This window comes from Ochotona princeps, chromosome 6 (assembly GCF_030435755.1).
Source record: "Ochotona princeps isolate mOchPri1 chromosome 6, mOchPri1.hap1, whole genome shotgun sequence".
NCBI lineage: Eukaryota > Metazoa > Chordata > Mammalia > Lagomorpha > Ochotonidae > Ochotona > Ochotona princeps.
In genome coordinates this window covers 6117313-6259123 of record NC_080837.1, presented here as the reverse complement: position 1 = coordinate 6259123, position 141811 = coordinate 6117313, and the positions used below count along the sequence as shown (strand labels likewise).

Sequence of the window (141811 nt, the reverse complement as noted above, 5' to 3'; positions counted from 1 at the left end):
AATGTAATTCAGCTGTATGGAAAGGGTTTATACTAATAAACTAAGAATAATAGGGTTCATATTTGTGTACTGCCACATCGATCTGATGGTGTAGAGGGAGACACGGTGGTTCCGTGAGGGAGAAGGATTTGCCGGAGCCACACAGCACTCCGCTCTCTGTGATGTCCTAATGGCTGAAGTCACACACATTGCCCTGGCTGATTTCCTCTCCAGCCATAACCCTGTCCCCAGCCCCCGGAGGACAGCGCCTGTAGGCCCAACAGCAAGGGCGGCTGTCAGTGCAATGGACGGTCGGCTCAGTGCCCGGATGGATGGCCAAGAGCCATCTTCAATGACTTAGAGAGTGGGATCCGCTCTCATAGGAAGAAGTGGGGGTGGGAACAGGTGGCTCTCCAATCCAACCACTGCCTTCCTCTGTGAATGCCCCCCTGAAAGTGACCCCAGCAGCAGGTGCCCCTTTGGTACCCTCATTCGGCGCACTCTCGCATCCTGAGGGCACTCATGCCAGGGTAGGAGTAGAGCATTGGCAGGGAGCCCAGGGCTGCCTCATTGACAGCAGGGAAAGGGTGGGAGACAGACACCTGGGCCCATCTGAATGAAGGCAGGGATTCTGCCTGGGACCCCCACCCCATCAACACTACCACCCGAAGCCCGCTGCTTCCCTACAGTACCTCCCAGAACTTCGTCCTCACACCTCTCCATCCCAGGGGAGGCAGGACACACCATCTGATCAAAGGCCTTAGACAAAGGGCCCCTGCCCACCCACCAGGAGGGGGATAGCATCCCCACCCCCGGGGGTCCCAATAAGCTGTATTGATCTAATTCAGGCTCCAGATGCACCATGCCCCCAGCTCCCACCTCCACAACCCCTCCCCGGTCCCATTACCAGGGCTGCCTGGCTCCTGGCCCTAAGGAGCAGGGCAAACAAAGGCCTGGGGAGGGGCCAGCTGCTGCATGGCCACAGCCAGCTGGGCAACCTGCTGGGACGTCCCCATGTCCTTCATGCCTTGTCGTGGGCTGGGCCTGGACAAGGAGGCGATGGCCTCTGTGTAGGAGTAAGAAGGAAGGCTGGTGGTGAGGGGAGGGGTGCAGAGATGAAGGCCTGGAGGATTTGGGGAGCTGTCAGAGTTGGGGACCAGCGGGAGGGGCGCAGGCAGTTGGACAGACAGGCAGCAAGGCAGGAGAGCCCGGGAAAGCCAAAGTTGTGTGTGCAGGGCACTGTGGTGTCCTGGGGCCAGCCACGGAAGAAGTGAGGACTGGAGGACCCCACCTTCACAGCCGGGAGAGGTTCCCACCTCCCATTCTGCAGCTGGAGGCGCCGTGGTCAGGCGTACTTGAGGGCAAGTCTGGGAGATGCCACATGCAACTTGGGAGGCCAGAGAAGGCTTTGGGGGCCTGCACTCAGGGGACCCAGGCATGTTCATGCTCTGCGACAGGCCTGTTGGGGTGTAGGGAAGGGGTGGACACCCTCAAGACCCCACCCTGCCTGGCTCTGGGCTAGACTCAGAGACACAGGATGGCCCTCCAGGTAGGCAGCCAGGGATAGCTCTGTTGCTGGCCCCTTGTCAAGCATCCACCTATGATAGCTGCAAACCCACACACATCCCCAGGCTTGTCCTGCATGGCCCTCCCCTCTCCTGTGGCCACCTGGAGCGAGTACCAAACACATAGCACGATGCCCATGGGCCCCGAAGCTGGAGGAACATGGCTTGTCCACATGACAGACTGGTTTCTTTGAAAGCCCCAGGATGGTCAGCTCTGACTGTGCTGCCGGGCGAGCCCTGTCTCTCTCTCTGTCTCTTGGTTTCCTCAACTCTACAGGGAGAAAGTTATGCCCTTGCAGCCCATGCTCCCTTCTGAAATGGACACAGAACTCAATGGTTTTCCCCAAAAGGCCAGAATGGAACAGGGCTGCCCAGGGTCAGGAACTGCAGATAAGGACTTGAGGCTGCCTTTGCCTGGCCCCAACCTTCCTCTCAGAGCAATGGCGCCTGCCTGGGTCGTACTGCTGGGCAGAGACTCAGCCACTGTCTGGTCTTCTTGCATTTGTTTCCAAAGTTTGAGACGAGGACATTCCCTCCTGCCTGCCTCGGGAGGCCATTTTCAAGGACTATACAACCTGGGGTCCAACCACAGTTGTAACAGGTTGGTGTCGTGGTACTGCGGGTTAAGGCTCCGCCTGCAATTCCGGCATCCCATATGGGTGCCAGCTGGAGTCCCAGCTGCTCCACTTGCAATCCAGCTCCCTGCCAATACACCTGGGAAAGCAGTGGAGGAGGGCCCAAGTGCTTGGGCTCCTGCACCCACATGGGAGACTCAGAGTTCTTGGCTCCTGGCTTTGTGCTGATCCAGCCCTGGCCATCACGGCCATCTAACCAGAGACTAGAGATTTCTACAAGTCCTAAAAAATAAATCAGCACGTGAAAACATGGCCCTTGATTTCTCTCCTGGGTGTGTTATATCTAGATCCCAGGCCCCTGGACAGACACCTGATGAGCAGGAAGGGAGCTGCCAGGAGGCAGGCTGTGCCCACAGGGGAAGGGAAAGGGTGGGTGAGGTTTGGAGGTGTCCAAGCGGCCCATGAATCATATTTACAAACCTCCAGGCTCAGGGAGAGAACATTAATGAAATATTCACACCCCGCTGGCCTCTGGGTGCCCGTGAACACGAGGACAGGATTGCAGCTCAGCGGGAAGCCCCATGTCCCAGCGGGAATGTGGGGCTGCCCCCGGCACTCTGGCAGCCGCTGCCGCCAAGGCAGCCAAGCAGGGCTTATTACGATGATGAATTTCCTAGTGATCTGCACTAATGCAATCACCCCCGCGAGGCTGGGAGAATTCTCTTCCCATCACTCCCAGCACAGGCTCAGCAGGAAGAGGGAGGGGAGGTGCGGAGCTCGTCAAGGGGAGGCTGGGGGGACCGGGAAGGGTGGTGGGAGAATGGGAAGGGGGCAGGAGTGCGTCTCTTGTCCCCAGCTCTCTCACACTGGGAGCCTGCCTGAGTCGGGGCCAATTTGGTCCTGCTGATGGAGGCCTGCGGCCAGGGACAACCTCAGGTGGGGCTTTCTGGCTCCCCCAGCTGCCTCATCGATCCATCGGCAGGGGAAATGGGATTCCCTGGGACATCTGGGGTGGCTGAGAAAGCTGCACTGCCTCCGCTCCCCCCTGCCCTAACCCCCTCAACCTACCCCCACCCCCAATCCTGGTCCCTAGGAAAAGCGGCTTGGGCTCCTGCAGGAAAACCCGGGGGGCTTCTGTGCACCACATGCCCCACATCTGTCATTCTCAATTAGAGAGGGCCACTGCAGCATTGTCCCGGAGATGCCTGGCCCTGGGCACCAAGGGGGAGAGGAGGTGGGTGTGGCTCGCATCAGGGGGACGAGCCATTCATCCTGGCATGGTGATTGAGCACCCGTGACCGGCCGGCATTGTGCTGCACCCAGCACGTGCTGCACAGAGCCCGGCCCAAGGTGATTGATCAGGGAAAAATGAGTGTCGCTTTCTTTATAGACTTTCAAAGGCACCATGTGGCACCCTGAGCAGGGCGATCGATGCGAGGCAGCTGACCCCCCCGTGGCCCCACCTTCAGGCAGCAGGTGGACGGGTAGCAGTGGTGGGGCCCACGTGGGGGCCTGCGCTTCTGTGCCCTCTGTCAGCACCTTGCAGGCCCTTCCCGGTGCTGAGCTGTCAGACATCAATTTACTTTGTCCTTTTGCACCGAACAGGAGAAGCTGGCTGTAGTTGGCGCGTTTGCTGGTGAATTATGGCCTTGAGCTCCCAGCTTGGCAGGCTGGAGGACTCCCAGCGCTGGCGTAAATCAGACTAATGAGAGCAGAGACTGTGGACGGCCAAGACAGGCATTCACTCAGCAAACCCTGGTGGCGCTCCCACTAGAGAGCCTGCACGGAGAGTAGCAGGTACAGAGATGCGGGTGGCACATCCCACTTAAGGGGAGGATGAGTCTGGACTTTGGAACCAGTCCTGCTACTACCTGGCTGTGCAGCCTTTGGGCCAAGCCTTGGCACCTCTGAAAAGCAGCCATGAGGACACCTGCCTCCAGCAGTAGTTGTAAAAATTAAACGCTGGAATCTAACATGCACATCACGTTAAGCTGCCACTGGGGATGCCAACATCTTGTTTCGGAGTGTTGATTTGAGTCATGCTGTCTGCTAATGTGGCTGGGAGGCGTCAGGTGGTGGTTTAACTGCTTGGGTCCCTGCCACCTCATGGGGGACCAGGATGGAGTTCCTGGGTTCTGGATTTAGTCTGGCTTAGCACTTACGCAATGTTCTTTTACTTTACCCACATTCGTTAGTAAAAAAACCTGGCTCAGAAACGGAACTGCCTGGAGTATGAATTGGTACCACAATGGATTGCCAGTGTTGTGGGAGGAGGCTTAACGTGCTACGCTTGACCACAGTGTTGACCCCTCCACGGGTGCCTAGTGTCCAAATTTCCCCCACCTCCCACGTCGGATTAAAGCTCACCGTGATGATTGTATTTCAAACGGATAACTTCCAGAAAGATCCTGTGTCCAAATCAAGTCGTACTGTGAGACAGTAAGTGTGAGGACTCAGTAGTGAGAACACACGGGAACTCACACCTGCAGAGGGGTTGTCCCACATTAGCTTCCAGGTATCAGAGCTCCTTCCAGAGGAGCCGGAAGTCTGTCCTGCGCCGATGGGCAAACCATCTGCACGTACACCTTGGAAGGTGTTCGCCATCTTAGAGGAAGACGCATGAGCCTCCCAGCATGTACCCGCCCAGGGCCAGCTCAGCTGCCCAGCCCCGTAGTGGTGCCCCGCAGGTGGGGCAGCTCCCATGGGGCTCCTCCGTGCTCCCCACCCCCTCCCAGGTCATCTCGCAGCTCTCCTCTCCCCAGGACCCAGGCTCCCTCCATCACCTCCCTCTACCCAGCTTGCATGCTGCCTCTGCAATGCTCACCTGGTAAACTACACCCCCAAACTTTAGATCAAGGGTCACTCCTTCCGGGAAGTCCTCCGGGACTGCTCTGGGACACTCCTTCCTTCCAAACTTCTCCCATCAGAGTGCCCATGACTGGATGCTCAGCAGGACTTTCCCTCTTCCCCTCTGCCCTGCAGCCCTTGAGAGCTGGAACAACCTCACTTCTCAGCTCCTATGAGACGCAGTCCCTGGATTGAGATTCACTCTGGTTCTGCCTACTTGTCCACAGCACCCTTGAACAGGTCAATGGATCCTTGATATTTAGCATCTTTATCTGCAAAATGGGTGCAGGATCAAAACCCAGGGGGTCTGTTGGGGATTGCAGGGTGCGCTGTGAGCATGGGTGAATGAACGAAACCACTCCTGGAAGGTGCAGCCGGGGCTTCCGTGGGGGCAGGTGGCCAGGCCAGGCCAGGAGCAATAGCAGCACCGAGTGTTGCGACTGACCTTATCAATCTATTGTCCCTTTTGTTACATAGTTGCTATTTTAATTTCTGTGTATTGGGCCCAGCACAGTGGCCTAGCAGCTAAAGTCCTTGCCTTGAACATACCAGGATCCCATATAGCCACCAGTTCTAATCCAGGCAGTTCTGCTTCCCATTCAGCTCCCTGCTTGTGGCCTGGGAAAGCATTTGAGGATGGCCCAAGGCCTTGGGACCCTGCACTCACATGGGAGACCTGGAAGAGGCTCCTGGCTCCTGGCTTCAGATTGGCTCAGTTCTGGCCATTGTGGCTACGTGGAGAGTGAATCATCGGACGAAAGATCTTCTTGTCTCTCCTCCTCTCTGATCGCTCAGCTCTGGCCGTTGCTGCTACGTGGGGAGTGAATCATTGGATGGAAGATCTTTCTCTCTGTCTCTTCTCCTCTCTGTATATCTGACTTTGCAATAAAAATAAATAAATCTTTTTTTAAAAAAAATCCGTGTATTCAGGAGACAACAGGGGGACCCTATCATCGTGGGCCCCAGGGTTTAGGGCCATTCAGTGGTTCCTCAGGAGGAATACCCAGGTCAGCAGAGACATGGACCTGCCGTGCCCCTTCTACAGGCTGTGTCTGAACACTTGCCCTTGGTGCCTGTCAGCTGGTGGGACACCCCAGAACCCAGTGATTTCCAGGGAGCCCAAGATTTCTGAGACAGCAGTGCAGGGGTCACAGGCTGTACCCTGCTCCACAGTTTTCCCTGGGTCCAGGCATTCCCCATCTGGGCCTCTAGGTTCCCACAGGGGGCTGACATGGTGGCTTAGTACGATAATCCTCTGCCTGCAATGCTGGCATCCCATATAGATGCTGGTTTGAGTCCTGGCTGCTCTGCTTCCAGTCCAGCTCCCCGCTTATGCCCTGAGAAAGCAGTGGAAGATGGCTCAAGTCCATCTTCGCTGCACCCATTTGGGAGACCTAGAAGAAGCCTTTGGCTACTGGCTTCAGGTTGGCTCAGCTCTGGCTGTTGCTAGTCATTTAGTGAGTGAAACAGCAGATGGAAGATCTCTCTCTCTTTCTCTGTTTATCTCTCCTTTTTCTGTAAATCTGTCTCTCAGGTAAAAATAAATAAATCTTAAGAAACAAACAAAACTCCTGCAGAGTGGACTACTCAGTGTCTGCAGCTGAGGCCAGTCCACCTCGGTTCACCTCCCAGCTCCGAAAGCTCATCTGCTCATCTGGTACTCCCTGTCCTGTGCTATAGGTTCCTCACCCACACCCAAGCAGGTACTTGACAGGTAGGGAATCCACACGGACCGTGGAGCCTGGGGCACAAGCGGCATGGATCAGGAATGTAACCCACTTTTGCACGTTCTCCTAGGAGACTCCACTGTCCCCAGGGCCCCTGTGCTCCGTGCAGTCTGCCCTCCTGCTCCTCCTGCAGCGAGCCTTCCACTCCATTAGCCTGGAAGAAGCCCCATCAAATAGGGCAGGCGCGGCGTCCCCCGCCCACTCCCGCCTGCCTGGCTTCCCCAGGATTCCAGCTCCTTTGTCCCCATTCCCCGTCAGAGCCTCAGTTCCGGGGACTGAACTCTGACCCCCTATTTTTCCAGCATCCACTGAGCCTGCCTGAGGCGGTGGAGCCCCTGGTAAGGGGGTAGGATGGGGGCACTGAGACCCTGGCAAAGACGCAAAGCTCAGCAAAAAGCCAGGGAGCCCGGGCCAGGCAGGGGAGGGAGGTCAGCAGTTTGGGAGGTGCTGGCCATGTGCAGCGTGGGAAGGCTGCCAGCAGAAAACAAAGCGGCCTTGGAAAGAAGATAGGTCCCTGGCCAGGGATGAGGTGAGAAGCCCCCATTAGGAGAGGACGCCCTGCAGGCAGTGGTCAGCCCTGGAGTGGGGGGCATGGGGGAGGTGGGGACAGATGGAGAGAATGCAGGGAGCCTGGGTTTCTTCTGCAGAGAGCTCCTTTGTCTTGGCCATGTCCTCCGTCCGGGATGTCCCTACTCTTGAGTCTGTGTGTCCACTTCCTGTCCATCCCTCAGAGCCCCGTCCAAGACTAGTGCTAACATTCTCTGGGAAGGTCAGATTTACCAGAAGTCAGTTCTTGTGGCAAGCTCCCCAAACGAGCTCTGTCCACCCTCCTGGCCATCACCACGCTGTTCCAGACTTTACAGGTTCTCTCCTACCTGTCTAGGAGTTCCCCCGGGGTGTGGTGGGGCACACCCTTTCATGATAATCCATCCCCCAAACAGGCTTTCTAACCCTGGGACTTGAAGATTAGCTTGGCCAGGGCAACCCCAAGAATGACCTGAAGGCAACCCACGCACAACCGGAATGTGCTGGAGGCCCCTAGATGCAGATCTGACCCACGCTCATGGAGCCGTGGATCGCCAAGAAGTCACTTGGCCTACCTGCTCCTGTCACTTGGACCTCCGTGGCCTGAGCAGTGTCTGGTCCCCGTCCTTGGCCATCCAGGCGGGCACTGCCAAGTTCCCAGGCCATGCCCCACCCTGTCCCCAGTTATCCCACAGCCCCATCACCAAGCCTAAGGCTTCAGATGTGAGGACCCTCTGACCCACTGCCTCCCATCCCCTCACCCTCAGCCACTCTGGCCCCTTGCCTCCCTCAAGTAGATGCAATGAGTTGGGCCACCTGCTCTCACGGCCAAAGTGGACCCCACACTCTCCTGAAGAAGATTGTCTGCTCCTTGCCGCTGGCTGGCTGCCTCCGCTCCTGTCAACTCAGCTTTTGGTCACCCTCCCCCTCCAACAGCCATCCCCTGGTCCTACTCGGTGGGCTTTCTGCTCCCTTCCTGAAGCTGAAGTTCTCCTTCCCTCCTGCTGGGACCCCTGCAGTAGACGGCGCATGGTCAGCTCTCAACCTCCTTCCACTGCTTCTCCTCCCAGCCCTCCGCACAGCAGGTGATGTCTAAAATGCAGTCTGGCTGAGGCACTTTCCTTTTATGGCTGCCATGGCTCCCAATGTTTTTTGGTGGAAGTGGTTTCTATGAAATGCGGATCCTGTAGGATCTGCCACAGACACAACACCCAAAAGGACTACTGCGCCCCGTGATGCCCCCAACAGGGGTCCTAACAGACTTGTCTTCAAGCTGACTCTGTCATTGGCCTCACCTCCAGGAACTTGATCTCCACCCAAGCCCACCTGGGTGCCCCACCCTCTCCTCCTGACAGCTCTCTCTCACCTCACCCCCTCCTCCTGACAGCCCTCCCCCCCAACCCTCTCCTCCTGACAGCCCTCCCCATCCCAACCCCTCCACCTGACAGTCCTCCCCCACAACCCTCTCCTCCTGACAGCCCTCCCCCCCAACCCTCTCCTCCTGACAGCCCTCCCCATCCCAACCCCTCCACCTGACAGTCCTCCCCACCTCACCCCTGCCACCTGACAGCCCTCCCCATCCTAACCCCTCCACCTGACAGTCCTCCCCCACCCCACCCTCTCCTCCTGACAGCCCTCCCCACCTCACCCCTCCACCTGACAGTCCTCCCCACCTCACCCCTGCCACCTGACAGCCCTCCCCATCCTAACCCCTCCACCTGACAGTCCTCCCCCACCCCACCCTCTCCTCCTGACAGCCCTCCCCACCTCACCCCTCCACCTGACAGTCCTCCCCACCTCACCCCTGCCACCTGACAGCCCTCCCCATCCCAACCCCTCCACCTGACAGTCCTCCCCCACCCCACCCTCTCCTCCTGACAGCCCTCCCCCACCCACCCTCTCCTCCTGACAGCCCTCCCCACCTCACCCCTCCACCTGACAGTCCTCCCCACCTCACCCCTCCACCTGACAGTCCTCCCCCACCCCACCCTCTCCTCCTGACAGCCCTCCCCCACCCACCCTCTCCTCCTGACAGCCCTCCCCACCCACCCTCTCCTCCTGACAGCCCTCCCCACCTCACCCCTCCACCTGACAGCCCTCCCCACCTCACCCCTCCACCTGACAGTCCTCCCCACCTCACCCCTGCCACCTGACAGCCCTCCCCATCCCAACCCCTCCACCTGACAGTCCTCCCCCACCCCACCCTCTCCTCCTGACAGCCCTCCCCCACCCACCCTCTCCTCCTGACAGCCCTCCCCACCTCACCCCTCCACCTGACAGTCCTCCCCACCTCACCCCTCCACCTGACAGTCCTCCCCACCTCACCCCTCCACCTGACAGCCCTCCCCCACCCCACCCTCTCCTCCTGACAGCCCTCCCCCACCCACCCTCTCCTCCTGACAGCCCTCCCCACCCACCCTCTCCTCCTGACAGCCCTCCCCACCTCACCCCTCCACCTGACAGTCCTCCCCACCTCACCCCTCCACCTGACAGTCCTCCCCACCTCACCCCTGCCACCTGACAGCCCTCCCCATCCCAACCCCTCCACCTGACAGTCCTCCCCCACCCCACCCTCTCCTCCTGACAGCCCTCCCCCACCCACCCTCTCCTCCTGACAGCCCTCCCCACCTCACCCCTCCACCTGACAGTCCTCCCCACCTCACCCCTCCACCTGACAGTCCTCCCCACCTCACCCCTCCACCTGACAGCCCTCCCCCACCCACCCTCTCCTCCTGACAGCCCTCCCCACCTCACCCCTCCACCTGACAGTCCTCCCCACCTCACCCCTGCCACCTGACAGTCCTCTGCTTCACATACTTCCGCTTCACAGCACACCCCAGCCTTCCTTTTCTCTTTGCCTACCAAGCCCTGTCCACTCCCCCTGTCTCCCTCTCTGCCCAGAGCCCCCTGCCCCATGCTTTCCCTCCATCCTCACCTTCCTCCTCACATGCTCTACCCTCCTCTCTCTCCTCCTCCTCTGCCTCAGTTCCCACATCCATCCCTACATCCATGCGTGTTCCCTGCATGCGTGAGTTCCTTGGTGAACGGTAGACTGGGGCGGTCCCACCCCTATACCTTCATCTCAGACATCCAGTTGCCTAAGTTCACCTTACCCCAAGCAGAAGTCAACTCATGCTCCAGGGCTCCCCACAGCAGCAAATGAGACCCCCTGCACGCCCCTAAAGCTCGGAGAGCCACTGTGGCCTCCTATTGACCCATCCGTGTCATCTTGGAAGGCCAGGGAGAATCACTGGGAAGATTATGCAGGTGTAGCTGCTCCCCTTGGTCCCTTGTTCCCACTAGATTTAGACCAGCAGGTGACCCCCCAAGTCAAGATTTCTCTTACACCTAGACCTCAGTTGAATAGCAACTCCCTGAGACAGGGACCCGAGTCTGGATTGGCCACTATGTCCAGAGTGGCACCCAATTGCTGACTCTCAGAGGAGGGCAATGAGGGTGAGCGATGGAGGAAAAAGAAGGGGAACCAGGAGAGATGCCTCTCCAGAGGACTGAGCCCGGAAACGGGTCCCGGTCCCTCCCCGTGGTGGTGGTAGGATGCCTTGCCAGTCTGGAGACTCAGGCCCATCCCCTGGGCTTTGGGTGGCCTGCCCCTCCTTCCATGAGATGTCCCCGGCCTCTCCTGTCTGTCCTGGCTACCTCTGAGCTTTCACTAACAAGGACAGTGGGGTCAAATGGATCTTGGGACTGCCTGCTGCCTTTCCTGCCCTTATCCGGTGTCTGGACCCCTGTCATGGCCACCCCATGACAGCCCCTCTTGTCATACTCTCCCCACTTGATCATCATGCTCTCTCCCCCTTTTTCTTTCCCTCCCTGTGTGTGTCCAAACATTCAACTGTGGTGCTGTGGCCTGTGTTGCAGTGCAGCACGGTAAACCACTGCTTGCAACTTTGAGTCCAGGCTGCTCCACTTGTGATCCAGCTCCCTGCTAATGCACGTGGCAAAGCAGCAGAGTGCTGGGGCCCCTGCCACCCACATGGCAGACCCGAGTGGAGACTCAGGTTTCTGGCTTCAGACCAGCTCCAGCTGTGGTGGTCTTGTGGGAACCAGCCGGCAGATCTCTCTCTTCTTGTGTGTCACTCTGCCTTTCAAAATGGAAGCAAAACAGAAAACTGTGGCATCGACTCCCCTCCCGTTGCCGCCTGCCCGAGGCTTCCCTAGCCCGTGTGGCGCCCTCATGGCAGAGCCCTCCCCCCACGCACACCCAGCATATCCCCTGTGAAATGGGGTTTGACAGCAAAGCAGCCCCATCCTTCACCTCCCCCAGCAGCAATGTAATCTGCAGATCCGGAAATGCAGGGCCCCTTGTTAAAAAGCCATTAAGAATTTCAACACGACAATAGCAGAGCCTGCCTGCTCCCTCGCTCCTCCGATCCTGCCAGGCCTCCACAGCTCATGGTCTGCCATGTGATTGCACAGGTCGCTCAGCCAGCCAGCCGGCCAGCCAGCCAACCTTGCTCACACCGCCTCCAGCTGGGGGGATGATCCCTCTCTCCTCTCCCACTCTGAGTAGCTCTCTAAGCTTCTTGGGTCTCCAGGCCAAACTCCTGCTCCTTCTTCCCCCCAGCCAGGTCCAGGGTCTCCTTTTGAAGACATTAGCACACCCCCCTCCTCCCCTGCCCTGGGAGACCCTGGGGACACTTCATTACCCATTGCCTGTAGAACTCATCCATCTTTCTTAAATCAATGCAGCCCACCTGGCTGCACCCGAGGCGGGGGAGACATTGACAAGCACTCAATCACAGCCTTCGGAGAGCTCGGGCAGTGGTGGAGGTAGCCAAGCCGAGACAAGGGCAGGACCAAATGGAGGTTCCGTGACCGCAAGGAAGTCAGGAAACAGCACTTCACAAGGCAGATGCCTGAACAGGGCAAGATTAAAAAAATTCTTCAAGCAACAAGTTCAAATTTAACCTGGTTTCTTTCAATGATTTCCACAAGAACATATTTGGAGCATCACTTCTACAATACTGCTATAGAAGCTTTTTCAAAAAATTCTATTTTAAAGGGCCCAGTACCATAGCCTAGTGGCTAAAGTGCTAGTCCTGCATGCCTGGGATCCCACATGGCTGCCGGTTCGTGTGCCGGCTGCTTCACTTCCCATCCAGCTCCTTGCTTGTGGCCTGGGAGAGCAGTTGAGGACGGCCCAAAGCCTTGGGACCGTGTATCCACTTGGGAGACTGGGAAAAGGCTCTTCCTGGCTTTGGATTCAGATCGGCTCAGCTCTGGCTGTTGTTGCTGCTTGGGGAGTGAATCAGCAGATGGAAGATCTTTAGATAGATCGAGTTGCCGAGAGAATTTCCATTTGCTGACTTACTCCCCCAAATGGTTATAGCAGCCAGGGCTGGGCCAGGTCGAAGCCAGCAGCCTGGAATGCTATCTATGTCTCCCACATGAGTGACAGGGGCCCAAGCATTTGGGCCATCTTTGGCAGTCTTCTCAGGCCCACTAGCAGGAAGCTGGACCACAAGTGGAGCAGCCAGGACTTGAACTGGCAGCCATATCGGATGCCAGCATTGCAGGCAGCAATTTAACGCACTGTTTCACATGGTGACCGCCTCAATGTTCTGGCCCTGTGTATCACATTGTATGTGTACATTGTCATCTTACGAACTGACATCACGCGTTTCAAAATAGGTACCTCTGTGGTAGGACATTCCCAACTGTGGACTGTTTATGTATGACAATGTCGAAGCAAATATTAACAAGCAAGGTCTAACTATAGAGCTGCGCCTGTGGCTTGCAGCATTCACAGATGAAGTCCGGTGTATGTGGCACATTTTAGCTCCCAAAATGTAGGGAATTTAGAAAATAAGAAAAAGGAAAGGACACAAAATGATGATCAATATGTATATCCACTTGCACGCAAATGCGTGTATATTCCGAAGAAACACAGAGACAAACAGAATTAAGGAAAAACAACCCATTACACTACACTAGTGTCTAGTTTTCTTTAATGGAATTTTATCAGATGAAAGTGCACAAAGATATCAAGTTTGAGGGGCGTATTTTCCCCAGAGGAAAAGGGTGTTCCTGCGACAGAACATCCCCTGGGTGAAGGAATGGTAACGGACAGGTGTGGAGAAAGTTCTAGAATTCTGTGCTGGCTGGGGCATGGAGCTGCGGAGGGAGGTGCTGGATGAAAAGGCAGAGGGAAGTGTTAGTCCTGAGTCCAGACATGGAGGCCATTTATTTGGGAGCAAAGAAGCCAGTATACCTCCTCCAGGTGGCCTTCCAGGCCTGCTGCCCCAAACAGGCGCACACTGTCTGATCTAGGGTGCGCCTCCCCCGTGGCGCCCTGCAGTGTGTCCCAAGCCACTCACAAAGGGACGGTGGACGACGCTCCCTCCTGCCCTGCCAGTCTGGGGATCCACAATCTCTCACAACCTGACTCCGGTGTCCAGGTAACCGGGGGAAGGGAGAAGCAAGCTGGGCACAAGTGGACAGTAAGAACGGGGATGAGGCAAGAGTGACCCCCATATTCACTGATGACCCCACCCCCGATTTAAAGTCCTATTACGGATATTTTCAAACATGTCCCAAAGTGGAGGGAACAGTTCCAGTGCCCAGTTTCGGACAAGCTTCTTCCTCTTCTCATCTGAAAAGCAGGAGGACTCCAGTGGCCTGGGAGGGTGGGTGTGGCAGAGGCGCCCTCAGTTGGAGAGCAAGTCCCAAGGCCTGTAACCCCGGGGGTTGGGGGGGTTGGACTGGAAGGCCGAGGGGCGGAGAGGGGGCACGGTGGGCGGGAATTGGGCAAGCCCGGGGCAGGGGCGGCGGGGGCGGGGCGTGAGGGGCGGGGCCCGGGCTGGTGGGTGGGGGGCGCTCGCCCCGTGACTCAAGGCGCGCGCCACTGGGCGCACGGAGCCAGTCTCCGCCTTGCAGCTCGCAGCTCACAGCTCGCAGTTCTCAGTGTGCCCGCCGCCGCCTCTGCCTGCTCCGCCTTCCCACAGCCGACGCCGCCACCATGCCCAACTTCGCCGGCACCTGGAAGATGCGCAGCAGCGAGAATTTCGATGAGCTGCTGAAGGCACTGGGTGAGCCGGCGCCCGGGGCGCGTGCCCCGACGGGGAGCGGGTAGAGGTGCCCAGAGCCCGAAGAGAGCGGGCGTTAGGGGAAGAAGAGAGGGGACTGCGATCACTTGCTGCCTGGTGTTCAGACTCACACGGATCCTCGAGTGGCGCGCCCCACGCTGGGCACGCGTTCGCGTCCCCCGACGGCACGGCCTTTATCAAACGGGCCAGATCATAAGCCAGGAGTGGTTCTTGGAGTGCGAGGAGGGGATACTTTGAGGACGGGCTGTACCGCTGTGAGCTCTCGTGGAGCCGCTCACCCTCTCTGAGCCTCAGTGTCCCTATCCCGAAGCAAACAGGGCCAGGAAAGGGAGAGGTGGGGTGGAGGGTGACGAGAGGATCCATTCTAAGGCCCTGACATAATACAGCCGGCGGTTCCGGGGCGAGGGGCGGATGGTGGGAGACGCTGCCTGCCCTATGTCACCCTCCCGACCCCCAGGTGTGAATGCCATGCTGCGGAAGGTGGCCGTGGCGGCCGCTTCCAAGCCACACGTGGAGATACGCCAGGACGGAGATCAGTTCTACATCAAGACCTCCACCACGGTACGCACCACCGAGATCAACTTCAAGGTCGGAGAAGGCTTCGAGGAGGAGACTGTGGACGGGCGCAAGTGCAGGGTGAGGCCCCGAGCGCGCGCGCCTTCCCCCGTGGCCCCCCGCAGCCGCCGGAATCCCGCTTGGTTTGCAGCCCGGGGCGGTGAGGATTTGTGTATTCCGGCTGCCTTGAGAATGGGAAGAAAATCCCACCCCTGTTTGCTCCCCACGCCGTCCCTAGGCGGCCTCCCGAGGCTCGGGGTCGCCCCGGGGCATGTGAGAGCAGGAAGTTCTTGGGCCGCAGCCAAGGCCACGTTTCCTTGTCGCAGGTGGAGTCGCAGCTCCCCTGGGCCCCGCCTCTGATCCACCGTGTTTCCATTTCCAGGCAGCCCCAGGGGCGCAGCACCTCGCCTCGCCCGCTCCCGCCCCCTCCCGCCCGCGCTCTGCTTCCTTTAAGGAACCCGTGCAATGGTTGCGAAAGCAACAGCGGGTTATGGCTGGGAACACGGACTCGGTGCCCTCTGTGGAGTCCTCAAGGACAGGATTTTTTAAAATTTCCGCAGAATGGGCCCTTGGGATGGGTTAGTGGATGGAAGCAAAGGGTTGTCTGTTCCTTTTGTCTGTTTGTATTTTTGGGGGGTGAAGGCAAAAATTGCACTTGGTGAGGCCAAGGGAAAAGTCTGCTCCCAAACCTCTCATTTAACAAGTGATGTTCACATCAACCGGCCTTTCCCTGGGGTTTTTAAAAAGTAACAAGTTCCCAGGAGAGTCATTTTTCCACCTGTCCCCAGAGGTTGTGGGCAGGCCACCATCCTCCCCGACAGGTTGCAGGAGTAGGCTCACCTGCGAGGTCATCCTCAGCTGGTAAAACTTGTATCACCCAGACTTGAGATCTGGGAAACAAAAGAGCAGGATGTTAGAGTGAAGGGCTGTGAGGGGAAAGGGGGCGGCTAGGGAAACGTTTGGGTCGGGGCTGAGCTCCATTTGAGGGGTTCGCTCAGCACAGCCACTGCTGGACAGGGTGACTCTGCTTAAAATAATAATAACACCAAACAATGACATGGAAGGTTCGAGCAAGAGCCTGGAGCATGGGACCCGATGGTCCTGCCCTGCCCCTCCTGAATGCACTCCTATGTTAAAAACTGACTATGGGTACGTGGGGCACTGCCCTGGCCCCACCTCAGGCCAGCTGATCCTCACCTGGGAGCAGGAAGACTTTGCAGGTGGGCTTTCTGAAAGGATGTAACCCCTTTCCCACCTTGGGATGTGCAAGCATTCTTAGCTTGGGAGTGCCCGGGGCTGATTTCATGGGGTACAAAAGTGACCCCCAAATCTGTCCTGGGGGTCACATTTGCAGGCTGCTGAGGAGGCCTAGGGTGAGGCAGGCTGTGGAGGTTTAACCAGTGTGGAGTGTTCTGATGTGACAGGTCTTGGAAAATCCACTTGCTTCAGAAGCCATCCATTTTGACAGAAATGACTCTTGACTTGCTCCCATGTCCTTCCTGGGGTGTGAAGGGTGCCTGAGGCTTTGCTGCTTCAGTGAGTGTGTGTTCACACGTGTGCATATGTGTGCGTGCACCTGTGCGTGCATGGGTGCATGTGTGTAAAACCCGAGGTGGATTCCCACGCCACGAGATCTGAACGTGAGCCTGCTCGTGAGGCTGGGTGGAGACGCTTGTGTGCCTGGGGACAGAGACCATGTGTTGCTTGCCGCACAGCCATCATTCTCCCATGTCTCATTGTTGTCGGGGCTCCCGCTGCCGGGACTGTAATTACCGTCACGTCACTGATGGGTTTCCTGCCTGCAGAGTTTACCCACTTGGGAGAATGAGAATAAGATCCACTGCACGCAGACGCTTCTGGAGGGCAATGGCCCCAAGACCTACTGGACCCGAGAGCTGGCCAACGATGAGCTCATCTTGGTGAGGATGCTTGGACGCGGGGTCAGGGGATATGATTGTTAGGCCGTTGGCAGCAGACTGGTGCCCCTGTCCCCATCCCAGCCTCCCCTCGGGCTGGGCTGGAAGATCTGGGGGCTCCCGGCAGGTGACACTTATTTGGTGAGAGTATCCCAGAGTTTAAGGCGTTCGGCCAGAGACATTTTGAAATGTCTTAGCCAAACCCCAAGACTCACCTGGCCAGCCCAGGTTAAAAACCCTGGAGTTTTCATCACCTGCTTCCCCTTGTAACTTTCCCCACCGTGTCTTCCAGATAGAGGAGCAGACCCCACCCCAGAGCCGGGGGGCTCCCTTTTGTGTTTCTGAACTGACTGAGCTTTCCCCCACCGCCATTGCCACAGCCCCTCACCATGCTCCGCCCCCACCCCCACCCACAGACAAGGGAAAGGCTTTCTGTGGGTAACTAGGAAATCCCAGCCTTTGTTCTCCCCTCAAGGCGTTTTGTTCTCAGCTCTCCCCTCATTCTGCCAGCCAGGCCCATCGGAGTGAGCATCACCCCCAAAATGTCGGGCGCGAGCACCTGTGAGGTGTGCCAGGCAGGGACGGACTCCCCTGTCCTCCCATCCCTCCTCTGGGCGCTGTCCTGCTGGAAAACGAAGGTTTGAGCTGGCGTTTGGTTCCCGAGGTCCCTGCAACTTTGAAATGATCTGCAGCGAGCCCCACTGTGGGGCTGCCACTGTGACTTGAGCTGCCTGCTGGCTCGTTCACTCTTCTTCAAAGCTGAAGCCCCGGCTTGCTTTGCAACCTGAGCAGTGCTGTTTGCAGGGAGGGGATTCTGGGTGGACTTGGGCAGCAGGCTGGGGTGCCTGGGAGAGATGGCACCTCTGTTAACCAAGACCAAGCAGAGAAGGGGGCGGAGCTGAGAGAAAGTTCCTGAACAAAGCTGAAGGCTAAGAAGGGCCAGCTCTGAGGTGAGGTCTTTTTTTTTTTTTTAAGCTCTGTAGTACCTGAGCCATCAGCGTCATGGTCCACATTTTGCCAGAACAACTCCACTGTTTCTACATTGCCTTCTGCAATCCCTTTCTTCTCCCTGCCCCTCCACCCCCAGCTCAGCCAACGCATATACAAGTCTCAGAGGAGGTATTAATCCTTGGTGTTTGAGGTCCGGAATATGGGCTTTTGTTTCTCGGATGATGATCATTCATAAATCCGAAATGCAGGCAGACACCATCTCTGTGTAATGAGAGGTGAATTATTCTAGTTAAGTCGAAATAAGCTTTTCCAGCGCCAACTATAAATTACCCCTGGGCTGTAAGTTGCCTTCCTTTGCAAACTGAGTATACCCCGCCTCCCCCCACCTCCCCCAAAACCACTCCAGAATATTCTACAGAGAGTTTCTTTTGGGAATCATGGAGCATAGTTTACAAGCTGTGAAAAAGCTGTCACGAATGTGGTTGGAAATATGGAGCCTTTGTTAGCACCACTGAGCAGTCCTAAAGAAAGCTTCAGGGCTGACCGATCAGGGACCAGGTCAGCAGCACCAGAGGTATGCAAAGCTGACCTAGCTCTGAGGGATACGGACAGTGGAGATGTGGAGGGATGCTTGGGGACCCCGCCAACCTGGCCTCTCAGCCTCCCACATACAAACTCCCTACACATAGTCTCATCCATGCCCCTTACCCGAGAAAAAGCCAACCACTTCCTCAGGGCCACTACAGGAGAGACTTATTTTCCCGAAACACAACACGCAGGGCCAATGTCCCCTGAGTATGTCAGGACCCGGGACGGCTGGCTCCCAGACTCTGATGGAGTCCTTCCTGTCCTTGGCCGGATCCTGACCTTGACCTCTTCGTGCATGCCAGACCTGCGGGCTCTGCAGAGATGCTGGTTTCTGTTTTTGTTTTGTTTTGTTTTGTTTTGTTTAACGTGCACATTGCTTTCCTCGTTCTGCCTTCCTGCCAGAGGCCCTGGAGACCAGGGCCTGTGAGTAATTGCTGGTTTTAAGGAAAACCAAGCCAGCTTCCTCAGGAGCGGTTATCCTATCAGGGGGCCAGATGAAAAAATGCCCTCCTGCAGCTGTGGAATGATTGGTGTCCTCCCCACAGCAAAGCACAGAGGGAGTATGTTAACTGCACAGGGCCTGGGGGGGTCATCTTGTACCATTGCATCTCTGCCCCACCCCCTACTCCCTAATACTCTCCCCTCCCCAGCTCTGCCGCCTGGTCCTAGACAGGCCAAGACAGGACCTGCCGTGCCCCTGTTCCTGCAGCTGGCTCTCTCGGGTCTGACGCTGTGCTCCCAGAGCTGAGAGCCAGCTTTCAGCTGGCAGGGGGCTGCAGTGCAGCAGTCATCCCTGGTGGTTGGTTAATGGAACTCATGGGTCTAGAACCTGTGGACTGGAGAGCCAGTGGCACTTAACTAAGCATCTCCAGCTAGCTCCCAGGCCACAGGTGGCTGAAGCAGCAGCTTAGGTCTGCTCCCTCAAGCCATCCCTTCCGGCTAGTCAGTGCTGGTTGCCAAGACCCCCAACATCTTACTCTCCCAAAGTCATCTGAAAGGAGACACAGAACAAAAACCCAAGCTGACTCTTGCCGCTTCCAGTTTAATTTTCCACACCAAAGCTGGGGAAGGGAGCTGCATTTCTTCTGCAGCATTGCGAGGTCCCACAGGCAAAGGAAAACTGCGCAGGGCATAGGTCTGCACGGCCCAGTTTCTGCCCCACCAAGCGGGAACTCTTTGCGTGCATGCTTGTGTGTGCGCAGCTCAGCAAACTGACCGGCTCTCCTGGAGTTGTTTTCGGGCAGCCAGCAGCCTGCCTGGTTGCAAGCTGCTTTCATTGTTTGCGCACGGCCCTCCATCGTGACTGCTTTTCCTTTTCTTTTCTGCAGACATTTGGCGCCGACGATGTGGTCTGCACGAGAATTTATGTCCGGGAATGAAGGTGGCCTGCTGGCTCCTACTTGTGGCCCTCCTGGAGGAAGAGGTCATAGGTCTTACTTCAGTGGCCCGTCCCCTTCCCCTTTTCGACATTAGCGGACCCCTTTGCCCCTTGACAGTGCTGTAGTGTCCCCCTCTCCCAGCCCCCTGCCTCTTGTCTCCCTGGTGCTATGTAGTTGGGCATTTGCATGTCCCCTCAGTTATTAAACTGCTTGGACACATCTCAAGCCTCCTCCTCTCTGCTTTGGATTGCCCCTTTGTTCCCACACCTGGTGCGTACGTGCGTACCTGTGGTCCACCATGCCGGGTTAGGCAAAGTGAAGCTTGGGCTTCTGCCTGCTGACCTGGGGAGTGCTCTGAGCACACAGCGACCGACCGTGCAAGCTGGACCCTCCTCCTCCCCGCTACTACCCAGACGCGAGGCTGGCAGGAGCCAGAGTGGAGGGTCACTTGGGAGAAGACCTCCTCAGTGGTGTGAGATGGCGTGGATGCCTCCCAGCAGGGAAGAGAGGACACATTCCAAAGGGCACATGATGGAGGAACGGGTCGTCCTCCCAGGGCATTTACAAGGTCAGCGTGAGAAGAACCCACACAGGATTGCAGGGGTAGTTCTTTCCAGCCCCCGTCAGGAGCGGTAGCACACGGCCACTGCCAGAAGGGCTGCCTGGTGTGGGGGAAGGGGAGGCGTGGCCTGGAAGGAGGGGAGAAGTTCCTGCCCACCCGCACCTCTCACTTTCTGACCCACCCACCTGTCGCAGGGCCAAATGCAGCTGGGACCCAGAGATCCAGAGAGTCGGGAAAAGTCAACCCTCTTAGGGTGCAGAGGGAGCCTGAACGCGCTGGGGTGGCAATAACACACAGTGCAGCCAATTTAGAGTTCCCATTGAAATCTGCATTTCTGTTTTTTTTTTGTAAGAGAAAAACCAGGAATTTGGGAACTCTGCAGCCTACTTGGCAGCTCCTGCTCTGCAGACAGGACGGCTGACCTCTGCCTCTGCTTGAGGTTCCACCTGGGCCCCAGCCCTTGTATGTAGTACCCCTTGCCCTCACAGACACCAAGGGCGCCTGGTGAAGCCAGGTCAGACTTGGCTACCAGCAGTGTTAAGCCACCGGCAAAGCCAGGAAGAATCGCATCTCCTCCAGCTTCTTGCAGGAGGAGCTGGTGCAGAACCTCTGGGGGGGGGGGCTCCATTAACTCAGGATGGGGGTGGGCAACACAGGGGTCCCACCTGAGAGTGAGTGTGCCGGCCTCGGGTAGAAGTGGGCAGAGCAGCTGACATCTGGGCTGTCTGCACTCCACCCCATGGGGCATGGCATGCCCAGCCACGTGGCTGCTCTGAACGTGATCACAGTGCAATGGTCAACACTCTCGGCTCCCTGCTGCTGCCCGCGAGGGGGGCACCCTGTCCTGCCATGCTGGGGTGGGAGGGAGGCTGCAGCAGGTTCCGCCCCCCTTTTTGTCTCTGCCCATCGGGTCCTTTTTCCTAGGTGACCAGCTCCACAGGCTGTGTGTCCTCTGCCATGGTGTGGGTGGACCCTGAAAACATACTCTAAGTCAGAAAAGCGAGCCCCAGAGGACTGAGAACTGCCAGGAAATTTCTGGCATAGGCAGATTCCTAGACCTGGGACGCAGACAGGTGGTAGCCCCAGGAGGACAGCAGGGAACAGCCGGCTCAGGCTGGGAGGAAGCCCTAAGACGGATAGGGCCACTGTTGCCCAACCTCTGGAATACACTGAAAGTATTGAACTGTACACTTTCAGGACAGCAGTGACCATTTGGAGAATAAACCAGCAGATGAAGGATCCTCTCTCTGTCTCTTCTTCTATATAAAACCTGCCTTTCAAAAACAAACAAACAAACAAACAAACAAACAAAGAAAAGACTGATACCGCCCAGATCTGGGAGGCTAAGAGTACAAGATGTTTGGCCTCTTGTGGAGAGGTTGCATCCCAACATAGTAGCTGTAGCAGGTGTAAGGGAAACAGACCACACAGTGAAACCAGAGCCACTAGGGAGTGGCCAGTCGCATCTCCAAGATCTAACCTCCATTCTTAGGCTCCAGCACCTCGCACCACACCACACGAGGACAGCCTGCAGCACATAAACCCTCCCCGGGAAGCAAGCCACGGTCTAAGCCCAGCACAGGCTAGGTGGATTACACCTAAAAGCCGGACAGAGGAGAACATTGGGAAGGGAACATGGCACGAATGGCTTCCGGATCTAGAATCTGAACAAGCCGCCCCCTAACATCCCTCCCCAATTGTCTCTTAACGCCATCCTGATTTTCTTGTGCGGTGGTTTGGGTCACATGACCACTAGCAGACCAATCACAGGGAAATAGAGGGCACTGATTGGCTAAGAGGGGGATCATGTGACCTCTTCCTTAGGTGGTTGGGTCGAGGTCAGGGAGGCTGAGGGTGCTGATTGGCTAGGAGGAGATCACGTGACCTCTTCATTAGGTGATTGGGGTGGAGGGACATGTTAAACAGATGACGGGTAGAGGAAGCTAAGTGGGAAGCTAAGTGGGTAGATGTGAATTCCATGACTGCTTTCTGAGCTGCGGCCTGGCCTGGTTGGTGGGAGGTTAAATGAGCTAAAATAGGTGACATGTTGGGAGCTCTTTGGATTGCCACACAAGCCACATCTCCTGTCACGTGGGTGCAAACAAATCCTGGGCCCTCTCTTGTGTACCTTTGCTGTTTCCCACGCACGAGGCCAGCATCTACCTCTGTCAGGGCCCCTGTCCCGATCCCCCGACCAAGGTGACAGCTTTTTGACGTGTGTACCTCCCATAGCAGAGTCGCGAGCACAGCCTGCCACATACACGCAGCCACCCGTTGCATGCACATGTCCTGCGCTGTCATCCCATATTGCCCAGTCTGCATCATGTTCCACCTTTCAGCTTGTGCAGCCCCCAAAGACCAGGAGTGGCTGCATACACACCCAGGGTTACTTTAAACAGGCACGGCTGCCCTGAGCAGCACACAGCAGCACCCAACCACAACATATCGGGTGTACTAGGCACAGACCAAGGCCCCTCTGAAAAATAAGTGTAAATCGTACAGATCGTGCCACTGAGGGCAGGAAGATGTACTTAATTTAATTGCTAATTTAAAAAAAATCATTTATTGGGCCCGGCGGCATGGCCTAGCGGCTAAAGTCCTCGCCTTGAAAGCCCCGGGATCCCATATGGGCGCCGGTTCTAATCCCGGCTGCTCCACTTCCCATCCAGCTCCCTGCTTGTGGCCTGGGAAAGCAGGAGAGGACGGCCCAAGGCTTTGGGACCCTGCACCCACGTGGGAGACCCGGAAAGAGGTTCCTGGTCCCGGCTTCGGATTGGCGCGTACCGGCCCGTTGCGGCTCACTTGGGGAGTGAAACATCGGATGGAAGATCTTCCTCTCTGTCTCTCCTCCTCTGTGTATATCCGGCTTTCCAATAATAATAAAATCTTTTAAAAAAAATCATTTATTTTAAAGACAGAGTAACACTCCCCAGATGACTGCAACAGTCAGGGCTGGGTCAAGCTGAAGTTGGAGCCAAGAGATGCACCTGGGTCTCCCATGTGGGCAATGGGGACCCACACACTTAACCATCATACTACACCTTTCAGGCACCTTAACAGGAAGCTGGATCAGAAACAGGATAGCCAAACTTGAACCAACATTCCAATGGGGAATGCTGGCATAGTGAGCAGTGGCTTAACATGCTGTGCCACAGTGTCAATGCCCGTTTAATTTCATCATGGCTAATTTATTGGCCCAACACTGTTCTTAATCCACCCCCCATGACCACCTGCCACCTCAGAATCAGAGAGAGCCAATGCATATTTTCCCAGCTTGCCCTGTAACTCAGTTGATCATGTGACCCAGTTCTGCCCAATGTGATACAAGGGGAAGTCAGCTGAGGGGTTTCTGGAACCTCTTCCTGTCTTCACCAATTTTCACAACAGCAATTTTGTTCCCCTGGCATCCTTCAAAAGTGACCAACATTTAGTTTGCTTTTGGCTCTCCTACTTTTGGGATATCACTGTGAATGTGTGGATTGAAATATTCTACCAACTGTGTGTCAGTTCATGGCAGCTATCATCCTGATGGATACGAAAAGAAAACTGTCTTTGGTTAGTAGGGCCTCCTCCAATTCTCACCTACTCCTGAGGGGCTGGGTGGCCCAATGACCTTCTGAGAACCTGCTGGTCATTGGTGTGACGAGTTGCTCCAGGTGCCAGCTGCACATTTCCTCATCCAGACCTGGAGCAGCCATTTCGCCAAGGAAGCCCAGGCCTTCGGGAGACCACAATGTTAGAAGCCACACTCTAGCGGCTAGGAGAGGGAGGGCTCTGCTGTTGATTCATGTTTAGGTTTCAAGAGACAGGTGGCAGGTAAGATTCCTCTGTTTTCCATTCAGAATTACTCAGTTGAGTGTTACTATCACGGAATACCTGAGACAAGCTGCTTTTGGAGGAAGGAGAGACATGTTTAGCTCCAAATGATTGGATGCAGCTCTGGCCAAGCCCCCCTAGCAGACAGCAAAGTAGCAGAGAGGAAGGGTCACCCAGTGAGTCAGGGGCAGAGAGAAAGAATGAGGGCACAGGACCAACTCAGGCTCTCAGAATGAGTCTTTTGCAGGAACTCAAGAGGCCATGCGAGAATAGCCTTCTGGGGTACACCCCCAGTGACCTATGACCCCCCCCACTGGGTCCCATCGCTCCCAATGCCACTACCACTCCATTGCAGCATCCCGAGGACCAAGCCCACGGCACCTGGAGCCCTGCTGCACAGCCTTGCACAGGTCCCTTTATCTGCTGCTCAAGACTAGGGCGAGATGCTCAAATGTGGTCAGCATCATGTTCGTTCACTATCTGAGGGTGACACCTCTGCCTTCTCCCTAAGGGACAAGGGGGTGGAGGAGGGAGACGAAGACTGGGAGATGCGGCATTTGTCTTGCAATTTAGTACCAAGCTCTGAAGGTGAACACCCAAGGGAACGGGATTTGATGGACAGTAGTCACCACCAAGCAAGTATCAATGGAGGTGGGTTCACATTCCATTCTGTGGCAGAAAGATAAAATAGTTTCTGGACGAAGAGAGAGAGAGAGAAAGAGAGAGAGAGAGGAAGGAAGGAAGGAGGAAAGGAATGAAGAAAGGAAGGGAGGGAGAGGAAAGGAAAGAAAAGCAGGACGGAAGGAAACAGAAACAAAAAGAAAAGAAAAGAAAATTCTCCCAAGGCCTCCACAAACATTACAAGCTATATGTGTTATACTTGGGTAATATGTCTTTCTGAGAAAGTTACCTGCAAGACTTGGAACCATGAACTTCAAAAAAAGGGGGGTGATTATCACAATTTTATAATTCAATTGGTTTTTATCAGAGAAGAACTCATCCACAATGGTAGATGAAGAGGGGGGCTGAAATTCAAAAAGTGGAATTTGGCCAAGTTCTCTCGGAATTGTTGCGCTTAGGGGAGGTGGAAGTTTAAGACTTTGGCATTTAAAAAAAAAAAAAAAAAGCCCAGTGGATTCAGAAACAATGTGTAGGAAAAATTTATGGAGACATAAACACTTATGGGGAATGTAATGAAAAACGAAAACTCAGTGAATGTCTGGGGAAAAATGCAATTCTCAGAAATACATGGAATAACCATTCAAGCTCCCCCCACCCCCTTTTCCCTACAGTCAGAAAAAGTCCTGGGAAATTCCTCTTCTCACCTCTTTGTGTTTGTTTTGCGATGGATAGGGTGGTCTGGCTCGGTTCCAGGAACACCACAGGGAAGCCGGGGTAAGCATCCCCTCCCCGACCCACCAGCCTCCAGAGCAGAGCCTGCCACAGCAGGGGCAAGCTTGGGCTGCTGCCCCCAGCTCCCCCAGGGCAGCCCTGGCGTCTGCCAGCAGGGCCAAGGTTAGGTGGCTCACTTCAGGCCGTGCCAGGGTCGCCACAGCAGCTGCTGACCAGCAAGACTGCGGCTGTGTGTCCTAAGATGGGTCCATCTCCCAGCCACACTAGATTGCTACAAATGAGTTGTGACAATTTTTCGTGGGAAACAAATTAAAACTGCATGCTTGGCTCTTTTTTTTTTGCCAAAGGGGAAAAAAAAAAAAGCCCAAAAGTTCAGATCACACACATATACCCCTCCAACTGAGCAGTAGTGACCCGTGCAGAGGAGCCATCTCCCTGTTGTCTGTGTAGAGAAGGAACTCAGCCACACCCAGCCTGCTTCCTTTTGTAATCTAAAACATTCCCATTTGTAAGAAAAAAAAAAATTAAGAAAAAAAATTAAAATACTTATTTAGATTGGAAAAGCAGATTTACAGAGAGAAGGAAAGACAGAAAGAAATTCCATCTGATGATTCACTCCCCAAGAGGCCGCAACGGCCAGAGCTGAGCTGATCCAAAGCCAGGAGCTTCTGCCTAGTCTCCCACGCGGGTGCAGGGTCCCAAGGCTTTGGGCCGTCCTCGACTGCTTTCCCAGGCCACAAACAGGGAGCTGAATGGGAAGTGGAGCAGCCGGGATACAAACCAGTGCCCATATGGGATCCCGGCACATGCAATGTGAGGACTTTGGCCACTAGGCCATTGAACCGGGCCCTTTTGAAGAAATTTTTTTATTTATTTTAAAAGACAGATTTACAGAAAGAGAGAGAGAGAGAGAGAAAGAGAGATCTTTCATCTGCTCATTTACTGCCCAGATGGTTGAAACAGCCAGGACTGAGGTTGAAGCCAGGAACTTCTAAGTCTCTTATGTGTGTGCAGGGGGCCCAGGCTCCCACTGCTCTCGCAGGAACACCAGCAGGAAGCTGGATCCCAGGTGGAGCAGCCAGGACCTGGACTGGTATCCATATGGGGTGACAGTGACTCAGCCAGTGGTTTGACATGCTGTGCCACAGTGCCCCAAAGTGAGAGATTCTAACTGTCCACGGCTGAACTGTCAGCCTAGGACTCTGCATTTTTGGCAATTCCAGGTGACTTCGTGGAACTATAGATCAATGGCAGAGATCTCACGCAGCTCTCACCCTTGATAACTCCATGAGGTTTCTCAGGTGCAAGATTTTGGAACAAGGAAGAGAAGTTGTTTCTGTGCAGGTTAAGCTGCCACCTGCAATGCTGACATCCCCCGTGCAGACACTAGTTCCTGTCCTGGCCAGCCCACTCCTGAGGCAATTCCCTGCTAATGTGTCTGGAAAAGCATCAAAAGATAACCCAAGTCCTTGAGCCCCAGCACCCATATGGGAGACCAAGAGGAAGCTCCTGGCTCCTGGTTTCAGATCAGCTTAGCTCCAGCTATTGTGGCCATTTGGGGAGTGAACCAGCAGGTGGAAGACCGCTTCCTCTATCTCTCTTTCTGTCTCTGACTCTACGTGTGTACGGTTTCAAGAGGTCAAATAGCTTCTCGGAGAGGAGGAGGGAAGCGCCAAACATCCAGTAAGGACTGCCTGTGTTCCGGGTGCTGAACACGCAGCATGCAATGTTGCTTAGAACACCGGTAGATTGGCTTGTTTTGTTTCAAAAGCGATCTGGAAAGAGGAAAAACACAGTTGCATGATCTCCCATTTGCCGTTTCACTCCTCTCAGATGCCCACAACGGCCTGGGCTGGCCTGGGCACAAAACAGGAGATGAGAACTCAATCTGGGCATCTCCCCTGTGGGTGGAAAGAACTTCACATAGGGACCCAACTGCTCGAACCACCACCTGCTAACTCCTGGGGCGTGCATTAGCAGGACGCTGCTGTGGGGAGCAGGGCTGGGACTCGGGAATGCCAGCGCCCCAGCCTGCCTCTTAACCACTGGGCGGAATCCCTGACCCCACAGATGATTACTTTTAACCCTACAGGAAGCCAGCTAAGTAGATCTTAGGTTTACCCATTTCACAAATGTGAAAAACTGAGGTTCAGAGAGATGAAATAATTTACCCAAAGGGAATATAAATATTGCTCTTGGAATTGAACTCAGATTTTCCACCTGAACAAAAGAAGCAGAGAAAACAAAAAGGAATGGGGAAGACATGGCTGAACGTGTGTGTGTGTGCTGGTCTCTGGAGGTGCTCATGTTTCATCAGTCCACATGGAGGGGGCCTGGGGGCCTCTCAGAAGGAAAGCCCTGGCCCCTGGCTCCCTGCCCTGCCCAGCTCCCTCCAACAGTAGGGTTCCCCTACCTTGGTGGACAGCTGTCAAGTTGCACTATGGTCTGCAAGCTCCCCAGCTCTGGCTTTAATCAGGAGCTCCAGTGGGTCCCCGGAGTGGTTTTCCTACAAACTGCAAGTCACCCTCATGGAACTCAGCCAACTTCTCTTCCCTCCGGGCTTCCCAGAGAAGGACCCCTTGTCCTCTGGCGCCCAGCCTGACTGTGCCATTCAAGAGCCCCTTCTTTGGAGCCTTGTCTGCAGAGGCTGGGGGTGGGGTGGGTGAGAGTGACAGAAGAGGCACCCATCATCAGCTCACCAGTCTCCTAGCAGTGTGGTGCGGGGCTCACCTCTTTGGGGCGGACAGGGTGGGGATTGTCTCCTGGGGTGCTTCAGGGAGCGAGGAGGCTGGGATGGCAGGAGAAGGAGTCTGTTCTCTTCCTACCCATGGGACAGAGTGCACCTGTGCAACCGCGCCTTGTCTGGAAGAGGCTCCTGCACCTGCTCCCTCTCCTTGCGCAATCTGCCTTGCACTTGGGGAACACAGACCGGGAATTGCAACAGGAATTGGCAGAGGCAGGAGCTGCGACACGGCGGGCTCAAGGAGAAGGGGATTACAGTCCTCCTGGGGGCCAGGCCACAGGGAGTGGACATCCAAACCAGGACTTGAAGGATGTGGAAAGGAAAGGATGGTTTTGGATACTGTTGGAGCCCTGGGTGAGGAAACTTGTGGCTGATTCAGCATCAGCCTGGCATTCATGCACATGGCTGCCTCTTTCTGAATGAGGAGACCTCCAGGCAGCCACAGAAAGCACCTTGTTCCCTCTTCACACATTGCCCGAACTGTGCATTGATACTAGCATATTGATACTGTCTCCTCCTGGTCACAGACCCCCCTGTTTGTCACTATGTGATGAGTCCATGTGGCCCTAAACCATGGCAGTATTGGCTCAGTCATTGCCAATCAGAGAATTAGACTCTTAGTGAGCATGGTGGGTTCTGAGACGTGCCCATGACCCAAGCAGAGCCATCAGAACTGTCCTGGGGGCAGCAGCTGGGCAGACGAGACACTCCTGTGGCCAGACCAGCTGCCTGAAGGATGAGATAAGCCCTGAGCTGGGAGGTGGTCACAATGAGTTTGGGAGAATGGAGCCAAAACAGGCAAGAGCTTAAACTCTGAGAGGGTTAAGTTCTGGGATTCAAGTCTGGAACATTCCAGCAGCGGATTCAGTAGCCTCCCTATTTTGCTTAATGGAGTCTGAATTTTGATGCTTGCCATCAGAATCCGAAGAACTAACCATTACGGAAAGAACAGCCAGGACTGGAGCCAATGGACTTGGCACCTACAGAACCCAGAAAACCCAAACCTGGTATGCTCAGGCCAGATGGACGAACATTCTGGATCAAGAATGGAGAGGACACCTGTGCCGGGGATCTGACTGGACCCCATACAAACTGTTTGTAGGTGGCATCCAGGTGCACCTTCTTCCGCTTAAGAGTTGGAGGGTGGCTGGGTCTTAGCTGGGTCTGAACTCTGGGTGGGGGTTGGCACCCCCACGAAGGCTGTCTTTTCTGGACTCCTAGGAGCCTGGTGGAACTTGTTTCACAAGCTGCCCCTGGGACTTTGCATATGCAGGCACCTGCCTGGGGACCCTCTTCCCACTTCATCTGCTGGCAGCATCCAGCCCCAGGGCTCCCCTGTCTGGACCTTTGCACACACTGGCACCTGGCTCATCTCAGTTCTGCTGGGACCGACAGAATGCACTGGCAGGCCTGCGTGTGTCTCCTGAGACTCACCTGGGGCAGGCCACATGGCTTCTGTCTTGTCCATGGAGCATGCTCATGCTTGAGGCACCTGTGACCCATGTCCAAGGCCCAGCCACCCTGAGACCACCAGGGTGGAGTGGCAGTGAGTGAATATGTGGTGAAGAATCCTTAATTTTATTTTATATACATGTTGGAGGTTTTTGTTTTTGTTGTTGTTTAATCGGAAAATCAAATATACAGAGGAGGAGAGACAGAGAGAAAGATCTTCTGTCCAATGATTTACCCACCCCCCCAAGGCAGCCACTATGGCCGGAGCTGAGCCAATCTGAAGCCAGGAACTAGGAGTCTCCTCTGGGTCTCCCACAGATGTGCAGGGTCCCAAGGTTTCGGGCCATTCTCAACTGCTTTCCTAGACTACAAGCAGGGAGCTGGATGGGAAGCAGGGCCACCAGGATTAGAACCAGTGCCCATATGGGATCCTGGCATGTGCAAGGTGAGGACTTCAGGCTACCTTGTTAAGCCGAAACATGCTGGAGTTTTAAAAATTGATTGATTGATTGATTGATTGATTGATTTAAGAGGCAGAACCAGGCCAGATCCCATCCAGGAGCCAGGAACAAATCTGGGTTTCCCATGTGGGTGTAGGAGCCCAAGCATTTGGGCCAACTTCTACTTTTCCAGGTGCATTAGCAGGAAGTTGATCAGAAGAGGAGCAGCCAGGGTTCGAACTGCTACCCGTATGGGATCCCTGCATTGCAGCCGGTGGTTTAACTCACTGTGCACCACTCCAACCTCAAATAAATCCTTTCAAGAAGACAAAAGTCCAGCCAGGTGAGCAGCCGTGGATCCTCTGGAACCAGCAGATGACTACTGGGGATACTCCAGGCTGGAGCTGGACAGAGGAGACCCTTCTTCCTCAATCAAAGCTACCCAAGGTCAAGGGCATGGTCAGGTCCCTTCCATGATCAGTTCCCACCATTGACAGCCTCAACCGCTGGAGTGGGACTGGGTCCATGGTGAGATCAAATGGCCTCCACTCTGTAGGACAGACAGCTGGGGTGACAGGCATCAGGTCCCAAGCCGAAGGCCTGGAAGACCCATCCCAGACACATAGGGGTGGCCGGCCCTGAGGCTCGCTGCAGCTGACCTCCACTCTCAGGACCTGGGGAGGAGGCTGCGTGGTGGGAGTAGGGGCAGACAGTCCACCAGCAAGGAGCCTGGGCAGCTTGCCTTGGAGGAGCAGGAGCCAGGCTGGAACGGAGGAACCGAGGAACCGAGCTCATGGGAATGTTTACAGCAGGGAACTTGAACTTGAGGCTGTGCCGAGTAGGGAGTGAGGGCCTAGGCATGGAGGCAGAAGGGTGTGAGGTATGGCCCAGCCTCAACCTCCTAGCGACTAGCCTACTTCAGGCCCCACGGTGGACGAGGGAGGACACAACCTCTGGGGCGGTGGTTCTGTGATCCTCAATGGCCAAGGGACCCTGTGTGTGTGTGCACACAGAGCAAGGAGCTGAACTTACCATCCCACCACTGCCAGAGCTGCGCTGGCTACCCACTCCAGGGCCTGACCTTAGCAGCATCCTCCCGGAGGCCTGTAACATAGCTCCGACAAGCAGAGGGGCCACTTCGACTTTTTTGATACCTTTTTTGATGCCGTCACAAAACTGGCCAGCCCAGGGCAGAGCCTAGGAACACCCCAACTCAGAGGCCCTGGGTGGGTGCAACAAGCAGCCCCTGCGGGCAGGTACGAGGCCAGGCACCCTGGCAGCAGGCCTGGCTCCAGGCTGCCAGGCAGAGGCGTTGGGCTGGCAGTTGCTTTAAGCGGCTGGGATTGAGCATCCTGCAGGCCAGCTGCTGGTGCACAGACAGCGAGCCTGGCAGCGGCACCACACACCTCCCCGCTCCCACCCCTGAGCCAGGCCATGCTTCCTGCTCTCCCAAGCCAGGCAGTCAGCGGAAGAGGGTTTGTGGGGAACACTTGGGAGACACATGTGTGGTCTGCAAACTGCAGTGCTGCCCTGGGTGGGGACTGCAGTCACAGGGGATACTCTGGGAGGATTTGCTGACGTGTGTGTTCTTGTTTTGCTTCTCCCAAGAAGACATCTTCCCCTGCAAGAGTATTGCTATAAGATTTGGAGCAGGCATCTACTTGCTCAAGTTAGCAGAACCAAGGGCACCTAATGGCCCAGGGTCCTCCAACCTCCCACCTCTGGCACTGGGGACGTACCCCTCAAAGAGGTCCTGGTGTGTCTGATAAGCATTCACTACGTGCCAGTCACTGCTGTCACACCAGCCCACAAACCACCCACCCCCTTCCTCTCCTTTGCTGTTTTTCTGTGTGTCCCAGGAGGCTAATTTTCCTCCAAGTTCGGAGTCAGCTGGGCTCGGGCCGTGGAAGGCACTGGAAGGAGTCAAGGGGCAGGAGGAGAAAGAGTCCTCCCGTTCCCTCCCCTCCCAGGCAGACCCCGGGTGACCCTGATGACCCCAGACCCTTGGTTCTAATCACAGTCTCGGTTCTTTCACCTTCTGGGTCACAGGAAACCTCAGGTGTCATCCTGCCAGCAGTGGAGCCATGAGGACTGGAACTGTTGCCCATAGCGCCAGTATCTGGTAAATCGTTCTTGCCTTGTGAGCCCCAGTGATCTCATCTTTCAATAAGACAAGAGTACTAACCCAGCCGTCCTCATAGGGTTGCTGCGAGGCAACCCTATGATGAAAGTGCCCAGAGCAGGGGTCTGGAGAGTATGTCCATGCTGAGCTCTTGGGAAACAGTTTCCCTCCCAGAAGGGAGCCTGGAAGGCAGCCGGGACACTGAAGGCTGCTGTGCGCAGTTGTATGAGCTGTGCACCATTCCAAAGGTTCTGGGCTTCCTGCTCCGCTCGGCATATAGCCAGCCCCCACCCTGATGGCTGAGCCATTCACCCTGGCACGGAGCTGTGGAAAGTGCCCACAGTGTCCCCACTTGCTCTTGCAAGTCCTGGCCACATGGAGAGAAGGAGGAAGACAATGCGCCAGCCTGCTCTTAGTCTAATGACTGAACAGAGATGCAACTAAAAGCCTCCCGCTGGTTTCTATTATTTATGCAAATAATCCACAGTAAATAGAGGTGGTTTTTTTGTTTCATTTTGTTCTGTTTGCTTTTCTCATTTTTAACATAGCAGTTAATTCAGCCACAGCCCAGGGGCCAGACTGCCTCTGCACAGTTGGGGAACCTTGCTCTGTGCAGGAAGGCAACCCCAACTGCCTTGTGGGTCACCCACGGGCAGTGAGAACCTCTTTGTTCTCCCTCTGGTCTCTCTGCTGTTGCTGCTGTTTTTAAAGAATTATGTTGTTTATTTGTAGGCAGAGTGACAGGGAAAAGACAAAAATCTTCCATCTCCTGGTTCAGTTCCCAAATGGCCACAGCAGCCAGAGCTGAACCTCTTCAAAACTAAGAGTCAGGAACTTATTTCAGGTCTCCCACATGGGCACAGGGGTCCAAGCACATGGGCTACTCTCTGCTGCTTTCCCAGGCATTTTTGGAGGGAGCTGGATTGGAAGCGGAGTAGCTGGGATGCGAACTGCTTTGTATCTAAGATGCCAGTGTTGCAGGTGGCAGCTTAACCGGTTGGGCCCCCTCCAGACTCCTCGATGCCAACATACCCTCAGCTGCCTCACAGAAACCCCAGTTCCGGGGGTCTGCACTCTCACGAGCTCCCTGTGAAGGACAGGTGGCCGGAGGGAGCAGTCAGCTCTCACCAAGGTGTTGTCCTGGATCCCAGCCTATGGGCAATGGTGTCTCTGGTCGGCCCATGCCCTGATTCCTTGAGTGTATGACTGTCACCCTATGCCACTCAAGGGACCTTGAAGATGTGAAGGCTGTGCGGATGATTACCCTGACGTAAGCCCACAGAGAAACCAGAGATCAGACTGGTGGCTGAGGAATGCCTCTGCCCAGGGAGTAGGGACTGAAGTGAGGCAGCTGTCAGCTGGAGATTGCTGGCTGGGGTTCTGAGTTATGCCTCTGCTTGGGATTCCCACATCCTGTGTGGGTGTGCCAGCTCAAATCCTGATTGCTCTACGTCTGAAAGCAGTGGCAGTTGGTCTTTGTACCCACAGAGGAGACCGGGATGGAGTTCCAGGCTTCAACTTGGCCGAGCCCTGGCTAATGTGGGCACTTGGGGGAATGAAGCAGTGGATGGAAGCTAGCTCTCTCTCTCTCTCTCTGGTGTTCTGTGTTTCAGAGAAGTAAATAGGTGAATCTTAAATTCTGCAATGCAGCCCTCTCCATCATACCCAGGACGCTAACACAAGCACAGGCAGAGTCAGAAGGTTTCCGCTTTAACGTACACCCAAAGCCCAAGCGGCTAAGCAGTAAGTAACCGGGCCTCTCCCTCCCCTGTGGTGTGGAGGGAAGACAGTTCTGGCTTCACATCAGACCCTGGAGGAGTGGGAAGTGCTGTGTGCTGACTTATCTCCCTGCTGGGAGACATAGAATTGAGCCATAAAGAAGATGTTTTATTATTTCACTTGAACATGAAATTTTATTGGTGTGGAGCCTGCGTTTTATTACACCAGATAGGAACATGTATTTAAAAATGGGATTCTGGAACGCTGCCCTGGCCTGTGGATGTTCTCACACTGGGACTCTCGGATAGCTCTGCTCCTGACCCTGCCTCTGGGAACGGCCATCTCCTTGACATTCATTCACCTTGGCGGTGGTGGAGCTGGAGATGGCAGTGGTATCTCTCTCTCTGTTTCTCGTTGCACTGGCTGCTGTCTGAATGGGGCCCAGAGCAGGCATTAGCATGTCCTAGAGGAGAGCCAAAGGTCTCTTCTCTAACAGGTACTGGGGGGCCTCCATGATGTGATAGGTGTTCATCCCCTTTGTCCCCGTGCTAGTCTTTTATTCTCTCCTGTCCCTTTGTTCTTAGCTGAGCTCCAGCTAATGCGGCAGAGGGATCACCCACCCGGGATCTTGTTAAAGCTAGCTTGAGCCCACAGGCCATGTGCAGCTTCATTCTGACCAACTCTCCGTGATGTTGGGGTTGCTGGCGTCAGCCCCCACGTTGAGTAGCAAAAAGACTTTCAAACTGTAAGACCATTCTCCCTCCCCTGCTACCCAGACTTGCCTATTTTCATGAAAAAAAAAAAAAAAAAAAAAAAAAAAAGTAAGGAAATCTTGAAATGCAGCAGTGTGACAGGACCGTGAGGCTACTCCGAAAGCCACAGCTGCAGGCAGTGTTCACCCTCGGAGTGGCCAAGGGCAGGCACAAATCCCACTGAGAGCAAAGGTGGGGGCAGTGGATCCTAGCCCAGGTGAAGTCCACCTGCTTCCGTGGGGTTTGGCCTCCTGCTTGGCATCCATACCCCGCCCCCCACTGCCCCACTCCCTGGCTTGCTACCTGGCAGGGGCATTGGGGTTGATAATAACTGTGGCTATTGTATCTGAGATGCCCAGGCAATGTGGAGTCACTGCTTCTTTGGCAATTCAGGGGAGTAGACACCCAGGAAGAGAGACCACACTTTACAGCTGGGGAAGTTGGGTCTGCAGCTTCTATTCTTCTGAACGTTGCATTCTGCAGGGAGGTAGGAAGAGGGACAAGGGCAAGGGTCGCCCATTGATTCTGCACAGATTGGAGCAATGAAGCAAGCGACTCAGCTCCCTCCTCGCTTGTGCTGATGGGGACCAGCCATGGATGCAAGCATTCACAGCTGGGGAAGGGAGGGGGTGGATGGGGAGAGATTTTCCAAGAATGCCTTTCATGTGGACTCAGAACTGTCATTTTCCTGGCAATCCTGTGAACCAGCACCGGGGCGATTTCTCAATGCAGTTGGTGTGCATGTGGCCAGCTCTGGCACTCGCCTGCCTGAGATGCAGGCATTGTGGGGTTGGGGGCAGGGTTGCAACAGCCATGCCACACCCTCAGAGTTCAGGCTGGCCTGACCCCAACAGTCTTGTTCTCACCAGCAGTGACTCTGCCAGCTCAGGAAGGGACTGTCACCCCTGTGTCTGGACCGTTACAGATGAGTCCTTTATGTGGCCAGGAAGCATGGAGCTGGCCATTTGTTGGCAGGAGGCCCTCCTGGGGAAGGCAGAAGATCTGCACTGTGGCTCTTACCACCATGGCCCTTGGAACCTTTTCTCTCTGGGACTCAGTTTACTCCCCTGTGAAAAAGGGGAAAGGCTGGCACCATAACTCCACCTGCAGTACTGGTACTCCATATGGGCACTGGTTCAAGTCCCCGCTGTTCTACTTCTGATCCAGTTTCCTGCTTATGGACTGGGAAAGCAACAGAAGATGACTCAGGTTCTTGGGTCTTTGCACCATGTGGGAGACCTGGAAGAAGCTCCAGGCTCCTGGCTTTGGATTAGGTCGCTTCCGACCATAGCAGTCATTTAGGGAATGAATCAACAGCTGGAAGATCTCTCTTTCTCTGTTTCTTCTCATCTCTCTGTAAAATCTACTTTTCAAATGGCTCTTGCAGCCATATGGGGAGTGAACAAGTAGATAGAAGACTTCTGTCTCTCCCCACCCCTCTCTGTTGCTCTGCCTTGTAAATGATGATTATATATATATATATATATTTAAATAAGTGAAGCATGGACTCAATTCATTGTCATCCCAACAGTGCTTGGGGCTCTCCCAAGATTCTGTTCCTCCCTCTCTTGCCGCTAACACTGCCCCAACACTTCTGTCAACTGCATTTGCTGCTCTGTAAGCCCAGGGTGTCCTTCCTCTTGATCAGTTCCATTACTGCTGAGCATTCAGCTTGGCCATTGCACACACAGAGTAGTGAGCTCCAGGGCAGAGTCAGTTCCCCAGTTATAGGTCCTTGTCACCTGTTATAGCTCCCCACGGCACAGGTTGGGGAAACTGAGCCATCACATCCTAGGTCAAGAGGACAGGTAAGCTCACTGTGGCAACATGGCTTGCACAGGTCAAAGGCTTCCAGTTCTGGGGTGGACTCTCCCATGTGAGAGAAGTTGGGTGCTCCTCCTGGACTCAAAGCAGAGGCCTCTGTCAGATTCAGGCAGGGGGAGGGGACCTGATTACCCCACTCATTCATCCTCTGCTGCCTGCATTCTAGACTCATCTGGAAAGAATGAAGGCAGAAAGGAACAGAGCAAGATCTGCTAATGCAAACCATTTGTGTGGTTGGAAGGCAACTAGGATGTGATTCACGTGGCATTCCAGCAGCTCCTGGGAGAGAGAGGCCAGTGGTCAATGTGGAGGGGGCAGGGCATCGTGCAGAAAGGGGGATTTCCTGGGCAGACTGAATTCATTCTCCCAGAACCATCCCTGGACGGAGGGAGGAGGGGAGTTGACTCGGGTGCTGTGACAGGCCATGTGCATGCGTTAGGCAATCGGTGGTTTTAGATGTTCCGAACGGACGCATTTGGTGCCAGTGTGATTGCTTGCATACTGCGTGACAGATGGGTTCCATCAAGAGCAACGCAAGCAGACCTGCCCAGCACCATCATCCCGGGCCGTGAGCTGTCTGGGGCAGAGGCGTTGCTGACAGCTCTGACCCCGTGACCTCAACATGGTGGTGCTAGGGCTGCAGGAGGCACTTCCCTTTCCCAGCTCTCTTCCTTCCATGGGCTCTCTGACATGGCCTGCAGCCACATCAATTCTCTTAAAACATAATAATTTATCATGTATTGGAAAGGCAGAGAGAGAGATTCCACTATTGCAGTGGGCTTGGCCAGACTAAAGCCTGGAGCCAGAAACTCCATCTGGGTCTCCCTCACGAGTGGTAGGAACTCCTGGGCTATTTGCCTCAGCCTTCGCAGGTACGCTGCAGCAAGCAGGATCAGGAGCAGAGTAGCCAGGACTTGAACCAAGCACTCTATCATGGAAACTGGCATCACCAGGCATGGACTGTGCCCACCCAGCGCCTAGTACCATCTGGTCAGTCTGGAACTGTCACATCACCATTCACCTAGCACCTGCTGCTATCAACCAAACACTGAGTGACTCTGAAAAAAATTATATCATCCGGGTCTGGTGCAATGGCCAAGATCCTAAATCCTCATCATGCATGCACTGGGATCCCATGTGGGTGCTGGTTCGTGTCCTGCTGGGCCAAGGCTGAAGGCAGGAGCTCCATCTGAGTCTCAACATGGGAGACAGAGACCCAGTGCCTGCATCATCATCTGTGGCCTTCCCAGGTGCTTGAGCAGGGAGCTGGATCAGAGGCGGAGTAGCTAAGATCCAGAACCAGGCACTGTAAAATGGGATGTCAGCAGCATTGCAAGCAGTAGTTTAAGCCACTGCACTGGGTTGCTGTCCCCTCCAAGTCAGATTTACAGAGAGAAGGAGAGAGAGAAAGATCTTCCACCTACTGGTTCACTCCCCAAGTGACTGCAATTGTCAGAGCTGAGCCGATCTGAAGCCAGGAATCGGAAACTTCTTCTGGGTCTCCCACGTGGGTGCAGGGTCCCAAGGCTTCGGGTCATCCTTGACTGCTTTCCCAGGCCACAAACAGGGAGCTGGATGGGAAGTGGAGCAGCTGGGATATGAACCAGAGGTTACACGGGATCCCTGCACATGTAAGACAAGGATTTTAGCAACTAAGCTACTGTGCCAGGCCCGAGAACAGATTCTGGAACCAGGATGCCTGTGTTCAAATCCAAGCCTTACTTCTTCAGGCCCTGGGACTTTGGGCCAATGACATTACCTCACCCTAACCTCCATGTTCCTATTTGTAGAATGGGAAGAATAACAGGACCTTTTTGCTAAGGACTGAGTTCATGCAGTGAAGGGCTTAGGATCAGTGCCATATGCATTGTCCTCTTAATCCAGGGTTGTCTGACCTTGTTCTCCTCCCCGACTCAGAGGGGTCCTGCCTCTCTGGGTCCCAAGGGTCCATATCCAGGCCATCGTTATGTGGCTTCCAAGTCAAAATGACTCCTGTTCTCAGGGCTCCACCTTGCGGTTCTCCCCTCTGGTAGCCAGCGAGCGAGCCTCTGGATAGATGCAAGCACACACGGGAGAAGGAATCACCTCTCAGGCTGGGACAGAGGCAGTGTTAGGACTCCAGCCATGGTGGCCAATGCTTTCTTCACCTCAGTGAGAACACCAAGTGCCCGGTGTCCACATTGGATACCTTCCACTGCAGCACAGGAGGGCCAGCTCGGGGCCGAAGTCCGCTCTGCCCTCAAGAGCTGTGGGGAGGCAGGAGCTGCTGGAAAGCTCTGTAGGGAAGGCAACAGGAAGCGTGCTCTTGGTCCAGCCAGCCACTATCCCCACATGCACGGGACGCTCCCGGCAGTCTGCCAGCGACTCATGCCAGCCCTAGGAAGTGGTTCCTGCCATGCTGCCCAATCAAGCCGCTGATTGATTACACGTCTTTGGAGATGCATCTCTTTGGAGACCTCCTGTGCATTCTGTCCTCTCAGCTGCTTGCTGTGACCCGAGGAGCATGGCACTTACTGTTTCTTCTGTCCCAAAATGGTTCCTTCTCCTGTCTTCAGCGGGTTGATCAGTTACCTGATCATTCCATTTTTGGGTTGCTGTCTTATAGCAGGCATCTAGCAATTAAGATATCCCAGTCCTGCATCTCAGCAGCTAGGCTGAATTCTGGCTCTGGACTCTCATGCAGACCCTGGAGGACAGGCAGCCATGGGGGCTCAAGTGCTCAGGGTCCTGCTGCCCAAGTAGGAGACCTGCATGGAGTCCCCTGTCCCCACGGCGCAGTCCCAGCTGTGGCAGGCATTTGGGGAATGGTGTCTGTGTCTGCCTATGTCTTTTCCCTATCCCATGAGAGCAAGGACTCTGTTTTGGTCACTGTTTTCTTATGGAAAGAGGGATAGAAATAGAGCATCATATGCCTTCTAGGAGTGGGGGGCACAGAGCAACCAAGCCGAGGAAGGAAAGGCTGTCCAAGAGCACAAGGCTACTCACTGCTAATCATTCCTGGCTCCTTTCTGATGAACTCGTGCCCTGAACGCATTTCACTGCGCTCCAGCTTTCCGTTGGTTTGCTCAGACCCGGTGCACCGCTCCTCCCCCTCCCTGTCTCCCGCCGCAGAATCCTCCACCGTGCAGACACAGCCTGCTGCCTCCTCCAAGGAGCCTTCCGCCTGAACGCACCCCTACACCAACCCCCCAAGCTCTCTGCTCAGACCGCGTTGTGTGGGGCTGAGGTCTTGTTCCTGCAAACCCAGGGAGAGGCTGCCTTTCCCCATATCGATGCCCACCACTGCCAGCTTCCAGCAGGGGGACAGAATTTCTCCCAGCCAAGCTTTCCCGACTCCCAGTGACCGAGAGAGTGAGGCAAGGCGCTTGGGCAAATTTCTGATCCTCAAACACAACGGGATGGTGCAGACAGGTGGCAGTGTCTGGTCTCTGCCCACCTGATCACTCCCTCGGGATAGCATCTGCATGAGGCCCTGCCCCCGGAGTTTGTAGGAGGCATTCGTCGCTTTATCTTGATGGACAGAATGGTAGAACAAAAGGTCTAGACCAACTCCAGGTATGATGCTGCACCGAAGTTGAAGAAACATCTCCAATGTCTTGTTACTCCTTGACTCCTTGACTAGTGGGAGCATCAGGGCCCAGATAACCTTGGAGTCATGAGACCAACAGGCTGGCTGGTGGCAGGTTGCACCCGTAGGCAAGACCTGAGACCTCTGAGACTCTCTGAGGAGACTCCAATCAGGCCCAGGATTTGCAAGGAAAGCAGGATGGGGGTGGGGGGTGGGCAATGTGGATCAGACCTTCCTGTGGCCTCATTGCTGTCTCCTCCCTGTCCCCAGCTGCTATAAACAATTCCAGCACTTGCTGTCAGCCCGGAGAAGAGAGGGGCTGGGGTTGGGGCTGGGGGCCAGGGCTTCCAGCTTGGGTTTCACATAATGAGCCTCTGGAATCCGGGAAGTGATTACAAGGCCGTTGGGGAGGGACCACCTACAGATCCTGGAACGTCTCACGGCTCCCCCACATGTGGCTGTACATGTCACACTCCCCAGGAAGCTGCATTTGGACGAGAAAGAGGAAAAACACAGCAAGGCTTAGGACAGAGCTGAGGAATTCCATGGCGGGGGGCTGGAGCCTGCCCAGAGTAGGGTGGAGGGAGGGGGATACCCTAGGGTCCAAGGAATTGCATCTTGGTTTTTAACACTCACCCACCAAAGGGACCAGGAGGGACTAGAGCTACCCTGGCCATGCCAACTGCTCACCCAAGTACTGTCCACTGAGCTGGGTACATTGAACTTGATAGGTATTCCTGTTTTCAAAATCACAGAACTGGAGGGAAATGGATTTCACAATATGGGACCAGAAGAAAGACAGAGGGAGGGAGGATGGGTAACCAGGGACCACACAGGGCAGAAGTGGCTCGGGTCTTGAGTGCCTTGGCCCTGGTGCTGCTAGCCGACCCTACTTTTTTCATTCAAATTAGAAAGTCACCGTGTGTCTTGTCTGAAGGGCTGAGCTCCTCTGAGGTCCCTTGATGGGGGCAGTGCTTGGCATGGGGTGGCTGAGTTGGTTGCTGGTCACTGCCACACCCCTTGCAACCTCCCTAGACTGTTCCTATGAGCTGGGGGTGGGTTGGGGGTGGGGAACTGTGCTCCAAGTTTGCTTTACTTTTTTAAGGATTTATTTATTTTTGTTTGAAAGGCAGATCTACAGAGAGGAGAGATAGAGAGAGGGAAAGATTTTCCATCTGCTGGTTCCCTCCCCCAATGACCACAATGGCCACAACTGGGCATATCCACAGCCAGGAGCCAGGAGCTTCTTCTCGAACTCCTACTCAGATACAGGAATCCAGAAAACTTGGGTCATCCTCTGCTGCTTTCCCAGGCCACAAGCAGAGAGCTGGAGGGGAAGTGATGGCAGCTGGGATATGAGCCAGGTGCCTATATGGGATACCAATGCCACAGGCTAAAGATTAGCCTGCTATTCCATTGTGCCTGCCCCTGTGCTCTTGGTTTTAATAAGTGAGACAACCGGGCCCGGCACCATAGCCAGGAGGCTAAGGTCCTACCTTGCAAGTGCCAGAATCCCATATGGGTACCGGTTCTAATCCTGACTGCCCCATGTTCCCATCCAGCTCCCAGCTTGTGGCCTGGGAAAGCAGTCGAGGATGGCCCAAAGCCTTGGGACCCTGCACCCATGTGGGAGACCCGGAAGCAGCTCCTGGCTCCTGGCTTCGGATCAGCTCAGCTCTGGCCATTATGGTCACTTGGGGAGTGAACCAGTGGGTGGAAGATCTTTCTCTCTGTCTCTCCTCCTCTTTGTATATGTCTCTGCAATAAAAACAAACAAATAAATAAATCTTTTTTAAAAATAAGTGAGACAACTGGAGCTCAGAGAGGTGCACTGTCTGCCTAAGGTCACACAGCTACAAAGAGATAAAGCTGGGACTTAAACCTTGGCCTGTCTGATTATCAAGCCTGTGCCCTTCCATTGAGCTTGCTCAGGTCAGGTGATAGGAGCCATCCAGTGGGCAGCTACAGCAAGGAATAAAAAGGAAACCGCATCTCTGAGACTTCAGTCATGGCTTCCAGGCTCTGTGCTGCCACTTCGTCCCTGAACACAGGCTCTGAAATGTCTAGCTTCTCCAGGAGTGTAAGACAATTCCACAGAGATCAGAAGCAGGGTTCCTGTACCCTGACCTCCTCTCCCCTGCCACAGCCCAGGGAGGCAGCTTCATACCAGAGGGTCAGGCTGCAGGGGGAGAGCAGAGCTGGGAGAGGAGGGCTCAGCCAAGGACCAAACCCAGATCCCAATCCTAGGAAAAAAGGCATGACACAACCCTTAGTGGCTTCCACCGAGAAGGTCAGAGCGACTGGCTCCAGCCTCCAGGAAGGCCATGGCTGAAGGTGCAAGGAGGGAACAGGCAGCTGAAGCCCCTGGCCTTGTGTTCAGGGCAGTTTAATGAGCTACTCGGTTGCTACTTCTCAAGGCAGCTGCCTGATGCCCCTCGAGAAAGCAAGAAGAGAAGGGGTGCCTGCAGCCAGGGTCAGGGTGCAGACACGTGGGAAGGGGGTCATTTGCTCAGGGCAGTGAGGACAGAGGGAGCTGAGCAGGGACTCAAAGACCAAGGCTACAGAGGCCATGTGTGGCCCAGTGCTAAAGCCCCCATGGGGTGCAAGGGGGATTGGATGCCCGTGAGGTCTGCTGGGTGCCGGGCCCTCGGCTCAGCTCTTTTCAATCATTTTCTCCATTTAGTCTTCACTGCAGGTCCCTTAGGGGACTGTGGTGGTCTAATTCTGGGTTGAATATTTGTTTCTTGCTTTTTATGTAAAAAGTATTTTAAGTACGGGCATCGACACGGCTAAAAAATATGGTAAAGTTTATTCAGTGGGTCAGGAAAACAGGCATACGCGGGTCATGTTCAGAGAGAGTGGGCCAGAAACGGCAAGGAAAGAGAGAGAGATCGCTCCCTCTGTCCTCGGACTCTGTCAGTGGGACGCAAGAGAGAAGGTGAGTACACGAAAGGCCCGAAGAGAGCCGAAGCGTGAGCAGTGAAGCACACCACCCAGAGGGAGTGAGCAAGATTCTTCCCCAGCATCCCAGAGGGGAGTGGCTGTGCAACTACACCCCACCCTGCCACCCCAGGTTCCAGGTGATGATAGGTGAGCATCATTTGACTCACAGGTGGGCAGAAAGGACTACATTGGTGGAGGAGATGTGGCTGACCCTGCACTAACTGCATATCAGGACCACTTTATCTTAACTCTTCCCTGATATGCATACAGATAGGAGCTGGGACCAGGACAGTTCAATTGTTTTGCCCAAGTCCCTTAGCCAGATGCACTAACTCCAGGTTCCCCACCAGACTGCTCCGTCTTAGCTCCTCGTAGTGCGTCCTCGGACCAACAGTGGTGGCGGCGGCGGCGGCAGTGTCATTCGGGAGTCTATAACGTAATGTTCTTGGGCCACCCCCAAGTCAGACTCTCATCTTCAACAAGCTCCCACCCTTAAATGGGTGCTTCAAGCTCCAGGCCTGGACGTGAGCACCTCCTTCCTTGGTAAGGATGCAAATCCCCCAAGCCAAGATCCCAAGATCCTCCCTGGGGACGGGATGTGGGGAAGCCAATGGGAAGTCACTAGATTGGAGGGGACACGGGGACTGCCGAGGTGGGGGAGGCGGGAGAAAGGTGTGTGCCTTTGACATTGTGGAGTAAGGAATCCAGGACAAACTGCCCTGCATTCTGCCACACTGACCCTCCAACTGGGGGCCCCTGGGGGCCGGCGATGCAGTCTTTGTAATGAGCTACCAATCCACAAGGATTGCCTCATTGAATCTGTTGTACCGTAGAGATACCAATCATGCTTTGCTGCTGAACAGAGCAGTGGAGTCCCTTGCCTAAGGTCAGCAGCTGATAGGCGACGTTGGAACCCAGACCCAACGTGAACTCTGTGTCTTGGGTACAGAGCTGCTGTATAGAGCTGGCACTCCCCTCCCCCAGAGGGTGACAGGGATAGCATTCAGCTGCAGGTGGATCAGCTCTTCCCTCCTCATCCCTGCCTCTCCCAGTTCACATCCCAGCCAGCCTCAAGGTAGCAGAGAGCCAGAAGTGGGCTTACCACGTGGTGCCACAGCCGGGAGGGGCTTCAGAGGACAGAGCTGGAGCTTCAGGTACTCCCAGGCCAAACCCACCCCTCTGGAATTTTCCATTTTTAGTGGATTCCATAGCACTGGGGGGCAAAGCAGAGTCATCATAACCCATTGAGCGTGCACACAGCGACTTCATCAATCTGCAAATAATAACAGCCCGATTCAATTACGAAGCCCAGCAGATGTATCCTGTTAGCCTCGTCAGGGCTTCAATCTCGCCTGCCGCCACCCCCTCTTGGGGGTGAGGGGGATGGAGGCAAAAAGCAAATTGACAGGAGGAAGTTGGGAAGGGGTGATGGTGCGGGGAGATGGTGGGTAAGGGGCATGACCGGGAGGGGACGGGTGGGGAATCCAAGGCTTAGAATCGAGTCCTAAAATTTGGGTGACTTTGGGCAAGTCACTGGCAGTGCATGCCCCTTCAAAAGGAGGGGAGTGTTTAGTTTCTGAAGCTAAATTGGGAAGCCGAGTTCACACTCTCGACAACCCGGTGGAGTCTGGTTTCCATTCTCCTCATCTCCCAGGGCCTCTGAGCAAGTTCCTGTGTCCTGCTCTCCTGCAGCAGGCTAACTACTTCCACCTGCCTCAGTATGGGACCAGGAAAGCCCTTGAGGTGGGGCCTGTCTCAAATATATTGGGGTAACTTGAGCCCTGGCTGTGTCCGCACCCTGCACCCCCGCCTAGTTCTCACCCACCCTGGGGGAACGGATACACTCAGAAGCGCCTGTTTGCATTCCAGCAGCTGAAATTTTTACTCTGCTTCTTGGAGGAGCACGCGGCAGAATGGGGGTCCCAGAGAGTCTTGGATTCCTTCCCGCCTGTTCCCCAGCACAATCACGGAGTTGGCCACTCTAACTGCTCAGAGAGACCCAGAGGGAGGATGGGTTTTCTTAGCATTGCACAGCAACTGGTGGCAGGGCTGGGGCTCCAGTCCTCTGGTGTGATTCCCAATCCAACAGTTGGAATGTAGGAATCCTAAGATTATGAGCTGAGAACTCAAACCAGCCAAGATTTAAACCTCACATAGGGTTCGTTGTACCATGGCATAGAAGGCTTAGCTTCTGGCTGCAGGGCCGACACCCCATGAGTCCTGCCTGCTCCGTTTCCAATCCAGTCCCCTGCTCATGTGCCTGGGAAAGCTACAGAAGGCGGCCCAATGTTTGGCCCCGTCACCCATGCAACTCCTGGCTCCTGTTTGGCCCAGTCGTGGCTTGTTGCAGTCATTTGGAGCAGTGAACCTGTGGGTGGAAGATCGCTCTTGACCTGCTCCATTCTCTTTCTCTGTTAACTCTGCACTTCAAAGAAATAAATCTCAAGAATACATATGTAACATCAAACTGTCAAACAAGAGAACAAAAGCATTGAAGCTGTGTTCTCTCTCTGGCTCCCTCCATGGTATAGCTATTGAACACATTGAACACACTTACGGGCTACAGGACATACATGGGTCCACAGCAGGTACTGATGCAATTAGGGTTGTTAGTATTGACATTTCCTTACATTAGGTCTATGAGCAGCGCATATGTTCATTGTTTTTAAGAGGCAGAGAGAGCACCAGACACACTCCCCCGTACCCCTCCCCACCCTTAGCCTTGCTTTACTCCCCAGATGCCTGCACCAGGTTGGAGCCAGGAGCCAAGCATCTAATCCAGCTTTCCCACCTGGGGAGCAGCCATTGCCATGACCCCCAAGGGTCTAGAACAAAGAGCAGAGCCAGGTCTTCTATTATTATTATTATTATTATTATAGTTTTGACATTGTTTACATACTTAATTAGGTAAAAATGTTCAAGCGCTATCGGAAAGAGCGTTAGACTATTATTTCCATATTTTTCCTTCATGTATCTGAGGTAAAGGGAGATATTGAGGGAGAAACCCCACCCAGTCTCCCACCCACCCCAGGTCCCGGATGTGGGGCATGCTCCGAGGGTCTTGCTCAAGTGGTTTTGATAGTTCACCAGTTATGAATCGCTGCCAATCTCGCCACTCCAAGCACAATGAGGTCGTTGAAGAATCCACTGATTGACACAGTCCATCACAGAGTCTCCATTTGCCCCGTATTTCGCTGCCAACATATAGCTGAGATGGTTGATTGACCTGTTCTGTCTTCTGTCTTTTCTTGGATTCTGAGTCCGGCATGTCGACTGGGGAGATGCCCAAAGAAACTGTCTGAGGTGTTTGCAGACCAGTGCAGTACTATGCACTAGCAAGCACAGGGCCTGGCACAGTCCATCGCCCCATCAGCTGGTGGTTGCAATTGCTGGGTTGGTTCTATTTTCAGCTCCGACTTCCAGTGGAACTAATGGGTGTTGCTGTCCAGCCTGGTTCTGCCCGGCACATACTCGGCCCTCGCATAAACCAGTGGGAGCTGCAGCCTGGTCAGAGCGACCCACAATAACCCCCACCAGGCCCGCCCCCTACCCTGGTTTGCCAGTATGTGTAGCAGACTTGTTCAGTCTGTCCCACACCCCATTTGGCTCTTGTACATGTCGATGGTGTTACCAAAAATGCCCGGTGGGTTCTTTCCTCAGCTTAGTATAGAAATAAAAAGCCGGGAATCTGTTGCAAACAGATACGTTTATTTGCGAAGGGACCAGGTGAGCAGGGAAGGGAGCGAAGGGGAAAGCACCTCCGAAAAGCCGGGAGGTGGGGTGCCTCTCGAAAGGGGAGGGAGAGAGAGACACCAAAAGTTTGAAGAAGGGTCTTGGGATTTTAAGCCTTCCTTGACCCCTCCTTGTTGGGCGGGGAACCTACAGGTAAGATGTTCCCCATTGGTGGTCTCTTAATTAACTAGAAAATGGGTGGGCAATGCTGGTACCGCCCACCTGAAGGTGTGACCACGACCTCAGCAGGCCTGGATGGGCTCAGATGGGTATTGAAGCTTAGTTCCATCTAATCAGCTCAGCTATCCACCCCTCACGGATGTTATTGGGTGCCTCACTGTCTAGTCACCCCAGGCCCTGTCCTAGTTTTTGTGCCCTCCCGTGGGACTGGTAACCCAAGAAGGAGGAGCCCACTATTCCCCTCCCAGAGAGCCAGGTCTTGAACCCAGGTGCTCTAAGTGGGATGCAGGCCTCCTAATTTTGGCTCACCCCTGGGGCCACATTCTGAATGTGTGTTGAAGACTTGCCGATGTCCAGGGATCTCTTGTGAAAAGATCCTTTGGAGTTTCAGCCCCCACCTTTGTGAATCTACCCCCATCCAGCCCCCTGGAAACCCGGTCCTCCGGGACTGTGCTCTTGCCCACATAGTCCTTGGCATCAGTCAGAGACCCGGCTGGCCTCGGCAGGCAGCATCGGCCTCAGCGGGGAGGCTGGCCTCAGCCACATGCGCCTGGGCCAGCTCCGCGGGCAGCACCACATGGAGAAGCAGCACTCCTCACTCTGGCTGGACTGGCCTTTCGCTGCCCTTTGGCGTCCTCCCGCCCCTTGTCCCTAGGTCACGCCAGCCGGAATGCCTTCCTCCTCCTGCTGGGCCAGCTCTTCCCAGCTGGACAGTAAATTCTCTGTCCCCCTCCTCTAGGTCCAAGACACTGACTCAAAGGAGGAAACCAAGAAGCACCGTGACTAAACCCATCCTGTTGCCAGAGCAGCTCATTTGATTTGTACTCAACTCTTTGATGTTCAAACAGAAGGACCGTGGAGGCTGAAACCGCCTTTTTTTTTTTTTCTGGTTCATTTTTGACTCTTCTTAATGGGGGCGTGTCCAAGCAATCAGTAAGTGAATTGGGCTTTTGAAATCATTAACAAAGCTTTTAAGGAGCCCATGAACTTGCAAATAACAGCTACAGAAGGTTTTAATTAACACGAACTGGGGTGAGGGGAGTCACTTGACCTCCATATGCCCTTCCTTAAAATGTGGGATTATGAGAGCGGCCACCTGCCTCGCTCACTCGCTGAGGGCCTGCGTGCCTTAATGAGACAGGTGGTGGCAAGGTGCTGGGGGCTCTGTGGATGGGAGTCGGTGAGGGGGAAGCACTCCAGATGCAAACTGCTCTAGGAAACTTCCCGCTAAAGATCCCAAGTGAGCCGGCCACACTCCGCCTGGGGACCAATTTCCAGCACTGTATCAGACACGCCCGGAGTCCTCAGCTTCCGCTGCCTCTCTGTAGCTGGGCGTTACAGATTGGCACCAGGCACTGCAGATCCTAGAATGTTCTTCTGGTGGTAGGAGTGCCCCGTTGCCTCGTTTTTCATCCCAGGAGTGCTTCTCACCTGGACTTGGGCACTTGACTCTCATCCAGCTTTGCATCTGGGAGCCAAGGCTGTCAGGGCACAGTTTGGAGAATATTCTCATGGGCACCCAGGTCGTATGTTGCACTGTATGGAAACTGACAGTTCTGGCCTGGCTCAGAGAGACAGACCTCTTTCCCAACCCTGCCGCTGTCCCAGCTTGCCTCGGCCCAGATTCTCACTTTCTCAGGTATTTAAGAATACAATCAGCGGGGCCTGATGTGGTAGCCTAAGGGCTAAAGTCCTTGCTGTGCACACACCGGGATCCCATATGGACACGTGTCCCGGCAGCCCAGCTTCCCATCCAGCGCCAGACTTGTGGCCTGGGAAAGCAGTAGAGCATGGTCCAAAGCCTTGGGACCCTGCATCCATGTGGGAGACCCAGAAGAAGCTCCTGGCTCCTGGCTTCGGATTGGTTCAGCTCTGGCTGTTGTAGCCACTTGGGGAGTGAACCAGTAGGTGGAAGATCTTTCTCTCTCTCTCTCCTCTCTATATATCTGACTTCACAATAAAAGAAAAAATAAATCTTAAAAAAAAAAAAAAGAATACAACCGGTAGGCAGAGGTGAACAGAAGAGCAGGAGTTACTGAAAGCCAAAAAGACAGCACCCTCGCTCCCTGACCCTGTCCTCCAGCCTGGCTGGGGTCACTGTTTTATAGGGCAAGGCTGGTTCTCAAGGCAGAGCCTGCTGGGGGTTGGGGTAGGGGCTGCAGTGTGCCTGATTGTCTCCAGGAAAGGACATGTCACAGTGAGGCTTGAGTGGGTGTGCAGAGTTCTCAGCCACATGGAGTTGGCCTGGATGGGTTTGGGACAACGCACTTGGCTAGGGCATTGGCCATCCACAGCTCCTCAATCCTTCCTCCCCGACTCCCTGTCTTGACCACATCGGAACATCGGCCAACAGAGGACCCCCCTCAACACACGCACACCGTGTCAGTCAGCATTCCTGGTTTGTAGAGGTCTGATGGATCTAATACCCTCTCAGCCTTTTGGCTGAGATCAAGTTATGGGAAAGCAACTTCCCTCCGTGGGTGGTTCACTCTGCAGAAGAGGCTGGGAAGCGAAACTCATTTCTCAAGACTTCTTGTAGCCAACTTCTCTGGGTACTTTTAGAGGCAGCTGATCGGAGAAGGGGAGAGCACATGAGAGGTGAAGGTGAGGCAGACGTCATGCTTCTGCTGGGCCTCCCAAACTTCAAGAGTCTGTGCAGGGGCCCGGTGCGATAGCCTAGTGCCTAAAGTCCTTACCTTGCACACAGCCAGGATCCCATATGGGTGCTGATTCATGTCCTAGCAGCGACACTTCCCATCCAGCTCCCTGTTTGTGGTCTGGGAAAGCAATTGAGGACGGCCCAAAGCCTTGGGACCCAGCACCCGCCATGGAAGACCCAGAAGAAACTTCTGGCTCCTGGCTTCAGATCGGCTCAGCTCCAGCCATTGTGGCCACTTGGGGAGTGAATCATCGGATGGAACATCTTCCTCTCTGTCTCTCCTCTTCTCTGTATATCTGACTTTCCAATAAAAATCAAATCAAATAGAAAAAAAAGCCTGTTCAGGCTTCCGGTGTCCACTGTGGATATTAGAGGAGCAGAAGGAGAGATGTTACATGGCAATGGTGTTAGCCCTGCACAGGGCGTGGGGCACAGGCGTACAGTCATGGTGGCAGAGTGCTACTTGCAACAAGGTACTTACCAGAGGGACTTTGGTTTGTGACAAAGCAGCCAGCCCATCACGGCCTCTAAGAGTCACTCTCGGAACCTCCACGAGGAGCTAGCAGGATTCCGGTTCTATCCACGCTGCAGGTCCTTTCATGCCTGGCTTGTTGATCATTTCCCTGATTCAGCGAACAGGAACAGGTCTTTTTTTTAAAAAAAAAAAAAAAAAGATTTATTTTTAATTTTTATTACAAAGTCAGATATACAGAGAGGAGAAGAGACAGAAAAAGATCTTCCATCTGATAATTCACCCCCACAAGTGACCGCAATGGCTGGTGTTGTGCCGATCTGAAGCCAGGAGCCAGGAACTTCCTTTGGGTCTCCCACGCGGGTGCAGGGTCCCAAAGGTTTGGGCCGTCCTCGACTGCTTTCCCAGGCCACAAGCAGGGAGCTGGATGGGAAGTGGAGCTGCCAGGATTAGAACTGGCGCCCACGTTCAAGGCGAGGACTTTAGCCACTAGGCCACGCCGCCAGCCCCAGGAACAGGTCTTCTCCTCATTGCCCAAGCTCCCTGTTAGTCAGGGAGATGCAAATAGCTGTGAGGACCACAGGGAAACGGTGTCTAGACGAGCTTGCGGGAAGAGCTCTCAAAAGCACACAGAAACACAAAATCATCAAGGAAGCTGCTGCACATGGCCAGGAGGCTGTTCACCTGCTCCCTGCGGATCCACCAGCTTTCTGGGCTCGCTAGAGAGATGCTTGTGCTATGCCTCTTAATCCATCTTGAACGGAGACCACAGTACCTTTGCCCGGTACCTGAATGGCAGAATAAGGATCCCAATAAAGAGGCAAGTTGGCTCTTAGAGAGCAGCCTAGTCCTGCCTTTAAGGCAGGTTAGAGCCCACACCCAGTGCCTCCCAGCCCCCAGCCCTTCCCCCTTCTTCCCTCTCTGGATCTTGGGGAAGAGGCCCCTGCATCCCTAGGGATGCCTGAGCTACAGACACTCAGGGTCTTGGAATCTGCTGTTTCTCAACAGAGGTTGGGAAAACTGCCTCTGGTTGGGCTGACCTTGCCCAACCTGACCAGGCGTCACCTGCCTCTCTTGAACAATCCTCTATAGCTTCCAGAAACTTCGCTCGTCTCTGGAGCAAAGTGGGTAGTCCTGGTGCCAGTGTCCACAGGATTCGACAAAGAAGGAACCGTGGCCAGTGTCGAGGCTCACTAAGTTTCAGTACATTTATTGATTTGAAAGAATTAGAGAGAGAGAGAGAGGACACACATTCAGGGAGCTTCCATCTGCTGGTTCACTCCCCCAAAGGACACAATGACCAGGGCTGGACCAGGTTTGAGCCAGGAGCTTCTTCTGGGTCTCCCACACAGGTGCAGGGTCCTAACGCTTTGGGCCATCTTCTACTTTTAGGCACATTAGCAGGAAGCTGGATCAGAGGTGGAGCAGCTGGGCCATGACCCAGCACCCATCTGGGATGCCGGCACTCCAGGTGCAGTTTAATTCATTGGTCTAGGCCTGGCCTTTGCAGCCATTTGGGAAGATGAACCAGTGGATGGAAGATCTCTCGTTTTCTCTTTCTCTCTCTCTGACTCTGTCACTCTGCCTTTCAAACAAATAACTGAAAAAGTAAAAAACTTGAGCACTCCATCACTGAAGTCACAGAAGCCTTTGTGACCAGAATCCGTAGAAGTGGCTCACTGTGGGAGCTGCCCAGCAGGGTTCAGCGGCTGGTTGCTCTTTGGGCTTGCCTGCAGGGTGACTTGATTGATGTGGCTATTCTTTTTATTTATTTATTTATTTTTTATTGCAAAGTCAGACATACAGAGAGGAGGAGAGACAGAGAGGAAGATCTTCCATCCGATGATTCACTCCCCAAGTGACCGCATTGGCCGGTGCTATGCCGATCCAAAGCCAGGAACTTCCTTCGGGTCTCTCACACACGAGTGCAGGATCCCAAGGCTTTGGGCCGTCCTCAACTGCCTTCCCAGGCCACAAGCAGGGAGCTGGATGGGAAGCAGGGCTGCCAGGATTAGAACCAGTGCTCATATGGGATCCTGGCACATTCAAGGAGAGGTCTTTAGCCACTAGGCCACCGCGCCGGGCCCTGATGTGGTTATTCAACAGATATTTACTCGACAGACAATGGCTGCCGTAGGAGTTCTATGTGCAGACGCAGCAGCGAATGAAGCAAGCAAGTCCCGGCCCCTGGGAGCCTAGCAGGAGCCGGGCAGCAGGCACAGGAGCTGGGCAGAGCACGCTACCAGGCAGGTGCTTGGCTTGAAGTCAAGATGCAGATTTGCATACATATGACCCACACGGGAGGACCCAGGTTTGATTCCAGGCCCTGGTACCCAGTTCCAGCTTCCTGCCAAGGTGGACCCTGGGAAGCAGCAGTGGTCGCTTGAGGAGTTGGGTCCCTGTCAACCATGTGGGAGACCTGAATCAAGTTGCTCGCTCCTGGTCCCTGGTCCCAACTTTTATTGTGGGAGGAGTGAGTCAGTATAATAGAAATTGATCCATTTGTGCCCCATCCCTCTAATAAAACCAACCAAAGTGGTCCAGAGTGATGGCACAATTGGCTAATTCTCTCATTGCAAGTGCAGGGATCCCATATGGACGCTGATTCGTGTCCCAGCTGCTCCACTTCCCATCCAGCTCCTTGTTTGTGGCAGCTGAAAATGGCCCAAGTCCTTGGGACCCTGAACCTGCGTGGGAGCCCCAGAAGAAGCTCCTGGCTCCTAGCTTCGGATCATCTCAGCTCTGACTGTTGCAGCCATTTGGGGAGTAAACGAGTGATAGAAGATCTTTCCTTCTCTCTGCAAAATCTGCCTTGCCAATAAAAATGAATAAATGTTGAAAGAGAGAACTCTGCCCCTCTCAAACAAAACCAAAGCAAGATGCATAGCATGGGAAAAGCTGGGAAGTGCTGTGAAGTAATACTGGTAACAATAGTAATAAATGTGCATTGATAGAGCTGAGCACGCCACGGCTGCCAGGCCTTCAGGACAGGCAAACCTGTTACAGCAGACAGTGAAGAACCAGAAGGGGCAAGGTGTGTGGGGGTGGGGTCGATCCCAGGCAGAGAGACCTGTGAGCACCAAGGCTTGGGTGTTGCTCAGAACGGAGTCGCAGACTAGGGGAAGTGTGGGGGGCGGTGGTTGCAGAGAGGACTTTAGCTTTGACGTGGAGAGGGGAGCAGAGGCTGGCCTAGGACAGTTGAGAGAATCCTTTGAGGGTGGGCAGCCACGTGAGCTAGCCTAGGGGAATGGCTGCGTCGAAAAGGTCATTTGCACATCTCCACTGTCGTGTTAAAAATTCATCGTTATTGCAGTGCTGCAGGAAGCGGCTGGCGTCCTCATGGGTTCCCCGCCCCGCCACGTTCCATTAACCGCTTGCTTTTATTGTCTGGTCAACACTCGCCGAGTGCAGCGCTTCCCGCTGCTGCCCCCCGGCGGCCACTCTGTCCAACAGCAGCCTGCTCTTGTCTGACTTGGAAGATGCGAGGGAGCCGCGACCAGGAGCCGGGACAGCTGAGAAAATGTTTCTGTCCCCCGGGGCGTCCCAGGCAGATGTTCAGTACCCTGGCCTCCCTGGTTTTAGCTCACGGAGCCCTATCTCGGTTTTCTGATCTCCAGACTGGGATAGGACAATACATGAGGTGTGGTTTTAAACTGCCAGGTTTGTGGTCAATTGCTGCAGCCCGGGTTGGGAATTAATATCACCACCTCCTGTGCTCTTAGTTGGCTCTAAAGCACAAGTAGTCAGTGTTATGGTCCTCATGTTACAGTTGACGTGATTGCAGCTTGGAGAAGCTAAATAACTACAATTGCACAGCTGTTAAATGGCTGTCTCAAAAAAAATTTTTTTTTTAATCAGCATAAGCTGATTGGGGCAATGAGCAGTGCAGGACCCTGTACTGGCAAGCACACACAAGAATCAGGCCTGGGGCCCGGTGTGGTGGCCTAGCAACTAAAGTCCTCGCCCTGAACACGCCAGGATCCCATATAGGCGGCGGTTCTAATCCCGGCAGCCCTGCTTCCCGTCCAGCTCCCTGCTTGTGGCCTGGGAAAGCAGTCGAGGACGGCCCAAAGCCTTGGGATCCTGCACTCCTGTGGGAGACCTGGAGGAAGTTTCTGGCTCCTGGCTTTGGATTGGCACAGCACCAGCTGTTGCGCTCACTTGGGGAGTGAATTTATCAGACGGAAGATCTTCCTCTCTGTCCTCCTCTCTGTGTATCTGACTTTGCGATAAAAACAAAATAAATCTTTAAGAAAAAAAAAATAGGTCTGGGATCACCTCAAACGAAGTTTCTTTGGGGATCCCTTCAACTGAACTGCTGATGTCCAAACCCCAAACACGAAGAGACTATGTCAGCCAGTAGATTCTGAATAGGTTTCATTGTGCTTGGAACGGTGAGATTGGCAGCAATTCAGAACAGTTTGAACTATCAAAACTACTTGAATAGGACCCTCGGAGCATGACCCACATTGGGGACCTGGGATGAGTGGGAGATTGGGTGGGGCATTTCCCTTTGTTTCTCCCCTGACCCCAGACACAGGGGAAAAAATGATATTAGTGTGGAAACAATGGTCTTTTTTTTTTTTTTTTTTTTTAAGATTTTTATTATTATGGGAAAGCCGGATATACAGAGAGGAGAAGAGACAGAGAGGAAGATCTTCCATCCGATGATTCACTCCCCAAGTGACCGCAATGGCCGGTGTTGTGCTGATCTGAAGCCAGGAGCCAGGAACTTCCTTCGGGTCTCCCACGAGGGTGCAGGGTCCCAAAGGTTTGGGCCGTCCTCGACTGCTTTCCCAGGCCACAAGCAGGGAGCTGGATGGGAAGTGGAGCTGCCGGGATTAGAACCGGTGCCCATATGGGATCCCGGGGCTTTCAAGGCGAGGACTTTAGCCACTAGGCCACGCTGCCAGGCCTGGAAACAATGGTCTTACCCACTTTCCTGTAGCCCTTGACCCTTTGTACCCTAATCAGCTGTGTAAGATTATTAATTAATTAATTAATTAATTTTAAAAAATTATTTATTTATGGGCCTGGCATGGTAGCCTAGTGGCTTAAGTTATCGCCTTGAACATGCCAGGATCCCATATGAGTGCTGGTTCTAATCCCGGCAGTGACACTTCCCATCCAACTCCCTGCTTGTGGCCTTGGAGAGCAGTTGAGAACAGCCCAAAGCCCTGGGACCCTGCATCCATGGGGAAGACCTGGAGGAGACTTCTGGCTCCTGGCTTTGGATCGGCTCAGCTCCGGCCATTTCAGTCACTTGGTGAGTGAATCATCAGATGAAAGACCTTCTTCTCTGTCTCTCCTGCTCTCTGTATATCTGACTTTGTAATAAAAATAAATAAATTTTAAACGAGAGATTTGTTTATCATTTGAAAGGCAGAGTTACGGAGAGAAAGAGGGAAAAGCATCCACCTGCTCGTTCTGTTGTGGGGTGCAAGAGAGATCACGCCAGACAAGACTAGGATGTATTAAGGAGTCTTTATTAATCAAGTTTGGTGATAGCAGGGCCCATTAAAAATTAATAAATGAAGTCCACATGCGGTAAACCAGCTGAATCAAAATCCTGAGAATAAACGGTCATTATCATGAAATCCACCTGTTAAACTGAAGACCTATGTCCCAGCTTCCCCAGCAACAGAAGTTATCCTAACAGTCACGCAGCCAGCAACCTGGGCACACTTGCAAAGCTGCAGGCATTCACCTTTTCCTGACTTCTCTGTCCCTATTCCATTACTGCTAGGCCTCACCTCTTTGGAACTCTTGAAGGTACACAAACCAGAAATACAAAGCATCTTAGCATTAACATCTTCACTGATTTGCCCAAGCAGTGAACAGAGGGTGAGGAATAGACATGCAGGAGCCTTGCTCAGGGGCTACCTGTCCTCAGAGTCTGTCCGTGGGAAGCCAGAGAGCAAGCAGCTACTGGGGAGCCAAGAGTCCAAGTACAAGAGCTATGGAAGCACATAACCGAGAGAAAGCCCTTCCCCACCAGGGACCTTTATGGGGTGTGTGGGGATTGTTATGCAACACTGCAATACCACCCCCTTTCAGGTTCCAGGTGATGATAGGTGAGCATCACAGGTGGTCACAAGGGACCATAAGTGGTGGTGGGGGGAGTGGCTTCCAAGCTAGTGACCCTGAACTAGCTGGCTAGGACCTCAACAATGTCCACAATAGACAGAGATGAGACAAGAGCTTCTTTCTGGTCTCCCACGTGGCCCACTTAGGCCATCCACCACCGCTTTCCCAGGTGCACAGAGCTGGATTGGAAGTGGAACAGCTGGTATGTGGACTGGAGCCCATACGAAATGTCAGCATCACAGGTGGAAACTTGAGCCACTGTGCCACAATACCAGTTCCCATTATATTGTTTTGATGTAGATTACAAAAAAAAAAAATTAAAATTTTAAATGAAACCACAGATTGACTTGCGGTATTGCCAAAGACAAAATTACACCACGTTTAGTTTATAGATCTAATTAATTCTTATTTGTGATTCTAGAATTTTGAGGCACCACATACTTTAGAATAGAATGAGCTAGATTGGGTATTTCCAGCTTGCTTTCCTTGGGAAGCTAAAGGGGATAAGATTCTTTATCATGCCTGCTGAAACATGCCTGTTGAGAGTTTTGCCTTGCTTTCTGCCCCAAACCCATGTTTTTATTTTATTTTTGAATGCCAGATAAATCCTAGTTTTGGCTTCATGGATGATCTGAGTTGACCCAAAGTGGGGTTATTGGCTCACATCTCTGAAAGAAAATTCTTGTAGAGAATTCAGAAGCTAAAGGGATGACAATCAGGCTGCGATCTCTCTCTAGCTTTCGTCCCTGTGTGTCCCCGGGTTGGTTTGACTCTCAGGTGTGATACGCTGGATCGCACAGATTCACCGCCGTGGCGGTCAAATGGCTGCAGCACCCCTAGATGTCACACCATCCTCCATAACTTTAGAAGACAGAAAAACTTCCTGCCCTCAGAAGTCCCAGCAAGTCTTGCGATCTGTTGCTTCTATTTAAGGTAGCACCTGTTCCAGAGGCAACAGTGAGACCTTGGTGGACCCATGAATGCAAGAGATTCAGGGCAGCTGAGGCAGGAGGACCAGGGATTGGACATCAGACGTCCAAGAAGGCTCCGAGGTCAAACCCTACACCTCCCAGGAGCGTCCCTCTGCAGCTCCTCACAGACATGGCCATCTGCTTATGCCCCAGTGTCCCTCTCTAGACACAAAGACCAGCCCAGATCCTGTCCCCCGAGTCGCCTCTGCACCCCCAGGTCCTGGCCCACATCAGCGTGTCCAGCAGCAGGCGAATACTCACACCATTGCCCACGTCCACCTCTCTCCAAGGCTGGCAGGAAGCCACGCCGATGCCCATGCACTTGGCTCCCCGGTGGGTCCCGTGATGACCCGAGTGCTTCCGTTGGTGCGAGGGGTCTCTAAGATTCGTGCTGGTCCAAGTTGATGGTTTCTTTACTGGGAGCTGAAATCATGCCTTCCAGGGGGCATTTGCAGATTGCAATGAACTCATCCATATGAAGGACTTAACAAAGTGGAAGAGGATTAGCCATCATTATTTCTATGACTACTTCTTTGGGTTTTTTTTATGACCACATTATCTGTTTATGGGCAGACATCGCTCACCTCAGCATTCAAGATTCTAATCCCAGAGAATGTTTCTGCGGTGATTGAAACAAAGCATTTGGGTCATGGCCTCACAGGAGTGAAGTTCCATCAATTGATGTTTTTAAGAATTAATTAATTAATTAATTAATATTTGAAAGGCAGATTTACATAGAGGAGAGATGAGAGAGGGAGAGACAAAGAGAGAGAGAGAATCTTTTATCCACTGCTTCAGTCCCCAAATGGCTGCAGCGGCTGGAGCTGAACCCATCCGAAGCCAGGAGCCAGGAGCTGCTTCCAGGTCTCCCATGTGAGTGCAGGGTCCCAAGGCTTTGGGCCGTCCTCGACTGCAGTCCCAGGCCACAAGCAGGGAGTTAAATGAGAAGTAGAGAAGTCAGAATATGAACCAGCGGTGCCCATATGGAATGCCAGCAGAGCAAAGTAGAGGATTAGCCCATCAGTTGGTTTTTCTTTTAATATATTTATTATTTTTATTGCAGTCAGATATACAGAGAGGTGGAGAGACAGAGAGGAAGATCTTCCACATGATGATTCACCCTGCAAGTGACCGAAACGGCCGGAGCTGAGCCGATCCAAAGGCAGGAGCCAGGAACTTCTTCTGGGTTTCTCACCTGGGTGCAGGGTGCCCAGGCATTGGGCCATCCTCAACTGCTTTCCCAGGCCCCAAGCAGGGAGCTGGATGGGAAGTGGAGCTGCCGGGATTAGAACCGGCACCCATATGTGATGCTGCTGCCACAAGTGGAAGCTTAACCTAAACAATGGTGACCCTCCCTTTGCTTTTATTATTATTATTTATTTATTCTTACTGATTTTATAAATGTATTGGCTATCTACAGTAAGTTCAACACAATTCTATTCATTTAGATACAATTCTGTGCATTGAAAGATATCAATGAACCAAACAAGCAAACAAACCCTAGCCTCATCTGGCTTATATTTAACTAAGATATAAGTACATGCTTGTCAACCTAAAAAACCAATAAAATGCAATGTATAAGTATGTTAGATGGGGATGGAACCTAATTTTACAAAGTGGGGGAGAACAAGGTAAGAGAGCTCAGGAGTATAGGGTTGGGGAGGGGCCAGTTATAATTTTATATTTGCTTTAATTTTTAAAATGTGATACTTCAAAAAAGAACAAATAGGCTGTACATCCATTTTACACTATAAATACTTGTACTAAAAAAAGATCTAATTGATACCTAGCACTTGCACATATCTGTAGGGTACAGCATGATAGAAACTTTGAAATCTTTGTTCCTATGTCATTTTACTGCTGACGGTTCTGTCTTTTCCCTTTAAAAGGGGCAACTGCCTGCAGAAAAAGGGTATTTTATATTTTTGCATGGTCCAAGGACGGGGTTCTGTGGGGCAGGGCTGCATCAGGACACTCAACCACCTGCTGGCCACCCCACCTGCATTCCTACGGACTTTATGGGGCACAACATCTTGGGGTACCTGCCTTGGGTGAACAAAGGTTCCTTTGATTTCCTGTTCTGAGTGCTGGCAGCTCTCTAGCCTTATCTTAGGTCCAGCAGGGACTTGTCTGTGAAGGTTTAAGAGAGGCTGTTTATTTGGGAACTCTCCCCAACCCGACAAAGGGTTTTCTCTGCTGTGGAATGAAGGTGCAGCTGGAAGGCCACAGCGGCGCCCAGGGCCAGGGCGACCGAGAAGCCACGTGACCTCAGCCCTGAAAGGAACTGAGCCTACCTCTACCCGCCGTGCAGTGGCTGGCTGAAGACATGGCTGTGGAGTCCCATAGACCTGGGCTTCCATTTCTGCTGATTTGGGGTTAAGACAGGGCTCGGTTTACCAAGAAAGGACCCAATTGTTCTCTGGTGCCTCCTGATAACGCACGCTCATGAGAATGCCGCTTATATTACCGAGCATTCCTGCCCCAAATGCATGACCTAAATTGAGTCACGAGCAAGCAACTAAGCAAACCTAAGGTAAAGTACATTTGGATGGGACAAGCAAACCAGACTCCTCAAGACTGTCCATGCTGGACAAACACGCGAGAGGCTAAGGAGTGGTTCCAGGTGACTGGAGGAAAAACAGACATGGAAACGTAACGCTTGTCCCAACTCAATTGGTTTGAAGGTTGGAAAGAAAATTTCTAGAAAGGACAATCTTGGGACAATTGGCAAAGTTTAAGTATGGATTAATTTTGATCAAATTAATTTTAATTTTAAAAAGAGAGAGAGAGAGAAGGAGCTGGTGCAATGGCTCTACTGGCTAATGCTCCACCTCCAAGTACTGGCATCCCATATGTGCATTGGTTCATGTCCTGGTTGCCCTGCTTCCAATCCAGCTTCCTGCTGCTGTGCATGGGAAAGCAACAGAAGATAGCCCAAGTGCTCGGGTCCCTGTACCCACATTAGAGACCACAAGGCTCCCAGCTTTGGACAGGCCCAGCTCTGGCTGTTGTAGCCACTTGGGCAGTGAACCAACAAATGGAATCTCCCTGTGTCTCTCCTCTCTGTAAATTTACCTTTCAAATAAAAATAAATAAATCTAAAAAAAAAAAATAGGGGAAGGTGATGTGGTGCAATGGGTTCAGCCACTGCCTGAAACACTCACATCCCATGTTGGAGTGTCTAGCTTTGGGTCTTGCCCCCCACCCATCCAGCTTTCTGCAGATATGCACCCTGGGACACAGCAGGTGATGGCTAAAGTACCTGGGTCCCTGCCACCTACATGGGTCTCGGGGGTCCCTCTAGTGTGGACCAGGACTTGAGGTGTGACATCCACGCAGAGAAGAAATTTGGGACACAGGGGGTGCACAGGTGAGATGAACCAATGCACACTTTATTAAATTTTTCTGGGGGCAACTTATACCAATTTTTTTGCAAAGCAAGCGAGCTGGTAAAAATTACAAGTTAACTAAGCAGTAGCACACAAGCTACTTCTAATGGAAGATCACAAGGGATTAGGCAAACAATCACCAGGCTCCAGTGGCTACGTTGAGCAAACATGAGTTACAGGAATCAACACCGGTAAACAAATAGCTCTAACTAGAAAAGGAATCTACCAGAACTATGTACTCAAATAGTTCAGGCCACAATAGGAAGATGCTAATGACATCTCACACCTCCCCAGGCACACGAAGTGTCAACAAGGTGGCCTACTATCTCAGCAGGAAGTCTGCCTTCTGCCGCATTCTCAGTCTGCAGAACCTTGAGCTTGGGGTCCCTAGGACATTTAGTGGTCTGGTTCAGGGGACAAATCTTCACAATTAATAAACACCCACACATGGAGACCTGGACTATGTTTCTGGCTCCTGGCTTCAGCCTGGTCCAGCCTTAGCTGTGTGGGCATTTGGGGAGCAGACCAGCTGATGAAAGATCTCTATCTCTCCTTTTCTCTCTCTCTCTCTCTCACTGTAGCGCTGCCTTTTAAATAAAAATACACACTAAACAATCCTATCAACCTTGGCAATATTTCTAATAGTTGAGTCAACACAACAGATTTCTGTAATCTTTGTAATCTCCATCTGAGCTGTCCATTCATGATATATATGTTATATATATGCACATCTATTATGTATTTGCATAGATAAGATGTATTTATTCATGTGGTCTATGCATGTAGCCTGCATTTTTTTAAAGATTTATTTATTTTTTATTGCAAAGTCATATACAGAGAGGAGGAGAGACAGAGAGGAAGATCTTCCACCCTATGATTCACTCCCCAAGTGACTGCAACGGCTGATGCTGAGCCAATCCGAAGCCAGGAGCCAGGAGCCAGGAGCCAGGAGCTTCTTCTGGGTCTCCCATGCTGGTACAGGGTCCCAAGGCTTTGGGCCGTCCTCAACTGCTTTCCCAGGCCACAAGCAGGGAGCTGGATGGGAAGTGGAGCAGCTGGGATTAGAACTGGCGCCCATATGGAATCCCGGCATGTGCAAGGTGAGGACTTTAGCCACTAGGCCACGCTGCTGGGCCCGTAGCCTGCATTTTGAAGGAACAAATATAAGCACAACATGGAGCATGGTCAGTTGGATATTTTCCTATTCTGTAAAGCCCAACTTAGTCTATGGATGCAGGCATCTGATTGCCCCCATATCACTCACCGCGCTTGTGCCAGTACATATTTTCTAGTACTTTCTTCTTTTCTTTATGTTCTAGCTCAGGGTTTAATGGATGGTTTTATGGTGAAGTGTAGATAATATTTCTTGCACATATCAGAAAAGTAAAGGGAAAACATTACATGATACCTGTCTTACAAAGTAATATTGGAAGCTGGCATTATGGTGTAGTGGGTCAAGCGGCTGCTTGTGCTGCTGGCATCCCTTAAGAGTCCGGTTCAAGTCCCAGCTGCTCCACTTCCAATCCAGCTCCCTGCCAAAGGCCTGGGGAGACAGTGCAAGATGACCTGCTTGTATGAACTGCTGAGGCTCGTGTTGGAGAGACCTGATTGGTGTTCTAGGCTCCTGGCTTTGAGTTGACCCACCGTGGTCCTTCAGGGCTCTCTCTCTTTCTCCCTCTCTCCTCTGTCCTTTTAAATAAACACCTTTGAACTTGTAGGATGATATCATGGCACAAGCATCTTGTAACCCCGTGCTAGCAAGTCATTGGAGCAAACCCAGGGCTGCTGAGATAAAGCAGTAGCCTGGGGCCTTGTTGGTTTGGTTGCTTCGTTGTGGCCACTGGGGGACAGCCTACAGTGGACTCTGGGACTTGAGCTAATTACAGGCCTGCAGTTGGCATGCCGCTGCCCTTAGCTGTGAGGCTCAGGCTTGTCACCAAGTCACGTGAACTAGAGTCAACAGACAATCACACTCAGGGGTCAAACCACTGCAACACAGCACGTGAGGGAAGCATTTCATCAGGTTCCCAACCCAGATGGGGAAACAGTGAAGTCTTCCTGTAGAAAATGCCCATCAACGCACTAGAGACCCCAAGAAAGACCCCACTGACGGTCTTCCCCATCTGGTTTGGGATTTGGGATTAGGTTAGAGCTTGGATCAACGAAGAGGGTGAAGGAGTTTAGGGGACACATGTGTGGGGTTTCTAGGTCGGCCAAACGCAGGTGTGGTGGCCCTATTCACCCACGGAGTCTATAAAACCTCATTCACTCCCTCTGCAATCAGCCGAGAGCCTACAACATGGCTCTCGCGTGGGCTGCCCACGTCACACGAGTTGGAGAAAGCGGTTCCTAAGCTGTTTATGCCCAGGAGTTCCGCTTCCCGCTCCAGTTTCCCAGAGTCGCCCAGCCAGAACCTTCCCCGTCACCCCTTCAGACACCTGCAGCCACTGTGACGGCCACGCTGCGGCCGCCGACCTTGGAGCACGCTCTGCGGCTGCGCCCCGTAGCCCCGCCCCTTCCCAGTCTTTGTCTACCCTCCCCGCCCCCACCCCCGGAGGTTTCGGGAGATCTCGCGGGAGTTCGGCACCAGCTGGGGCGACTCTCGCGGTGTTTGCGCGAGACCGCTTCCTTCCTTCCTCCCAGGCCGGTTCTGTCTCTCACCGCTCCTCCCTCCTCGCCCGGCCTTCCCTCACCTCACCTCGCCGGCCCCCCGTACTCCCCGCCGGGGGAGAATATGGTCTCCGGCGATGGAGGCCCCCAGCGCAGGTCAGTTCCGGGCCGCGGGACTCGGGGGTGCGGGGTGGTCTGGCTGCTGCTGCTGTCCCTCGCTCCTGGCCGCCTGTGCGGTGTCCGGGCCGGCGCCCGAGGAGCTTCGGGGGCTCGGGGGCTCGGGGGTTCGGCTTCTGCTGTCGCCACCCCCACACCCGCCACCCCATACCCCGGGGCCTTGCGCTGCTTGCTGCACGCAGCCTGCGTCCGGGCCCTGGCCGGGCACCCCACCGGGGCTCGATCCCGTGCTGTCGGGGGGGTTCGTCTGCGTTCTCTGCGCTTGGGCAGCTGGGAGGAGACGGACGGGGGGAGCGCTCAGGGTTGACTTAGTCCTCCCCCCTCCAATCTCCTTTATAATAATAAGAGGAGAGACAGTGTTCCTTCTGCAAGTGGGTTGTGCTCAGCGCATTGGGGAGGGTCGTGCCCAGCCACCCACCCAGCGTCCGTGAATAGGCACAATAAGGTCGGCGGTGCTTTCCGACCTCGAGGCCACTTAGCCCCACCTCCCACCGCACCCCCGGAACGTTAGGGACTGCATCCCCTAAATGTTAGGAACCGCACACCCAGAATGTTAAAAACCGCACCCCCAGGTTATTAGGGACTGTATCCCCAGGTTATTAGGGACTACGCCCCCAGAAGGTTAGGAAACACACACCCGCAGTGATAGGAACTGCACCCCCAGGTTGTTAGGGACTGCACCCCTGGAGTGTTAGGAACCACATTCCCAGTATATTAGGAACTGCATCCCCGGTTGTTAGGGACTGTGCCCCCAGGTTATTAGGGACTGTGCCCCCAGATTATTAGGGACTGCACCCCAGAATGTTAGAAACTGCAACCCTGGAATGTTAGGAACCACAACCCTGGAATGTTAGGAACCGCACCTCCGGAATATTAGGACAGCACCCCCAGAATGTTAGGACCCTCACCCCCAGAATGTTAGAAACCACACCCCAGAATGTTAGGAATTGCACCTCTGTAATATTAGGGACTGCACCCTCAGAATGTTAGTAACCACACCCCAGAATGTTAGGAGCCACACCCCCAGAATGTTAGGAACCGCACACCGAGAATGTTAAAAACCGCATCCCCAGGTTATTAGGGACTACACCCCCAGAATGTTAGGAAACACACACTCACAATGTTAGGAACTGCACCCCCAGGTTGTTAGGGACTGTACCTCCAGAATGTTAGGAACCGCACACTCAGAATGTTAGAAACTGCACCCCTAGAATGTTAGGGACTGCACCCCTGGAGCGGTAGGAACCGCACACCCAGTATATTAGGAACTGCACCCTGGGTTGTTAGGGACTGCACCCCAGAATGTTAGAGACCGCACCCCAGAATGTTAGGAACCGCACCTCCAGAATATTAGGACAGCACCCCCAGATGTTAGGACCCTCACCCCCAGAATGTTAGAGACCGCACCCCAGAATGTTAGGAACCACATCTCTGGAATATTAGGGACTGCACCCCCAGAATGTTAGGGACTGCAACCCCAGAATGTTAGGAGCCACACCCCCAGAATGTTAGAGACCGCACCCCAGAATGTTAGGAACTGCACCTCTGGAATATTAGGGACTGCACCCCCAGAATGTTAGGGACTGCAACCCCAGAATGTTAGTAACCGCACCCCAGAACGTTAGGAACCGCCCCCCGGAATATTAGGGACTGCATCCCCTGAATGTTAGGGACTGCAACCCCAGAATGTTAGGAACTGCACCCCCATGTCGTTAGGGACTGCACCCCCAGAATGTTAGGAACCACACCCCTGGAATGTTAGGGACTGCACCCTCAGAATGTTAGGACTGCACCCCAGAATGTTAGGAACCGCACCCCCAGGTTGTTAGGGACTACATCCCCGCAATGTTAGGAACTGGGGTGCGTTCAAAGGGGGCCCTGGCAGTGGAGTTGAGCGTCACCAAGGACTGGCCTTTTAAGGGGGAGAGCAGGACAGTACACGTGGGGGTTTTGTTCTTCCAATTTAATAAAGTCTTACCTGAGAAGATTTTTATATGTTGTGTTTTTGTTTTTGTTTTGGCTTTTTGGTTTTTGAATCCTGGAAACTGGCTTCTGGATTTTTCTAATAGAATTGTAGAGTTGTCAGATTTCTTTGCCTTGCTGCCCTGAGGGAATTCTCACGACACGTCCATCCCAAAACTCACCGGTAATTGCAATCCTTTGGGCGATCCTTTTGCAGATATTTGTGAGGCATTTGAGATGAGCAATCCTGACAGATTTTTTTTTTTTTCTGGACAAGTGTCCCAGCTTACGCTGTCCAGCCATGGTAAGCAGTAGCGAGCAGTCTGCTTAATTAAAAGAAAATAAAGTTAATTCAACTACATTTCCAGTGCTTAATATTCCTGTGTGGCTAATGGCCCCTTTCCTGGACAGATACAAATGCCAGCATATCTAATTCTCTTGGTCAAAGCTGTTTTTTTTTTTTTTTCCCCTGTTTTTGTTTTTGATTCTACTTTTACTTTAAATGAAAATGAAAATTATTATTTTTTGTAGGATCTGCCTTTGAATACCTTATTGAAACTTTAAGTGATGGTTCACAGAAGTTCTTCAACGTCCCTAAACTTGGAGGCACCAAGTATGGTAATGTTGCTTTAGATGTTCTGGGGTGGGTTTGTTTTCTGATCATTAAGATACCATTTGTGAAGCCAAGCTGAATAAATTTTAAATTTACTTGCATCCTGTTGTAAGAGGTACACCCACATTTATCTCTGTTGGGGAAGTTCCCCTTGGGGCAGTTTTTGTAAGAGGAAGAAGTTGGTAACTTATGGCCCAGATAGCTCATTAAGGAGTAGTTGCAGTTTGTTCTGTTTTGTTTTCCTTCTTAAAGTTTTATTTGTTTGAAAGGCAGAGAGGCAAACACAAGGAGAAGCGAAGCTCTCATTCCCCTGATGCCTGTGGCAGGTGGGGCTGGGCCAGGAGCCAGGACTTCAGTCAAGTCCTCAATGTGTCTCCCACACGGGTGACAGGCTCCCAGCCACTTAGGCCATCCCCTGCCGCCTGCCGGGCTGTGTGTCAGCAGGAAGGCAGAATCCGAGCAGAGCTGGGACTCGTCCAGTCAGTCTTGAACTGCTACGCCTACCAGTCCTCCACAGCGGCTCACAGGGCCTGCCCTGCCATGTGACCAGTGCCCACCTGACCCCACCTGCCGTTCTCTGGATTGGAATCAGGCACCCTCTCCCCTCTTGCAGCGCACCTGGTGGCTGTGGTCTCAGAACAGGCTGACCTCAGCTGACCTTGCCCCCTCTTCCCACCATGGAGCCTTGATTCTACTGGACGCAGAGTGCCTGAATCCAGGAGTGGTCATTTCTCTGCAGAGAGAGATGCCTGCAAGCTATTGCAGCCTGTTTTAGAGGGAGGTTGTCATTAGTCTTGGCCTTTTATTCTCCTTGCATTTGTCAATGGAATTGTTGCAGTGTTGCTGTGGATTGTGAGTTTGAGTGTTGGGGACGGGCCTGTGCTGGTTTTTCTCAGAATCTTGGCGTGTCTCTGGAGCGCTCCGTCCTAGACTAAGGTTGCGATGGCATCCTTCACCTGGCCTTTCCGTTGGCGGTGTTTGTGTGCCGTGCTGGTGAAGACAAATTGGCGGTTCAGTGCCAAATGTCACTATGTTTGTTTTATTCCTTCACTGATAGTGAGTTTGTGTTAATTTTGAGAAAGGAACAACAGAATTGGTGGTGTACAAAGAAAGAACTCCTGTAGGATAACCGGTGGTTCTCACGGCCTCTGAGAGAAGGGCATGTATGAAGAGGTTTTGATAATTACTGTAGATAACTTGTGTGCAAATGTGCTTGCTCAGTGAGTGGCCTGTGTTTGCCACATTCAGGGAAGTGACAGGCAGCCACCAAATACATTAGAAGGCAATGAGTAACAACATGAAAGTTAAATATCCTATCCTGAAGAGTAAGCTGTCCATGCCATCTGTGCATAACTGGTTTTAAGAAAGGTTTATTCCGGGCTTGGTGCAGTGCCTTAACGGCTACCTTGCATGCGTCAGAATCCCCTATGGGCGCAGGTTTTAATCCCGGTAGCCCCGCTTCCCTCCAGCTTGTGGCCTGGGAAAGCAGTCAAGGACGGCCCACAGCCTTGGGACTCTGCACTGCATGGGAGACCTGGAAGAAGCTCCTGGCTCTTACTTCAGAATGGCTCGGCTCCAGCTGTTGCAGCCACTTGGGGAGTGAATCATCAGATGGAAGATTTTCCTGTCTCTGTTTCTCTGTATTTATAATCTGACTTTTCAATTATTTGGGCCCGGCTCAGTAGCCTAGTGGCTAAAGTCCTTGCCTTGCATCCGTCAGGACTCCATATGGGTGCTGGTTCATATCTCAGCTGCTCCACTTCTCATCCAGCTCCCTGCTTGTGGCCTGGGAAAGCAATTTAGGGTGGCCTAAGGCCTTGGGACTCTGCACTAAAGTGGAGATCCAGAGAAAGCTCCTGGTTCATGGCTCCAGATTGGCTCAGCTCTGGCCATTACAGCCACTTGGTGAATGAAACAGTGGATGGAAGATTTTTCTGTCTCTGCTTCTCTCTGTAAAATCTGCCTTTCCAATATAAATAAATAATTTTTTTTTTTTTTTTTACGAAAGTTTATTTGATTGAAAAAGTGGAAGAGACGTCTTCCGTCTGCTGGTTCACGGTGGGGACCCAACTCCTTGACCATCTCCTGCTGGATTGGAAGCAGAGTAGCCAGCACTCCAGTACAGGATGCGGCCGTCACAAGTGGCAGCTTACTGTGCCATACTACAATACCCCTTCATAACTTCCCCCCTTTTAAATATTTATTTATTTGGGGCCCAGCCCGGTAGACTTGTGGCTAAATCCTTGCCTTGCATGCATCAGGGTCCCATATAGGTTCTGGCTTGTATCCCGGCTGCTCCATTTCTTCTAGCTCCCTGCTTGTAAATCTGACTTTACGGAAAAATAAATATTTCCTTTTTTTTTTTTTTTTTTTGAATGCATTTTCTTTTTATTGGAATGTCAGATGTACAGAGGAGGAGGGAGAGAGAGAAAGATCTTCCATCCCCTGATTCACTCCCCAGGCAGCTGCAGTGGCTGGAGCTGAGCTGATCCAAGGCCAGGAGCCAGGAGCTTCTTCTGGGTCTCCCAGACGGGTGCAGGGTCCCAAGGCTTTGGGCCGTCCTCTGCTGCTTTCCCAGGCCACAAGCAGGGAGCTGGATGGGAAGCGGGGCTGCTGGGGTTAGAACCGGTGGCTGTATGGGATCCTGGCGCGTACAAGGCGAGGACTTTAGCCTCTAGGCTATCACGCTGGGTCCAGGAAAGTAAATTTGTAAAAGAAACGATTTATTTGAAGACAGAGTGACAAAATTGTTAACTACTGGCTCATCCCCCAAGTGTGTACAATAGCCGGGACTGGCTAGACCAAAGGCAGGAGTCAGGAACTCCATCAGGGGGATCGCACATGGGTGGCAGGACCCAAGGACCTGGGCCATCACCTGTTGCCTCCCAGGTACATTGGCTGGAAAGTGTCGGAAGCTCCTAGAAACCAGCCTGTGAACCAGGCACCGCAGTATGAGATGTGGACATCCTATAACGCGCTGTGACACACTGCTGACTGTGTGAGTTCACAATGTACGACTGTAGGAAACCTTAATTCTGGAGTTACTAGAGTTTTTGCAAACCTGCAGGATAAAATGATAGGAGGCTTGTAAGTTTAAATGCCTTTATGACAGAAATGTGGTTTTTATTTCTGTGAGATCAATATAGTTTAATAGAGTGTGTATTATGAGAGGTTTTTGGGGAAATTGCCTTAGTAATTTGGTAAAAGGGAAAAAGCTCAGAGAGTGGACTTTAAGAGAAAGGAGCAGCTTGGGTTCACAGTGTTTTGTTCAGCTTGTTGCCTTTTTGGGGAGACCAGGGTGAGTGGCCTCCTGGGCTTTTGCACGGGAGGAGAAGTGGCTTTGGTAGTCACCAGGGTTCAGGGCCACCGTCTTTTTTTTTTTTTTAAGATTTATTATTATTGGAAAGCTGGATATACAGAGAGGAGGAGAGACAGAGAGGAAGATCTTCCATCCGATGATTCACTCCCCAAGTGAGCCGCAACGGGCCGGTGCTGTGCCTATCCGAAGCCGGAAACCAGGAACCTCTTCTGGGTCTCCCACGCGGGTGCAGGGTCTCAAAGCTTTGGGCCATCCTCGACTGCTTTCCCAGGCCACAAGCAGGGAGCTGGATGGGAAGTGGAGCTGCCGGGATTAGAACCGGTGCCCATATGGGATCCCGGGGCGTTCAAGGTGAGGACTTTAGCTGCTAGGCCACACCGCTGGGCCCAGGGCCACCGTCTTTTCCACCTCCTTCTGATGTGTGCCCACTGGAGAATCATGACTAATAATTACTCATCACTTTATTGGTTGAGTAATTAATGAAGGAAGGTTTATATTGGGGGGACGCGAAGACAGTTAAGAAGCACTAATGTAAGCTCCATGCTAACTGTAACAGGAGCCGCAAGGATTTAGAAGCATCCTGCACGGAGGCTTTAACATGCTCACAGGAAGTTGTTTTTCTGATAAAGCAAGAAGTCTGGAAGTGGTCAGACTGGGTCTGTGGAGTGGTGTTACACCGGAATCCAGCTTCCGCTTTCCATTTGGCTTGTCTGTCTGTCTCTTTTTTAAGTTTATTTACTTAATTGAAAGGCAGAGTTAATAGAGGAAGATCTTCCATCTGCTGATTGACACCTCAAATTAGCTGGAGCTGAAGAGTCAGTCTGAAGCCATGAACCTGGGACTGTATCCAGGTCTCCCATGTGGATGCACTTGGGCCGCCTTCTGCTGCTTTCCCAGGTGCACTAGCAGGGAGCTGGATTGGAAGTGGAGCAGCCAAGACTTGAACCCATGTGCTATGCTGGCATTACAGCAGAGGTGTAATGTACTAAACAGCACTTCCAGGCATTGTCCTTGTTCCGAGAAGCTGCAAGGCAGAACAAAAAGAAAAGTCCTCCCAAAGATTTTTCTGTATGTGGCCAAAATGTGAGGAACCATTCTTAGCTTAAGGAAACCCCAATTAGGAAGGGGCAAGGGCAAAGAGAAGTGTCTGTGCCCTGCTGATGAACGAGCCAGCCGGGGCAGCTTCCCTGGCTAACCTCCTGCACTTTGTTGCTGTCGTTATGTACAGAGTGCAAGGCAAGGGTTTTGGTTGCTGCTTCTCACTACCGCTTCTCTCTCTGCTTCCCAAGTTCTACACTCAGGTACCTTTGTAGACGCAGGCACACAGACACTTGTTGGTGTTTTGCTCTTTGGCAGTCCCACTCCCGGGGTGGTTCTGGATGCCCAGGGTACTGATTAGAAACTGAGAACCTGGGAGTGACTCACGGAAGCAGGTCTCTGCATGTGGAAGTACACCTGCTTGCAGGAAGGGGAGACGTCACCGTGGGCTGGAATAGACAGAGACTGCGGAGACTTGAAATGTGTCAGACAGGCGGCACTGGGGACTTGAGTGCACCTGTGAGTGAAGAGGTCGAATGTGGAGGCTCGGCCTGGTGGGAGGGAAGTGTTGGTTTCAGACTGGGAGTGGGCCTTTCATCGTGGGCCGTCTCACGCACCCTTTCTTGTTCACTTCTGGACTGCTCGCTTCTATAGTCACTGAACCACTCAGTGTTAAAATAGAGCGAGGGCTTGGTGTGCAGATTCTACCTGGTAGTCGGAAAGACAATCTGGATGTGAGTTCTTAAGGAGTTTGTCTTGTTTGTAAGAATCACAAAAGGTCAGGAGCATCACAGACGCCAGAATGCCTCATTTTTATTTATATATACAAAAGCACATAGATGCACTTACAGCAGAAATGTAGTGCATGTTGTTTGTAGCCTTTCTTCCCACGTGCTGTATCATGTGCATCTTTCCATGTCACTGAATACGGGTATCCCTTGCTATCAGTCTCTACTTGGTTTCTGAGCAAGGGGGGCGTGTGTTCCGGTGGAAAGGGATACCGTGCCGCGGGGCAGCGGCTCAGGGCTGCATGGCGTTGTCGGCAGGAATGCGTCATGGCTTAGCTACCAGACCTGTGAATAGTGAGGTGATTTTATTTGTAAATAAAGCAACTATTTATGTGTGGATATTTTTGGTTTAAGTTCATCATTATAAAATTGTGGGATTGAAAGTGTGTTGTCCCTACTACCTCCATCACGCTTTATTTCTCTCTCTTTAATTTTATTTTTATTTTTTCAGTATTATTACTTAGAGAGATAGCAAGCTTGCTTTCCCGGGGTTTACTCCCCAGATGTTCGTAGTGGCTGGGGCTGCAGGTTCTTGCGCCAGGAGCCAGGAGCTCTGTGCTGGGAATCCAGTTACCTGAGCCATCGCTGCCACCTCACTGGGCCTGTGTAGATGGGCATTGAGCTGGACCCTGGGAGCTGAGCTTCAGATTTTGGTGAGAAAATATTTTTAAATCAACATCTATGAGAAGTCTTCAAACACTTTGTGAAATGCGTATTATGAAAAAAATGTGTGTAGTTTTGAAAAGTTTTTGAACCAAAATCAGCTTAGCTTTTTTGTGTGTGGAGATCTTTTCACCTTCAATTTTTGCTTATTTATTTTCTTCTTTCTTGAAAGAGAACTATAGACAGGGAGCTCTTCCATGTGCTGATTCACGTGACAGCTGTCATGATGGCCAGAACTGGACCAGGGTTTGAAATCATGAGTCCAGAATTCACTCATGGGCCTGGTATGATAGGCTAGTGACTGAATCCTCACCTTGCAACTTCCAGGATCCCATTTGGGCACCGGTTTGTGTCCTGGCTACCCTGCTTCCCATCCAGCTCCCTGCTTGTGGCCTGGGAAAGCAGTGGAGGATGGCCCAAAGACCTGGGACCCTGCACCCACATGGGAGGCCTGGAAAAGCTCCTGGCTCCTGGCTTTGGATCAGCTTAACTCTGGCCGTTGTGTCCACTTGGGGAGTGAAACAGTGGACGACTCCAATAAAAATAAATAAATCTTAAAAAAACTCGGTTGTGATCTTTCACATGCGTTACAGGGACCCATGTATTAAATTATCATCTGCTGCCTTTCAGGGTGCATGTTAGCAGGAAGTTGGGAGCTGGTGCCGTGGCCTGTGGTGCTGACATCCCATAGGGGTTCCAGTTGCACTTCTGGTCCAGCTCCCTGCCAGTGTGCCTGGGAAAGGAGTGGAAGATGGATGGTCTAAGTTCTCGGACCCTTGCCCCCACCCACATGGGAGCCTGGGAAGAAGCTCCTGACCTTGGACCTGTCCCACTACAGCTCTTGTGGTCATTTGAGAAGTGAACCAGCAGATGGCAGTCCTGTGTCTGTGTCTTGCCTTCTCTAACTCTGCTTTTCAAGTAAAAATGAATAAATTTTAAAAGCAGAGAGGGGCCAGTGTGATAGCTCTGTTGGCTCATGCTCAGCCTGCAAGCATTGGCATTTCATGTGGGCACCAGTTCATGTTCTGAGTGCTCCACTTCCCGTCCATCTCCCTGCTTGTATCCTGGGAAAGCAGCAGAGGATGCCTCAGGTGTTTGGGACCCTGTACCTGTGAGGGAGACCCGGAAGAAGCAGTCATTTGAGGAGTGAATCAGTGGGTGAAAGATCTTTCTCTGTCTCTCCTTCTCTGTAAGTCTGTGTTTCCAGTAAAAATAAATATATCTAAAAAACAAACAGGAAGCTGGATTGGAAATAAAGCAGTAGGGACATCAACCAGGCATTCTGTATAGGATGTGGGCATCTTTTCTTTCTTCTTCTTCTTCTTCTTTTTTAAAGTTTTATTTATTTTTATTGGAAAGTCAGATAGATAGGAGAGACAAAGATCTTGCATCCACTGATTCACTTCCCAAGTGGCCGCAGTGGCCAGAGCTGAGCTCTAATGTGAAGCCAGGATCTTCTTCTGGGTCTCCTATGGAGGTCCTAAGGCTTTGGGCCGTCCTCGACTGCTTTCCTAGGCTACAACCAGGGAGCTGGATGGGAAGTAGAGCAGCCAGGACACGAACCAGCACCTATATGGGATCCTGGCTCATGCAAGGTGAGGACTTTAGCCACTAGGCTACCGAGCCAGCCCCAATAAATAAATCTTTAAAGTAATGTTGGGCCCTTCCCCCTTTTTTATATGATTTATTTATTTGAGAGAGTAATGGATCTTTTGTCCATTGGTGCATTCCCCAGATGGCTGGATGCAGTAGCCAGGACGGAGTGAAGATGAACCCAAGAGCCAACACTTGGGCCATTTTCTGCTGCTCTTTCCAGGCTGTTACCAAGGAGCTGAAAGTAGAGCACCTGGGAATTGAACTAGGGCTCACACAGAATGCCGTGCACAGCTGTGTCACAATGCCAGCCCCAGCAGGCTTCCTAGAACAGGTTGCTCGTCACTCTCTGGGCCTCTGGTCTTGAGCTGGGCTTTCAGGTTTGCCCTGCAACCAGTGTCTGTCGCTCATGTTGGCTCTAGTCCCCTCTTCCCAGGATGGACTGCTAGGAGCGCCGTCTCTGGATGGGCAGGCCTAGTGGTCCAGGCCGCCAGTCAGGCCGTGGTTCTTCTGTCTTAGTGTTATCTGGAGCTTGCTAGCGGATTGTTCCTGTTGGTACTCCCCATGGAGTGATTTCATGTGTTGTTTAAACTTGGAATTTTCCCGTTTGACAAAAATACAAAACTTTTTTTTTTACTAAAGTACATTGCTTTTTTGGTAAATAGGGAAGATTTTTTTTACTGTTTTTGTTTTAAAAAGAATTATTTGTATTTGAAAGAGTTATAGAGGGAGAAGGAGAGACGGAGAAAGAAATTGTCCATTCTCTGGTTTACTCCCCAAGTGATTGCAATGACTGGAACTGGACTGGTCCAGAGCTGGGACCCGGGACCTGGAAACTTCTTTGGGATTTTCCACGTGGGTTTGGGGCCTAAGGACTTGGACCCTCCTCCACTGCTTTCCCAGGCCTTAAGCAGGGAGCTGGATTGGATATGGAGCTGTTGGAACTGAAACCAGTACCCATATGAGATACTGGCACCACAGGCCCTGGCCCCAGACCTGGAAGAAACGAATGTATGTATGTAGACAAAAATGAGAATATAAGCGTAAGTAATTTGCCCAAGGTTAAGACATTAAAAAATTATTTTTATTGGAAAGGCAGATTTACAGAGAGATGGAGAAACAGAAGGATCTTCCATCCACTAATTCCCTCTTCAGATGACCTCAGTGAGTGGAGCTGAGCTAATCTGAAGCCAGGAGCCTGGAGCTTCTTCCTGGTCTCCTATGCGTTTGCAGGGTTCCAAGGCTTTGGGCCGTCCCCCACTGCTTTCCTAGGCTGTAAGCAGGGAGTTGAATGCGAAATGGAGCAGCCAAGACACAAACCATTACCCATGTGAGATTGATTTCACAGCTCCTGCTTGTAAAAGCCTGTCCGTGCAGTGGTTGCAAGCTGGTGCCTGCAGAGCCAGAGGCAGCGCAGGCGAGTGGAGGGCCTGGTGGGGGTTGTGGGGATGGTGGCAGTGAGGACACATGCTCTCTCCAAAAGAGGAGTGCTGCCGAGTTCTGCAGAGAGGGTGTTGATAGTGTAAGATTATCCCGCTGAAGTTTATCTGGAGAAGCAGGAGATTTGTGTTTTTAAAAAATATTTATTTTGAAAGTGTTATAGAGACACAGGGAAAGAGAGAAGAGATCTTCCATGCACTGCTTCACTGCCCAGATGACCATAATAACTAGGGCAGGGCCAGGCTGCAGCCAGGAGACTGGTGCCTCATTCAGGCTCCCCACTGGGTGGCAGGGTCCAAGCTCTTGGGCCGCCTTCTGCTGCTTTTCCCAGGCCATTGTTAGCAAGAAGCTAGATTGGAAGTGGAACATCTGCACCACGAACTGGTGCCTACTTCGTATGCCAGCATCATAGGCAGCATTTTTATCTGCTATGTCACAGCACTGGCCCCAGAGATTTGTATGCTCATGTGAAAACTTTCTGGTTTTGAAGCGTTAGCAGTTAAATTTTAAAACTCTGGGCCCGGCGCCGTGGCCTAGCAGCTAAAGTCCTTGCCTTGAACGCCCTGGGATCCCATATGGGCGCCGGTTCTAATCCCGGCAGCTCCACTTCCTATCCACCTCCCTGCTTGTGGCCTGGGAAAGCAGTTGAGGACGGCCTAAAACTTTGGGACCCTGCATCCGCGTGGGAGACCTGGAGGAAGTTCCTGGCTCCTGGCTCCAGATCGGCACAGCACCGACCCGTTGCGGCTCACTTGGGGAGTGAATCATCGGACGGAAGATATTTCTCTCTATCTTTCCTCTCTGTATATCTGACTCTGCAATAAAAAATAAATAAATGAATCTTTAAAAAAATAAATAAATTTTAAATCTCTGCAGAACAAACAAAGCATGTTCACAGGCCTACAGTTTGTAACCTGTACTGAGAGGTGTGCCATACTGCCTCATCTAGCAGGAGTTACTTAGCCTGGAATAGTGGAAGCCTGGGTCAGCCTTTCCTCAGCTAGCACCATACGTGGTAACAGACCTCAGTGTCTGTCTGTTTATCTGTCTGTTTATTTATTGGAAAGTCAGATTTATGGAGAGAAAGATCTTCCATTCACTGGTTCACTCCCCAAGTGGCTGCAAAGGCCAGAGCCAAGCTGATCCGAAGCCAGGAGCCAGGAGTTTCTTCTGGGTTTCCTGCGCGGGTACAGGGTCCCAGAGCTGGATGGGAAGTGAATCAGCAGGAACTCAGACTGGTGCCCATATGGATCCTGGTGCATGCAAGGCGAGGACTTTAGCCACTAGGCTATGGTGCCGGGCCCACTTCAGCATCTTTATTTCAGAGCCTGAACCAGCTGTTGAATCTTCCATTGTGTTATTGGTCAAAAGGATATCTGTTAGTAGCTCATTTTAGAAATGTAATCACAGGGCCCAGCGCAACAGCATTACGGCTCAATGCCTTGAACACATTGGGATCCCATATGGGCGCCGGTTCTAATCCCGGCAGCCCTGCTTCTCTTCCAGCTCCCTGCTTGTGAAAGCTGTCGAGGATGGTCCAAAGACTTGGGACCCTGCACCCACATGGGAGACCTGAAAGAAGCTCCTGGCTCCTGGCTTCGGATTGGCTCAGCCCCATCCTTTGCGGTCACCTGGGGAGTGAACCATCATCAGACAGAAGATTTTCCTCTCTGTCTCTCCTCCTCTCCATATATCTGCCTTTCCAATATAAATGAATGAATCTTTTAAAATAAGAAATGTGATTACATAAATTATGCCCAGTTTCAGTTAGATGAAAACACCACAGTTGTACTCACCAAGGGTTTTGAACCAGCAGTGTCAATACCAGAGTGGTGGAAGGCAATATCTTAGTTGACCTCAAAAGGTTCTCTGAACTGGCTTCAAGGGCCCCAGAAGTCCCAGGCCACACTTTGAAAGCCACTGGTTTAGGGCAAGTGAGGGGAGTGGAAAGATGACCTGGAAAAGCTAGGTGAGAGTCGGTGTGCCTGCGGTGATGGAAGTAGGCTGGGAGGGCCGTGTAAGGTGTCGGAGGTGGCACAAGGACCTGGGAGGACGGCGCTGCTGCTCACCGTGCAGGTGGGATAGACACAGGGCAGAGCGCAGGCAAGGTGAAGAGGGCACTCAGGCATGGACCTCAGTATAAATTCAAGAGGTTTGGGGGTGTGTTGTATAGCTTAGCTCCTGTGGGCGACATTATGGAATGAGATGTGAGCCTGGGTGTGAATTCTGAGCCACTCCTTCGTTTGACTGGCAGGGCTGCTGGAAGTGTTAAGAACTGCTCAGGATCTCAGTGTTCACCCTCTCTGCAAGCTTTTAGTTCCCCTGTCGCAGTTGTTGGCAGGAGGTGTGGCAGCTCCTGCCTGGGCAGTGGATAGGCTGAACAGTGTCCTTAGTGTCAGCAGTTGCATTCCTTTCTCGAGTTGCACAGAGCCAGGGAACACCCACCATAAGGTCCCCAGTTCTGGACAGGCAGTGGGCACGTGTGTCTGGGCTGCAGAGGGAGGCATTGTCTTCCCTCTGAGGCTCAAAGGCTGGGATGAAGAAATGCGTTGCGTCTGTTCTCAGGTCACACAGAAATGGGAGATGGGAGACGGGATATTGTTTTCCAAATGCTATGGAAGCAGGAGAGCCTGTTTCAGGAAGGCCACTGTTGGAGGGGATATCTAGCCTCTGTCAGGTGGGGAATTGGGGGCCTGCGGGCTGCCTAGGGGCTGACCCCAGGGTGATTGCTGAGGGCAAGTTGAGGTAGGAATGTTGTAGAGTGTAGGGAAGCACACAGTTAAGAGAAACAAAGGGACGGTGTTGGACGAACAATGAAGACCCCACATACATTCTGTGTTGGTACCAGCTGCCCTGTTTCAGAGTCTGTGTCTTTCTCTTTCTCTTCCTTTACGCACTACCAACACTAAAGCCACAGACAACTGCACGAGGACTAGAATGGATGTGGGAGGAAAGACAGATCGCAAATGTTGGGCAGCATATGGAGAGATGGGAACCTCACACATTGGTGGTAGGATTGTACAGTGGGCCTCTGCCTGAGGAAATGGTTTGAGTTCTGTCTGCTGTACTTCTGATGTAGCTCTCCGCAATGGCCTGGGAGAAGCAGTGGAGGACAATTCAGGTTTTGGGCCTCTGTACCCTGTGGGAAATGGAAGAAGCTCCTGAGTTTGGGTCAGCTCATCTCTGGCTGTTGCGGACATTTGGGGAGTGAACCAGCGGAAAGAAGACCTCTTCTGTCTCTCATCCTCTCTGTAAAATAGCTGTTTAATATAAGAAAATATATATATATATATATATACACACATATATGTAAAATGGTGCCAATTTGAAAAACAGGCAGTTTCCTTTTTAAAAAAGATTTATTTGAAATCTTCCATCTGCTGGTACACTCCCCAAATGACCACAGTGGTCATGTGAAGCTGGGAGCCAGAAGCTTCTTCCAGGTTCCCATGTGGGTGCAGGGGTCCAAGAACTTGTTCCCTCCTGCACTGCTTTACCAGGCCATAAACAGAGAACTCGATCAGGCTTGGAGCAACCAGGATATGAATTGATACCCATGTGGAATACCACGTCACTGCACTGGCCTCAATAGGCAGTTTCTTACTGAACATAGATTTACCGTATTACTGAAACAAATGAAAACATGTGGAAATCACCACAAAGAGTTGCAAACAGGTGCCCTCACAACATCATTCAAAATAGCTGAAATTGGAAGCAACCTGAGTGTACTCCAGAGGGTAACTGGAGAGGCAGAATGTGGCACACGGTGGCAGACTTGTGAGCGATAAAGAGAAGCTAGCTGTGGATAGGCTGTGGAGCGTGCTCAGTGAGAAGAGCCCCTCACACAGACTTCATCATGTGACACTGTCAGATGTCCAGGAGGGGCAGGAGTCAGCAGTAAGGGGCACAAGCGATGTCTGGGTGACAAGAATGTTCTCAAACTGGTTGCGTAACTCAGCTAACTAAACTACGGTTCACTAAATTATACACTTGGAAGGGGTGAGTTATAAGATAAGCAAAATGTTATACAGTTTTTTGCTTTTTTTTAAGGAAGGACTGGTTTTTGTTTTTGTTTTTGAATGAACTGAGCAGTATCAGGGTTTTCTCAGGCAAATAGGGTGAAAAAACAGATGGGGAGGGATTAAACCATGTGGAAACTGCGTTAAGTAGGGAATGTGTGGAAGGCAGGTGAGGGAGAAAGTGAGTAGCTGTGGTAAGAAGGACCTGGACGGTAAGGTGGGCATTGGAGAGCTCTGGAAGGGGAGCGGATCCTGATACATGCCAGTGGAGTGGGAGCGTGAGACTGCTGAGGCCGAGCTGTGAGCCGGAGGGAGAAAGGAGCTACTGTGCCGAGATGGCTGAACAAACCCAGCGCCTGTGCCCGCTTTCCACACTGGCCAGCTTGCCGTCTAACCTGTTAGTCCTTCTTCAATATTTGTTTGTGGGTCTGCTTTAGGGACTAAATGAGATAATGTGTGTAAAACACCTCCAAGTCAGGAACCCAGTGCTCCGTCTGGATTGCCATGTGGGTGACAAGAATCCAGTGCCTAGACCACCTTCACTGCCTTCCCAGGTGTGTCCGCAGGGAGTCAGAGTGGAGGCAGGGAAGATGGCAGTCCAATGGGGGCTGCTGACCTGTGTTCTCAATTTCTAATGCTCCTGAAAAATCCTACAACATTTCAGTCCTTCCTTTTTGTGTCAGGCAGTTAAGTTTCAGTTCCTGCTACCCTGCTGTGCTCACACCATTAGCATTTGTCTATGTACTTTCTATTTCTCCCAAAGTTTTTATGGTTTTGCATCTGCTTGTTGGTTTATAATGTCATCACAGTGGGATTCAGGAGGTAGTAGAGATAAGTGCTGATATTTATCATGTTTAACTAGAAATCTAATGGAATTCTTAAAAAAAATCTGATTTTTTTCAGAACAATTAACCAAATTAAAAGGTTAATCTTGTGCATTGCCATCTATGTTAATATTTTCTGTCTCATTATTTCCATGTATTTATTAGATATTTTTTTCTCCTGGGGCAACCTGGGCATGTGACTCGGGCATCCTGTATGAACTCTGGTTCAAGTCCTTGCTGCTCCATTTCTACTCCAGCTCGCTGCTGGTAGGCTTGGGAAAGCAGTGGAGGATGACCTGAGGGCTTGGGCCCCCTACAGCCACCTGGGAGACCCTATTGAAGTTCCTGGCTCCTGGCTTTGACCTGACCCAACCTGAGCTGTTTGGCACATTTTGGGGGGGGGGGTGAACCAGTTAATAGAAGATTGTTGTTCTCTGTCTCAGTCTCTCTGTGAGTATGTATCCAACTGCCTTTCAAATAAATCTTCAAAACAGAACAGGTTATCCCTTGTGCTTCCCCTTGATGTGGTCACTTTAATAATGTTTCAGATTGAGTTGAGGATGGTGCCCATTGTGGATCATAATTTGTTTCATTATATGTGCCCTAGATAGATCACATCTCAGATAGGTGGCTTTCATTCCCATTTTTGAATGAGAAAGTGCATCAACTTGCTTTGCAAAGACCATACCTGTTGTATACAGCCACAGGCTTCTTGTCTAATGTTTCTGATCTGTAGTCTAGTGGACCCCCTGCTGGACAGCATTGGTGGTATTCCATGGGGCCAGAGTGCATGTGGGCGCTGCAAACCTTACAGTTCTGCTGGGCACCAGCTGAGCCCAACACTATTGTTGAAGGTTTCCTTTTTAATTTACATATATATACATATGTATATGATGATTACATGGTTGATCAAGGTATAAAGAATCAAGGGTCAGGGAAAAATGGGTGTGATCATTGTTTCCAAGTTTTCCTTTTTCCTGTCTCTGGGGGGAGAGAGGAGACCAGGGAAGAAGCCACACCCAGCCTTCCAACTGCCGCGGTACCCAGGGATGGGGAACAGCCACCCAGTATCAACCCAGGGTCCTGATGTGTCGTAAGCTCCAAGGGTTTTACCCAGCTGGTTTTGATAGTACTGGAATGTTGTCGATATCGCTGATCCAAGGATGAGGGAACACTTTCAATGCCCATTGGCTGACATAGTTCACCTTAGAGTCTCCATTCACCCAGATATTTGCTGTCATATTTGGACTGGGGCAGTTGTTCAATCTGTTCTGTTCTCCTTCGTTTGCTATGGTAGCAGATGTCTTCTGGAGGCCCCAGTGGGCTGCCATATCCTCTGTGTGGATCTGGGCCAGCCATCCATTACTCCGTCTTTTCCATAGAGGAGGACCAGTTCTCATAGGTGGGCCGAAGGACTGGGCCAGGTGACCGGGGCCCCACTGGACAAACCACCCCACCCCTGGCCCCCAGGGCAGGCAGACCGGGGTTCCTGCACCCACTGCCCCCGGGGCTCAGGGTCCTAGCACCTACTGCCCCCAGACTGCCATGGCTTGCCTCACCTCAGCATTGACTTTTCCTTTTTAAAAAAGGCGATCACGCTTTTTCATATATGCCTTCCCTGCTGACCACATCCAAGGAAGTTCATGTTACCTTTTGCTGAATCCTGCTCCCTTTCCTTGTGGTGTCTGCTAATGTTTGTAAATGTCAGCTTATGTCTTTCCTGGTCATTCTTGTAAATATTGTTATATGTGTATCTATATGAATGAAAGGACTGAAAAAAAAAGTCAGTGTTGTTATTGTATTTAACCAAAGAATTTCTTAATATAAAACCTCCAATTTAAATTTCTGTCTCAAAAATACAATTATTAATTGGGTGTGTTCAGCCATGTACAGCATTTGTTTTATGTGTCTGAGGTCTCTTAATCTCTTCCCCCACTCCTGTCCATGATGTTTCATGTTGGAGAGGCAGGATGCTGTGTCCTGCAGCACCTCTGCATCCTGCAGGGTGCTCCTCTGGTTTCACTTGACTGTTCCACCGTCTCCTATGTCCTGGTCATTGAAAGGTAAAGCTCGAGGTTTGATTAGATTCTGGTCACTTATACAGCTTTTGTACAGTATTTATTTACTTTCGCAAGGATGTGTTTTGATTCAAGGATGAGGAATATGTGTGGCCCTCCCAAGGCAACTGCAGGTGGGACTCAGAAGTCAACGAATGTACAGCAGATTAGAAGTGAGTTGGCCATTTTGTAGGGCCTGTGAATAAGGTCATCAGTGTCCTGACTTCTGCTGTGGTTGTATCAGGAGACAGATGGAGTATATGAAGTCTCACTGTTGGATGGTGAGTGAGTGCGTGTTCTCAGCCTGATAGCCACCTCACGTATCCACATGATGATTATTTTCTAGAGCCATCATTGTGCGCTGGTGATTTTTCTAATGGTATCATCTAAGTTTGTTAGCTGTGACCCTTCTATAACAAAGAGCTTTGAGGTTCTTGGTGACCCTGAAACAGGAGAATAATGATTGATGTTTTTTCTCTGTCACTTTTCAGGGTAATGAGTTGATGCCCTAGCAACTTCATTGGTGATCATTGAAGGGGTTAAGAGTCATTATGAACCAAGAGCTATTTATGCATTTCATTGGTTTCAGTGAATTACAGTCATTATTCACTTTGATGCTTGGATTGATCCATTAGTGTTCCCATTAGTCTTTGGTTTCTGACACAGGATGTTCTGGGCTCATTTTGTGTATCATCCTTAGCATGACATAGACTGGTCATTTCTCCCTCAAGAGAGGGAGCTTTTTGACCTTTTTAGATGAGAAATACTATTTGCAAACAGTAATCAGATTTGCCAAGAGTTTGTTATTGTTCTGAGTATCTTCAGCAGATGGAGCTAGGAAATACTTGCATTTTTAGAAAGGGAAAAACAGATCATGAGTTCATACCCATATTTTCAATTGAATGTTAGGGTTTTTAGTTTAGCTACTCTGGTTTGTACATATATGTCATTACTGAAGAAAACCATAGTAACAAAAATAACAAAAGTGTTTATTTGCTTTCTTATGATACATATCACATGAATAGTGCTAGAGTCCAAATGTGGTTGTTTTCACTGTGATTGTTTTTTTTTTTTTAGTTTATATGTCACTAAGGAGATATATAGGACACATGCTGAGTTCTTCAGGCCAGCCTTGCATTTTTTTCTTGGAAAAAAATACTATATACTATTTTTATAATTGTTAATATATATTTTAAATTTATTTTGCTGATTCTAAGCCAGCAGCTTCTTCTGGGTCTCCCACGTGGGTGCAGGGTCCCAAGGCTTTGAGTCACCCTCTACTGCTTTGCTAGGTCACAAGCTGGGAGCTGGATGGGAAGTGGAGAAGCCAGGACACGATCCAGTGCCCATATGGGATGCCAGCACTTGCAGAGGATTAGTGTGCTGTGGCTCTGTGTCGTCCCTTAACTTCCTTTATTAAGGAATGGTAGTCTGCTGTAAACATGGCTTAGACTGCTTTTGTGCTTTAAGACATATTCTGGTTATTATTGTAACTGATCCTTGTCAGTCTATGAAACCTTTTTATTCCTTCAAGAGCTGCAGAGTAATCCATTGTGTGAACTACTGCAATTTATTCACTCGGGTTTGTGTGTGTGTGTTTTAATCAGGGAAGGAAATAAACACTGACAAAATCTGATGTGAGAATTTAACTTAGAAGTTGTAAAATCTCTTTCTCCTCCTTGACAGCCAATCCCATTGGAGAGCGTGAGTTGGGATGAGGGCAGACCAGACCAGGCAGGGCTACAACACCTGTGGGCCTCATGTGAACTAGATCAGGGAAGGGCCAGATTGGGCTGACTGTTCCTACTGGTGCATGCTTAAATCAGAGTGGGTGAGGGTTGGTTGGGCTTTGCCGCAGCATCAGCTGACAGAGGCTGGCAATGGGGGCTCATTCTGTCAAGTTAAACTCCAGAACCACCTGGAGAGTGCATAATCCCGGAGTGGGAGTGGCCTAGGAGGGAAATGGTGGGCACCTCCTCTTGGGTTATCTCTCTCACTGGAGAGCATGAAAACCAAGACAGGGGCAGGGGTGGCTAGACAGAAAGGCACCTGCCGGTATGTGTGTGGACTAGATAGTAGGGCAGGTTGGGTTGAACTAGGCTTCAGTGCTATTGACATGTATAAGAGCTAAATGGGATGTGGGAAATGCTGAACAAGTCTGCTGTACATACTGGCATGCATGGGAACCAGGATAGGGGCAGGCCTGGTGGGGTTATGGGGAGTCACCCCAACTAGGCTGCAGCTTCCAGTGGTTTGTGTGTGGGGCGAGTATGAAGTGGGCAGGATCAGGCTGGACTACAACACCCATTGGTTCCAATGGAAGACAGGGCTGGAAACAAAACAGACCCAGCAGTTGTGCATAAGCTGATTGGGGTGATGGACTGTGCCAGACCCTGTACTGGCAAGCACACACAAGAATCAGGTCTGGGATCACCTCAGATGAAGTTTCTTTGGGAATCCCTCCAACTGAACTGCTGATCTCAGAATTCCAACCATGAAGAGACTGTGTCAACCAGTGGATTCTGAATAGATTTCATCGTGCATGCAATTCAGAACAGTTTGAACTATCAAAACTGCTTGAACAGGACCCTTGGAGCATGACCCACATCGGGGACCTGGGATGAGTGGGAGGCTGGGTGGGGCTTCTCCCTTTCTTTCTCCCCTGACCCCAGATACAGTGGGAAAAATGATGATATTAGTGTGGAAACAATGGTCTTACCCACTTTCCTGTATCCCTTGACCCTTTTTACCCTAATCAACTGTGTAAGATTATCAAAATAAAAAAATTAAAATTTAAAAAAGGGAAAAAATCTTTCTCTTCTATACTCTTCAACTTGTAATTGAGAGTGAATAATTTTTTCTGAAATGAATTCTAATAACCCAAACAACCTGATTTGAGTTTACACCATATAACCTTTTCCTCCCACACTCAGTGGTTTGTCACTGTACTTTTCCCTCTTCTGTGTCTGATGTCAGGTGTGTATTTGTCTTGGCCATAGGCTGATAGGCTCTCAGCAGGGCATCCCTTACGTGGAGATTTTCTTCTCTGCTTTTTGTGTGACCTTGGGCTTAAATGTAATACAGTTAAAGTTACATGGTGTTAGCATTGAATGGTGTCATACTCCGGATTTACTTGTCTGAGCAGTGAATTTTTTTTTTAAGATTTATTTATTTTTATGACAAAGTCAGATTTACGGAGAGAAGGCAAGCCATAGAAAAAGATCCTCCATCTGCTAGTTCACTCCCCAAGTGGCAGCAAGTGCCAGAGCTGAGCTGATCCAAAGCCAGGAGCTTCTTATGGGTTTCCTATGCAGGTGCAGGGTCCCAAGGCTTTGGGCCGTCCTCCGCTGAGCAGTGAATTTTTAAAAATTGAAACTGTACTTTTTTTCTTTTTGCTCTTGTGATTTGGGGGATCTGTAGATCTGACTATTCCATTGTTAGTGATCGTCTTTTCTCTTGAATTAGATGTTCTGCCTTACTCAATACGGGTCCTTTTGGAAGCTGCTGTACGAAATTGTGATGGCTTCTTAATGAAGAAAGAAGATGTTATGAACATTTTAGACTGGAAAACCAAACAAAGCAATGTTGAAGTGCCCTTCTTCCCTGCTCGTGTTCTCCTTCAAGATTTTACGTAAGTTGTAGTTTTATTTTGCCCAGTAAGTTTTCAATGTTCCCTTCTTGAAAGTTGGGCTCCCTTGATGGGTGTTTTTTTGTTTTTCAATTGTGAAGGTTGGTTTATGAATTTTAAAGATTTCCCTTTCTAAGATGAAATAATTTCAACAAAAGCTAGAGATCTCTGAAACCATTTATTCATATGCTCTGTTTGCTTCATTACCTGCTTGTTATTTCTATATTAGTGGAAGGTTTCTCACATTTCATGTCCCCAGTACTTGACTTCTTGTTTGCCTACCTCATGCCACTTGTTCTCAGTCTTCTCTGTCCTGGTAAATGACACAAAAGCCTCCCATTGGTTTGGGCCAAAATTCTAGGAGTTAGGCTTGATTCCTTTTTGCTTAATGGCCTATATTTTGTCTGTCAGCACTAACTAGTCCCAATGTTTGTTTGTTTGTTTCTTTCTTTTCTTTCTTTTTATTTACTTTTATTGGAAAGTCAGATTTACAGAGAGCTGGCGAGACAGACAGGAAGATCTTCTGTCCATTGATTCACTCCCTAGGCAACCTCAGCAGCCAGAGCCGAGCAGATCTGGAGCCTCCTCCTGTTCTCTCACGTGGGTGCAGGATCCCAAGGCTTTGGGCCGTCCTCGACTGCTTTCCCAGGCTACAAGCAGAGAGCTGGATGGAAGTGGGGCTGCCAGGATTAGAACTGGCCCCCAGTGTTTCTTATCTCTACCATTGTCACCCCAGTTGTAGCCACCTCCCTCTTACCTGGGTTACAGCTGCAGTGGCCTCTTAACTTGTATTCTTGCTTGCATGCTTGCAGTTCATGATCTGCTCATATCTATGCAGTAGCTGGAGAGACTTGGTTATTTAATCAGATTGTATCATTCTTCCATGCACCAGTTGACTTCTGCCAGACTTAGAATAAAACCACAAGTGTTTGTAGTAGGCTGCAGGACTTCCTGGTCTGGACGTCCTGGGATTACTGATCAAAGAGTTCATGTTGGGCTCAGTTTGAAGGGGTCCCAGAAGTTAGCTAAGCATAGCCTTCCCCTGCCCGCCCGAATCTGACTGCTGTGCGCCTGCTCTGTGTCCCACCATCATATCCCTGAGAGGCTGCTCGGTGAGCCTGGCTTGCTGTGCCTTCCTTCCGATGGCATTAGAGCCTGAGCTGTGTGTTATTAGGCCTTATACCACTGGTAGCTCAGTGAAGGCATTTGGTAAATACTTGTTACAAAACAAACATGTGTATGCTGTTTTGTTTTTTGTAAACGTAATATGATAGGGAATTGAAGCCATAATTAGGACTTGACTTTTTTTTTTTTGGTCTTCTGTAGTGGAATACCAGCTCTGGTGGACCTTGCTGCTATGAGGGAGGCGGTGAAGGCGCTCGGAGGCGACCCTAACAAAGTCCATCCTGCCTGTCCAACTGATCTCACAGTTGACCATTCGTTACAGATCGACTTCAGTAAATGGTATGGCCTGACTGCCCTCCAATTTAACTGCAAGTGTACAATGTAGAGATAATTTATGTCAGAGAAGAATATGCTGCATTTTAGTGTTGACCATCATATACACGAAAAAAAAGTCAATGAATTAACCAGGTTGTTTTTGTTTTGTTTTGTTTTGTTTTACAGATTTTGGGTTTAAAGTTGTTTACCTTTTGGATATTTTTACTGCTGTTTAAAAACTTTTTGGAGTGATTTTCTGAATTCAGTTTTGTTTCCTTTTTGTTTTTTGATCTACTTATCTTTCAGAGGATTAATATTAGAATTCTAGAATTAGAATGTTTTTAATTCATTGTTGATTAAAAACACTGAGCTCACTGAAACTTTATTTTCCTTTCACCAAGAAAAGTTTCTAAGCCCCTTTGACAGACAGCAAACTAGAGAAGACGCATTTCTGTGGCTGGTCATCAGTATGTTGTACTCCCTGGAGTGGCTACATAGGAACTCCAGTCTGTTAACATGCAACATGTGGAGGTTCTGTCCTGTGTTTCAGACTGTATAGCTGTGAGCTCTAAGAAGTTGTTGGAAGGAAAAAAAAAAACAACTTTTTTCTTTAATTGAAAAGGCAGATTTACAGAGCGAAAGAGAGACAGAAAGATCATCTGTCCACTTGCCCCTCCCCAAGTGGCCGCAATGGCCAGAGCCGAGCCAATCTGAAGCCAGGAGCCTCCTCCAGGTCTCCCACATGGGTGCAGGGTTCCAAGACTTTGGGCCATCCTCAGCTACCTTGCCAGGCCACAAGCAGGGAACTGGAAGGGAAGTAGAGCAGCCGGGGCATGGACTGGTGCTCATATGGGATCCCGGCATTTGCAAGGCGAAGACTTGAGCCACTAGGCTACCGTGCTGAGCCAGAAAATAACTTGTTTTTCAAAGTTCTTGCTAAAAGTCATTTAAGTTGGTATAGAGTACATGAAAATAATTTTCTTGCATGCTTAGATTTATGCTTTTATCTTCTGTTTTAACCTGCTATTTGCCTTGGTTAAATGAGGGATTAGCCCTCAAACATACCCAGTTACTCCAGGTAACATTGCATATGCGTTATTTGAAGAGCTAACTGTGCCACTTAAAATGCTTCTGTTTTGTTTCCTTTTGGCCTGCAGTGCAATACAGAACGCGCCGAATCCTGGAGGTGGTGACCTGCAGAAAGTAGGCAAGCTCTCCCCACTTCGAGTGCAACCCAAGAAGCCTGCCTGCCGAGGCCAGCCTGCCTGCCGAGGGGCGTGCGACTCCGGGGACCCTGGCCGGCAGCCGGGCACGTTTGCCTCGCAGATTGAGAACACGCCCATCCTGTGTCCTTTCCACTTGCAGCCAGTGCCTGAGTATGTCACTTGCTATGTTTGTGCATGGTCTCACCAGGGGGCTTTTCACTCAGGGAGTCCACATTGCTTCTCCTTCCTGCGTCCTCTTCCATTGCCCTTGAAACTGATTCTGGTCATTGTATTTCCTATTTTAAAAACAAAATTAAATCCAGGGATGGTGTCTGTCCTTCTCTATTTCTACTCCTTAGGAAGCAGACCTTCCTTGATATTTGTCTGTAAATGTATCTCATTTCCATGACTAATGTTGGCAGAAAATGGGATCCCATGTTGGATTTTTTATTTTATTGCTTGTCCTCCAGCTGGATGTCCCTTGTGAGTGTCAGATCAACAAGTGTTTGAGCCATCATTTGCTGCTTCCCAGGGTGTGTGTCAACAGGAAGCCATGATAGGAAACAACTGTACCCCGAACCCAGGCACCCCAGTGCTGGGTGCAGGTGCCTCAAGTGGTGTCCTCACTACCGTGCACATGCCCTTCCCTCGCTGCTGTATGAAGCCTCATGTTTCGGGGAGCTAGCTCACACACACTTCCTTTCTTGGAATTCAGTATAATCAGTTCATTGGCTGTCAGATTGTGACAGGTCTATGGTGGTCACTGCTGCTTCCTGCTTCTACTGTTGGCAGCACATTGACTTTTGAGGTTAACATCTTTTCTGTGTGGATTTATTCTAGGAAAGAAAGATACATTGATCTTAAATCATTGGGTTTTTTAGTTGCCTTTTTGTAACTTGACAGTATAACTTATTGTATATCTTCATTTCTAAAAGTTCTATGATGTTTCCCCTCAATTTTTACTCTAAACGATGCGGTATTATAGTCCTTGGCTTTGTGGCCGTGATAGGTCTGTTCTTTAATGCATCCATGAAATATTAATTATAGGTTTAAACAGGAAATAGAGGGCTAGCACAGGGATAGCATGGCATCTGACACTTGAAGTCAGCCTGGTTTGGAGGTGAGTTGGGGGGCCGCCTAGCACTGGCGTGGCACTTCCTGGCTGTTGTGTGGCAGAAAGGTGAGCCACTATGGGGAATCCAGAAAGCAGTGTCCCCTGAATCCTAAGAAAGCTGCCCTGTGAGCATGCTGGGGCTTCAGCTAATCACACCACCCTGAATTATCCAAATTGTCTTTGTTCTTTTAAAAACAAATTGACAATGGAACAGCCCTCTGGACCCTGGAGGACATGTATAATTCAAATTATATTGATGTTCTAGTTGGTGCCTAATTTGTAGCTGGCAAGTGAAGTAAGTAACTAAATGCTGTTTGAAATGATTTTTTGAAAGTATCTATTATGTAAAATTAGTTTCCTCCAAATGGGACCGTGTTTACTGCCTTGCCATAAGGCATTATCTCTTAGTTTAAACAATTCACAGTGAAATGTAGTTATGATCTATGTAAAAAAAACTACTTAGCATTAAAAAGAACCCTCCATTTTGGGTATGGTGAATAAAAAATTTTTACCAAAAACTCTTTCTAAGCTTTAAAATTTGTTCAGATATCACTGCTGTGTGTTGGTAGTTTGCACCCAGCTCCCAGAGCCGTTGCACGGTCGCTTACTGTTGAATGAGTGTGGCCTCCCTTTTTATTTCAATGGAAGCCTGTTCATAGCAGGTCTCCTGATAAGGCAGTGTGAGTGTAGATGTAGACACTGGTGTAGGCAATCTCCTTTCTGTGCCCATTTAGGGTGTTATTAAAAGCATAAACTTCCTTGCTGGGAAAAAAAAATCTGAGAAATCTAGTAAATTGTTCTAAGGATTTAAAAAATATATGTATAGGTAATGCGGAGAAGAAAGAAAACTTAGAAACAAAGCTTTAAGATATATGTTTATATAAGATATATGTTTATATAAGATATATGTTTATTTAAGATATATGTTTATATGTTTATGTAAGCACTAGCATTTATTTTTAACGTATTGGCTACTCATTACTATGTCAATTAATTCCATAATGATGTAAATTTTTACTGATGGTATGTTGGAGCTTTTAATTGATTGGGATGATACTCTGCTGGCTCTGTCTTCAAACCAGAGAGGGTATGCCTAAGAAGCCATTGAACTTGACTGGACAATAAGATGCTGGACTCTATGTTTGGTATATGATTGCAATGAGGGAATCTCAACTGAACTTGAGCTGTGGTTATGCAACAAGGTGGAGGAATCCACCATGGTGGGAGGGTTTGGGGAGGGGTGGGGAGAATCCCAGTACCTATGAAAGAAACTGTGACACATAATACAATGTAATTAATGAATAAAAAAAAATAAATTATATGAAAATAGAAAAGTTTTTTAAAAAAAAGATATATGTTTAACAACCACTTTTTTTTTTTTTCAGACCTGAAACAGTGTTAAAAAATCAAGAAGTAGAATTTGGTAGAAATCGGGAGAGGCTTCAGTTTTTCAAGGTATACATGATTTAGGGCAGTTTTTGGTACTGATTTGTAAAGCATTGATAGGTACACTTCTTCGAGGCCTTTAGTGGTTTTTAGGTATGTAAAGCTGTGTGGCCATGGAACGCTTTTTCAGATAAAGGCAGCATTGGGAACCCCAGTGGGAGAAGTGACTCGTGGGAGCTTGGAGGGCTTTGCATCTAGGGAGGCCTTCCTGCCTCCTCACCTCTGAGAATCCTTGAAACCCAGAAGGATCCATTTACCAGAACTATTTGGACATCTCTTTGATCCAATCTGGTTTTATTTTAAATACTTGTGTAACAAATATGTTCAATATCTGCATATTTGTCTCTAAAGATGTACTGTAAACTGGAACTGACTATATTGGACACTTTTTTGGGTAAGATTTATATATTTTTATTGGAAACGCAAATATACAGAGGGAGAAGGAGAGACAGAAAGATCTTCCATCTTCTGGTCTTCCAAGTGGCCACAATGGCCGGAGCTGATCTGATTTGATCTAATTGGATCCAAAGCCAGGAGCTTCTTCTGGTTCACACAGGTGCAGGGTCCCAAGGCCTTGGGCCATCCTTAACTGCTTTCCTAGGCCACAAGCAGGGAGCTGGAAGGGAGGTGGACCAGCTGGGATGTGAACCAGTGCCTATGAGGGATCCTGGCGCATGTAAAGCGAGGACTTCAACCACTAAGGCTGTTGGGGTGGGCCTAGCACTTGTTGTTTCTAGGTGTCAGTGTTTATGTTTCAGTTGTGAATACAATCATATTGTAATACTAACACTTGTATTTCTTTAAACAAAATACAGTGGAGCTCACGAGTTTTCAAAAATGTGGCTGTAATCCCTCCTGGAACTGGAATGGCTCATCAAGTAAACTTGGAGTATTTGTCAAGAGTAGTTTCTGAAGAAAAGAACCTCCTCTTCCCAGACAGTGTGGTGGGCACGGACTCTCACATAACCATGGGGAATGGTTTGGGGATTCTAGGCTGGGGTAAGTCTGTCAGAAACATCGCTTGTGGGACCAGAGCTTCTTGGGGACTCAGGTTTTCATCCATCATTGTGGCAACACCAAAAATAGAATCTTTAATTTTTTTTAAGATTTATTTATAGTTTTTCTTTGAAAGGCAGATTTACAAAGAGAAGGAGAGGCAGAGAAAGATCTTCATCCATTGGTTCACTCCCCAAATAGCTGCAGTGGCAAGAGCTGAGTTGGTCCAAAGCCAGGAGCTTCTTCTGGCTCTCCCAAGTGGGTACAGAGACCCAAGCAGTTGGTCCATCCTCTGCTGCTTTTCCAGGCACATAAGCAGCTAGCTGCATTTGAAGTGGACCAGCCAGGACTCAAATTGGTGCCCTATGAGATACCAGTGCCACAAGTAGAGGCTTAATCTACTATGTCATGGTACTAGCCCCATTCCCTTTTCTTTATTGAACTTTTCTCTTTTATTTATTTATTTATTTTTGATTTCAAAGTCAGATTTACGGAGAGAAGCAAGACATAGAAAAGGATATTCTATCCTCTGGTTCACTCCCTGTGTGACCACAATGGCGGGAGTTAAGCCGATCTGAAGCCAGAAGCAGGGGCTTCTCTGTCTCCCACATGGGTGTACAGTTGTCCTCAGCTGCTTTCCAGGGCACAAGCAGGGAGATGGAAGGGAAGTGGAATAGCTGGGATACAAACCGGTGCCTATATGGGATCCTGGCAGTTGCAATGGGAGAACTTAAGCTACTAGACTATTAGACTGGGCCCTGTTGAACTTCTTGAGGTTATTAGAGGCTAAGCTGTATTCATACTTGTGTTTTAGCACCATATTGTGTCCAATATAATGCTCAGTTAATGCTGATTAAATGTACCATGTAATGAGGTGTAGTTCTTTGAGAAAGGCTTGTTTTGGTGTCTATAGCAATAATAAGTAGCAGATCTTTGTATAGGATGAGCTTATGAAATACCTTGAGACAAATTGCTTGTGTCCTTTGCTGGCCTACCTGTCCTTGTTCCTTTAGGGGTTGGCGGCATTGAGACAGAAGCTGTGATGCTCGGCCTGCCCGTTTCTCTTACTTTACCAGAGGTGGTTGGATGTGAGCTGACTGGATCGTCCAACCCCTTTGTTACATCCATTGATGTTGTTCTTGGCATTACAAAGGTAAGTTCAAGTTGTTGTATCTGTGTGACTTAGTGCACAGTAATTTCATATTTGGGATTAGAAATTTTGATTCATTCATCCTTCCTTGGGACTGTTACATTGGTGATATAATTACCATCACAGCAATAATAGCAAAGATATGTAATATTTTGTTTGTGTTAATATGCACAAAGAATTTGTCATTGTTCACTTAACTTGTTCATTTATTTGCTCCTCATTAAAAGCCTGTGAGAATAGGTACTGATAGAGTCAGCATTTAATTCTGAGAAAGCTGAAGTTTAAAGACTTAGCAAGGGGTCATAGGGCTGAATCATAAGTGGTCAGACAAGAGTTGTAAGCCCTGCAGGTCAGGTGCTTGAGTCTGGAGGGTTACCATCAGGTCATTGTCTAGTATCTTCTGACTACATGGAATTTGGAAATACCATATGTGATAAAAGTTTGATTGTATCTCCGCTAACTGAAACATTATTGGGTAATATTTTCACAAATACAGATAGTAGATGTAATGATATTAATGTATCTGTTGGCTGCTTCCATATCTTTCATATAGATTTTTTTTTTTTTAAAGATTTATTCATTTTATTACAGCCAGATATACAGAGAGGAGGAGAGACAGAGAGGAAGATCTTCCGTCCGATGATTCACTCCCCAAGTGAGCCACAACGGGCCGGTGCGCGCCAATCCGAAGCCGGGAACCTGGAACCTCTTCCGGGTCTCCCACGCGGGTGCAGTGTCCCAATGCATTGGGCCGTCCTCAACTGCTTTCCCAGGCCACAAGCAGGGAGCTGGATGGGAAGTGGAGCTGCCGGGATTAGAACCGGCGCCCATATGGGATCCCGGGGCTTTCAGGGCGAGGACTTTAGCCGCTAGGCCACGGCGCCGGGCCCTTCTTTCATATAGATTTGAAAAACACTGGCTGTGTGCCTTTAACATTTACCCGTAAATTACTTAATGAACAATTCGTGGTCACCACTCTCAATTTCTGATTCCCACTGATTTTATTTAATGCTTGGTTGGGTAGGCACATGATTGGTAGGCTCAGTGGTGAAGATAGTGCTTGGGGTGTCTGCATCCCTGGTGAGTCCTGGTCCTGCTTCCAATCCAGCCTGCTGCTGATGTTGAGGGTGTTAGAGGAGTAAAACAGCGGTGGGCGTGGTCTCTCTGCCTTTTCAGTAAAATGTAAAGAACTAATCTTTGAAGACCCATTTAAAAACACCAGAAATGTGCCCTGTGTAATTCCCGCGTGGAGCCTAGTGCCTCAGCATTTTTAGTGGATTCCGTCTAGAGGCTCTCGGGGTTGTCCACAGAGTGAGAGACCACTAATGCCTCCTCCTCAGCCCCTGGTGTTGCTGCTGCTTCCCTGTCTGGGGATGTGTGGCCTAGGGAAATGATTGAGGAAGTAAAATAGAGAATCGCAGATTATTCCCAGAGGAAAAGGAATATCATGTTTTAGAGAAATCATTTCTTCACACCTACTGAAAGTTAGGCTGCCTTTTCAGATCCTCTGGCTGTGTTTTTTTCTGAATAGTGTCACTCTGTTGATAATTTAGAATATTAATCCACTCTATCTGTTTCTATTTATTAATATATTATTTTTGAGATCCTGTTCTCATTCTAGTCATTATCTTTAAAAACCTAATCATATATTGTTTTCTAAAACATAGTCTGTGATGCCTCATTAATGTGATGAAGGCAGCGTTTGGCTTTGTCTGAGTTTTCTCTCATGCTCAAAAATACTACCTGATATGAAAGGAAAGGTCTTTTGTGAGGCCTTGTGTTCCTGTTAGCAGGCGTTCAGGTTGAGTGATCCTTTGCACCTCTGCAATATTGGGGTTGGCCTTAGGCAGGTGTTGGCAGTTCCTTTTTGCTGGGCTCTCCCTGTACCAATCAGAGACAGCTTTACAGTTTAGGAAAGAAGTCTGGCTGTTCTTGGTAGTAATTAAGAAAAATTATTTTAGGGGCATGTGTTTGACCTATTCATTAAGATGCTGCCTGAAACACCCAAAGCTTTTATCAGAGTGCCTGGGTTTAAGGCTAACCTCCATTTTCAGTTGTAGCAGGAGGAAGCTGGTGATAGCTTATGTACGTGGGGCCGTGCTGCCCACCTGTGAGTCCTGAGTGTTTTGTTTTTATTTATTTGAAAGTCAGAAACAGGGTCAGAGAGAGATCTTCCATCTGCTGATTGATTCCCTACTTGCCTACTGCAGCTGGGTGTAGGCTAAGCTTAGGGCAGGAGCCCGGCATTTCATCCAGATCAACCAGGTAGGGAGCAGGGACCTAAGAACTTGAACTATCATCTCCTGCCTCCCACAGTGCTCATTAGCAGGAAGCTAGATTGGAAACAGAAACAGGACTTGAACTGCAGCACCTGGGACATGGAATGTGGTTGTCCAAAGCATAAACTTAACCTGTGACAGAACCCACACCTCTCTGTCTCAGCCTTTTAAGTAAAATAAATAGAAATTTTTAAAATTTTTAAGGGTCCAACACAATGGTCCAATTGGCTAATCCTTCCGTTGCAAGAGTCAGAATCCCATATTGGCACCGGTTCGTAATCTGGCTGCTGCACTTCCTATCCAGCTCCCTGCTTATGGCCTGGGAAAGCGGCAGAGGAGGATGGCCCAGGTACTTGGGACCCTGCACCTGCATGGGAGACCAGGAAAAAGCTCCTGGTGCTCCTGGCTTCAGATTGGCACAGCTCTGCCATTGTGGACATTTAGGGAGTGAACCAGCAATGGAAGATCTTTCTTTCTGTCCTCAGTAAATATGTCTTTCCAATGAAAATAAATATATATTTTTAAAAAGTGGCAAGTTAAAGAAAAAAAAATCTGTTTTAGAGGAGAAATTAAGTTTGAAGCCATATATTACATTAAATCCTATTGAAGTTGAACTTACCTGTGATTAATGACATTGCAAGCATTTGGGCTGGTAGCTGTAATTTGGGGCATTTTTGTGGCTGGTGTATCATTTTTACTTAACTATACAACTCATTGCCACGTTAGCATTCTATTAAATCTGAGGTGTTCTCAGTGGTGAAAGCCCTGTTTCACTTATGTAGGAAGGAAAAGGGCTGCCTGCTAAAAAAAATAATGGAGGTATCTAAGGTGTGCCAAGTTCATAGGGGTACTGCAGTATGAACTATAGCTGTCTTGACCTACCAGGCCCTTTGTTGGCTACTGTGTAGGGACTTAAAAGAGTTGCAAAACCAATATGAGTTGATATTTCCTAAGATCAGTGGAAGACCTCACTCCTTCATTGTTGCAAATATTGATGTAAAATTTTGATTTCATAGTTTCCAGGGAATCCATGCTAATCTTCTGTTGCAATTTTGTGCGTATTTCTGTGTATTCCTCCTTTATTTAGCACCTCAGGCAAGCAGGAGTCTCTGGGAAGTTTGTTGAGTTTTTTGGAAGTGGAGTTTCACAGTTGTCTATTGCTGATCGGACTACAATAGCAAACATGTGTCCAGAATATGGTGCTATCCTCAGCTTCTTTCCTGTTGACAATGTGACATTAGAACATTTAGAACACACAGGTAAGAAGATATGTGACCATTGGACTAAAATGTGTCTGACAGTATTTTACAGATCACTGCCTTGGCTATGTTGTTTAATATTCATGACCTTGTCCTATTTTGACATAGTGGCTCAGACTGCATAGGGGGTCCCTGAAGAGTGTGTGTCCTCACAATCTGGTCCGCTGTGACTGCTGACAGCGATGTGAAGGGCTGACTCACCCTGCTGGCCCTCACCTCCCCTCTCCCTTCCCTGTGCCCTGGGTGCACAGGCTGCATCTTGCTAAATCAGCTTCTTGCACATTCACAGCTGTCCCTCTGTACCAGGGGTAAAGCAGCCACTGATGCTTACAGTGAGTGCCCTTTCTAGGTAGCAAGTTTGAAACGTAGTCAGGGTTGCAAGTATTTTTTTTTAATGTTTATTTATTATTGGAAAGTCAGATACACCAAGAGAAGGAGAGACAGAGAGGAATGTGTTTTGTCTGTTGGTTCACTTCTCAAGTAACCGGAACGGCTAGAGCTGAGCTGATCCAAAGCCAGGAGCTAGGAGCCTCTTCTGGGTCTCCCACATGGGTACAGGGTCCCAAGGCTTTGGGCCGTCCTCTGCAACTTTCCCAGGCCACAAGCAGGGAGCTTGATGGGAAGTGGAGCAGCTGCAGTGAGAACCGGTGCCCATATGGGATCCCGGCATGTGCAAGGCAGGCATTTTAGCTGCTAGGCTATTGCGCCAAGCCCTGGTTGCAAGTATTTTTATCATCTAGTTAGGAACTTTGCTGTTAATACTGACTCTTTATGCTTTATTTATTTTTTTAAAGATATATTTTTATTTCTTTGTAGGGGTGATAGAGGCAGAGATAGAAAGATCTTGCATTTTTTGCCCCCAAAGTGACTGCAATAGTTACGACTGGGGTAGGCAGAAGCTGGGATCCATCTAGGTTCCCAAAGGGGGCAGGGATCCAAGGTTTGGGCCATCTCTGCTGCATCCTAGGGACATCAGCAAGGAGCAGGATCTGAAGCCTAGCAATGAGGCCTGGGGCCACACTCCAGTAGTGATCCCGTGTCACAGGGAGCTGCGCTATCCACGATGCCGGCCCTGTTTTAGTTATTTGAAAGGCAGAGAAAACACCCATCTACTGATTCACTCCCCAGTGACTGCAATGACCAGGGCTGGGTCAGGCCAAGGCCCGGAGCGTGGAGCTGCATCTGGATTTCCCATGTCGGTGACAGGGGTCCTAGTATGTGGGCCATTCTCTGCTGCATTCCCAGATGTGTTATCAGGAAACTATGGGAAATGGAGTAACTGCATCTCAAAGCTGCCAGCCCCGTGGGATGTCAGTGTCACTGCAGCAGCTTAACCTGCCTTGGCCCTTGTCGATTGTTTCATTCAAAATGGACAATAACTGTGAAGCCGGAAGGTGTTGGTATTGTGTAAGGCCACTGTTCTTTAATCTCTTTTTTCCTCTACCCATTTCGTTATGTGAGGAGATTAGTGCTAGGCTATTCATCTGTCATAGATATAACTGGGGAATGTATTCCATATTCTTAAGCTTGGGTGCAGATTAAGATAAATTGGTGAGACACAAAATGGATGACAGTATGGAAACTGGGTGGGGTGTTCTCATCAAATGGGAAATTTCATTGTGTCTGGACTTTGGTTGCCAGGGCATTCAGGTGAGAAATGGTTAGAGGCACTTTATTATTTAGGCATCAGTTTGATTATTAGTGATCTGTTACTATGTTAGAAAGTTTCCTAAAGCTTAGTGGCTTAAAATAGCAGTGATCCTGCATAGCCTCCTGGTTTCAGTGGTCAGTCAATCAGACAGAGCAATGGGGACATCTTCTTCATGGCCTCTTGAGTCTCAGCTTTCAAGATCGGACAGCTAGGGACTGGAATCTTGTTCACTTGCGCATTTCACAGGTCACTGTGAGCTGGGGGTCAGAGCCAACAATGACACACTCGCGTGTGGTGTCACACCGGTCTCACCTTCGCACCTGAGGGATGTGAAACAGATGAGCTGCGCCCATTGCTGCGTTTAGAACTCCTTAACAGATGCCGTTGCTCTCGTTCGTACTTTAGGTTTTGACAAAGCCAAACTCAAGTCAATGGAATCGTACCTTAAAGCTGTGAAATTGTTCAGAACTGACCAGGATGCTGGAGGACCTGACTACTCCCAGGTATGGACAAATCATCCACTGCTAATGAAGGAAACCCATTCTGCTTTGAGTCCTAGCTTTCTGACTTGCTAGCTGTCTAACCTGGAGTAATTTATTTACTCTTCCCACTTCAGTTTCCTCATCTCTAAAATATGATTATCTCTACAACTTAGGCTTCTTAGACTGAATACAAATTCATAGAATTGTCACAGGCATAAAATAAGTTAGTAAGTGGTAACTGTTTTTTAAAAGCTTTTGTGACTCCGTAGTTTGATTTTGTTCATTAATTTTACCTAGGTGTCTGTTACAATGAATTTGGTAACACATTTTCTGGTCTCTCTTGGTATTTTTGAAAAGGTTGGTTGTATTTGAAAGGCAAAATTACAGAGAGGAGGTAATTCTTTTGTTGTTTTGTGTTTGAGACTTATTCATTAGTTTGAAAGGCAAAGTTACAGTGACTAGCTGTTCCTCCTGGCCTTCCATGTGGGTATACAGGCCCAAGCACTTTGGCCATCCTCACTGCTTTCCCAAGCACATTTGCAGGTTTGAGTAACTGGTAGTTGAAATGCCAGTGCTGCAGATGGAAACTTTTTTTTTTTTAAAGATTTATTTATTTTTATTACAAAGTCAGATATACAGAGAGGAGAGACAGAGAGGAAGATCTTCCGTCCGATGATTCACTCCCCAAGTGAGCGCAATGGCTGGTGCTGTGCCGATCCGATGCCGGGAACCTGGAACCTCTTCCGGGTCTCCCACGTGGGTGCAGGGTCCCAAATCTTTGCCAAATCTTTGTCCTCCACTGCTTTCCCAGGCCACAAGCAGGGAGCTGGATGGGAAGTGGAGCTGCTGGGAATAGATCCAGCGCCCATATGGGATCCCGGCACGTTCAAGGCGAGGACTTTAGCCGCTAGGCCACGCCACCTGGCCCTGCAGATGGAATCTTAAGCTACTATGCTACACTCTGACCCCAAGTATATGATTTCTCTTTTTTTTTTTAATATTTATTATATTATTATTTATTGGAAAGGCAGATATACGGAGAAAAGGAGAGACAGAAATATCTTGCTCCTGCTGGTTCACTTCATAACAGCTGGAATCCGAAGCCAGGAGCTTCTTCTGGGTCTCCTATGTGGGTGCAGGGTCCCAAGGCTTTGGGCTGTCCTCCACTGCTTTCCCAGGCCACAAACAGCTAGAAGGGAAGTGGAGCAGCTGGGATATGAACCAGCACTCATATGGAAACCCAGTGCCTGCAAGACAAGGATTTAGTCACTAAGCTATCATGCCAGGCCCAGTATATGATTTCTTAACAAAGAATAAAAGCCTGGGCAGCGAGACCATCTGGGACCTTCCTCTGCTGTGTGGCTGCAGCACCCTCTGTTGACCAGGCTTCTCAGGAGAAAAGCTTGATATTAACTTCCTCAGTCAGCAGAGCCAGCCAAGGGGGCGTTTGGAGCTCAGGCAGTGACTTGGTTGTTGGTGCTGGCATCTGTGCTGTCAGCAGGCAGCGTTACAGCAAGTTTATCTGGGGAGGACATGGGATCCATATGTTTTTTTACAGCTAATTCAGTTAGTGTTGTGGCAGTTTGATTGCCTACTGTTTGGCTAATCTTGCCTCTAGGAAATGTTCATATATTTCACAAATTTAAATGGATTGCTTTTTAAATTTTTATCTCTGTGGGTTGTGTTTTACTATTAAATCAATTCAGTGTTAAGAAATGTGCATGCACTGATTCTCTAGAAAGTAATACTAGAATTGGAATCTGTACGTTAGGAATTGTAATTCTTTCTCTTCTTTGTTTCCCAGGTCATCCAGATCAACCTGAATTCAATAGTTGCGTCTGTCAGTGGTCCAAAAAGGCCTCAGGATAGAGTTGCTGTGGCAGACATGAAAAGTGACTTCCAGGCTTGCTTAAATGAAAAGGTCAGTTACTGTTACTGTCACCTGCCCGTGTGCTCAGTAGTGAAGAACCAACAGTTTCACGTTCACTCAGTGCCCAGCTGTATTTTATGTAGGACTGCGCACAACAGCCTCCCATTTACTCCTTCCAGCCAACGTGCAAGTCGGTTTTGATCCCACTGTTGTGAGCAGAGTTGATTATGCGCATTTAAATTCAAACTTAAGTTAATTAAATACAGCTTAAAGTTGAATTTGTCACAATAGCCTCTTTTGGATAAGCTGGATAAGCTATATATATATATTCAGTGTTTGTGGGAAAGTACAGTTAAAAGTTTAGGTATATTTAAGACTTTGTGTGGTTTTTTCATAATGCACATTTCACAAGCATCTTGTGAAAGAAGAATTTTTGCACCAAAACAAGCTTGTACTTTGAATTCTGCTTTTTTCATGCATTTGTTTAGCACATATACAGCATGTTTATATCATCACTGAGCTTTGCTCTGCACTTCTGTGACTTCTCAGGCTCGGAGAAATCCACCGCTCTGTAATTGTTCTAATAAAATCTGGTAAAATGGAATAAAAACAAGTGGCTTGGGTTTTTGGAATTGTATATTCTGAGAATCACAGCTTCCATCTGATAGCTAGTAGTAGGCTTTCTTTGTAGAGCTTTTTAATGATTTCTTGACTTTTCGTTTGGAAAATGTGTGCCTGTGACCTCATGTCAGCAGTTCGCCAATTTACAGTCAAGCTGTTCCTTCTTCACTCACACACTTTGGAACATTTTGGAGTGTAGCTTCTGGACCTTTTTTAACTAAGTGAGAGCTGGCACCATTTCTTGCACTCAGGAGTGAGTATGGTACAACAGCCAAATAAGGTCTGGATGTTGGTTAGCCGGCTGGATTCCCTCCCTGGATGACGTGTTGCTTGTGAGCACACTGGACCTCCTGTTGTGACAGTTGTCACTGCGGCCACAGTGAAGCGCCCTCAGCCTCCCTCGCACCTAGCCGGAACTCTCGTCAAATCACCAGCCATCGAGTCTGCCAACTTTGCTGCTAGTGTTCTTTTTCTGCATACCCCTAATTGTTAGTTTGTATTTATGTGCAAATTTGCATAGGTTGGATTTAAAGGCTTCCAAATAGCAGCTGAAAGACAGAAGGATACTGTCTCTCTCCATTATGAAGGAAGTGAATATGAATTATCTCACGGGTCCGTGGTCATTGCCGCAGTGATTAGCTGCACCAATAATTGCAACCCTTCTGTCATGCTCACCGCAGGTAGGTGGTACTTGACTGATTTTCTCTCTCCTTTTTTTTTGATTGAGGATTTATCTTTCATTTATTTGTTTGGCAGAATAACAGAAAGGGAGAGACAGATAGTTCATTGACCACAGTAACTGGAGAACCAGGAGCCCAGGCCTCCATCCAGGTCTCCCACAAAGGTGGAGAGGGCCCGAGTACTTGATGCATCTTCCTCTGCTACCCAGCATGCTAGTGGAGACATGGATTGGAAGCAGAGCAGCCGGGACTTGAGCCCATGCCACAGTATAGGATGCGAGCATTGAAGGAGGCTGCTTAACTCCCTAAGCCACAGTACTGGCCCTTCCTGTTTTTATTATGTTTGCTTTGCTTTTTATATTATACCTGAGTCATTGCATTTGATTTTGAGAGACTTTCTAAGGAATCTTACCAGATTATAAAGATTATTCATAAGGGTTGTAAATGAAATCAAATTATATAAACATTGGAGAAATTTGTTAATAATATAAACTATGCTTAGTAAATGTTAAATTGTCCTTAGTTATGATTGTAGCATATAAAAATGGTTCAGAAAATGACATCAGTTACAGAGATCTTCAGAAAATTTGCAGAAAACGCGAGAAAATAACATGGAAATTCTTTGTGCCAGAGAATACGTCTTCCATCTTCCATGATTTTTCTGTGTTCCCTTCCTCCATGCACATTTTTCTGTTTTCTTGATGCCATGGTTTTATCCTATGCCTTAGTAATTTACAACATGGGGGCTTCTGTACCTACTGCAGTTTTTAAATTTGTTTTGAATGATGCAGACTGATAGAATAAAACATGAGCAAAATGATGGTAGTAAATGTATGATGTGGAGTCTTACTCTGATCCGAGCTAATCTGTTGAAGACTCCCTTGCTTGCTTCCTGCTGTAATGTGAATGAAAGAGGGAGAGGTGTGCCGGCCTCACACGTCATTGTTTGTTGACTGTACAGGTGTTTTGGCTAAAAAGGCTGTTGAAGCTGGTCTTCGAGTTAAACCTTACATAAGAACAAGCTTGTCTCCGGGCAGTGGGATGGTTACACATTACCTCAGTTCAAGTGGCGTGTTACCGTATCTCAGTAGGCTTGGGTAAGTAACAGTCACCATTGTGGGTACTGGTGTTGGAACTCAGCAGGTGCTGGAGCAGCCACCTCTTACTTACAGCCTTTCATGTAAAAGGAGAAGGTGGAACATGCATGCTGTAGTTGTTGCTCAGCCAGCATTGATCAGATGTATCTGTTGAGCAAGATTGTGTGTTGGGTGCTGCGAGGTGGGAGGCCTGATCTCTCCCTTAAGGAGCTTAACAAGAAAGATAACACACACTAGTAAAACTACTGTAAGTGATGTAGTACCTTTTTTTTTTTTTTTTAAATTTAAGGTTTATTTGAAAGGCGGAGTTACACAGAAAGGGTGAGAGAGGGAGAGAAAGAGATGTTCTGTCTGCTGGTTCACTCCCTAGATGGCAGAAATGGCTAGGACTGACTCAGGCCAAAGCCGGAAGCTTCCTGCAGGTTTCCCACATGGTGCAGGGTCCCGAGCACTTGGGTCACCTGCTATTGCTTTCCCAGGTGCATTAGCAGCCAGGATTCAAGCTGCTGTTCATATGAGATGCCTGCATTGCAAGTAGCTGGGCCCTGGTACTTAATTTTTATGAGTTACATAGATCTGTTGAGAAAAAAAATGAAATTTTGCAGACTGCATTTGTTAACTCAGCTAAGTTGTCATAATTGAGGTTTTTGTGAGGTTACTGGATCTTTAGTACATAAAGTTGATCCCTTCTTACCAGAGTCTGATACATTTTTAATTAATTTAGAGGACTATACTTGTAATATATTGACTTAGAACTATTCTGAGAGACTCTCCTTGGGTTTAATTGGTTGAGAATTGAAGCATTGATTTCCAATGAGTGCTTGATTTTTCAAAGTCTTCACCCAAATTATTGTGGCTAGGTGCTCTTGTCACTTTAATTAAACCTATTGGGTGCAAGGACAGGACAGTATTTTTCTTCTTCTTCTTCTTTTTTTTTTTTTAAAGAAATCATGTTTTATGCCTGGCAAGTAGCGTTTGAGGGATTTCATTGTATGGTGTATGTAGATGCTGTTGACCTGGTAGGGACTGTTGTGAGTAGAGGGGCACCCCAGGAATAGTGTTGGGTGCAGATAGCGCGCCTGGGGGTCCGATGTGGCCTGGACACAGTTATGTGTGCTGGGAGGTTTCTTTGCAGGTGTAGAATTAAGAGCATAAGCTTGTACTTTTCTTTACAAACATGATGTGCTATCCAATCACATTTGTTTTCTGCAATACAGGTTTGAAATAGTTGGCTATGGATGTTCAACGTGTGTGGGGAACACAGCACCCTTATCAGAAGCTGTTCTAAGTGCAGTAAGACAGGTAAGATGTATTTATTGGTGAGATTTAGCAGTGGGTTTTCTTAACTACATTCTCATATCGAAGCCTAGAAAATACATGGCTGCTACATTAATTCTGTAGTCCTCGTACCTCTGAGGAAGAACCCATGAGTATGAAAATGATTCGGCACATCATTTCTAGAGCTTAGAAATAATTTTTTAATAATGGCAGGGTTACTTACCCTGAAGGAGTGATAATTGTGTGCCTGAACTTCATTGCTGGGTTGTTTCGTTGTCTTACCTTCAGTGCTGTGATGTTTGAGATTGCTTCTGTGTGACGATGCAGATTTGTTCCATTATTTGAATATATTTATATGTATATGTTTGTTTTGTCTTTTTTTTTTCAGGGTGATTTGGTTACCTGTGGAATTTTATCTGGAAACAAAAATTTTGAAGGTCGTCTTTGTGATTGTGTTCGTGCCAATTATCTTGCCTCTCCGCCCTTAGTGGTGGCTTATGCCATAGCGGGCACAGTCAATATAGATTTCCTGACGGAGCCTTTAGGTATCTTGCCTATTATATGTATATATCTGTACGTACCTTTTTTCATAAAAATTATAACGTTTTTGAAATGTTTCTTGGACCACCATCCACTTTATGATTAATTTCAGAAAAAAATTTGTGGTAGGTATTACATAGTTACTAATTTCTGTCTTTATAAGAATGTAAAATGTAATAATTCTTTTTTAAAAAAAAGTTCTTTCAACTGCTTAAGCAGCCTGTTGTTGAATGATTTACTTGATTTCTTTTTTTTTGTTTTTGTTTTTATTGTTATATTTTGACAGTCTTTGCATAGCTAATTAGGATAAAAAAGTTCAAGGGCTACAGGAAAGTGGGTAAGATTTACTTGATTTCTGTGCTGTGTCTTTGAAAAGGTGTGAACAGTGTGAGGGGTTGTTTATCACAGTGAGTACTACGTTAAACTCTTTCCATCAGGGACTGACCCCACTGGCAAGAATGTTTACCTGTGTGATATTTGGCCTACTCGAGAAGAAGTGCATCAGATCGAGGAAGGACATGTTATTTCAACCATGTTTAAAACACTAAAGGAAAAGATGGAGGTAAGAGACACATTTGTTTCATGAATAGTGTTCTTTTCTGCAACTTGCTTTCTGAATAGAGTAAAAATGAAACTGCTTGTAGTCCCTGGTTTTTGTAATAGTCATTTTATATCTGGAATCACTGATTATAAAGAAAAAAATCAGCTTGGAGTTTTAGAATTTGTTTATTTACTGAAATGTATAGCATCTGTGTAATACTTAGTACTGTGTAAGTTCAGTCCAGTGTCTGGCAGCCTGAGTGCAGGTGCCCTTCTCAGAAATGGTCCTTTCTTCTCCGTGCATTCAGCTGCTTCAGAAAGATGCCCGGCAGCCTCGTGGGAGACACTGGGAGTCCCTGTGTGATGGCTCAGGTCAATGGGCTCTGGGCTGCAGCCCCAGCCTCACGAGTCCTGATGTTAGGGACATGAGGGGAGTGCTCCAGTAGGTGCCAGATCTCTCGATCCTTCTGCCTTTCAAGTAACTTTTTTTTTTAATTGCACTCTAACCGGTTCCCTAGCCATTTATCCTATCTGTCTGACCAATGATGCTTTTTTAAAACATATTTCAGAGACTTTTACAGGTATTGATTGATTGATTGATTGATTGATTGATTTGAAAGGCAGAGAGAAACAACCCCTCTCTGTTGGTTCTCTCCACATGCCTTAGAGCAGCTAGTGCTGCGGCTTCGTCCAGGCCTGCCGTGTAGCTGGCAGGGCTCCAGCTACCAAACGCCATCTGTTGCCTCCCAGAGTGCTCCTTAGTAGGAGCCGGGCCTGGACCCAGGCACTTCCAGGTGGGACTCAGGTCTGCCAGATGACCTCTTCACCATCATGCTAAATGCCTCCCCTCCAGAAATGGTTTCATTTCTTTGTTTGCTTTGGTTTTTTAGGATTGATGGATTGACTGCTTTGAAAGAGTTTCACAGAGCAAGGAGGAAAGAGAGATCCTCATCATCTGGTTCATTCCCCAAGTGGTTACAGTAGCCAGGGCTCAGAGGAGCCTCATCCTCATCTCCCACATAGGTGGCAAGGGCCCAGGTACTTGGCCCATCTTCAGCTGCTTTTGCTAGGCCATTAGTAGAAAGCTGGATTGAAGGTGGAGCAGCTGAGACACAAGCCAATGCCTGTAAGGGAAGTTGGAGTCACAAGCAGTAGCTTTACTTCCTATGCCACAGTGCTGATACCCAGGAATGTTTTTATGTATGTACATAAATACAGTTTTTGGTTTTGATATAGGCATCTTAAATACTTCCTGGTTGCTTTTGTCTTTCTTTTACCCATCATCACAGATTGGAAATAAACGATGGAATTCCCTAGAAGCGCCTGAGTCAGTTTTGTTTCCATGGGACCTAAAGTCCACTTATATTAGATGTCCTACGTTTTTTGATAAGCTTGTGAGTACTGTTTTGCTTTTTAAAGAATGTTGTTATAAGCCCAAAGTCCTTGTGAAGAGTTCAGTGCCTTCGACTTGTTCCTTTTAGACCAAAGAGCCAGTTGCACTGCAGCCCATTGAGAACGCCCACGTCTTGCTGCACCTGGGGGATGCGGTCACCACCGATCACATCTCACCTGCCGGGAGCATCGCTCGGAGTAGTGCTGCTGCCAAGTACTTGACACATAGAGGGTAGGTCCCACAGCGCTGTTGGGTTGCTGTCCTGCTGGTGAAGAAGCTTCTGGTCCTGTCCCCTGTCTGGTGGTCACGTGCTTGGAGCAGGAACACAGAGGAGCATCTCCTGTAGTGGGCTCTGCGTGTCACTGTAGGAATCAGAAATGCTGCTTTAGATGGAGGCCTGAGAGTGTTAACAGCCCATTGGAAACCAGCCAGCTTCCTTTTATAGGAATGCAGTGAAGGGGATTATATAGGTTATAACACTTGCTTAATCCGAGGCTAGGGTTGATGTGTATCAAATCAAAGGACAGTGAATTACTGCTTAAGAGTCTGCATTTAACAATAAACACAAATGTAAGAGGCTTTTTGTGTAGGAGATTAGAAACCAAATGTACTGGAAGACTTAAATTTCCCCATGATTAATCAATGTAGAGTTGCTCTGTTATTGAAGAATTGTTTTGACACCAGAGATGAAGTTTTGTTAAAAAGCAGAAATCTCAGCACCTAATACCTGACTAACTCTTAAATGCTTATTTATTAATGCTTATTAAGCCTGAGCAATTCAGATGGCAAATTTGTCATTGAAATATCTTATCAGTGCTATGTGACTTGAATTGACAAGAAATAATATTGCATAACTTTTATCAGAGTGGTAAGAAATAAAGTAAGTGTTCTCACTTTTTGGTTTTGATTTCAATATTGGTGGTAATTATGTTTCCATTTAAAAAAAGCTAGTCACCATTTCTCTCCTTAGGATTTTCATATATATATATATATTACAGTTTTTTATTTGAATTTCTTGGTACATTTAATCCAGTCATTCTCATTGGTTTGAATTTTTTTTTTTTTAGATTTACTTTTTTTTATTACAAAGTGAGATATACAGAGAGGAGGAGAGACAGAGAGGAAGATCTTCCATCTGATCATTCACTTCCCAAGAGCCGGTTTGACCAATGATGCTTTTTGGGAACCAGGAACCTCTTCCAAGTGTCCCACATCGGTGCAGGGTCCCAAAGCTTTTTGGGCCGTCCTCGACTGCCTTCCCAGGCCACAAGCAGGGAACTGGATGGGAAGCAGGGCCGCCGGGATTAGAACCGGCACCCATATGGGATCCTGGCATATTCAAGGCGAGGACTTTAGCCGCTCGGCCACGGTGCCGGGCCCTGGTTTGAATTTTCTAAAAATAAAGATGCTTAAACTCCTGACCATTATGGTCTTGAAGTAAGAAATTTACATGTAAAGCTTTAGAGTATTGTTGCCTGTGCATGAAAGACCAAATTAGAAACTGGGAAGAGTTGGTTGTCGGGATTAGCATGTGGCCCAAAGGGTTTAGCCACCTCGCGTGCCAAGTCCAAGCTACTTGCTGCTGATGCACCCAGGAAATCTGCAGAAGTCAGCCTGAATATGTGGGCCAGATAGGGAACCCCGGTGGGATTCCAGGCTCCTGGCTTAAGCCTGACACAGTGTCCACTGATGCATCCCTTTGCAGAGTAAGGCAGCAAATTGAAAATCTCTGTCTTCTGCCTCTTTCACTCCTTTTTTTTTTTTTAAGATTTATTTATTTTTATTGCAAAGTCAGATTATATAAAGAGGAGGAGAGACAAAGAGGAAGGAAGATCTTCCATCTGATTATTCACTCCCCAAGTGACCGCAATGGCCGGAGCTTAGCCGATCTGAGGCCAGGAGCCTCTTCTGGGTCTGCCACGTAGGTGCAGGGTCCCAAAGCTTTGGGCCGTCCTCAACTGCTTTCCCAGGCCACAAGCAGGGAGCTGGATGGGAAGTGGAGCTGCCGGGATTAGAACCAGTGCCCACATGGGATCCCAATGCGTACAAGGCAAGGACTTTAGCCACTAGGCCACTGCGCCGGGCCCATCCACCTCTTCGGCTCTTAATTTTCCAATCAGTTAACTAAAATGAAATTGGTTGTTGATTGCTGAGATTAATTTAATTATTTCTTGTTCCTAAAAAGTCTTTTTTTTTTTTTTTTTATAATCTTTACATAGTTAATTAGGGCACAAAGGTTCAAGGGCTGCAGGAAAGTGGGTGAGACTATTATTTCCGTATTTTTTTTTCCTGTGTCAAGATAAAGACCCATCTTGGGTCCCTGATGTGGGGCATGCTCCGAGGGTCCTACTCAAGAGGTTTTGATAGCTGAACAGTTATGAATTACTGCCAGTGTCGCCATTCCAAGCATGATGAGGTCGCTGCAGAATCCACTGATTGACATAGTCTACCTTAGAGTCTTTGTTTGCCCAGTTTTTCTCTGACAACACATGGCTGGGGTAGTTGATTGATTTGTTCTATCCTCTGTTGTGGTGCCAGGTGTCCTCTGCAGGTTCTGATAGACTGCCATATCCTCCATGTGCACCTGGTTCTGCTTTCCACTGCTCCGTCTGAGCCTCTGAGGAGGCTTGGCTCTAGTACTTGCACTCCATGGCAGACCATGGAACCTGCACTTCTCTTCACGGTCAGGGTTCTGAGTCCGGCAGTTCGATTGGGGAGATCCCAAAAGAAACTTTGTCTGAGGTGATCCCAGACCAGATTCTTGTGTGTACTTGCAAGTACAGGGTTCGGTACAGTTCATCGCCCCAATCAGCTGGTGGTTGCAATTGCTGGGTCGGTTCTGTTTTCAGCCCTGTCTTTCACTGTAAAAAGTCATTTCTATATTTACGATTCATTAGCAGTGAGTACCCCCAGTACCCATGTTGTGGTGGTCAGTGATTGTTCTCTCTCTCTCTCTCTCTCTCTCTCTCTCTCTGTCTCTCTGTCTCTCTGTCTCCTGTCTCTCTAAAGCTTTATTTATTTTTGAAAGACACAGATCTTCCTGCCTACTGGTTCTCTCTACAGCTGTGCAGGTCACTGACATGGGTGGGTGGCAGAGGCCCAAGTACTTGACCTATCTTCTGCTTTCGCAGGTGTGTTAGTAGGGAGCTGGACCAGAAACAGAGCAGCCAGGACTCTAGCCCACACTCTGATGTTGCTTAGCCCTTTGTGCTGTACACCATACCCTCAGCAACCTCCACCCTATATGGTGGTCTGACTTTAGCCAGAAGTGTGGGAGTTGTCCCAGGTCGTCAGGCTTCTGGCAGAAGATTTTCAGGGCTGATGTCCAAGCATAGTGGGCTAAGCCTCTGCCTGGAGCATCAATATGCCATATGGGTGCTGGCTTGTGCCCCAGACGCTCCACCTTCCATCCAGCTCCCTCTTCATGTTCTGGAACAGCAGCAGAGCATGGCTCAAGTCCTTGGGCTCCTGTACCCCTGTGGGAGACTGGAGAGAAGCTCCTGGCTCCTGGCTCCTGGCTCCTGGCTCCTGGCTTTGGATTGGCTCAAGTCTGGACATTGAGGGAAGCCATTTGAGAAGTGAACCAAGAGATGAAAGAGCTTTCTGTTTTTCTTTCTCTAATTCTGTTTTCAAATAAAAAATAAGTAATTTGCTAGGAGCTGTTCTTCTTCCAGAGCAGTGGCCCGTGCACAGGGTGGAGTGTGACTTTGCAAATGAAGTAGTCATCAACTGTGATTTCTAAAAATAAAACTTTTCCCCTCTTATTTTTTTTTAAGATTTGTTTATTTTTATTGCTAAGTTAGATACACACAGAGGAGGAGAGAGAGGAAGATCCTCTGTCCGATGATTCACTCCCCAAGTGACCACAACAGCCGGTGCTGTGCCGATCCGAAGCCAGGAGCCAGGAACTTCCTCCAAGTCTACCACGCGGGTGCAGAATCCCAAAGCATTGGGCCATCCTTGACTACTTTCCCAGGCCACAGGCAGGGCGCTGGGTGGGAAGTGGAGTTGCCAGGATCAGAACCAGCACCCATATGGGATCCCGGGGCGTTCAAGGCGAGGACTTTAGCCTGTAGGCCACGCCGCCAGGCCCTTCCTCTCTTTTTAAGAAAAAAGTTATCTTTCTTTTTAAAAGGTAGCCATTTCGGTTACCTTTAATTCGTCACTGCTCAAAAATGGGACATAATGAGTATAGATGAGAGTAATAACTAAAATGGCTTAAAATATAAGGAATATGTTTTAACTAAAATGGCTTAAAATATAAGGAATATGTTTTAATCTATGAGTTCATAATCATTTAAGAGACAAAAGTTGGTTACCTTTAAAACATATTAGGGAACCAATTCAAATTTCATTTATTTATATGTTTTTAGAGATTGGAAGAAGCAGAATTCATGAATTCACTGTCGTAATTTGGGGTACATTCATGGGCATTCATATATATATATATGCATTTTAAACATAGATAAATCTAATTATTTTTATTGGAAAGGCAGATTTACAGAGAAGGAGAAACAGAAAGATCTTCATCTGCTAGTTCACTCCCCACATGCTACAGTAGCCAGAGCTGAAGCAATCCAAAGCCAGGAGCCTCTTCTGGGTCTCCCACGTGGGTGCAGGGTCCCAAGGCTTTGGGCCATTCTTGACTGCTTTCCCAGGTCACAAGCAGGGAGCTGGATGGGAAGCGGGGCCGCCGGGATTAGAAACCGGCACCCATATGGGATCCCAGCACTTGCAGGTAGAGTATAATCCAGTTGAGCCTTCATGTTGGCCCCATTTTTTCTTCTGTTCTTCTTGAAATTTTCCACAGGTTAAAAAAGAAAAAAAAAGGTATGTGCATAAGTTTTAGCAGTTCACCAGTATATATATACAAATTTGAATGAAAAATGACTTTGAGCATTTTCTTGTAGCCTTACCCCTCGTGAATTCAACTCGTATGGAGCCCGCAGGGGCAATGATGCTGTGATGACAAGAGGCACGTTTGCAAATATCAAACTTTTTAACAAGTTTATTGGGAAGCCAGCTCCCAAGACCATCCATTTCCCTTCAGGACAGACGGTAAGGCGGCACCACAAGCACGGAGCCTGGGGCCTGGGTCAGAGTGTGTGCTCATGGTGTTTGTGCTTGTCTGACCCACAGCTGGATGTCTTCGAAGCTTCAGAGCTATACCAGAAGGAAGGCATCCCACTGATCATATTAGCTGGGAAGAAATACGGCTCTGGAAACTCGAGGGACTGGGCTGCCAAAGGACCCTACTTACTGGTATTGGTTCTTAACACTTATCGTTTCAGCTTCAAAGAGTGTTTGTCAGAAACATCCTGTCAGAATCTAGTTGGTCTACTTGAGTTTTGGTGTTTTGTGTTCAATGGTTTTTTTGGACCTGGTTGTAAAGTAAGTCACAAAGTTTGAAGAAAATAGAATTAAAAGTTTTTATTTTTGGCACAAAATGTTTGAAATCCAAGCATAGTTTCTGAACACACATACTCTGTGAACTTAATTTTAAGACCCCTAATATTGGTATGAGTTTTTCTCATTGGTTTTATTTTTTTTTTAATTCTTTTTTTAAAGATTTATTCAGTTTATTACAGCCAGATATACACAGAGGAGGAGAGACAGAGAGGAAGATCTTCGTCTGATGATTCACTCCCCAAGTGAGCCGCAACGGGCCGATGCGCGCCGATCTGAAGCCGGGAACCTGGAACCTCTTCTGGGTCTCCCACGCGGGTGCAGTGTCCCAATGCATTGGGCCGTCCTCGACTGCTTTCCCAGGCCACAAGCAGGGAGCTGAATGGGAAGTGGAGCTTCCGGGATTAGAACCGGCGCCCATATGGGATCCCGGGGCTTGCAAGGCGAGGACTTTAGCCGCTAGGCCACGCCACCGGGCCCTTTCTCATTGGTTTTAGAGAATATTTTATACTGATCTAGCTGCATTTTAAAATCTGCATTTGATTAAGCATTTCCTTAGGTGGCAAAGTCAATATGGTAGAGGGAAAACAGATTCTATTCTAAACCTGGCTTTATAATAATCACTGTAACCATTGATTGTTATTGGCTGATCGTCTTACTATCTCCAGTTTGCTCCATGTGGGGTTAAGAGGCTCAGGGGTAGTAGGCCAACTTTCACTGTTTTCCCTCTACTACCCAGAGATGATGAGGTAATGCCTGGCTGTGTGCCAGGAAAGCAGTTGTTCCAAGACTGTTTCTTCATTGCAGAACAAATAGTCTGCAGAGAGGGCAGTCACATGACCTGCTTCTCTTGGAAGCTGGAGTTGTAGGAAGGCTGCCCAGACACACCCTACAGCTCCTTCTTAATTTCCGTATTCTGTTGCTTCCTCCAGATGTGGATACTCTGAGGAGTTGTAGGAGTAAACCAGATTTACCAGTATTTCTCAGACACTAATCATGAGTGTTACAAATACTGATAGATACTGATTCCTTGTGCTCTAAACATTTTTTCATTATTTGAAAGGCAGGATTACAGAGAGAAAGGGAGACGTACCCTTCATCCACTGGTTTATTCCCCCAAATGGTTGCAGAAGCTTGGGAACCGAATGGAAGCCAGGACCCAGGGCCCTTCATCAGGGTCTCCCACACAGATGCAGAAGTCACTCACTTGGGTCATCTTGTGCTGCTTTCTCAGGCACATTTATAGAGAGCTGGATCGGAAATGAAGCAGCTGGGGCTCAATCCTGTGCCCATGTGAGATCCCAGTATCTTAACTTGCTGTACCACAACAGCATCCCCCCCCATTTTTGTTTGTTAGGGTGGGGAGCTTTGGCTAGCCTCCTCGTTAGCCATGAAAAGCTGATTGCAAACCCCAGCTGAGGGCTGCCTTTGGTTGGGTCTGAGTCTTCCTGTTAGGTGTTGGGGGGCTAAGCCCCATTTGTCCATACCTGTGAGTTGTCTTGCTAAGGCCGTTCAGTGTTCTCAGGGGAAGAAATTCAGGGTATAGTCCGTGCATCCCCTATCTCCTTAGTGCAGCCTTTCTCCATGGCCGGTGTGCCTTTGTCTCCTGGAGCTGCTGACACCCTCAGGACAAACACCGTGTTTGCCGTTAAAAACAGCTTGACTCTGTGAGTACAGATGAACATGCAGCATGCATGAACACATGCAGAGTGCATTTGTGGTGTTAACATTTTGGAAGTGAGGAGGAAGACACAATTAAGAAAAACTGACCTCATTAAAAGGCTCTTTAGAGGGCCCAGTGTGGTAACCTAGTGGCTAAAGTCCTTGCCTTGCAAGTACCGGGATCCCATACAGGCACTGGTTTGTGTCCTGCTTGTGGCCTGGGAAAGCAGTCGAGGGTAACACAAATTCTTGGGACCCTGCACCGTGGGAGACCCAGAGGGGGCTCCTGGCTCCTGGCTTCAGATCAGCTCAGCTCCGGCCATTGGCAGCCACTTGGGGAGTGAATCAGTGCACGGAAGATATCCTCTCTTGTCTCTCCTGCTCTCTGTCAAGCTGACTTTCCAATAGAAATAAACAAATCTTTTTAAAAAGAACAAGGCTGATTAAGGAGTCCCAGGTTATAGCCTGTCAAGCCTGTTTTCTACAGAATACAACCATTTCCTCTTCCAGAATGTAGAGAAGGGATGGGAATTTTCTCCTGCCAGTGGCCATTTGGCTATTTAAGACATCATCTGTGGCCCACATGAACCTATCAGTGTGAAAATTAGTAACTGTAGATTCATTGAATTTTGAGTCCAACTGTGGCTGCTTTGGTAGGACCAGATCAAATAATTTCACAGTCCTTGGATGACCCTTATTTTCCCCAACCCTGTTCCAGAGCCTCCTAGACAGACCTCCAATCTTTTGCAGTCTCACAATTGGCATTCTTACTAATAAAGTAAGAACTGCCTGGTATTCTCTCATTTCAATTTCATCTGTTTGTGGTTTCAACATTGCTAAATCAGTTATCCTCTAACTTGTAAACATTTACAGAATTTCCTCTCCCATTCTCTTAATTGTTACGGGTTTATACCATCTTAACCCTCTTTAGTGGCTTTCCAAGAGGGAGCATTGGGGCAGATGTGATACCCACATTCCTCATTAGAGGGCCTGGGTTTGGCATTTGGTTCTGGTTCCTCTAGCCTCTCCTGCTAGGTAGTGGGAATGACTGACTGCGTCGCTGCACCCAGGCAGGAAGTTCTGGGCTTCCACCATCAGCTCTGGCCAAGTTCTGGCCATTACAGGCACTTGGGCCATGGACCAGCAGATGGAACTGTGTGCTTCTGTGTCTGCAACAGGGAGATAGAGAGTTGACAAACACATCTTAGCCCCATGGTGAAGGAACTGAAATTCTCCAGGTCCCTCAGAGCCACCCCTTACTAGGGCTGTGATTCCATGATGTGCCCTGGAGGTGGCTAACAGGGCCTCAGAATCGCTTGAGGATCTCCTGTGAGGTCTTGTAAATACTGAATGCAACACTGAACTCGGGTGTCGGGTATTGAAAGATCATAGTAAATCTAACCCCTGTGAATACTCAAGAAATCATCTTCCAAAAAAATGATTAAAGGTAATATTCACTTTTTACAGGGTGTGAAAGCTGTTTTAGCTGAAAGTTATGAAAAGATACACAAAGATCATTTGATTGGAATTGGCATCATTCCACTTCAGTTTCTTCCAGGAGAAAACGCAGAGTCCTTGGGCATCTCTGGCAGAGAAACATTTTCTTTAACTTTTCCTGAAGAACTGTCTCCTGGGATTACATTAAGTATAAAGGTATTGTGCAAATTTTCAAGTCTGTGATCACTTGCCTGGGTGGTCATAAAGTGAGGAAGACAAAGTGTAGCAAGTCATGTGCAGATGTCTGTCAGGGCCAGCGGTTAGGCCTAGGCCATTGCGATGGCTCTGGTCCTGCATGTTTAACCTGTTCATGTTCTTGCGGGCAAGTAGAGAGCATGGAATGCCTGGAGACACAGAGAATGCTCTAGCTTCATGTGTGCACTCTGGTTTGTACTTCGCAGCTCTTCTTGCGTTGATGTGATTTTAACTCGGGCATGTGCTTCACTTCAAACAGAAGACCAAGTTGAGCATTTAGGATTAGAGGTGCCTTAAGCAAGGGAAAGAGAAGCAGACACTGTGCACTGAATAGTGTAAGCTGAATAAGTTTCACGAACATAATGTCCCCAGACCATTAGTCAAAATCTGAGTCTCTTGAAGGCCTGTTCTGTTTCATCTAATATTTGTTCTTTAGGATCAGGAATGAAATACCCATTTTCTTACTTAGCTGTGAAGGTCTTAAGTTCAGTATCTCAATATTTTTGAGTAGCAGAACTATTCCCAGGAGTCAGAGTGTCTGAAGTCAGAACCAGGTAAGACAGACAAGTTAGGTGGCAGGTTTTAGTCATTGGCTGTGAATACACAAGAAACACTGAGAGTTTTACCATTCATGTTTATTTTCTTTTTTCAAGACAAGTTCTGGTAAAGTATTCAGCGTGATTGCTTCATTTGAGAATGATGTGGAAGTCACCTTGTACAGACATGGAGGATTATTGAACTTCGTGGCACGAAAATTCTCCTAGTATCTGCTTGCCAGGGAGACCACTCCTGACCGGTGACCGTCGCGCCCTTGTGCTGGATGGAGCCAGGGACTCCGCCTGCAACTGCAGATCGTCCCTGGGCCCTCAGTGCTCTGGTCCATGGATGTAACGATCACGAATCAATGTGGTAACTGAGATGAAATCTTCTTGATTTTAAATCATATACGAATGGTGCTATTAACATTGCTAAAATCAACGTGTGGCGTGTGACGTGTGTTGTGGAAGCCTGTAAGTATGGGGGGAGGTATTTGATCAAACCATTTGTAAATAAAGGCAGAGTTTGAACTTGTTGAAGATCCCTGTATGAGTAAACTCTGGAGCTGTCTGTGCAGCTTTGCACCTGAAACTGTACTACTGTTTGTTGGTGTAAGACTAGCAGGTGGGAAGAGCAAGAGGCTAGACTCTCAGACTGTGCAAGTTGGAAAATGATTTGTAAGTGGACTTTGAAGTATAATAATTCTTTTTTCACCATTGTGCTGGACTGTAGACTCAGTCTGTCTGCAAGGATGAACTTGTCCCGCATCACAATCCTGTGTTCCCACCAAGCAGAGCGGAGTGTGTGGCTCTGAGCAGCAGCAGCCAGAGCATGCCTCCTGGGATGCAGCCCTTAGATGCCAGGAATGTGCTGGGCTGAGCCTCAGGCAAGCCTCATGGGGCACGGTGGTCATTTGAATCCATGATTTTGCTCTCCTCATCTGATGTTAGAAGTTCCTAAAACCTTATTCAGTACCAAAATTCCACTTTTTAGTTGCTGAAGAGAAATTTAGTCATTAAACTCTACACTGGCTTCCCCTAGACTTTTAAATTATCCACCCTAAATTACATGGGGCCCAGCCCTAGGCATCTTTAAGTATTCTTTCTTTTTTTTTTTTTTAAGTATTGTTATTTCTTAATTATTTAAGTTCACTTTGTATCTGTTAAAATCAAAGCTGACCATAAGGATAAAACACTTCAGTTATGGCTGAGTACCATATATTCCCAATACATGTGTCTATCCACTACATCATGGACCCTGCCAAAGAGCCATCTGCTAAAAATATTGGGGTGATTAATTTTAGGTGGTCATATGCCTTTTTAAATTAAGAAATTAAGTCTAGCATGTAAAAGATTGTAATAGGTTTTTTACATGAAGATTTGCATATAACCTAATTAAGTTGCTGCAGTTCCGAATTAACTCATACAGCTCAGAGCAATGGATTACTGTAAGCTGAAATGCTGAAATTACCAAATCAGTGGACAAAGACCACTGAGAACTTTGCACATAAATCAATCATGGTATCTTGAAAATATTTTGCAAATATATATTTAAACAGGAAGATGGGTAAGAATTTACTGAGACAATTTCCCTTCTTTATTTAAAATGTTCATAAGTATTTTCTTTGGTACTTTGAAATTATACTTTGTTCTTCATATATACTGTGTTATCTATCAGTGCATGTATGTTTCATTTCCATGATAATGAGTTAGGGGTGGAGAATTTACAAGCTAAATGTTAAAATACCTGTTACATGCTTCGACGGACTGGTCATTCCAAAGTGGATGTGTGGGAGGAAGGGGTGTCTATATTTGGAAGGTGTACTTGATCCATAGTCTGTAGGCACAGGCGTAGCATCGCCAGCAGGAAGGTGGTGCCAGCTAGCTGTGAAGGTGATGTCCAGGACTGAGGCAAGCACATCTTACATTTCAGGAACAGAAGCAAAATTCCCTTAATCACTTGCTTGTGTATGTCAAAGCCAAAAGTTTAGTAAGTGTGGTCTACAATTGAGAGAGCCATTGCTGTAGGCCCCAGTGTGTATACCTGATAATTCATTCTCTAGCCAAATGCTTTGTTTACCAAAAAGAAAAAGAAAAAGGCATCTGCTGGTTTTTATTGTTTTACTTAACCTCTTTTGTTGATTGTACCTGGCTAATTTAATGTTACAAAAAATAAGGGGAAAAAAACCCATAATTGTTAAAGGAAATATAAGGACAGCACACACACACAAATCAGTGTTGTGAACTTAAAGTACAATTTCAAAGGTCATTACCAACAGCAGCATTTTTTGTCTTGTGAACAACACTATGCTATATACCAGTGCCCTTTTTTACCTTTGAGTTTTGTTACTCCTATGAAACAAAATCAGTGAAAATGTAATCCTGCCCCTGGAATTGCCATTTTTTGTAAGATTTCTTAATTTTTATTGAAAAGATATACAGAGAGAAGGAGAGACAGAGAGGAAGATCTTCAGTCCGATGATTCACTCCCCAAATGGCCGCAACGGCTGGAACTACACCCGATCCGAAGCCAGGAGCTTCTTCCAGGTCTGCCTCGCGGGTGTAGGGTCCCAAGGCTTTGGGCCGTCCTCGACTGCTTTCCCAGGCCACAAGCAGGGAGCTGGATGGGAAGCGGGGCTGCCAGAACACGAACCGGCACCCCTATGGGTTCCTGGCATGTGCAAGGTGAGGACTTTAACCACTCGGCTACCACACCCAGCCCTGGAATTGCCATTATTAACCCCTAGAAATGCCATCTTGGAAACTCTGTCTCCAAGATAACAGTTACATCCAGCTGTCTGTCACCACTGGCACTTGAATGAGAGCTGTCAGAAACCCATCAGGCTGTGTCGTTGTTTATTGGCACCAAGCTACAGCTGGACTGAAAGTAAGCAGGTAAAGCTAGACCCTCAGCTGAGTGACCTAGCTGTTCACACAGGTGGGTGGAAGGGTGGAGTGTGTCACCTTCTCCATGCTGTGTTGCCAGAGGACGTGTGACTTAACTGACATTTGTCTAGGATTGAGTTAAGGCACCTCCATTTTGCCTTGAAACTTGGAAAAGACTAAAATACTGGCTGTTGACCCAACCTTAGTCTGACTTGGTGTAATGAAAGTGAGGGGAAGGGGGCAGACATTAGCATTGCAGTGGTTTTTTTTACCCTGGTGGGTGACAGTGCCGACATGTCTATCAGTTTTGCACATACTGTGTGGCGATCTCACCGAAGTAATTTAAAGCCAACAAAACAGTGTAACAGTTTTGAGTTTAATAATGTTAAGTATTGTATAGAAATATATTGGCAGCGGAGTCCAGTTGATGACATTTGTGTATATGTTACTGATGCTGTAAATTATTTTTAATAAAGAAAATTGTATTACACTTGACTCTTGTTATAAACTATTTTGTGGCAATTGAAAATAAAACACTAGGACTAATCAGGTTTCTCTTCAAACTGTTGAATTGTGTGATTGCCCAAATGTTGACCATAGTCACTTTCTTCCTCATATTCCATTTCCTTTCTATTTTTACTTGAAAGGCGGAGTTACACACAGAGATTCCACCTGCTGGTTCGCTCCCCAAATGGCTGCACAGCTGGATCTGGACCTGTTTGAAGCAAACCTCTTCTCCAAAGCAGACTTGAAGGGTTGTATATTTTTCAATTGTTTTAAAATTTACTGAAACCAATAGCTTTCATCTGCTGATTGACCCCAAATGCCAGAAACAGCCAGGAACCCAGTTACTGCAATCCAAGTCTTTCCTGTGAGTGACAGGGACTCAACTGTTTTAGCCATCTGCCCCCGGGTCAGCGTTAGCAGGAAGCTGGAATCAGGAGCTGGACAGGGAATTGACTCAAGCGCCTCACTCTAGGAGCAGGGACATCCTTCCCAGCATCTTCACTACCAGGCAGAGCAACAGATCTGCCTTGGTTCACCCCCCCAAGGAGCTGCAGCATCCAGGACTGGGCCGAAAACTCCCCTTGGGGTGTCTGTAGGTGGCAGTGCAGCACTTGGACCGCCTTCCATTTCCCAGATGTGTTGGCAGGGGCTAGATCTGCAACGGGAGTCTGTGCTGCAAGCAGAGGCTTCTGGCCTGTCAACACCAATCTCTGCTTGTGTGTTTTTTTTTTTTTTTTTTTAAGTCCTGGTGCTGGAGCACTACCTCATGTTACCTCCTTTCCTTCAGGAGCCAAGACCACTACGTGATGTAATACAGTCAGCACCTCACTTATTTAAAAAGGTGGTTCTCCCACTCAGTAGCAAACTGTGTGGTTATGGTTTAGTGATTAAAAACTGGTGTTCAGGGCCTGATGCAATCGCCCAATTGGCTAATCCTCTCCTGCCAGCACCTATAGTCCATATTGAGTGCTGGTTCATGTCCTGGCTGCTCCACCTCCATCCAGCTCCCTGCTTGTAGCCTGGGAAAGCAGTCAAGGATGGCCCGAAGTCTTGGGACCCTCCACTCACACGGAGGACCCAGAGGAGGCTCTTGGCTCCTCATCAGCTCAGCTCTGGCCATTGTGGCCACTTGGGGAGTGAACCAGTGGATGGAAGATTTGTTTCCCCTCCTCTGCCTTTCTGAGTCTGAATTAACAGGAAACTGGTGATGGGAACTGAGCCTAAGCACTCCGAAGGTGCGATACAAGCAATAACTTACAGTTCCGGAATATAACCAGTGTTGGTGCAACTGAGCCCAAGCACTTTTGTGCAGGGTGTATTAAAAGCGTTAATAGGAGACTGTAAGCAATTTGTCTTACAAGACTTAAAATGCACAACACATATGTGAAGATAGTCCTTAACAAGATCTTTCAAAAATCTTAAAGGCAAAGCCACTCACGGGGAAAGAGGAAGACACTGCGAGATCTTGGATTCACTGATTTCACTCCCCAAGTGGTCACAACAGTCCGGGCTGGGGCAGCAGGGAACCGAGGACCTGGAACTCCGTCCTGGCCTCTCAGGTGGGTGGCAGGGTCCCAAGCACTTGGGTGTCCTCTACCTTCCTAGGCAGGCTCGGGCTGGCCAGAGCATGCAATGCCCGGACAGGGTGGAGAGGGTCGCCGCCGCCTAACGCAGGGCACGGCGCTGCCAGCGTGGCCAGGACTCAGCTGACAGCTGTTAATCATGAACCACCGGCCGCCGTCTCTGAGTCACGAGGATCCTGACCGGTGACCGCGCTGCCCCCTCCCCTCGGGCTCCAACGCCACACGCAGCAGGAGGGAACAGGGACGGAAGAAAACCGGCACGTGCGACCCGGGCGCTTCCCACCCCGGGAGCCGGCGGCCACCGCCTGACAGGACGCGGAACAGCTGCAAGTCGTGCCGCCCAAGGTTCGAGAACCCGCAGAGGTAGACTGCTTCGGAGCGGCGTGCTCGTCAGCAGAAGGCGGGAGCGGGACTGGAGACAGCCAATCAGAAGCCGGAGTTCTGGGCGTGGCCGAGAAGGGGGACGGGCCGAGCCGAGCCGAGCTTCCAGTAGACTGTGCTGACTGGGCAGCGGGCGTTTGGAGGAGCCAATCAGAAGGCAAGATTCACAGGGCGCGGTGGAGGGGCGGAGGCCGCAGCTGCGACGCGCGATTGCGGGGACAGAGTGCCCGAGTGCGGGTGGGCAGCGGACTCCGGATGCCCGGTCGCAGCGAGGGAACCGAGGTGGGGACCGCAGAGGCGAGCACGGGCGCTCCTGAGGGGGGAGGCGCGGCGGGCAGTCCAGCCTGGGCCTCTGGGCTCGCTGCGTGCGCGTGTGCGTATGGGGGCAGATCTCGCCCGGCGTGCGGGAGCTCCTCATGCCGGGACCCCAGAGGGCAGGCCCGGCGGCCGAGAAGCCGGGGGGTCCATGCATCGCTGCGTGGAGCTGGCAGGGGCCACCTCACCGAGGCGTCGTGCACACCGCCCCCCTGGCCTGCTGCAGCCCGGGGCTCTGGTAGGGCCTGGTGCATGCATTCTTGTCGTTCAGGCGTACATCCCTCCCCCTGCGCCCCCCCCCCCGATGGAGTTTATAGTCGAGTTGGCGATGCTTTGGGGAATGTGGCAGACATCTGCTGCTTGTCTGGTCAACTTGGCACAAAGTTCAGTTCAAGGCTCCTCCTCTTTCCTCCCTCTGCCCCGGCGCAGAAGCCTTCCAGGCATAAGAAGTGGAGGAACGGAACAAGGGTCAGGAGAGGCTGGTGAAGACTCTCGTCCTGAGAACTTTAGCAAGAGCCCAGTGGAGTACTTTCCAGCTGGCAGAAATACACCTGCTTGGTTAGGGCTTGTGTGAGCCCAGGGAGGGGGCCTGGCATGTCAGAGCTGGGAGGGACTTCTAGGATGATTTAGCCTCTCTCTCTCTCTCTCTCTCTGCCAGAATTTGCTGATTCTAACTCAGTTTTATTGATAGTTTCCTAAAAGTTAGCTTGATCTGAGAATCAGCTTCTGCAAATCTTGCCCAGTTTGACATAGCTGCCTGCAGTCCAAGCCCCAGTTCGTCCTGAGGCTGGGACCAGGCAGGCAAAGTGGAAGTCGTAAAGATTTTATTCTGAGGCAGGGCAGCCGGGGAGCAGGGCCTACCTGTTCGTTTGTACCTGTGAGTGAAGGAGGCATGAGAATCCTGCAGTTCAACACAACGGGATTCTGACTCAGCTGCCCCGAGTCGGGTGTTTTTTCTCATTTATGTGAAAGGCAGAGTGACAGAGAGAAGTGGGAGAGAAGAGATCTTCCATTCGCTGGTTTGTTCCCCAAATGGCTGCAATGGCAGATATCAGCTCATCTGAAGCCGGGAGCTTCTTCCAGGTTTCCCATGTCGCTGCAGGGTCCCAAAGACTTGAGCCATCCTCTGCTGCTTTCCCAGGCCACAAACAGGGAGCTGGATGGGAAGTAGAGCAGCCGGGACATGAACCAGTGCTCATATGGGATCCTGGCTCATGCAAGGCGAGGACTTTAGCCACTAGGTTACAATTCCAGACCCAGTTCTTCCTAACTTTAAGAATGGCCAACTCAGCAGCAGACTAGCTGCTGCTCAGAATGCATCCCAGCTCTGCTCCTGATTGCAGCTTCCTGCTAATGCACACCCTGGGAGGCAGTGGGTGATGACAACTCAAGCATTTGGGTCCCAGCCCCCACAGGGTAGACCTGGATGGAGTTCCTGGCTACTGGCTTCAGCCCCAACTGTTGCAGGCCTTTGGGGAGGTGAACCAAATGGATCTCTGTCTATCTTGCACACTTTTTTTTTTTTAAAAAAAGAAAACATGTCTTTTAAGTCAAAATAATTTGCAATTCATATGAAATTCAGAATTATGGTGGCATCATTAAAGTTGTTCATGTTAAAAAAAAAAACTCAGTGTTTCTTGTTTCAGTGTGATTGCATTCTGAGCGCTGGCCTTGAAGCCGTGTTAACATCCCTGGTAGTGTCCACAGCACACACCCCACAACAGAAGGCAGGGCAACTTCCGGTTCCCCCAGGTGACTGGTGTGAAGCCTGTTGGGAAGCTGTACTGGGGCTTTGTTGTGACGCCATTAGAGCAACTTACCTTGCTTCTGAGCCTGGAGGCTGTGCCAGCAGTGCGACAGCTGCTCTTGGGGGTGGAGACGTGCAGGTGGCACTGGGGGCTACAAGGGAAGGGGCAGGGATTGCGGACGAAGGGTTGGCAGCTGAGGTGGAGCCCCTCGTGGCCGCGGGAATGGGCCTTCCAGCAGAGCCTGTGACAGCCCCCTCGACTGGAGTGGTGATGAACGCTAACAGTCTGAGAGAGGGATCCATGTTCCTCCTACCACTCTTGTCCTAGCCCGTTTCTCCAAAGCCTATTCTTACCTACAGGGTGAACCTTACATTCAGTGACAATCACACATCTTCATTTACGTAGGGTTTTTTAAATATTTATTTATTTTTAAAAGATTTATTTATTTTTATTGGAAAGATAGATCTACAGGAGATACAGAGAAAAAGGTCTTATATTCGTTGGTTTGGCCAGAGCTGAACTGATCCGAAGCCAGGAGCCAGGAGCTTCTGCTGGGTTTCCCACATGAGTGCAGGGTCCCAAGGCCTTGGGTCATCCTGTACTGCTTTCCCAGGTCTCCCACATGGGTGCAGGAACCCTAACACTTGTGCCATCCTCTGTTGCTTTCCCAGGTGCATTAGCAGGGAGCTGGATGAGAAGTGGAGCAGCCAGGGCTTGAACTGGTGCCCACATGGAGGGTGGCGCTGAAGGCAGCATCTTAGCCCTGTCTTGTAAAACCTTCATGCATCTGTCCTTGCAGCCTGCCTGGTGTTGTGGACGACAGAGCCCCAGTGTCCATGTGAAACCCCTGGTGGATGAGTCCTACAGGATTCTGCACCAGCACATCCCCTGTAAGCCCCTAGCGTGGAACTGCAGCCCAAGTATGAGAGCATTTTGGAGCCCGTGGATCTGCAGGGCACTGGAGTAGAATGTGATAGCCAGGGTCACCTTTGACATCAAAAGCTTCTTCTCTTGCAATGTCTGCTGAAGAACAGACACCTGCTACTGCTATGCCAGCATGCAGATCAACCTGAAAGAGTCGTGTGTTAGACCCTTCTTTGTAAAGGTTAGGAAGGGCTAACTTGTGTACCCCAGTGCTATCTTTTTTCCGACTGCTGTAACTGGACTGCCACTGTCCCCGGCCTGCATAACATCGTCCTCTGGGAAAATCTCCAATCCTTGGGGAACGAATGTGGGAGCTGACAGGTCCTAGCCAGAGCTGGTCAAGCTCATCATGTCAAAACCATGGGGACACCGAGGGCTCCCAGGCCCAGAGCACTCCCAGTGTGGTGGCATGAATCTAATATGGAATGCAGGTGTCATGAGTGATGGCTTACCAACCCCCCCAAACACACACACACAAACATATTTTCAGTTTGGCAGGTGTTAATTTCATAGCTTACACACTCAGGTGTAACTTTGCTTTCAGTAGCTGACTTAAATTTTTCACTTCATGACTCTATACCTCTTAGTAGTAGAAAGCATATTCTTTTCATATTTTTAAGGTAAATTGAGCATCCAGCACCATGGTATACTGGGTTAAGCCTCTATTCATGGTGCCAGCATCCCATACAGGAGCTGGTTAGAGTTCAAGCTTCCCAGTTTCCAACCTAACTCCCTGCTAATGTGCCTGGGAAAGTATCTGAGAGCAGCCCAGGTTCTTGGGCCCCTCCACCCATGTGGGAGACCTGAAAGAAGCTTCTGGCTTCAGCTTGGCTCAGCCCCAGCCATTGTGGGCCTTTGGGGAGTGAACCAGTGGATGGAGATCTCTCTCCGTCTCTCCTTCTCTCTGTAAATCTGCCTTTCAAATAAAAATACATAATTTTTTTTAAAAAATTATTTTATTTTATTTTATTATTGGAAAGGCAGATATATAGAGAGGAGGAGATACCGAGAGGAAGATCTTCCATGTGATGGTTCACTCCCCAAGTGGCCGCAATGGCTAGAGCTGAGCCAATCTGAAGCCAGGAGCCAGGAGCTTCCTCCAGGTCTCCCACACAGGTGCAGAGTCCCAAGGCTTTGAGCTGTCCTCAACTGCTTTCCCAGGCCACAAACAGGGAGCTGGTTGGGAAGTGGAGCTGCCAGGATTAGAACTGGCGCCCATATGGGATCCCAGCGCGATCAAGGCTAAGACTTTAACCACTATGCTATTGTGCCAGGCCCAACATATAAATCTTAAAAAGGCAAGGCAGGTTTGTCTTTAGTTACTTCAGGATTTCCTCTGGTATTTTTTTAGTCTGCTGCTTTGCTGTCCTCTAAGCTGTTTTGAACTATTTATGAAGTTTTGTTATTTCAGGGGTGTGGGCCTGGGTGGAACTTTCCAGATGTTACAGAGCACTCTAACCTCAGTTCCCATGATGCTTCCTGTAATACCTTGTGTCTTCCTGCCTGGGGTCATATTTCAAAGACCTGTATCAGGAGAAGGCAGTGTTAGAGCACAGGGAATTCTGCCACCTGTGATAGACACCCCATGTCACGGTGCCAATCTGAGTCTCCCACTGCCCAGTTTCTAGTCCCGCTCCCTGCTAATGTGCCTGGCAAGGCAGCAGAGGATGGCTCAAGTGCTTCGGCCCCTGCTACCCACGTGAGAGACCCCAATGAGCTCCTGACTCTGGCCTGGCCCACATCCCACATTTGTCTGTTGCAGCTATGTGGGCAATGAACCAAAGAATGGAGGAGTCTCTCTCTCTCTCTCTCTCTCTCTCTTTCTCTCTCTCTCTCTCTCTCTGCCTTTCAGATACATAAATACTTTTAAAAAGAAAGATGCATTTTTTTATTGGAAAGGCAGATCAAATTCACAGAGAAAAGGAAAGAAAGAGACAGATCTTCCATCTGATGGTTCACTCCCCAAGTGGCTGCAATGACCAGAGCTGAGCTGATCTGAAGCCAGGACCCAGGAGCCCCTTCTGGGTCTGCCACACGGGTGCAGGGTCCCAAGGCTTTGGGCCGTCCTCGACTGCCTTCCCAGGCCACAAGCAGGGAGCTGGATGGGAAGCAGGGCCAGTAGGATTAGAACCAGCACCCATTTGGTATCCCGGCACATGCAAGGCAAGGACTCTAGCCACTAGGCTACCACACTGGGTGTATAGCCTTCACTTTGACAAAGAATGTTGAAAATCATTTACAGTACAAGGACTTTTATTCACTTGTCATTCACGGATTTGATTTTTTTAAATTTTAGACATAAAAATACATGAAGAAGCATAGAAGTGCTTCTCTGCAGGAAAATGGTATTCCAACCCATGGGCTCAGTCTGCCTTCCCTTTCTGGTTTCTGTCCCTTCCTCTTCCCCGCAGCCCCCAGACATGATGTCCAGCGTAGAGCAGTCACGGTCCTGGGCACTGGCCAAGCCTGCTTTCACCGAGGCGCAAGCATCTGCTTTGGTGGAATCCGTCTTTGGGCTCAGAGTGACTAAGATCCGGCCTCTGCCCAGCTACGACGACCAGAATTTCCATGTGGATGCTTCGGGGGCAGAGGAGACCCCCGACGGCCCTGCCCAGTACGTCCTGAAGATCAGCAACGCGGAGGCCAGCAAAAACCCGGACCTGATCGAGGTGCAAACTCAGATCATCACGTTCCTGAAGGCCACAGGCTTTCCCACCGCCTCCGTGTGCCGCACCAAGGCAGGGAGCACCACCTCCACGGTGGATGTGGGTAAGAGGCAGCCAGCCCACCTGTACATCCTGACCATGCCCGAGGTCATCATTCCCGAAGGCTAGGAGCCACAACATCACCCAAGTGTGAGATTGGGGTGTGTGGTTTGGAAGAAGGTTCTGTGACTAGCAGAGGGCCCCTGTAGAAATCAGGGGACTTTTTTTTCTTTTTTTAACCAAGAAAATAATGTATTTCATTAACTGATTGTAGAGTCCGGTGCTAAGGTAAGAAAGAACACAAGGCCAGAAGGAGGGGCCTGGCGGTAGCCTAGTGGCTGAAATCCTCAACTTGCATCCACTAGGATCCCATCTGGATGCTCCACTTCCCTTCCACCTCCCTGCCTGTGACCTAGGAAAACAGCAGACGATGGCCCAAAGCCTTGGGACCCTGCACTCACGTGGGAGACCCAGAAGAAGCTCCTGGCTCCTAGATTCAGATTGGCTCAGCTCTGGCCATTGCGGTCACTTGGGGGAGTGAACTAGCAGGTGGAAAATTTTTCTCTCTGTATCTCCTTCTCTCTGTAAATCTAACTTTCCAATAAAAATGAATAAATCTTAAAAAAACAGAAGGGAGAAAATATGGCTCCCAGCCCACCCTTGTACTATCTGGGTGACCTGGGACATAGTCTGTATTCCCAAGGACCCAAGTTGTCCCTGAGGCAGGGTCCCTGTCACTGCTAAGTCACCTAATTCAGTCCTCCAGGCAGCAGCTCAGGATCAACTCCTTCCCCCTCTATTTACATTCATTCTTACTTAAAAAATATTTACTTTGAAAAGCAGAATTATAGACAAAGCACAAGACAGAGACAGAGATAAGAAGAGAGATCTCCTGTCTGCTGGTTCACTGCCCAAATGGCTGTAAATGGCCAGCTCTGGCCCAGGGGGAAGCCAGGAGCTGCTTCCAGGTCTCCTACGTGGGTGCGGGGATCCAAGCTCTGGGACCAGGCACGTTAGCAAGGAGCTGGATTGGAAGTGGAGCAGCTAGAACTTGAACTGGTGTCCATATGGGATGCAAATGTGTAATGCCTGATGCCACAACACTGGCCTCAATGCTTAAGTTTTTTAAGAGGCAGTCTTTTTCTCTCTCCACTGTTTATCCATTCTTTTTTCTTTTGTGTTGCTTCAAACAACCGAGGCCCAGATGTGGCCCCTGAGGAAGAGGTGGTATCCTGGTTACAAAAACAGACTGTGCCTCAGTTTACCCCAGAGAAGTTAGTAATGGCACAGTAGTCATTTCTTTACACCTCACTTTTCTCAAATGCAGACTGCCAGAGGGGGGATTTTTAAAAATATTTTAAAGATTTATATATTCTTAATTGGAAAGTCAGATAAATAGAGAGGAGGAGAGACAACGATCTTCCATCCTATGATTAATTCCCCAAGCAGCCACAACAGCTGGAGCTAAGCCAGGAGCCAGGAGCCTCTTCTGGGTCTCCCACACGGGTGCAGGGTCCCAAGGCTTTGGGCCGTCCTCAACTGCCTTCCCAGGCCACAAGCAGGGAGCTGGATGGGAAATGGGGCCTCTGGGATTAGAACTGGTGTTCATAGGGGATCCTGTAAGGGGAGGACTACAGCTGCTAGGCTATAGCATCAGGCTCAGAGGGTGGGTTTTAACCATTTGTTTACCACAGCTGATGGTTTTTGTTGGGAGCCAAGACCAGCAGAGCTAGACTGTAATTTGGTGGTATCTAAATGGCCAAGTTTGACTTTTAAAATTTTTTAAGTTTTATTTATTTGGAAAGTCACAGAAAGATCTGTCTGTTGGTTCACTCCCCCAAATGGCCACAATAGCTGGCGCTGCACCAGGTCCAATACTTCATCTGGTCGCCCAGTTGGATGGCAGGCGACCCAAGCACCTAAGCCATCACTGCTGCCTCCCAGGATGGGCATTAGCAGGAAGCTGGAATCAGAAGCAGAGCCGGGACTCGAACCCAGGGACTCCCATGTGGATGGGGCCACTCCTAGCCACCTCGTAACTGCTATGTTAGATGCCCATTTCCAGGGTCAATAACATTGTCCTAGCTGGACATTTCATCCATGTAGCCCTGTGACCTCGAATCTGCTAAGTTGTTTCTTGATAGTACTTTTTTTGTTGTTCTTCTATGATTTTTATTCTTTTCATTAGTAATTGCTAATTAGTAATTAGTTGATAAGCCAGTGCTGTTCTACAGTGGGTTAAGCTGCTGCCTGAGATGCTGACATCCGCTATGGGCGCTGGTTCAAGTCCCAGCTGCTCTGTTTTTGATCCAGCTCCTGGCTAGTGCACATGAGAAGGAAATGGACAAACAGTCCAAGTGTTTGAGCTCCTGCCTCCCACATGGGAAACCTGGAAGGAGCTCCTGGCTTTGGTCTGGCCCAGCCCTGGCTGTTGTGGCCATTTGGGAAGTGAACTACTGTATTCTGTGTCTGTCTGCCTTTTGAATAAATAGTTCATATAGAGGTTGTGTTATTTATTGCACCTGCAACACTGGCATCTCCTGTGGGAGTCGGTTCCAGTCCCGGTTGCTCTGTTTGTGATCCAGCCCTCTGTTAATATGCCTGGGAAAGCAGCAGAGGCTGGCCCAAGTGCTTAGGCCCTGCACCCACATGGGAGACCTGGATGAAACTCCTGGCTCTTGGCTTTGGACCAATCCAGCTCCAGCTATTCCAGCTGTTTGGAGAGCAAATCGACGGATGGAACATTTCTCTCTCTGTTTTTAAAATAAGCATGTATACAAAGGAAGTGCTGCATTGCCAGCTGTGCTTTTTCTTCCTGTAGACAGCGGTTCCAGTGCCAGCAGCTATGTGGTGCGGCTGCTCACCTACCTTCCCGGCAGACCCGTCGCTGAGCTGCCCGTCAGCTCCCAGCTGCTCTACGACATCGGCAGGCTGGCGGCCAGACTGGACAAGACGCTGGAGGTGCGATTGGGAGGGGCTTGTCCATTTATTTATTTTTAAAGATTTGTTTGTATGTGAAAGAGTTGGAACAGAGAGATCAAGCATCTGCTGGTTTATTCCCCACATGGCCACAATGGCCAGGGCTGGGGCAGGCTGAAGCCAGGAGCCAGGAGCTTCATTTGGGTCTCCTACAGGGGTGCAGGGGCCCAAGGACATGGGCCATCTTCTGTTCTTTTCCCAGGCACATGAACAGGGAGCTGGATAGGAAGGGGCATGGCCCAGTGCTTCTTTGGGAAGCTGAGTTGCAGGGGTTGGCTTTACCCAACATGCCAGCATGCTGGCCCCCATTTGTTTGTTGTTCGAATAGACTCTGCTTTCCTCAGTATGTTTGAAGGGAGCAGGGTGCTAGGTGTGTGAATTCCCAGACAGGCTATCTTAAGCCCAGGTCTATGTTTTAGGGACCATGTGGTGTGTACTGGAAGTTGATGTCTGTGTGGTCTGCAGATGGACTTGAAGTCCAGTTCAAGGTTAAGTGTAAGATGAGGCTGTCACACAGGCTCATGAGTATGATTTGTGGCCAAAGCTTTGTAGCTGAGGAAGCGGAGTGCTTGGGAAATGGAAGCTAAGGGGACGGGCCGGCGTGGGGAAGCTACAGAGGTGGGCTGGGCCAGACTCACACACCATGAGGAGTTCAGAGAAGTCAGCTCTTGTACACAGCTCAATCTCCATGGCTGTAATGAGACAAGATCCTTGGTTCTTCTGGTGGCGAATCCCAAATGACCGGAAGGCTGGATCGAGATCTTAAAAGAAAAAAAAAAAAGATTCTTAAAGACTGTAGGCCCTCCCAATTTCAGAATGTCTTTTCCTTGGAACAGCTGCATATTCAGTAGGGGATTGAGTGGTCTCTTCTAAAAAGGCACCATTCTATGTGTGAGGCCACCATGATGAATGGCACAGGGCTCCCTGCCCCACAGGGAGCTTAAATGCTAGTGAGGAAGGGCAGGGAGCTGTGGAAGTAGATGATGGGGTGAATGTTAGACCACGATAAGTGCTAAGAAGAAAAAGATAGGTAGAGGAAAGGGTTGCAAAATGTTGGGAAGAGAAGGATGAATGCTTTACATGGCTCGGTCAGGAAACCCTGGCAAAGAAGGTGGTTTTGGGATGGTAGGATGAAGACACTACCATGTGACTGAGTGGGCAGGGCAGCCCAGGAGGAGAGTGCTGGGGGATGCCAGGCATGTTTGCTGAGCAGCCATAGAGTGAGTAGAAGCTGTGGACAGAGAGGTGATGGGGCCTGGGAGAGGGAGCCGTTCTTCAGAGCTGCCTCCATCTGTTTTGTGAGCTCTGCAGTGTGTAGGACAGGGGCCAGGGGCAGCGGCTAAGGCACTTCTGGGGACTTTGCATCTCATATTTAGTGTCTGAGTGCCTGCCTCCAGTCCTGACTCCCTCTGCTTCTGAGTCCAGCTTCCTGCCCAAGTGCATCCTGGGAGGCGCTGGGTGGTGTCTCAAACACTTAGGTCCCTGCCATCCCTGCAGGATGCCCAGATGGAGCTCCTGGCTTCAACCTGGCCCAACCTCAGTTCTTTGCCAGCATTTGGGGAGTGAACTAGCAGATGGAAGATCTTTCTCTCTGCCTTTCAAGTAAAATGCAAAAGAAATAAATTAACACATTTATTTCAGCACACAAGGGAATGTGGGAGTGTGCTCCAAAGCCGGCAGACCCTGTAATGCTCCGGGCGGGTGGGTACCACACTGCTTGTAGATGCTGTGAGGCAGTGACCGTGAGAGGGCACCAAGTGTCCTCCACTTGGCCACCCGTGCTACCGGAGCCACTGCCGTGGGTCAAGCATCATCTCTCCCTTTCCACAGGAATTCCGTCACCCCAAGTTAAGCTGCCTCCGTCGGGAGGGCTTCATCTGGAATCTGAGGAATGTACCACTGCTGGACCAGTATGTGGGAGCCTTAGGCCAGACTCACAGCCGACAGACAGTGGAGCGGGTCATCCAGCTGTTCAAACAGCAGGTAGCAGGCAAGCTGAATCACTTCCGGGAATGTGAGTATTCTCCACCATACTAGTGTCTCAGGATCTTTACATCAGACAGGTGTGGAGCTCGGCTGCCTCAGATCTCCAAGCAGGGCTAGGCATTGGCATCGTGGGATACGTCACCGCCTGTATTGGAGCACCTGGTTCAAGTCCTGGCTACTCCGCTTCCAGTCCAGGTCCCTGCTCATGCACCTGGGAAGGGTGGCCAAGTGCTTGAGCCCCTGTACCCACAGGGGAGACCCAGATGGAGTTCCAGGCTCCTTGGTTTGCCCTGACCCAGCCCTGGAATAAACCAGCAGCTAGGAAATCTCTTTCTCTCTCTGTTTACCTTTCAAATAACTAAATCTTTAAAAAATTTCATTAAGATAAAACTCCAACCCTTACCATATTAGCTCCTATTGCCTTTTGGTTTTTTTTTTTAAAGATTTATTTATTTTTATTGCAAAGTAAGATATACAGAGAGGAGGAGAGACAGAGAGAAAGATCTTCCATCCAATGAATCGCTCCCCAAGTGACCGCAATGTCTGGTGCTACACCAATCCGAAGCCAGGAGCTAGGAGCCTCTTCCTTGTCTCCCACACTTGTGTAGGATCCCGAGACTTTGGACCATCATCGACTGTTTTCCCAGGCCACAAGCAGGGAGCTGGATGGGAAGCGGGGCTGCCGGGATTAGAACCAGCGACCATATGGGATCCTGGTGCATACAAGGTGAGGACTTTAGCCTCTAGGCCACCTTGCCGGGGCCTTTTGTTTTTTAAAGAATTATTTTATTTTTATTGGAAAGTCAGATCTACAGAGAGGAAAGAGAGGCAGATCTACTGTCTGCTGATTCATCCCCAAGTCGCTACAATGGCCAGAGCTGAGCTGAGCCAAAGCCAAGAGCTTCTTCCAGGTCTCCCATGTGGGTACAGGGTCCCAAGGCTTTGGGTCATCCTCAACTGCTTTTCCAGGCCACAAGCAGGGAGCTGATGGGAAGTGGAACAGCTAGGACACAAACCAACACCCATATGGGATCCTGGCGTGTGCAAAGGAAGGACTTTAGCCACTAGGCTACTGTGCTGGGCCCCCAAAATAGTATTTCTACTATTTTGGAAGTGTCTGGATTTGAAGCCCTCAACTAAACCTCACAGGAGCCCACTTGTTTCTTGCCTGCTAAATGGGCAAACTACAAATGTGTAATTTGTGGCAGCATTTGGTCTGTTTTGAAACTCCATAGCAAGAGTTATCACATGGGATATCAGCACGCCACAACCTACTTTTCAAATTCCATGTGGTTTTCAGAATAATCCATATTAATATAGTAAGCTTAATTTATTTAGCTTATTAGTTTTTTGTCTGCTGAATAATAGTCTGTAAGTGTGACTATACCATAATCTGTTTGAATTTATCGTAATTTTTTCTCTATGTTCTTGTGAATGGAATTTTAGCTTTTCTCTCTCTCTCTCTCTCTCTCTCTCTCTCTCACTCACTCACTCTTTGTCAACACTCAGGGCCATCTCTGCTGACCTTTGCACCCAGCATTGGCTACAAGGACCCGAGGTGCGTTTCCAGCCGGGCCCAGTGCAATCACTCTGTCTCTTGCCTTTTGCCTAGTTTGTGTAAACACGTGTGGAGTTGAAGCATAAAAACCATCTTGGTTTTTTAACCCCTTCAAAATTTATTTCCACACTCTCGCTTCCTCATACCCCAGGGTCTGGCACAATGGTTTAATGGCTAAATCCTCGCCTTGCAAGCACTGGGATCCCATATGGGCACCAGTTCTAATCCCAGCAGCTGGCTCCTGGCTTTGGATTGGCGTAGCTCCAGCCGTTACAGCCATTTGGGGAGTGAACCATCAGATGGAAGATCTTCCTCTCTGTCTCTCCTCCTCTCTGTGTATCTCCCTTTCCAATAAAAATAAGAAAGAGAAGACGTCCTCCATTAGCCACTTCTTCCACCTTTAGTACTGCAGCCGGATCCCACTCACCTCCATTTGTCACCAGACCAGGCAGCAGTCTGCTGTTTAGTCTCTGCTCCTACTCCTCCCTCGTCTTCATTTGTGACGTCCCTTTTTGTTCCTGGTTTGTTTTACTTTTTGTTTTCAACATTACTTTTCAAAGATTCTCCATGCTGTTGTGTGTGGGTATAACTAACTTTTATTACTGTGTTTGATTAAAAACCTTTTTAAAAGATTTGTGTATTTTACCTGAAAGCCAGAATTACAGGGAGAGAAAGAGATAAAGACAAACCGAGAGATCTTCCATGTGCTGCTTCACTCTCCACATGGCTACAACAAGCAGAGCTGCGCCAGTCCAATGCCAGGAGCCAGGAACTTCCTATGGGTCTCGCGTGTGGGTGCAGGGATCCAAGGCCTTGTGCCATGCTCCAGTGTTTTCCCAGCAAGCTGGATGGGAAGTGGAGCAGCTGGACCATGAGCCAGTGCCTGTAAGGAATACAAGCTCCACAGGATTAGCCTGCTAGGTTGCATGCCGACCACATACCACACATTATTCTACTCCTAAGATATATTTGGATTATTTCCCAAGAACCGTGCTGTTGTGAACTTTGTGTGTGTGTTTACTTTTTTTTTTAACTTAGCTGCTTCTGTGTGTGTATGTGTGTGTCTGTTTAAGATTCATTCATTTTTATTGCAAAGTTAGATTTATAGAGAGAAGGAAAGACAGAGAGAAAGATCTTCCTTCTGCTGGTTCACTCCCCACGCAGCCATTATGGCTGGAGCCGAGCCTATCTGGAGCTTCTTCCAGGTCTCCCATGCGTGTGCAGGGTCCCAAGGCTTTGGGCCATCCTCTGCAGCTTTCCCAGGCCACAAGCAGGGAGCTGGATGGGAAGTGGGGCAGATGGGACATGAACCAGTGACCAGATGGGATCCTGGTGATGCAAAGGGAGGACTTTAGCCACTAGACTACCATGCCAGGCCCTTATTTTCATTTCTTTGAAAGTCAGAAAGAGACAAACAGAGAGAGAGATCTTCTGGTTCCTGGTTTACTCCATAAATGCCCAGGACAATCAGAGCTGAGCCAGAATGAACCCAGGAGCCAAGGGCTTCATCCTGGTCTTCCCTCTGGGTGGCAGGGACCTGAGCCATCCCCTGCTGCCTCCCAGGGTAGGCATTAACAGGAAGTTGGATGGGAAGCAGAGTTGGAAGGACTGAAACTCAAGCACTCTGAGATGGGAAGAAGGTGTTCTAAGTCTTATCCTCCATAATTTTTCTTTTTTTTTTTAAATTGTGTTAATGGCACCTAGATTGTTCTCACACATGACTTTTTTTTAATTAATGAATTTATTTATTTATTTACTTATTGGAAAGTCTGATAAGCAGAGAGGAGCAGAGACAGAGAGAAAGATCCTCTTCCATTGATTCACTCCCCAAGTGATCGCAATGGCCAGTGCTGCTGCACTGATCCAAAGCCAGGAGCCAGGAGCTTCTTCCAGATCTCCCACGTGGGTGCAGGGTTCCAAGGTTTTGGGCCATCCTTGACTGATTTCTCAGGCCACAGACAGGGAACTGGATGAGAAGTGGGGCCACCAGGATATGAACTGGCGCCAATATGGAATCCTAGTGCGTGCAAGGCGAGGACTTTACCCACTAGACTACCACAGTGTTGCATAGATGTCTCCATTGGTTCGCCCCCTTGCTACTGTCAAGCTTTAACATTTTGCCCATCTGAAATGTTGCAGGTCCATTTCCCTACTAGCTGGCCATTTATGAAGTGCCCATTCACATCTCTTGCCATTTTTCTGTTGGAATCTTTTTTTTTTTAGACGTAGATTACTATAAGTTCTAAATATATTCTGCATAGGAGTTCTTTGTTCATTATATGCATTACTAGTATTTCATCCAGTTTCATGTTTGTATTTTTCGCTGTAGGGTGTGTCTTGATAAATCTTCGTTTTGATGGTGGGAATTTTTCCCAATCCTTGTAGTCAGGATCATTGTATATTATACGCTCTTCCTAAAGTTTTATCTGAGATCTACAATCTCTGTGGAATCTATTTTTATGTCTATTAATTTTTCCTTGCAACTTATACATTTTCTCACCACTATTCATGCAAACAGCCACCCCTTCCCTCCCTTGGCTTATGGTCCCTCCTGTGGTATGAATCGTCCGTGTTTTCCTGCGCCATCTGTTTTCCTCCTCTGGTCTCTTTGCCTTTCCCTGCAGCCAGGTGAGGGGTACAGCACTGGCAGGTCACCCTCGCATCCCCGCCGACCACCTGGCACAGGCTCCGTGCTAGCTCCAGCTGCACACCGCTCGGGGATTGCCCATGCTGTGTCCTACCTGTTCTCACTCTGGAGTGCAGGCCGGTAGGACTTCGACCCAACTACACCTGGCCATGGCAGGGGAGAGAGAAGGCAGCCGACTGTATGCTGGTGTGAGGGCTTCTGCCCCAAAAGGATGTCACTCCTGTCCATGGGTCAGTGGCCACCAAGCAGGTCATGTGACCACAAACGACTACCTGAGGAGTTGGACTTGTACAACCCAGCATGTTCCTGGAAGCCAGCTACCTGGAATGTTTGTGTGCATCTCGTAAGCTGACCACACTGTGTTAATGTCTTTTTTTAAAAAATATATATATATATATGTATTTATAGACTCAGCGTGGTAGTCTAGTGGCTAAAGTCCTCACTTTGCACACACTGGGATCCCATGTAAGTGCAGGTACATGTCCCAGCAGCACTGCTTTCCATCCAGCTCCCTGCTTGTGGCCTGGGAAAGCAGCAGAGGACGGCCCAAAGCCTTGGGACCCTGCACACGCGTGGGAGACCCGGAAGAAACTCCAGATAGGCTCCTGGCTTCAGATCAGCTCAACTCTGACCATTGCAGCCACTTGTGGAGTAAGTCAGAGGATGGAAGATTTTTCTGTGTTTATCCTTCTCCCTGTAAATCTGACTTTCCAATAAAAATAAATATTTTTAAAAAGGTATATTTATTTACTTTTTTTTGAAAGGCAGATTTTGCAGAGAGAAGTGACAGAGAGAGATCTCCCATCCACTGATTCACTCCCTAAAAGATCATAATGACTGGAGCTGAGCCAGTCCAAAGCCAGGAGCCAGGAGCTTCCTCCTGGTCTCCCAAGTGGGTGCAGAGTCCCAAGGCCTTGGGCCATCCTCCAATGTTTTCCCAGGCCCAAAGAGTTGGACTGAAATGGAGAATCCAGGACTATGAACTAGTGCCCATTTGGGATGCCGGTGCTAGCAGATGGAGAATTAGCTTGCTATGCCACTGCACTGGTCTCCTATTGATGCCTTTTAAGGTTTCATATATGGTAGACTCTGTCTTCCTGGCTTCTTGTTTTTCTACAAGAAGGTTCATTACTTTTGGATCCATACCGTATTTATTATCAGTTTAACATGGTTTTTTAAAAACCTATTTAGCTTTACATTGGAATTGGATTGAGTCTGTAGATAAATTTGGAGAAAAAGGAACTACTCTGAATGTAGTGCTTATGTCTGCTTCAGAATCTACCTGTGTACATGAGCAGACAGATTTTATAGGTAGATACTAAGCTTTCTATGTTGCCCAAAGGAAAGGCAGATTTACAGAGAGAAGGAGACACAGACAGACAGTAAACCAACCACTGGTTTACTCCCCAAATGGCTGCAACAGCCTGAACTGAGCTAATCTGAAGCCAGAGTTCTTCCTGGTCTCCCATGGAGGGGCAGCGTCCCAAGGCTTTGGGCCATCTATCACTGCTTTCCCAGGACACAAGCAGGGAACCGGGTGGGAAGTGGAGCAGCCTAGACTGGACTGGCACTCATGAGGGATGCTGATGCTGCAAGGTAGAAAATCAGCTTTTGAGCCATTGCACCGACCTCCTAGGTGCTTAGTATTCTAAAATGTAAATGTGTCGTTCCACATTTCACCTTTTGTTGCTGGTATCCAGAAACAGCCCTTGGTGGTATCCATGCATTTTTCCAAATGGACTTCTCAACTGCAATACCTTACCTCGGATGCTTCAGGAGACCCACATGACTCGTGTCCTCTCCACATCATTATGACTTCATGGAGGAAGAAACAGTCCTCTCATTTCCTTTGTCCTCTGTCCTCGAGTGTCCCTGTGTGCCTTGCTCCACACTCCTGCAGTGCAGGGAAACACTTTCACTGTTCAATTGTTGACTGCGATGATGACTGTAGGGCTTTGGTCAGCTCTTTTCTAAGCCCAAGGAAGCTCCTGTGGGTGGGAGTTCACCATGGCGGGTAAAGCCCTGCTTAGGACACCTGCATCCCACACAGGTGTGCCTCCGTTCAGTCTTGGCTCACTCCTGACTCCAGCTTCCTGCTGAGGCATACCCTGGGAGGCAGCAGGCTGAGGATCAAGTGGCTGGGTAACCTGTCCCCCAAATAAATAAATTAATAGAATAAAAAAATGGAAGAAGTCCCCTTCTATTCCTGATTTGGTAAGAATTTATATCACGAATAAATGTTGACTCTTAACGGGCTTTTTTTTTTTTTTTGCTTTTAAAAACACTTTTTATTTTTGATGATGTTTACATAGTTGAAGACTCATACCCACCCATGTGGACCACTGATTAGGATGAGAAGGGTTGAGGAATAGGGGAAAGTGGATGAGACCATTGTTTCCATTTTTTTTTTCTTTTTCCTATATCTGGGAGAAGAGGAGATGGAAGGGGATAAGCCACATGCAGCATCCCAAATGCGTCAGTACCCCAAGAAGGGGGATGGCTACCCAGTGTCATCCAAGGCAGAGTCCCTGATGTGAAACATATTTTAATGCAGATCTACTGAGATGGTCATGTTATTTTTCTCATTGATATAGTGAATTACATTAGTTGTTTGAAAGACAGAAAAAGATGGAGACACAGAGAACGACACACAGATGTCTCCCATCTTCTGGCTCACTCCCCAAATGGCTGCAACAGCCAGGACTGGGGACAGGGCTAAGCCGGGAGCCTGGAACTCCATTCTGCTCTCCCACCTGGATGGTAGGATTAAGACCATCTTCCTCTGCTTTCCCAGACATATTAGCAGGGAACTGCATCAGAAGTGGAGCAGCCAGGACTTGTGGGATGCTGGCATTGCAGGCAATAGCTTAAGCCCCCAGCACAACACTGGCCTCTGACCCTTCTACTGGTGACTGCTAATCAAATTATTTTAATGGTCTTGCCTAAGAACGTGGACTGGACAGAGCATATACAGGGCTATGAAATAACCATCTTGATGTGTTTTTTTTTCTCTTTTCAGGTATCAATCATGGAGATTTTAATGACCATAATATTTTGGTACAATCCAGCCAGTCAGCTTCTGGAGATAATGTGGGCCAAGTATCTGGGATTTTGGATTTTGATGATATGAGCTATGGTTACTACGTGTTTGAAGTAGCCATCACCATCATGTACATGATGATTGAGAGCAAGGATCCCATGCACGTTGGGGGTCACGTCCTGGCAGGGTTTGAAAGTGTCATCCCACTGACGGCTGTGGAGAGGAGTGCCTTGTTCCTGCTCGTGTGTGCTCGGTTCTGCCAGTCACTGGTCATGGCTGCGTACTCTTGCCAGCTGCACCCGGAGAACAGGGAGTATCTCATGATTACCGCCAAGACCGGGTGGAAGCACCTACAGCAGATGTTTGACCTAGGTCAGGCAGCTGTAGAAGAAATCTGGTTTGAAACTGCCAGGGCCTATGAATCCGGGCTATCTCTGCGTGACTAGACCAAAGCTCAATCATTAAAACTCAAGAGGACCAAATCGGCTGTGTGTGTGTGTGTGTGTGTGTGTGTGTGTGTGTACATGCGCATGCACAAGATTTTCTTAAGTAGCTAAACTTGAATTGGTACAAATATCTAGTTCTAAATGTGACAAAATACCAAAAACTGCTTGAGGTTTTCAAGCAATTTGATGACCAATTGTTTTTAAACTTAAAGTATTACAGGAGTAGACGTTGTAGTGCAATGTGTTAAGACATAGAGGCAGGGCCTGGCATAATGGATCAATGGCTAAATCCTCAGTTGCAAGTGCTGGGATCCCATATGGGCACCAGTTCATGTCCCAGCTGCCCCACTTTCTATCTAGCTCCCTGCTTGTGGCCTGGGAAAACAGTCAAGGACGGCCCAAAGCCCTGGGACCCTGCATTCATGGGAGACCTGGAAGAAGCTCCTGGCTCCTGGCTCCTGGCTCCTGGCTTTGGATCGGCTCAGCTCCAGCCATTGCAGCCATTTGGGGAAAGAACCAGCAGATGTAAGATCTTTCTGTCTCTCCTTCTCTCTGCAAATCTGATGTGCCTTTCCAATAATAATAATAATAATTACAGCAGGAACACCTACATTCCATTGCAGAGTGCCTAAGCTGGAGTTCAGCCTCTGTTTCCAATCCAGCTTCCTGCTCCGCACCCTGCAGGCCAGTCGGTGATGGCAAGAGCATGCCAGCTCCTGCCACTTAGTGTGGGAGACGGATGGAGCTCCTGGCTCCTGATTTCATCTTCACTCAACCCCAGCTGTTGTGAGCATTTGGGGGAATGGACCAAATGGTGGAAGATTGATCTCTTTCTGTGCATTTCCAGCCAGTAAAGAAAACATTAAAAACATATTAGGGTAAGAGAGAGATACATGAGGAAACATGTCATTCTGTGGTCCCCTTTGCCTTGGGTTCAGAACATGCATGATGAATTTGGGATCAGATCATTGGCTGAGTTCTATTCCAGCCTTGAACTCAAGGACTTTGTTACACTCAAAAGGATTGACTGAGGTGAAATATAGGCCTGTTTATAACCGGGCTTGTGCAGAGCTAGCTAGCCCTGCCCCAATTCTGTAACACCTCCTTTTCATTCCTCACTCCATCCTTGGCAGCCTGTTGTGTCCAGCAGAGTTCATGGCACCTGGCTTTGTACGAGGAGTTGTGGCTCTGCACATAGCAGCCCTTCTCCCCTCTGCAAAGGGTGCCTTTTCCCCAAGAAGAACTTCCTAAGATGCTTGGAGAGTGGTTGTATGGGAGGAGAAAGGCTGACTGGTGAGCAGAACACACACTAAAGTGTGCTGGGGTCCGTGCAGTAGGTGTGGATGATACGGAAGTGTGAAGAGAACAGCTCCCCTGTTTGGCAGGGTCCAGGGGAGCTTCCAGCTGCATGGCAGGGCCCGGCGGACGTCTCTCTGGCCACCTTGACACAGTCTCACCCCCATTTGTATGGACACTCAAGCACCCCACTAAGAATTCTGTAATCTATTGAGGCACTGTTGTTTGCCCCTGTGAGATGGTTTTTGCAACCGATGTGAGCTTGAGAGTTAATGTCACTGATAATGTCTTGGTGTGTGGGCCTTTGACAATTTACACACAGGAGCACAATTAAGCACATGCCATTTTTGGACACCTTATTGGTTACTTAACCATTGCCTCAGAATTTGGCCCAGACATGTAGCACTCCTTCTGGGAAGGGGCTTTAAAGTATCCTAAATATTAATGCAAGTGATGGGAGTTAGAGCTGAAACTGCTATGGCAATATATATAGTTAATGTTACCTCAAAGGCTAACCTGTCTTTGCAATTTTTTGGAGCATAGAAAATGTAACTGTTTTTGCTGCTTTTATAATTCTTAGCTAAAGGAATTCAGGATCCTTTTATCAAAGAAAAATGCTTTTGATTATTGTTTCATTGTTTATGGGGTTGTAGAGTCTATAGTTGTGAGGGGATTTAATATTTGAAACTTTTATTTTTAGATTTTACATTTTTTCCCTTGTAACCTATTTTCCCATTAAATAATGGGTAAAATGTAGAAATAGAAATGTGGTAGGAATGTACTACTGATTAGCAGGTAATCGCATGTGCCTTGGCCTTGGAGTCCTGGCTATCACTCCATGGCTACTGTTGAAGAATGAATAATGGCTTGCTTTGAAGAATATGAAGACAGTATTTTGCAGAATTATCTTTAGGGGCACCTGCTTAGCCCTGAAGTGCAGACGGAATGACCCGATGTCTGTACATGCCCCCTTAGTCTTAAAGTAAAAATAGAACAATCAGTTGTGAGGTATCTGAGTAAAGAAAAAGGACAGCTTCTTCTTGAGCTGTTGTGAGAGCGCACCAAGTGACAGTGTCCATGTCTTTCTTTATCGCCGACTCCACACACCCTTCCCGAGCTCTGAACTCGGCTGGAGCTGGACTCCGGCAAAAGTGCACCTGGCAGAGAGAGTCCCAGAACGACATTTAGACCAGAAAATGTTGTTTGAGTGAGAGGGTGGCTGACTCTGGCCCTGCCAGCAAGCGGATCAAGACATCCAGGCGAGGCCGCCCACCCTGAGCTCCC

General features: G+C 49.6%; 3 protein-coding genes across 3 annotated transcripts; all 3 read left to right on the top strand.

Annotated features, from left to right (window-relative positions):
- The first annotated feature begins 14121 nt into the window (after nt 1–14121).
- CRABP1 (cellular retinoic acid binding protein 1) lies at nt 14122–19778 on the top strand. The gene is made up of 4 exons (XM_004594608.2): nt 14122–14267; nt 14743–14921; nt 16646–16759; nt 19624–19778. The coding sequence occupies exons 1-4, from the start codon at nt 14198–14200 to the stop codon at nt 19672–19674; spliced, it is 414 nt and encodes a 137-aa protein (XP_004594665.2). The 5' UTR covers nt 14122–14197; the 3' UTR covers nt 19675–19778.
- Nucleotides 19779–63069: 43291 nt separating this feature from the next.
- Nucleotides 63070–117625, top strand: IREB2 (iron responsive element binding protein 2). The gene is made up of 22 exons (XM_004594609.4): nt 63070–63224; nt 65739–65825; nt 85027–85192; nt 86516–86653; nt 87787–88005; nt 90334–90403; nt 91210–91393; nt 92404–92543; nt 95907–96078; nt 98135–98232; nt 100016–100132; nt 101223–101382; nt 102344–102479; nt 103697–103781; nt 104146–104302; nt 104735–104859; nt 106127–106231; nt 106319–106461; nt 111141–111288; nt 111370–111492; nt 114766–114951; nt 115644–117625. The coding sequence occupies exons 1-22, from the start codon at nt 63206–63208 to the stop codon at nt 115752–115754; spliced, it is 2889 nt and encodes a 962-aa protein (XP_004594666.1). The 5' UTR covers nt 63070–63205; the 3' UTR covers nt 115755–117625.
- Nucleotides 117626–121067: 3442 nt separating this feature from the next.
- On the top strand, nt 121068–139260 carry HYKK (hydroxylysine kinase). The gene is made up of 5 exons (XM_004594679.4): nt 121068–121165; nt 126282–126639; nt 129397–129536; nt 131385–131568; nt 138765–139260. Exons 1-5 carry the CDS (start codon nt 121139–121141, stop codon nt 139229–139231), a joined length of 1176 nt encoding a protein of 391 aa, XP_004594736.2. The 5' UTR covers nt 121068–121138; the 3' UTR covers nt 139232–139260.
- The last annotated feature ends 2551 nt before the right edge of the window (nt 139261–141811 follow it).

Bases quoted from the DNA above. Each gene is read 5' to 3' on its own strand.
- IREB2 (XM_004594609.4), top strand. The intron at 96,079-98,134 runs GTAAGAAGATAT...TTCGTACTTTAG, and splicing joins AGAACATTTAGAACACACAG to GTTTTGACAAAGCCAAACTC. The intron at 98,233-100,015 runs GTATGGACAAAT...TTTGTTTCCCAG, and splicing joins GAGGACCTGACTACTCCCAG to GTCATCCAGATCAACCTGAA.
- CRABP1 (XM_004594608.2), top strand. From the start codon at position 14,198: ATGCCCAACTTCGCCGGCACCTGGAAGATGCGCAGCAGCGAGAATTTC. The intron at 14,268-14,742 runs GTGAGCCGGCGC...CCCGACCCCCAG, and splicing joins TGAGCTGCTGAAGGCACTGG to GTGTGAATGCCATGCTGCGG. The intron at 16,760-19,623 runs GTGAGGATGCTT...TCTTTTCTGCAG, and splicing joins CCAACGATGAGCTCATCTTG to ACATTTGGCGCCGACGATGT.
- HYKK (XM_004594679.4), top strand. From the start codon at position 121,139: ATGCCCGGTCGCAGCGAGGGAACCGAG. The intron at 121,166-126,281 runs GTGGGGACCGCA...TCTTCCCCGCAG, and splicing joins GTCGCAGCGAGGGAACCGAG to CCCCCAGACATGATGTCCAG. The intron at 131,569-138,764 runs GTGAGTATTCTC...TTCTCTTTTCAG, and splicing joins GCTGAATCACTTCCGGGAAT to GTATCAATCATGGAGATTTT.